The sequence below is a fragment of the Lonchura striata genome, chromosome 2 (genome assembly GCF_046129695.1).
Source record: "Lonchura striata isolate bLonStr1 chromosome 2, bLonStr1.mat, whole genome shotgun sequence".
In the NCBI taxonomy this organism is placed as follows: domain Eukaryota; kingdom Metazoa; phylum Chordata; class Aves; order Passeriformes; family Estrildidae; genus Lonchura; species Lonchura striata.
In genome coordinates this window covers 34,875,012-34,993,491 of record NC_134604.1, presented here as the reverse complement: position 1 = coordinate 34,993,491, position 118,480 = coordinate 34,875,012, and the positions used below count along the sequence as shown (strand labels likewise).

Genomic DNA, 118,480 nt, shown 5'->3' with positions numbered 1-118,480 from the left:
AGTAAAGATGCGGGCCGCGATAACAGAGGATTCGGTCATCTGTTTGTTCAGGAAGTCGTTCTAAGTGCTCTTCTGTTTAATTAGTAGCACAAAATACACATGCCGCAATTTCACGGGGTGTTTCAGCAGGACCTTTCCCTCAGCAGCCAGGCACCACGGCGATTTCTGAAGCCGGAGTGCCTCTGCGGGCAGGGTGAAAGCACCGACCCCGGCTTGGGGAGAGCTGGTTGCTGGCATTTTCGCCTTACTCACGTTCTTCTCACAGTGCTTGATCTAACTGGTTTAATTCTAGCTTGGGGCAGCTGAAGGATTTCAGTGTCTGGAGTGCCCGGGAGTGGGGCCGCTGTGCCCTGCCGTCACCTGTCCGCGTCTGCCGCCCGGAGCGCTGGCTCGGCTCTCGCTCGCAGCAGCTCCGGCTTAAATTGCACCCCCACTGTGTTTCCAGCCCGAGCCCACTCACCCCCCAAATCCGACACCATCAGCCCTGGCTTCCTGCTAACAATAAAACCTTATGTCTCACTTCCTTCTCAAACTTGGATATGGGGAAACAATTTTCAGAGAAAATTTAGTGTTCGTAGCATTGGTATAAAGTCTTGGTCGATTACATGTCTTTTCAATTTAATGCATTTGGTATGCGGCTCTTCCTTTTTGATGACGAAATAAGGGACTAGAGCATACTTTTCATGCACTACGCAGTAAAATTCCCGTTTAATAAGCTTTTAATAAGGCTTACATTCAGCTTACAGGGATCAGAGTGAATTGGAGACCTTGTGAAAGACTAAAAGTCACCTGCTCCCCTCAATAATTTTCATTCAATCACCTCTCATCTACATATCCTGTTTATTCATCCCAGTGCAGCACACTAAGGCTGTATCTGTTCAAATCTACACTAAAGTGCTGTTCAGTGCAGATCCCTTAATTGGAAGTGATGCGAAGCCCTTTTGACACTCTTCGTAGATGGAGCATACTCTTCTTTCGTGTGTAAAATACCTCTTTCCCCCTCTCGCAGCAGTCCCGAAGAAAAAGGAAGGTATGAGTAAACCAGTGGTTCAGGACCAGGCACGCTGTATCAGCTGGCAGCTGCGAGGGCGCTTGACCTCTGCTGGATGGACTTGGAACTGATGGGTCCTGTGTACCCATTGCCCAAAACAATTCCCCCTCTGAGCAAGGACTTGGACCCAAGCTTAAGAAAAACCAGCTCCTTGGTGCTAAATGGAAGAGGTCTCCTGCACCGTGAGGAGTGACTGCTGGGAAACTGTGTATGTGGTGTGTGCTGTGTCTGTTAAAATACGTAGATGAGCTCTCCTGCTCAAATTTAATTTAGTGATATGTTCTTAATCTTAAAATGAAACCTGGGGGGTTATGTGTGTAAGGACTGTCTCAGCTCAGACCACTTGCCAGTTGATATCTTCATTAAGAAACTGAAAATATCTGAATGACCTTCAGAACATGGAATACCTGAAGGACCCTCAGACTCATTCCTCAGTAACTGCAGATAGAAAAAGTCTGCACCCAGTATCCAGGCTGTTCCCACAGCTACTCTGCAGTGGTTCAGCAGATTTAAAAGATCTACTCATTTTATGTAAGCACAGAACAGCTGTTTTTCAAGTGAATTTTGCCTGAACACTCTCAAGGTGGCAGCAAGAGAACAAAAATTAGTCACAGAAGGGTATACTCTACCCACCTTCCTCTTTGTGTTCCCCAGACACAGTCACAGAGTTGTTAAATCCTCAGCACAATCAAAAGATTTAAGCATAGTTTTGATTGCAGTGCAACAGAGAGTATTATGGCATCTTCAGGAAAAAGACCCAAACCAATCAAGTCTGCAGGTATCTTTGGATAGTAATATTGCTATCAGATTCAGAAAGTGGATCACCTTTTTTCCTTCATCCTGCATTCAGCATGTCTATCCCTCTAGTGATTTCCCAAAGTAAAAAGGAAGTCACACCATCTTCTTCCAATAATGAAAAAATTAGTGAATGCCTTGGTGTGGTTACAAAATGACGGGTATTAGTTGAAGAGACAGTAGCTTCCACTGAAGAAAATCAAGCTGATAATGCTTTCCTTCCTCCAGTTTCCTCGTGTCACTCAACTGCCTTTTACACTGAGCTGCTCCTGATGAACTAACACAAATCACAGCTAACTCTGATGTTCATTTAATGGTGGTAGTGACATTTCCCAGGTGGCTTTGACCACATCATCTCTTGCTTTTCATCCTTCAGTTGGGTCCTGGGCATCAAGGTAACTTTATTTTTTTCTTTTAAAATCTTCCACACTCAGGTTATGCCATTAAAAGCTCTCCACATGCACAAAGGAAGGCAGAGCAATAATGTAGCTTGAGAAATACCCTGCCTGACTGCTCCCAAGTCCACCACAGGAGCTCTCAGCCCATCACCGGTCCCCCTCTTCACACATGAAGGAGTGCAGAGTCTCTAAAAAGTAAGCCTTCAAAAATATTTTAGAATTATTTAGAATTTATTTTAAAACATTATAAGAAAATGTATACTGGAAGTGAAAACTGTAAAAGGAAAATGTGTGGATAATTTATATAATTTTATGCAGTGATCTCTGCGGTAAGAAAAAGAGTGGCTTGAAAATAATGAGCATGAAAGGAATGGCTTCAAAGATCAAATGTGCATGACCTGGGTCTGATAATTTTCCTTCTCTTTTGCTCCCAAACAAAACAAATTTAATCCTGCTGCCAATGACCAGGGCATCTTTAAATTTACTCTCTTATGCATCATGGCTAGAGATCTCTGCCTGTAGTACTAAAAGCATTTTGTCCTTACTGTAATGAACATGTCTTAATTACAGAGTCAGCTCTAATATGTCAGAGGACTTGTCAAGGGAAAACAAAAATTCACACAAGGATGGCCAAAACTTATGAACAAAGTAAGTAAATGCGAATGTTCACCATGGAGAAAAGGGAGAGACCTCAGGGACCATGGGGAGATCTTATTGTACCCTTCCAGTCCTTAGAGGGGGGCTTATAAAAAAGGGGAGAGTGACTTTTTTTACAGAGGCAGATAGTTATGGGACAAGGATGAATGGTTTTAAACTAAGAGAGGAGAGCCCAGAGGGGCTGTAGATTCCCCATCCCTAAAAGTTTTCAAGGCCAGGATGGATGCAGCTCTGAGCTGGTGATGACTAGTGCTGACATCTCTGCTCATGGCAGGGGGTGAGATGATCTTTAAGGTCCCTTCCAACAAGACTTTCTATGATTCTGCTTCCCAAGAATGCGGGCAGCAGTACTTTAGTGATTGGTAATTTACTTCTGTGATTGAGTACGGCTCCCAGGATTATGTGGCTCAGGCACTGATATTCTATGAAGGAAGGAAATGGCCAGAGCCTACCCAAAATCTATTGCAGTCCACTGGCCAGGAGGAGAGAAGCAGAAGTAGTTCATGATGAGACTCCGGCTTTCTTTCCACCTTCTTGAGCCCTGTGCCCACGCTGGCATGGCCTTTTGCTTGATGTGGAGCAAAGGAGCCACAGGCCGCAGAGTTCGGCCGTTGTTACTGCAGTACAGGAGCCAGCCGGGGCTCCACGGCAGTGCCTCGGACTGAGGGAGCTGCTCCTGAGCCCTGCGGTGATGGGCGGCCCAGCTCCCAGTCGGTGTGGCACCGTCCCAGTACGGAGCTGGGACACGCTCTCCTTCCTGAAGAGAGCTACAACTTGAGGATTTCAGCCTGGCACCGCATTTGGGCGAAGCCCAGCCCGTCCTTCTCGTTCCGCGGGCAGAGGGCGCCCGGCGGCTGCCGGCCGGTCGCGGTGCGGCCGGCGGGCGGGCGGGGCGCGCGGGGGCCGGGCCGCGCGCGGCGGGGCCGGGCCCCGGGCGGACGGCGCGCGCGGTGCGGGCCGGGCCGGGCCGGGCGGGCGCGGGGCCGTGAGGGGGCGCGGCCGGGCCGGGAGCTGCCTCAGGGGCTCCGGCCGCGGCGGGAAGGGGTGGCGGGGGCTGAGGCACGGGGTGGCAGGGACAGCGGGATTTGGAGCCTGCGGGCAGCGAGGCGCTGGCCTCGGTGAGGGGCGGCCCAGCTCTGTCCGCTGAGGTGTCTGGTGGTGAAGGGGGCTGGAGGGAATAGAGTGTAAGGGACATGGGGGAAGTGTTAGCCAGGGACGGATTGAAGGCAGAGGGAGTTGTTAGCCTGCTTTGGAGATTGGGAAGGGGTTAGTGTTAGGGGTTAGTGTAGTCATGACAGCACGATGTTGATGTTGTAGCGTAACTGAGGTAATAGATTTCCCGTATTTTGGACCTGGGACGGGGCAACCCCAGGTGTACGGACAGAACAGGGAGCGAGAGGATGGACAGCAGCCAGTGGAAAGGGACTGGGGGCAGTCGATGGCAAGCTGAGCATGTGTCAGCAGTGCCCTGGCAGGCAGGAGGGCCAAGTTCTGGGGTGCATCGGGCACAGCATCGCCAGCCGGGCAAGGGAGGGCATTGCCCCGCTCTGCTCTGGGGTGGCCTCACCTTGGATTTCTGTGCAGTTTTGTGCATCACAAGAAAGACATTAAGCTATTGGAGAGCCTCCAAAGGAGGGCCACAACAATGGTGAAGAGTCCTAAGGGGAAGCCGTGTGAGGAGTGGCTGAGGTCACTGGTCTGTTCAGCCTGGAGAAAAGGAGACTGAGGGCAGACCTATTCAAAGTCTGCGCCTTCCTTGTGAGAAGGGCTGGTACCAATCTCCTCTCTAGTAAACAGTGAGAGGACCCCAGGGGATGGATGGCCTAGAGCTGAGTTCAAGGTGTGTTTGGACAATGCTGTCAGGCATGTGGTGTGATTCTTGGAGGGTCCTGCATAGGGCCAGAAGTTGGACTCAGTGATTCTGACAGGTCCCTTCCAACTTAGTGTATTCTGTGAGTCTATAAATGTTGGGGACTGAGGAAGTGGAGGCTTCTGGTAATGCAGCTGCTTGATATATGGGGATAATTATGTGAGTGCAAGTGCTACTTTGGATGGTGTTAATGATAATGATTGGGTTCATGAGAGTGGTACAGGTGGTCTGTGTAAAGAGTGTCTGGAATGTCACTGTAGTAGGCTTGCAATGTCAGGAAACTGCCTGCTCCTTCTAAGGATGCAATGGTAGTGAAGTTATTGCTTGAGACAGTACTGGTGCTTGTAAAAGGGGTCAGTCAAGAACTTCACAATTTTATTTGTTTGGGAGAAGAAATAGATCTTTCCTTCTGTAAATGTTCTCCCGTGTGTTTCAAATGTGCAGTCAATCCTCAGTCCTTTTAAATATGTTCCTCTCTTTGTCATGTGTGAGTATTTTCAATGGTTTGCAAAATCCTCTCTTATAGTATGTGTTTTTTCACCTTTTACAGCTTGGAGGCTTTCTTGTTCCGCTCTATTTTAGAACAATTTCATAAATATATAACTGGAGCTCATCTGGGTCTGTAGTTAAAAAAAACCACCCTAGGCCTTTTCAAAATACTTCTACTCAAAATTTTCTGATTTGTATCCAGCTTTAAGCAGGGAATTTGATTAGTGAAAGGGACAGAAACAATTTAAAGAAAACCTTACAGAGCGATCTTCAGTTTCTGAGTAAAATCAGTAATATAAATGCTGATGTGGAAATGGAATCAATTGCAGTCCAGTTCACTGTGCACTGAAGAAGTGTGATGGAGGTTTTTTTATGCTTAACAAGTGTATCCTGCACTTGTTAATTTGTTTTGAAAATTTCAAAGGGGTCTAGAAGAAGCAAAGTACCTAACTTCCTACCTCAGTGAGGTTTTTTTTCTTAATTCAGTTGTTTGGGTTTCTTTCAAATCTCTCACGGCTGTTTTAGAACAGCCATGTCTTTAGGGTTTTTGGAAGTTTCATGAAAAAATATTGTACTGAATTGGAAACTGCAAAGGTTGTATATGAAATAGGGTAGAAAGTTATTTTGTATACAGAAAGCTGACATGGCCTTGCTTCAGGGTATGGTGAGTGTGATGAGAAGGCATAGGACAGTGTATGGATTACAGTGCATCTGTCAATAGTTGGTTTCATTTCATTCCCTTGATTTTACAGGCTTGCTTATGTGGCTTTTTATTGATTTTTTTTCCCCTGTTTACTTGTACTCATTTTAACAGGAAAAAGTATCAAAGCCTTCTGTATTTAGTCACAGAATAAGTTTTTATCAATTTCACCTATTACTGTAAAATTCAGAATTTAAATTCAGATAAGCAGTTTAATGCAGAAAACAGGTTATGTACAGTGTTTCTACTCATTCAGTAATAAAACATTCTGTATTATATAGGTCATTTTGGTTTGGAAAATTTGATTATGCGACTGCGAAAAGCAAGGAATCTTGATAAGTGCCCTTTCTGATGACAATTTTTATTTTGTATAATATATGCTACCAGTTCCATTGCAGAAGTGTTCATTGTCAGTCGAATTGTGAGATTGGTAGTTATGACAGCATGCCCAGAGAATACTGCTGACATGCATATCCCTTCAGAAAGTGCTTTTGTTCCAGCTCTGACAATGAAAACTGCTATCAGAGTTGTGGTGAAAGGGAGATATTCATACTGCTAGGAGAACAGAAGGAGAGGGAAAGAGAGGCATGTGAGCAAGTAGACTTGATAAAACAAGGCTGGTAAGAAACAAAGGACTGGAAAAGGAGCAACTGCTGGTTTGATTTGCAAGAATGTAAAAGAGAACCTGTAGCACAGGATGAAATAAGTAATTGGTGATAGAGAGCTGTGTATCTACTTAGGTATATATATATCACATATATATATGTATATATACACACACATATATACGTGTATATATGTATAGACGTGGGCCTGGGTGCTACACTGGACAGGATTGTTGCTGTCAAAAACCCAACTTGTATTTTTTATTTCAGACCTGTTACAAGCTTGTCACAAGTGACAAATGCCAGTGAACACACAATGCTTTGTAAATTATTCATCTCTATAATTTTTTTCCTTCACTTCTAGCACAAGTATAAAAAAACAAAAAAAACCCCAAAAAACAAAAACAACAACAAAAAAAAAAAAACCCAAAAAAAAAGAAAAACAAAAAAAATGGAAGAGAGCAAGAAAAAGAAGAAACCAGAAGAGCAAGTTCAAGAGCCTGAATCAGATTTACCAGAAGCCTTACTAGAATATCAGTAGGTTAAATATCTTTTAACTTTTCACTCATATAGAATATGCGAATACAGAAAGCAGATAACAAAGACAATGTACACAATTTAGAGCCTGAGCTGATTGTTTTGAGGTTTTGTGGCTATTTCAGAAAGGTATACTTTTTAAACTGTAGCTATAAGAAAGCAATTCAATGGGTCAGAAATTCTTTGCCATTAGGCTATAACTTGAGGAAAAAAATTAAAACAAAAAAGCCCTGACACTTTTTCTGTTAGTAGCAATCTTTTGATCAGCATTTTCTGAAGTTGCAAGGTCACATTTGACTGTATTTTTTAGGATTCCTTGGCATTCACGGAGGTTTGTTGTCACTAGCCAGAACCTCAAGACCTACAGTTTGCTGTCTTCCTTGGTGCAGCTGAGAGCAGAGCACAAAGTGTTTTATTTTGAAAGTAAGAGATTAATAAACTAAAGGTCTCTTAAAATCAAGCAGAGCAAAATAAAAGCCAAGGGGGAAATATCTGAAGCAGTTACAAAACAGTCCAACTTACTTGATTTCTAGTCTCTTGAGTAAATGATTAAAAGGAGAAAAAGTAAGCTTCATGACTTTCATCTAAGAGACAGAAATTGGAGATACCTCAGGAACACCCAATATCCAACAATTTCCAGCGTTTAGGGAGCAAGGAGTAGTCCCTTGGTGTGGAAATGACAAGTGAAGTAAGCAAACTGAAAAGTATGCTCCTATAGCTGTAGTGACCTCTGTATGAGTTCACAGGGTTTATGTGGGATTTTTCTGTTTCATTTTACAGAGCACAATTTTCCATAGTGAAATAGCCTAGATTTAGCTGAATCATATCACAGACAAATACCTTCTGAAAAGTCCAAAACCTACTCACCTATTTTGTGAAGGAATAAGGAAACTTACTGGGCTGAGAAAACAACTGCACCACTTTCTGATAAAGTTATTGCTATGCATATGCTAATAGCTGAGCAAATGACTCATTTGTCTGGAGAGTCTTCTACTGAAATAGGTGCTTCACTGAAATGGAATATATAGTTTGTACAGCAACAGTAGGGGGAAAGGGAAGAAAAGTATTCTTGCTGTTTTTATCTTTCTCCCCCTCTCTGTCCCTCTTGCTCTCTCTTTCTTTCTCTTCACCTCTGTCATCTGTAACTTCTGTGTACTACTTGACTGATCAAAGGTGGATAATCATACAAGCCAATAGCTGTCACATTCTACTTTAGCATTTATCAAGTGTGCAATATTTATTTAACTTTCATTCCTGTTTTTTATTTCCTTTCACTGAAGAATGGTCACTGTTCCTAGGGAGTTTGTTATTTTGCATTTTCATTAAAGTTCTCTGTTTCAGCATTTCTTAGGAATAACAATCTTATGATGTACTTTTGCTGTGGCCATGACCACTGTACCCTGATATCTCTGGTCTAGTCTCCTTCTAACTAATATCCTTCTACTAAATAGAAAACCTGAAGAATACCTTGAAGCACACTGGCAGGAGAGGATGCAAATTTAATAACCTGTAATTTGCATGATTCAGTGCTCCAAACTTAGCACATTAACTAGGAAATAAATTATCTTCTTTTGATACAGTTGAAAGCAATAGAGAAAGGAGAAAACTCCCAAAACCACAAAAAGGCACCCCAAACCCCCAAACTAAAAACTGAAGGAAGAAAAACTGTTAAAAGAATAAAATATTTTGTGATAATTGTAATATTTACCTCTATTGTGCCATATGATGAATGAAGGCTGGGAACAGATGTACAGAATACTAGAGAAATATTTTGTGGAGCACAAATTATCTTGTCCTGAAAGTGACCTGTGTAACAGGTCAGCTAAACCTCATGCAGAATGAACAAACCAACTGCAGCCTCTCAGGAGTCTACACAGGAACAGTATAACCAGGAGTCTGCTGCTCTGTAGGAGTATGAAATCCACACTAACATGCAAGCCTAGGTGTATGTGGAAATAATTTTTTTATGTGTAGTAAGCAAACAGTAACCCAAATGAGTCAATCAATATAATATTAAAATAAAAATTTTGGTAGTATTTACATCTAATCTAGCTTAAATAGCATTCCTTTTTCTAATGTTTTTGTAAGAATGTCTCTATGTTTACTCTCTTTTCATAGCATTGTGGCAAAAGAAGCAGCAATTGCACGGGTTTTGTTTCATCTGAAAGGATTGGAAGAAAAGATCAAAGAAAATATTAAAAATGTAAGTGACTATGCAACAAATTTCATTTGTGGTATTCTTACTCATAGATTCAGTTTTATTCTTTCCATTTGAATACTACATACTTTAAAATTAGTTATTGCAGTGAATTTGTTTAAGTCAATGAAACTAGAGTTAGTGAGTCACTTTATGTGCTGAAAGTTAAAGTCCTATCTGAATTAAATGTGACATATAGCAGAAATGTCCTGAATATAACATGTTAAAAAGAAGCTGCAGTAGAGCATTACAGAATAGGACAGAGCTGTAAGGTAAAGTGAGTTCAGTGCAGGTGCTTTCTAATACACAAGAGATCCTTACAACCACCTACGTATTTAATGGAATCACAGAATTGTTAAGGATGGAAGGACTTCTCAGATCATCAAGTCCAACTGTTTAACCCAGCACCACTGTGTTCATCACTAAACCAGGCCCACATTGCTACATCCACATGTGGCACTTCAACCCTTTCGGACACTTCCAGGGATAGTGATTCCGCCACTTTCCTGGGCAAAGAATGCTCTTTGTTCTAATGCCTCACCACCCTTTCAGTGAAGAAATTTTCCCTAATATCCAGTTTAAACTTGACACAATTTCCTTTTCCTCTTCCCCTGTTACTTGTTACCTGGGAGGAGAAACCCACCCTCACCTGGCCACAAAGTCATTCCAGGTGGTTCTATAGAGAAATAAGGTGCCACCTGAGCCTCCTTTTCTCCAGACTAAACATCCTCAGCTGCTTCACATCAGACTTGTGCTCTAGTCCTTTTATCAACTTTGTTGCCCTTCTTTGGCATCTTTCTCTGCAACAAGCACAGGACAGCAAGCCCTCTTTCAGTGGGTACCTTTCCTGCAGTATGTTCAGATAAGCTTTTTAACCAGTCCTACAAATATTCTTCAATATTTTAATGCATGAAGAATAAATGGTATAAATTTCATTTTTGTCAGTAGTATTACCAGACCTAACCAAGCACTTAGAATTGCTGAGTTTCTTTGAATCACTTCTGAAGTAATGGAATTACACAGATTTCTGTGAGAATCTAGTTATTGCTGCAAACTTAGTTACAATAAAAATTGAATAAAGGAGGAAGACCATCATACTATTTACTAGCTGTGATTTCTAGCACTGATTGATGAAGACACACTTTCTCATGGATTAAGAATTGTTTTGGATATTTTTTAGAACAAGGTTGTGTAACTACTGATCTCACCTGAGTGACACTTTAAAGAACCATGCATGTGAGCTGTATATAAACAGCCATAATATGGCATCTGATAACTGTGAGCAGTGAACTTTGAAAACAGATATTAGAGAGTCACCTATTGAAATTCATTGAAAATGCTCAAAAAATCCTTATTCTGGATCATGTTGCAGCCTGCATACAACTGCAGCATTTCATAGCAGTGAAACATTGAAACGTCTCTCTGTCTTTCCCATGCTGATGCTTGCCCTGTTTTTATAAGCATCCATCTGTTTAGCTTTCTGTGGTACTTCTTTCAGTCCTGAAGCCTGGATGGTGTTTCATTTGTGGCTTGACTATCACTGGAAGTGGCAATTGCTCTTCTATCCAAAGGCTTTTATGATTATTGTGGAGTCTTATGTCTCTTATGGTGATACTGCTGGATCTGAGGGCTGTTTGACTGCCTTCTTCAGAGCAACAACATAGACCTATGTGACAGCATAGGGGGAGACCCTCAGTGGGTCTCCCCAGTTTGTTTGAGTGTGTTACTGACAGCCAGTGCCTGTGAAAGGCTCACACTGACAGCTCATAATGTTCTTTATTAACATAAAGTTGTGACAGATTAAGTTTTGAGGATTTTCAGTCATAGTATCTTTCTGCAAAAACATATTCAAAGCCACACACAGACAAGCTCTAATCCAAAATACTCAGTGCCCATAGAGCATACCAAAAGGTATTCTTATGGAGGAGAAGACAGGTTCAGTCTCATAGCTGATCCCAGCAGTTATGATGGACTTCCCAAACTTCTCCCCTAACTTAATTTCATACTATTTATTTATGTTTAGGTGGAGCTTGAGTGACTCTAGCCATTCATCTTTTCCTCTCTCCCCTGGCTGACAGGTGCTGTATGGTTTGTCGGCTACAGAGTGCCATTGAGTTCCCCTCCCTGCAAAGATTTCTATGCAGCCTGGCCACGGTATTTCCGCTCTGTTCCATCCCCCTTAGCAGGGGCGGTGGTTGCAGATTGTAGGGCATCATCATGGAATAGGTTTTGAGCATGCCAACTGCATTCCATTCAGAGAGTAGCAGCTACATTTTACTCTATAATTTCCATACCACTACAACTTCTGTTAGGATATGAACACAACTTCCCAGTTTCCTCTATTTTACCCCCAGCTATCTTTCTATTAGTTATTCACCCAATTCACTGCTAGTTCATGGTCTTTCAAGGACTTCATATTTTAGATTGAGCGGGGTACTTTAAGGCATGGGTGAAGTGCTATTGTTTTAATTTAATCATGTTTTGACAGTGCTTTGAGCTCCATTCTTTATTTCCTGCTTAATGATTCTGAGCATTTAGAGTTAAACCTAGAAGTGAAGAATGCTTGAGACTCTTTCTACTGCCTACTAACTGTTGCTTACTTACTACTTGTTTACTCCTGTATGGAATCCTTTGGGAGCAAACATACACAGTCAGTAATTTCAAACAATCTGAGTGTCACTAGAGAGGGTTATGGCCAAGGGTTATGATAACAGTTGTGGAATCAGGAGGTAAAACTAATTTCAGCTCAAACAAGACTCTTTGCTGTGGTTATATACAAGTGATTGTCTCATGATTTTTCTATATGAAGATGGTACATTCTCATGAAGAATGTTGACATGAAGCAAATAGCTTCTACTTATAAACATCTCTATTAAATTATCTCCAAGCACCTTTCTTTCCAGGAATGGAGGATTATTGGTGGGCTGTACTAAGTACAGCTGTCATTTGTCTCTCAGTTCCTTCCAGTGGTCTTGAAGTCACTGAGGAAATATCTGAGCCTTGTAAATTCTGCTCTCTGCTCTAATCTTTCAGAATATGAAGAGCAGGTGTTTAGCTGGGTGTTCTTGCATTTCATATGGCACTAGGCCAGATTTTACTTTTTTTGCTTAAATTTGTCACTTTGAAAAGATTTTAATATCAGCTGTGTCTTCTTTCTTAGAATGTTGTTCTGCAGGAAGAACAGAAGGTGCTTATCAGGCGCTTAGTAAGGCAAATAGAAGAAAAGGAGAAAAAACGAGATGAGAAGGAGGCTGTAACCAGGGATGATGTGGAAGAGTCACTGAAAGCAGTTTTTCAGTTTGTGAAGGACAAAGAACAACTTCTTCAAGGTATGTTGTGCATTGGAGAAGTGTGGTTTGCAGTTTACACACTTGGAATTGAGTATGTGTTGTTGTTTTGCAATTTAGGTAGAGATTCAACTTCTTTGTTGTATAAAAAGTATAAAACTATTTCTCTCCCAAAACTGGGTCTCTCAATTTAGTGTGAGATTGTGGAGGGCTTATAAATCAATCTGTCCCTTCCAAGTGATGTATAGTATTGTGCAAGTACAGAGGCTTCCTCTTTTTTGAAACTCGTGAAAGTTCTAAGCAGCAGCTCTACTGAAGATTAAAAATAAAAATTACTGATGGCAGGAAAAAAGACAAGTTTTGAGTGTTGAAAATTCTGGCTGCCATCCCTGTGAGTTTCTGTGGGAGATGTGACCTTGGTTACAACATTTTGGTGAGAACAGTTATCCCTCTTTGGAAGAATAAGATCAAGCTGTTTTCAGCAATGATGGTGGCCCTTGAAACGATGTAAGGCCATTAGGTTTTAATGTTCTGTAGTGTGGAAGAATCCCCCTTCCTTTTCCATTCCCTGTAAAAGCTCCTTTCTTAAACATGTTGACATTTAAGAATTATCAGTTCAATAAATCAGTAATGAACTTTGACATTCTTATTTTAATAGATGTGTGCTCCCAAATTGAAGAAACTAAGAAAAAAATTGCAGAAAAGCAGCATGAGAGAGATTATTGGTTGGAGTACAAAAATGTCGGAAGTAAAATACATGCTGAGAGGATTAGCGTTCTGGAAAAAGACATTGCAGATGTCAAGTATGAACTTGAAAGAACTGAAGGTCAGTTTACAGCTGGTGTAATGTAAGTCTAACAGGGCCTTTGCATATTGCCTGTAGGAATTAAATGGTAAAATTAATTTTAGATCAAGTTCTAGTAACTTGTATCGACTCTTCTAGTAATTTGCATGAACTTTTCTAAGTGCACCTAAAATGGGCTGCATAATCCTGAAAAATATAAGGACTCCCTTTCTTTATTTCTCTCTCTGTAGAAGTTGCTTTATTAAGAAATTCATACAGAAATGATGACACTTAAGAAACTGGTGAGCTGGTCCTTTGATTGTTTTCTTGTAAAATACAGGCAACCAATTAAAAAAAATATATTACTGAGAAGGATAGCAGATTTTTGTAAAAATAAGTCTACACATATTTAGGTCACCTACACAGAGAGCTCCCTTAGCAGTCATACTTGAAAATGTTGACTCTGCTGCTGTTAGTTCTCATCATCTACAAGCACTTCACATATTGAAAGCTCCTTTGACAGGACAGTAGTATGAGCTCATTCTTGGAACAGTCTTTTCTGCGGCACGCACTGGTTTACATGCAGGACTAGGGGGAGCTCTTTAGCCAATGGTCTGGGCTTCCCTCCTGATTACACAGTGTGAGGTCCTGCAAAATCGCCAGTACAGACACAGACACATCCTGGGAACTGTTTCAGCACTGTCGCAGCAGTGGAATTAATTTGAGAGCTTATATATTGTGGTGCTGAGTGCTTTACAATGATTTCTTTATTACTGCATTATTTTAAAATAATTTAAATATTTTGCTGTTACAGAACCCATGCTTCCAACAGGAGAAGGATGTCCTGGTGTTCTTTCTTTATGTCCCTCTCAGTATGCATGACCATAGCCAAGCAGCTGCTAGTAACAGGCAGTGACACTGCTCTAAGGGTCTCTGTATATTCTGTGCCAGCCATTACCAGGCATCAGTTACTGTGAATAAGAGCCAGCTATCTTTTTGTCTCTCAAAACATATTTTACCACCATTAAGATCTGCTCTGTGATGTCTACGTTTCCAGATAGCTTTCAGATATCCACATCTGTAGTCAGGAGAGGTTGGGGTTTTTTCATTATGCATTTTCTATGTTCTTAATTAATTAAAAACTTTGCTATATAGCAGCTGAAATATGAAATGCAAAAGAAAATGGGCTGTTGTATAGAATGTCAGTAGGAACAGGCAGTCTGACCTACTGCATGTTACAGAGTACAGAATGTTGTGGTTTAACAAAAATTCTTGGTCCAACAGAAGTGTATTTATTGAAAGTCATGTTATAGTGGTACATATGTAAGTGGCCTACATAACATACTGGAAAATGATGCTGACAGTACTGGATGTTTACCATACTATTTTGCTTAATTCCCTAAAACTGAACCTAGAAAGTGTCTGGGAATACAGCCTTCCAGCAGAAATTTATGAAGCTTTCAGAGAGAGGCAGCAACAAATTTGGCTTGCTCACACCTTGAATATGTAACAGGCCCCCAGCCTGACTAGTATTGACTCCATGCTTATTGTCCCCAGCCTGCAATAATTAGCATTGACTCCATGATTCTCAGAAGGCTGATCAATCACTTCATTGTTCTATACTTATTAAGAAACCCATCGCCCTTACAGTCATGATACAGGTGGACCCAATTGGTCCCTCCATCTAAACACCATCACCATTGGCCAATTAAGAAATCACCCTCTGATAAACAAATCTCCATAACACATTCCACATGTTCACAACAACACTTGCAGCAGGTGAAGATAAGAATTGTTTATCATCCGTTTCTCTCATCTTCTCATAGGACAATGCCTTGGAAAGTTATGTGTTGCTCTCTGTGGCCAGAGAGCTGCTGCCACATTAAATTAATGATTAATGCATTACTAATACACCTTTCATATTTGACTGCCTGTGACTCTACAGGGCATCCATAAGCAGATATTCCTTTACAGCTAGATCAGAAATAGGCTGTCTGCAACAGAAATGCAGTGAAAGACTGAATTACAACACTTTGGAACAAGTGTGCTGTGCCTTCCTGCACAGAAAATTACTACAGTCTCATTCATTCCTTCAGAAGGAGGAAATATCAAGCAGAATTGAGCTATTTGGAAGAGCAAAAACAAAAGAACTAAAGGGAAGGATTAAATAATTAAATAGCAAATAACTAGAACATGAAGCCAAACCTATTCAGTTCAATGTAAGACACATTTTCTAAATAATTACCACAAGTAATGATAGAAGCAAATCATTGTGGCAATTGCCACATTCTCCATTTTGTCCTGCTGTACATTTAGAACCTTAGAGCCTTAGGTAAGTCAGAAAATTTATTAGGCATGTTATAATAACTATCTGAAAAAATGTCACGTGGATGAGGAGATCCAATATGCTTATATGTCAAAAAAATTAATTTTCTAAGCAAATCTCTCATATGGCTTCAGGAGCTCTGCTACTGATATAGACAAAATTTAATGTTAAAATGCCAATATTTTAGCACAGAATTGCTTAGATCACTACTCAGTTAGCAGTAAATTGCTGAGGTGCTGCAGTTGTGAACAGAACTATGTAAACCACTTCCAATTTCTAGTTTTGTAATTAACACTACTGTTCTTTGGGTTTAGAAGGACAGTTTCTTTGGAAAAGGATATTTGAATCCTTTTCTGTGGATCATCTATGCAGGTGACACTCGCTGATAAATTGCAGTTTAGTAATGACATGTCAGTTATCTATCTGTTATCAGGAAAAATTGATGGCAAATAATGATTTCTGATTTCCATGGTTTTTTGTTTTGAAGAATATTATAGGGAAGCTTTGAAAGTTGTGAGAGAAGAAAATCAGAAACTGTTTGACAGGCACATGAAATTACTCAGTGAAGAAGCTCTTAAGGTATTCTTTTTGCTTTTTTTAAAAACTGCTAATGCATTACAGTTGGGATACATGTACTCTGTATTATTAATTATTTTAACTATTTAATTAAGGCTTCAAACCTTTCTAATAAATTGAGAGTAAAATAACCTGTAAATCCTGGTACATATGGATTTGGTTATTGCTATACATACATGTACTGTTTTTTTTTTCTTTCCATCAGAATAACAGTGGGTAAATGTGAGGGTATTTTACAATCAGGCACAGGAATCTGGGGCACCATGCACTGACAAGGTTTGTTTGAGAACGTTGCTTTTGCCATAGCCTTGATTTTGACATTTATACAGACTTCAAAAAGCAGTAACATACAAAGAGATTGCATGAAAATATACATCAATTTGAAAAAAAAAAAAAAAAAGGTTTCACTGCACTTGTAAAGTACAACATTTTCAAAATCCCACAGTAGTGCAGTCCCAGGAAAATGTATGTCTATTGATTCACTATGTTTTTTGTCATCTCTGCCAGCTCTGATTTTAAAACATGGTTTACAAGTAGCTCTAGTGACAACTTCTTACTTTCACAAAATGCAAAACATACTTCAGTACAAACCACTAGGCCCATTAGGTGTTTAAATTCCCTGACTTCAGTGCTGGAATTTCCAGTCATGTGAGAACATAATCCAGAGGACTGTGTTTATGGTGAGCTACAGGGGCATCTTCCCCCCCACTTCTTCCTTTCCTGACACCAATAATTAAATTGTAGCCTTGGGTCATTAGCACAGATCTCTACATGCGTAGGTCACTTGTTGTAGAGCAGTACTGGCTCATTTGGGATTTTATTTGGGGTTCTTAATAGATGAAGGTTTGATTTTCTAAAAGCAGTAAGACGTGAACAGTACTGGGAACATAGAAGAATTTTGTTAGGCAAAAAGGAAAATATCCTATTTTAATATGGGAAATAAAAAAATATTGGTAAATTGTTTGACATATAATCTGCTCTAGGCAGGATGATAGAGGAGAAACATCTGGCCTTGTGAACTAAATCCTCTTGTAATCCCTCAGGGGATGCTGCAGTCTGTTGTGTGGACGTGTCTTAATTATTTCCTGCTAAAGAGCAGAAGGTTCTTCTTTATAGTGTGCAGGACTGTCAAAGTGTTGCTCTCTGATGAGATTATCTTGTGTTTTCTCAGAATGCTGTGGGATACTTAGACAAAAACTGTCGCAGAGAGATTGAAGAGAATGAGTGGCTAAAAGAAGAGGTAAGAGGATCATTTGCCTGCAGTTTATCATGGCAGTTTATGTTTGAAATACTGTGGCCTATGGTCAGAACTGTTTTCAGTCATGGGCCTCAGGAGCCTTCTGTTGGCATAGGAGAGCAATTTTCCAGTAATCAATTTGTAATCCCGAGCAGCAAACAGTGCAATGTGGTGAATAAAGGTAAGGGGTGAACATCTGCTTTCACAAATGGAGAACCCTCTTTCCTGCCCAAGCTGTTACATGAAGGACTACAATGTTCCATACAATTAAGGATTTTTATCTGTGGAGATTGGGATGTTATAAAGGATCAACCAGGTAAGTAGTTGAAGAGGGGAGGTTTGAATTCCATTAAAGTTCTAGTGCTGCTGTATAGAAAGAAAATGGATATGGATGTTGGAAACATGTTCTGAGAAATGGCTTGAGACAACATTAAATGGTAGGTCATAAAGAAACCATGGGGACTCTACACTGAAGAGTCATATATGGTTGTAATTAATTGCTTGATAGCTTTTACACGGTACTTTAATGACAACTTAGAGCTATATATTAGATAGCTGTAATTTTCTTGACAAGCAAAAATTTTTGTGCCAGATTTAGGAAATGAATTTTTTCCATAGTGAAAGTTTGATTTTATTTATTCCAGTCAATATAGGTTCTTTGTTTCAATCAAATCTAAACATGAGATTGGTGGGTGAAATGCCTTTTCTCACTTTTAGAGCCTCACAGTTGAGAACTGAGCAGAACATTTTTGAAATTTAATAAATGTACTTCTTACTTTTCCATGCCACATCAATGAACCTGACAGAAGTTTCTTCATTTTAGTTACTAATTTAAGGTACTTGCCAGAATTCAGGGACACAGCTTTCCTTCTTCCCCATAATGAGCTCTGAGCATGCATCTTTAACTTTCCAGGGAGGGTGTCCAAACCACAGCTTCTGAAGCAATGAGGGTAGGGAAAAGAAATGGGAAAGAATTAATGTTTTATTCTGTATAAACAAACAGAAGCTCACATCTACACATCCCATCACTGAATGAGTATGAATTCTCTTCCCTTCTCCCTGTCTTACTGAATACTTACAGTTTTTACACACATTAGCAGTGCCAACAAGAGAGCACTTTGGAGTACCCTTATGTCCTGACAGGCCCTCACCTCAGAGCTGAGGGATTTGGATTTCTTTCCTCTCAACTAGAAGTTTCCTATGTTATGAGTTACTTTCCTATGTTGCTACTTGCCTGTGTTATGAATTACTGCTTTGAATTTTGGGGGAAAACAAAACGATTATCACTAACTTCTCCAATTCTCTCTGAATTCACCCATTCATTTTCTCTGCTTTTCTTACATGGATGAAATATTTTCTCTCAAACTAATGTTTATATGTAGCTGACAGACTGTTTCAGTATTTCCTTTGGGGGTGATAAACTAAAAATTTTTGTTTCTCAGTTCTTTTTATTTTTTAAAAAAGTTTGGCTACTGAACTGAAAAATTACTTACCAAATAGCTCTAGATTAGTTACCTCCAAAATTAAAACAGATTTGGAAACTTCAGTCACATTTTTCCATGGTTACTCTGTCACACCAAAATGGTGCAAAGCTGCATCACCTCACTGTGCCAAGCCACATCCTGTTACTGGTTAATTTCCAGATATTTTCACCTTTTTAATCCTTGGGAGAAGTTGGAAGTAGTTTTAACTGCAAATGTGGATGATTATAGCTGGGTTAATTTGGTTTTGATGAGAATGGATGCTTTCAGATCACTTGGTCCTTCTCTTGAACATGTGCATATGGCTAAGGTTTCTGGGAAGGTACCGTTTCCATAGTACATTCCTCTCCAGTGAAGGGGGTAAGAACTTGCTGGTACTTATGCAAAAGTGGGAGGAATTGTGGGAACTGAATAACCAGCATCCTTTGGTCATTGTATCTCCACAGTGGTAAGGGGCAATTACCAGTCTGAAAGCAAGTAGTACCTGGCCAGTGTCACAGAACCATAGAATATCCTGAGCTGGAAGGGGCCCACAAGGATCATTGAGTCCAACTCCTGGTCCTGCAAAGCCCCACTGAGAGTGTTGTCCAAATGCTCCTTGAGCTCTGTCAGCCTTGGGGCTGTGACCATTTCCCTGGGGAGCTGTTCCAGAGACCCACCACCCTCTGAGGGAAGAAATGTTGTGATAACTTGGACTGAAAAATTCACTAATTCTGAGTAAGAAGGTTTTGTGTATAAGAAGGAATTAGAAGAACAACACTTGCTAAATAAGACCCTGACTTTACCTCTGCAAAGAAGCTTTTCCTCTCTCAAAGCTCTGATGTGAAAGCAAAAGGGGAAAATCCAGAGTTCCTGTCTAGCAGACCTGTTTGCCTATACAAGAAGGTTTTGCTGTCAGGGTTGCATAGCCCAAATGTGTGGCTATGATTGACACACGTGGGCTATGACAGTAAAAGGGTTCTAATAAAGGTGTGAAAGAACCAGAGAGTTCTTCCTGTTGTCTGAAGATGGTGTCACTCTGTTTCCTCACCAAATGTGCGATCTTGCTGATACAGCTCCATTTTTCTTAGGTGTGTGCTGATAAGGTAGTTGCTATCAAAGCTTTCCAAAATTCTAAGACTTTCTTTTATTCTTTTTTTAATTGTCAAAAGGTTAAGATCTACCGAAAGGAAGAAAGGGATTTGAAAGCTTCTGTCCAGCTCCTGGAAGAAGAAAATACCAGTTTAGTGGAAAAACTGATTGATATCAAACTTCAGCATCTAAGAGTATCAGGGTAAAATAATGTTTTTATGGCCTCAAAAGTAATTAATTTTTTTTAAAAGATAATGCTCCTGTCTGCCTCTAGAGCTATTTGGGCTTTCCCAGATCAAAGCCAAAGTAATTTCCAAGTTGAGGAAGGACAGGATTTGACTGAGTATACCTGGGAGTGTATCTCTGAAGGATGACAGTAACATTGTGATTTCCCAAGTACTGAATTTCAGGGCAGAAACTGAGTCCTTAATTAATATACTGAAACCTAACACTACTCACTTTGTATCACTGAGGCTTGGAAATAATTTCTTTGTGTTGCAATTAGATGGTCTCAGCCCCAGCTTTTCAGACAAAGTGCTGAATAATAGATTTTTCCTTTACTGTTTGCAAAATGCGTAAGGATGTGAAGATTCATTTGCAAATATCTAGGGGGTTTGCAGTCTTGAGTGAAACAAATGACCTGATACTGAGAGAGGAAGAGACCTTGGGAAATGTCTGTCTGCAGGGATGTCTGTAGTATTAGCTTCTTTTGTGTTGAAACGATTTAACTTTTCCCCTGGAGAAAGATTGATTTAGCTACAAAATGTCACCAACTAATGGTATCAAAAGCACAATGCAACAATGTGAGAGATCCATCTTCAGTTTGCAGTCCCAGCTCAGTGATTTTAGCCATACTGAACAAAATTTCAAGTCTTAAGAAGTGACCATTTTTCTCTCCTTTCCAGACTTTGGATTTCTTTGAAGTGAGAGCTGCCAGCTGTGGTCTGCATCTTGGACTGACTGGAGACTATAACATTTGTTTTCTTTTAGTCTCATGGACATAGTTGAACTAAGGCACTAAGAATAAAAAAGAGCAGCTTATTAGCCACTAAGCTACCTGGCTGCCTCCATTGCATTTTTGAACCATTGCACTATTCTGCCTTTGTGGCTAAGCAGCAGTGGCTCTCAGAAAGGGTGGCCTCCCCCTCACCCCAAATCATTGCACAGGACAGTTTAGAAAGAAAATATTATGGGTTTCACTTTATATTTTTTTCTCCATAGGCATTTGTTTCATACAAAGGGAGCTGGCTTGCAAGAACTTCCAAAGGATGAAATGAAAAGGGAAAACAGAGAATATGCAGGTAATGCAAATGTCAGCAACTTATAACAATTGCTAAGTTACTGAACATTTACAGACTTTTTATTTCCAAAACTTTTAATTCAAACTACCTGTTTGGCATGGAGAACACCTTGTTTCCCTCTTGATTGCAGCCACCAGAGCCATGATAGATTGTAATTTGCATAAGTAGACAAAATCACAATCTACCTGTAGTACAGATTTTAAATTTAAATTTGTTTTAGATTGTGGAATATGATTACTCATCTAGAGCTACCCTGGAATGCAGTTTTCAGGACTGGCCATCTTTTATGAAGATATGAATCATATCTTAATCAATTCTTTACTGATCCATATCATAACTTCATTATAGCTTGTCCCTGAGAGGACATTCTTAAACTGTAAGTTGGCTTTCACTTTAAGTGTACATGCACTTTGCAGTCATTCAGCCAATACACCAGAGTTAAATTACAACTAAATCCCTAGCAAAAGCAGATGAAGCTACATGGAGCTCAACCTGAACTGAAAATTTTGCTAAGCAGTACTGAATTTTGGGCTGAGTCTCCTCTTCTGGTAGGTGTGGCCAGGGAAAGGATATACCAGTAGGCAAGAAGGAGCATGAGCCTGTGCTTCTCTGTTTAGGACAGTCTCTGTGGATTCCCAAGTATCACAAATTTTATTTTACATCTTTGTGTGAGTAGAAGAAAGAGGATGGAAAAAAGTAGAAAATTATTCTAACATATCTCTTTAATACAAAATTAAAGAGATATGTTAGGAAAAATACAATTATGGATACATGAAGAAGTTTGTTGAAGTTCTGATCAGTCTCAGTCATAGGTAGGCCTTTTGAAATCATCAGGCACCAGCAAACATGTTGACAAAACTTCTGTATTAAATACATGTTTCTTTTGAACACCTTTGCTAGACTTACCTGGAAGAGAAGGCTTTGTTCCAATAAGCTGGGTCACAGTCACAGGCAAACCTGTAACTTGGCAGTCCATGTCCAGAATCCTCTATCATCCTGAGAATTAGTCAACTACAGATGTGATCTCTTTAGGGGAGTTATAAGTAGACTAACTGTGTTTCAGGAACTTGTAGTTATGTACCTATAGATACACAAACATGGGTATAGAAGAAGTTTATACTTGGTTTTGCTGCCTTTCTTATTTTTTTTAACTATTCAGTGCTCTACAGGATTTAAGTTGAACTAATAAAAACTCATATTTCCCTGCCCCCTCCTACAGATCCATTAGCTCTAACTTCCAATCAATTTCAGTCCCTGGGTCTTGAGCAAAAATTGTGAACAAAAAACACATAAAAAACTCCAATGTAAATGAACATTTGGCTTGAATTGCCAATTAAAAATGCTACCAAGCTGTTCTTTGCATTGCAGGGGCTAAGCCATATTAAAGATTGCAGGCAATGCTCATATCAAGTACTGATTCTGACTTCCATAAGGCTTACCTATTACACTTCCTTTTTCTTTTCTTTAAATAGCAAAGGCAGATGGAAAGAGCCTCAGAAGTGCCTTTCCAAAGATTCAGACTAAAACAGATTATAAGAAGCCTCCAGCCAGTGATGAAAAATCATGGAAAAAATTCTTCACTCCAGCCCTGGACAGTTTGTTGTATGAAGATGAAGAGTTCCAGGTATGAGTCAGAGTTATCAGGTCTTCCACTGACACAAACATCTTTCAATGTGGAGCATGAGCTACTGTTAGTACCATTCTATTTCCAGTGGTGTTATGGCATCCCATGTCCTTTACTGGGTGAGGATTTCAGATGTTTGATGTAGTCCTCTGGTGCTGTTTGGGACAGTTAGGTCACTCCATGTCCTTCGGATGCTGGGCCAAATGAGCACAGGTTCTGTGCCCTACAGACCAGCCTCATGTGGATGTTTTGGATGCCTTCAGGCACCTCTGATGCCATGAGGAAATGTTTTGGCAATTGAATGGTGTCCTGGGAATCATCCCATGGAGTGTCAGGATGAAATTCCCCTATAAAGAATTCTGAATGTCACCTAATGAGAGATTACTTGGCTTGGATAGCAATGGTCTGGTCCTTTGGAATTGTATTGCATAGTAGCATTAAAGGATCAATATTTCTTCAACAGAAAACCAGGATGAAGGTGTTCCTGGGTGCAAAAAAACTACGGGGCTGAGGAAAAAGTGCACATTGGCCTTTCCTGTAGCTGATTTACTCTAACCCAGCAGAAAAGCTTTCCTTTCCTTTCTCCTCCAAATTAGTTTCTGTTAGGTTGATCAACTGAGTAGACTCAGAGGTTTGGAGAAGACCAGAGCCAGTGCAGATGTGATGGAAGCACATGACTGGGCTTGGAGCTCTCTCTTTTTGGCAGGAGCAAGCTGTTGCATTAGTTTAATTCTTCTCATAGAACTGAATTTGAGATTAGAATTTGGTTTATAGAGGTGATATTGGTGAAAACACAAAGAAGAGGGCAGCAGCACTGTAGCCTCCTAAAATGAGTTGGCTTGCAAAACAAACCCATTATTACTGACTTTATCAAACACAGCCCGAGGGCAGCATCTCTACAGTTACTTTAAAAATAAAAGTTGCTGGTTTCGGGTTTTTTTCTTTTTCTTTTTTTTTTTTTTCTTTTTTGAAGAATGGTTGCTTTTCTATGAAATTGCAAAGGAAACATATTCTTTCTTCTTAAGGCATACTCAAAACTGGGACCTCTGAAGAGAAAACTGTATGTGGTTGGAAAAGCTGTGCCTGCTTGTAAGGAACCAGAAGAAATGCCAAGAAGGAGCCACAGAAAAGAGGACACTGTTGGTAAATCTGATGGGCATATCACAGCTAAGATGATCAAGGCCTTATTTAAGCAAAATGTTGATGAAAACTAGACAAGCTATGCTGTTTACACAGGAAAGTAATATTCACAGTTCATTAAATATTTGCTCTCTTCTGTGTGACATGAGGCTTTGAGGAAACTATTTTAGAGTGCCTGAATCATGATTATAAGTTCCATGAGAGGTATGTCTGTGTGCAGAGGCTAATTGAAAGGTTCCTTTCCTTACCGCTGAGGGAGGTCTTGTGCACATCTTTGGGGTATTCAGTCCATGTAGCAGCACATATATCTACTGAAAGGTCAGAGCTAATATTTCATTTGTGTGGTCTCCACTTGTTGGAACTCAAAATGTCCCTCAGACAATTTTGGAGGTTCCAGGCCTTGGTCAGAAGCATTCTAGACCCCGGCAGACAGCTGGAAAACAGCTGTGATTTTGAGTTTGAGCCATGGAATGAGTTACCAACTTTGAAGGTGGAACAAGCAGTCACAAAGGGTTAGATAGTATAGTAAAAGTAGTTACAAAACAGAGGGGAAAATTTTTAGTATTGTACAGGGGGGTTTTTACTTTATACATGGGGGTCAGAAGTTCTAACATGGAGGAAAGTGGGCTGATCCTGTTCTTCCTTCTTCTTCCTTGCCTCCATGTTCTTGGTGATGCTGGCACTTATGGATTGGTTTAGAGCAGAAAAGCACCTTGTAACATAGGTAGTAAGTATTGGGGGAAAACTATAAACATGTAATACGCAATATATCATATAAGAGATAGCAGCAGCCCTGGGCGGGGAGAGAGGAGAAGAAGAGGACAGCAGACAGAGAGGGTGTCAGGGTGTGTGTGTGTGCCTCTGCCTGGGCCGCTGATCAAACAGCCGCAGCCCGAGAAGACAATCTGTTAGATAACTCACAATAAACTGCCTTGAGACTGAACAACAAGAGACTGCGGAGTTTTTCTTTGGAAGCACGGGTTGGAGGAGAGACTTTACCACCACACAAGGCTCCCGAACCAAGCCCGGGGTTCTCACATCCACTTCCAGATGTGGAATTCCCTCTTGATCAGACAGTGAATGGGTAAATGCAGGCTGCCATAAAACACGGAACTGTTAAAAAATACATAGTGCTCTGCTAAAGCAGAATTAATTTCTGCAAGCATAATTCAACTATTGCTATAAATTGAGTGTCTGAATGCTTTTTTACCTGTCTCCACAAGATCCCTACTTAAATGCACTGAACTAAACAAAAATTAATTCAAAACAAGCATAAAAATCTCTAAGGTCTTAAATATTTTGTTTGTTTAGAATTGGCCAAATATAATGTGTAAGCCCTGATCCTTGGTTTGTGGCTGGTCTCTTTGAACATTTATCTTAGTACATTGATGCAGGGGAGGGGGGGCTCCCTCTGGATATGCTCTCAGAAGCACACAACAGGTCCTGCACACATGTAGGCTCTGACCCATGCATTTCCTCATTAGAAACTTGTGACAGCATTGAAGAATCTGATTTAAACCCTTGACAGGATAATCAGCTGTTTGGAATAAAGGTTTTTAAAAAAACTTACGTTTTAAACAACCTGTATCTCTGTGTATCTGTACTTCAGTGCAAACATTTTGGTTTTTCAAGCATGTTCAGCTGTCCCTGCCCAGCAGGTGTCTCCTTGGGCTGCAGGTGAGTTCCACTGGTCTCTGGGCTCCATTGACCAAGCTCCTCCAAAGCTGGGATAACAAGCAGACAGGTAAAGGTGACAGACCCCAGGTAAAGGCAGACTCCACCTAACACGGACTCTCACTTCTCTGCCACATGAAGTAAAGAGATTTTAGATGTGCTCCTCTGTAACCCAGTGGAGTGACTGTGAAGGCTGAGGTGATTCCTATGCCTTGAGTATCCATGGAATGGGGATCTGCTGTATCTGCAGCCCAATAGACGCCTCCCCTAGTCTCCCCTGCCTTGCTTTGAGTGCAGCACAAGCCCCATGAAATGGCTGACTTGAAAGAGAGATTAGTTCTGCTCACTGATTAATTTAGCTTCTTCTTCAGATGCAGAATTAGAATGTGGCTTATGCTGAATGGCTTTTCTGTTAAAGAAAGGCCTCTCCTTCTTCCCACCACTCCCCAGAGGGCACTTAAGTTTTCTTGTGGTGTAAATGTAGGGCCCATCTCTAGGCTTCTCTTGGCTTATGCCCACAATGCATAACACCATGTGCAGGACATATGGCAGGATAACATCAACCTGCACCTTGGAAAAAAGAACTCTTGCCTCCTCCAGTCAGTTTAGTCTTTTCCCATAACAGCCTGTGTGGGTGAGAGGGAGTTAAAAAGAAATCCCAAACATGCTAATTAGGGTACAAGCCACAGGCAGTCTGCACAAGCCAGAAGCAACAGCCTGCAGCAAAACATATTCAGTGAAGTGTCCCAAATCCCCTTGACTTCTACAGGATTAGAATTAAGGCCACTTTGAGGCTTTCATATGGAGAAAGCTGGATCTTCAACCCAAGGCATCTGGACTTGATAAATTTGTTACTTGGAAAATCTCTGAGAAACGAGCAGCATGTTGTAAAATGGGGCTGATCACTTTTTGGCAGCACAGCCAGTGCTTCCAAGCCCCACTTGGAGTTCACTACTCCAGTTAGAACCAAGCTTAGAGGAGTCACCCTTGTATTCCCAGCATTATGAAATACCTTTACTGTGTTACTGTTGCACAAGACAACTCTAGGATGCAAGCAAGTGTCCTGGTGTCTCCACAACTGTAATCCAAGCTAAGCTTCAATTGAGCTGGAGTTAAGTGTTTAAGTACAACAGAGCTCAAAGAAATTTGCAGTTTCAACATGAAGAAAATGCCCAACAAGTATTAATTGAAATTCAAAATCAAGGAAATACGGGCATCACAGTTGCATGGAAATAAAACTATTTTAATAGAACTGAGGTCCATGAGCTGGAAGTGAGAAACATCAATCCATGGAATGTCTAAAAAGCACACTGGGGAGAGGTGTGCTGAGAGCCTGCGTCCACTCCAGTGATGAAAGGAGCTGCTTACCTCAGCACTGCTGGCTTGAACCCTCTCTGAGCAACTGGCTGTACTGCCTTATAGTCTGGCTGTGCTGGTATGATCTCCCCCAGCCTGAGCTGCAGGGAATGTGGGTAATTTCACTTTTGGTCTGGTTCTTGTGAGGCTTGCAGCCTTTGCTGCAGTGAGGTTATGTAACAAGGCAATCTTTTCACAGGTTCAGACCTGCATGTTTTGGGAAATGAGGGTTAAGACTTGTTCTGCAGCATTTGTTCTGGTTTGGCTGCTTTCTGAGAGAGAAGTTATTAAACACTGCTTCTGTGGGCTAGAAGGATTTTGCCAGAATAAGGTCAAGGCAGAAGGTAATGGACTGAAAAGTTATACTATAGTGACAAGCACAGAACAGAGAATCTATTGGTATTAGCATCTTTAGCCACTGATGTTTTGCAGCTGGATGTTCCTCCAAAAAAAGGCTTTTCCTCGGATTTTGAGTCAACTGTGAAAGTAAGGATATTTTTTGCAACACTACATTTCAGAGTTCATGTTCTGCAGTCTCCCACAAACACCATATTGTTTTAGGACATGACATGGCAACAAGATGCCAACAACTGTTCCCATATGTTGACAACTGAACATTGAGCCATGCTGAAAACTAGGATTTAACACAATGCTGGATCTTAGCTCGCTTAGTGATTAAAGTAAAATAAGAAGCTAAAATTGTATCAAATACTGCTTTTCCAAAATAACTTCAGTACTTGGGCAATTGCTGCAGCTGGCACAGGGAAGTTCAGCAGTTAATGCCAAGAACAAAGCAGAGATGCATGCTATGAAAATAAACTCAAGACCCCAGTGCTCCTTGTGTACTGCAGCTGCTGGATATCCAAAGCACTATACTTGCATCCAACACATTCCCTGTACCCATTATCACCTCAAATAGAAATTTAAGCTAGTTAGCTCTTTGTTCCAAAGCTTTTTGATCTTTGCTTCAGGAAATTTCATCATCAGAGAAGCAAGAAAATAATTAAATGTGTTTTACTCACTCCTAGATTGATATATTATCTCAGGGAGGCCATCTCTCATCGTATTACTCAACCTTCCGGTACAAAAAGGTGCTGAGTAGGTGGTAGCAATGTTATACCTTCAGGGAATCTGCTCAGGGTTTTCTCCTCTTCACTCATTTTCCTGCTCCAGCCAGGATGCGGCTGAATAATCAGCCTAAGTCCCTTTGCTCTCCAGTTTGAACTTGGAAAACAGCAGCATCTCACAGATTTTTCTTGTTGGGTAAACTCAGTGGAAGATGTCAAGCCTGTTTCTGCTCTCTCCACTGTCATGTGAGAGCTTCCAAAGGTCAAGTCAAGAGACTGACAACAGGCCAAGGAGCAAGCTCTTGTTCAGTTTACATACGCTGTCATTAGCACTGCTCTTTTGTCTGTATTCAACGCATTTTTTCACTGCCCCTCGCATTTTTTCACTGCCCCTCACATTATCTTGTCGATCTTCTGCTCCCATCAGCATTTATTATCGTTCCCAGTGTTTTTAGCACTTAATTCTCATTTCTCTGACACAATCTTTATCTCAGTTATGTTATGGCCTTTAAGTTGCAATTTATTTATGTCGCTACAAAATTTGTGTCAGGCTCTGGAAATGGGCACTTTTTGTCTAATGAAAAATGCAGGGTTTCACCCTGTCCCTTTTTCTTGCTGAAGGGCTGTTTGGCAGCTGGAACGTCTGTGACTTATTCTGGCAGTTGGTTGAATGGAACCTCTGATGTCAGAAAGTCATGCAAAGACAGACTTTGAACATGTCCTGAGGTACCAGCTCAGCTTAGTTTGTGACTTTGAAACAAAGAAGAGAAGCAGCAAAGGAATTCAGCACTGTCCTCAGATAAAGACTCTACATTTGTGCTGTTAGAAAACTCAGGAGCTGTTCATGTTCTGGCAAAAGTAATTGTCTCAAGAGGTAAATCCAGTTTTCCTGCTCTAAAAAAAAATTCCCTGATCTAAAAAAAATTAAAATATTGTGGTTATTCTGACACACCAGTTTTCTACACAAAGCTTCAAGATGAACCACATCCCTTTAACAAAGCACTTCATTGTTCTCTGCTTCTGAAGGGCAGGCAGCTTCTCTACACAGTTTGCGTCTGTAGATTAAAAGCCTTTCAACTCAATTCTGAAGAGAACCAGGTTTTCACAACCGCCTATTATTGAAAAGTACCAGTAATTAAAAAACAAATCTATGTGCTGTGCTTTTAAAATTAAGCTAAACTGAGTGTTATTTCAGTGATACTGAAAGCAAACACTGGGAACAAAGCAAATGAGAAAATACTACTCGGGAAAATTCTCAAGCTAGTTTGTCTCCAAAGAGCAGGGGTTTTTAGCAAGGCCTTGAGCAAGAAAACCTAATCTGCACAGCAGCTGTTTCAAGGAACACAGAGCAACAATGAGCAAGCAGTAAAGGATAACAGTTCAGCATCCCTGCAGAAGACATGGGTTTGGGTGTTCACAATTCCTTGGTGATTTCATGATTTGCAACCTCAAGTCCACAGCCACACAAAGAGTCCAAGGGAACAAAGAGATCTAGGAACACACCTATCCCCAGCCAAAAGCCTCAAGCTGGACTGGTGCGGAGAGTACCAGAGACCTAAGAAGGTTAGCATCTGCTTTATCATAACCCAGCTCATCAGGCTCTGGATGAGGAAGAAGGTCAGCCTTCTTCCTTCACACAAAGTCTGAACAATCTGTACCCTGTTACTAAATGAGGTAGCTAGCAGGTCACAGATGTGCCCCTTTTTACCAGCTGGCCCCCAATTCAAACCATTAACCTTTTTTATATTCTGACCTCAAGCAAACCTGAGTTGCTCTCTTAGGGCACTGTCCCACACAAAGCCCCAGTGACAGGAAAATTTCAGTAAATGTGTATGAAACTCCCCAGATCTGGGTGTGTATATTACATACTTTGTAATAGGTTCAGGGTTTTTTTAATTCATGCTTTGAGAAAGAAATTTTAAAACTACTGACCTGTACTGCTCAGTTTATGATACCCTGGCCTCCAGGATGAGCCTCAGGACATTGTGAGGAGGAAATTTCCATTTATATCAACTCTTCCTGTGTCTAATTACACAAGGTGGTCTCAGCAAACTGTTCAAAGCTTTTACAGGACTACCTTCTGCTGGAAGATTAGGGAAGCTAATAACAATTTTTGGGGACATATTTATCCTTCTTGCTCAGTTATAAACATTACGAGTTTATTGCCATGAATAGTTTGAAAAACTAGAAGATGGTAAAATATCACATTAGGTCAGGAAGGAGGAGACACCTTGTCACTGGAACACTGAGGCTGTCCATGACACCAGCCCAGGGAAGAGGCTGCACAGATCACATCAGCCAGAGGTTCAGAGTGCTGCACTTCCTGTAATACAATATGCACATATGAAATACATTTGGTATTTTATTAAGTAAACAAAGCAATTATCAGTGCACATTTTAAGCAGCAAAAAGAAAAGAAGCACCTCAGACTTTCATACCGTAACAAAAGTTCTGTGGAAGCTGCATTTTATTTGAAAATCCACCCATTTTTGCTAACATACATTTTAATATTTTAAACAAAAATAGAATCTGCAGAGACAATGCAGCAAGTATGCTTAATTCATGTACAGAATTGCTTTCGTATCATTGACTATCCTTCTGAAGGCCCCACTCCACCCAAAAGTCATGGTGTATTTACACAAAGCACCGATCAACAGCGCTACTTTAATTCCTCGTGAACTAAATACCCACTAGACATATGTAAGGAAGCTACTTCCCCTTTTTTACTTTTAAAAGGTACATGATCATGAACGAGCCAAATGAAAAGGCTTTCCCCCCCCAACACACAACACCTCAATTTATTTTTTTTTACAGAAAAGAAGGAAAGTCTTAAAAATGAAAGCAATTCCTCACATTCATCTTGGAAAGGCCTTATAATGTCAAATGTAAAAATAAATGACAAGCCAAGCACAAAGCAATAAAGTTCCTTCCCAATGCACTAATGCTGAATTAAAAATGTAGTGCTTCTTCTAGTCAGTTAACTGTTCCCTTGCAAAATCCTAGGCACAGAATTGACTATAAGGATTAATGCGTTTTACAGCTCTTCCCTAATTCCCATATATACTGAGAATTCATTAGATTCAGACCTTTAAAATATTTAGTGCTCTTTATGTCAGCTGAAAAGCATTCTGAATCAGATTCATTCTTTGTGGATAAAAATCAGACATACTGTATACATCCATACTCATTTTCATAAGGAGGTTTTTTTTGATACAATATTAATGTTAAATTGATAATCATAAATAAATACAAACAATAATACATAAGGAATGTCTACTGCAAACTGAATATATAATTTTTAAAAAAAGTTAATTTCCATTACTGCTGTGCCTACATTTGTGAGGACTGAAGATAAGGTAACTGCAGAATTAAGAGTTAGGATTCAACCCTCCCTTGCCCAGAGTCTTGTTTTGAGTTACGGTAAAGGACAGATCTCCAATCCAGGCAGCATTTCCAAACACCAATATCATTTTCCAGAATAAAGGCTTGTCTTCGTACGTTACCAATTAAGGATATTATTAGAAGCTGAGAGTATTGACGTGTTAGTCACCAGGACAAAACAGATCGTGGTCTTAATTCATGGCAATTCTTGGCTTTGTGTTGTGTACTGTCTTCTTGTGGAGGTGTCCCAGCTTCCTTCACTGGTCTTCATCATTTCACTGCATCACTTAATGGAAGAGGAGAGTTTGAGGGACTGAAGTTCATTTTTTTTCCTCGAAGTGGGAGTTTACTGCTGAGCACATCTTTTTGGAAACATTCCTTTCTCTTCCATCTAACAGTTACATAAACTGAATCTGGAAAGATGAAAAATCCTGGGGTTAACATGCAACAGAAGTAGGACTTCACTCTAAACCCTTTTTCTTCAAAATTTTCCATTCTTCTGATGCCCAAGCTACCCCACGATTTGAAGTTTTGAACAGAAATAAAATATCTTTTAAAAAATCAGGGCCAGGAAACAACCAAAAGACATCAGGATGTTCTTCCAACGACACCAGCCTTTGGAATAGCTCTGCATTAAAAATAAAACCCACCTAGTTAGCCATGCAATATCGTCACCAGCGACAGCATAACACAGACCAACACCATTATGAAGAGAACTCAGGGTAATTTTTCATGTTGAACCAGAGGAAGTGCACAAAGAAAAGCAGCTGCTGTGTGCAATAAGCCTAGTCTCTCTTTATACTATGAATTCTTGAATTTCTTTTTCATGTTTTCACTCATTTTACTATTTAATTCCCACCTGCCCCTGACTAGTCAGAAACAACACAACTCCTCCACTGCACCTCTGTACCAAAATGGATCCCTGGCACATGTGAAACAAACACCTCCTCCTGCATGAAGGGAACTCTCTGGTCACGCCACGGGGAAACGCACAAGCACCCTGCCAGCAGCACTCCGGGCTCTGCTGCTAAAGGGGAACTCTGAACATTTTCCAGATGAGATGGTAAATACAGGTAGCATGAGTTCCTTCTCTAACTGCAGCAAGTACCACATGGGCTGGTTCTAGTTCCAACGGACTGAGGCAAAACATCTCAATCAGCCTGTAAACTGCTGAAGTTAAATACAAAGCATTTCTAAGCCACTTCCACAGTGCTTCCAACTCAACAAGATTCAGTTTTATTTCCTTCAGAAACAGTTCTAGCCATGTTAATAAAACTTGAATTAGAACTTTTTTGTTTCATATCACAAACACCAGCATCTCCCCAGAGTAATGGACAATACCTAAGTTGTTCTACAAGAAATCCTGGAGAGAGAGCTCTGCAAAGGGATCCTTTCCTGAGGCTCTGTGAGGACTCTGACTGGAAGGGCTGGATGCTGCAGACAGCTAGTAAGAAAGACGACAGAGAAAGGGAAAGAAAAAGAAAACAAGGTCTCAGAATGACAGAATATGAAAGCTAAACGTGTAATGAAAGGACAAGGGGAGGTTAAGAGGCAAACTTGGCAGAAGTCAACTATTAAAACAAGGTGTTTGGTCATATGGGAAACAAAGCCTCTTCAATGGTTGGTGTAATGTAGAAACAAGCTGGACATAACCCTCCAGAAAGGAAATGCCAGTGGCATTTGCCAATCAAACAAATACACACTTTCACAGCAGTCTTCTTCAAAAGAAGATATAAAACATTCAGCCTGACTTCTGTGAAACAGGTTAGTCCTCTCCCTGCTTTACTGGGAAAACTACAGCCTGGCAGGGAGAGGTGATGCTGGGGTCTAGCCAGAGCATGGCAGCTTTCCAGATGGTTTTTCCAGAAGGAATAGCTCTCAGCATCTTTTCTTGTCAAAATAGGATGCATATAAAAAGAGGCTGGATAGCAGAGAATAGATAATTCTCAATTTGGGATCTAGAAGGAGAATACAAGATATATTCTGTGAGAAAGAGAAAAAAGAAAAAAAAAAAAAAGAAAAAAAAAGAAAAAAAAAAAAAAGATGAGAGTTTCAATTGCTACTGTGGCCATTTTAGGTGAGAACTGAAGACTGTGACTGATAGTCCATAAAATCATAAAAATTGCATCCTACAGTCATGTACCTAAAGCAGGACACCACAAACTCAGTCACATAAAGCACATAACTTAGAGGTGGGTAATACTGGCATTCCAACTGCTGCTGCTGGGAAGGACCAATTATCTGCAGGCTGTACATGCAGGAGTATCTGCTATTTGTTGATTTATTTTTCCTTCTCTGTTAGTACTTTTCCTGTTATAAGTGGTGTTATATTAAATCCTATTTGCCCTCCCCCTGGGTAAAACATGCATGTTTCTGCAGTTATAAATCAAAGTCAGCCTCCTCCAATTTGGGCTCCTCACTGGAACAGTTTGTTATGAACCAAGTCACTTGCGCTCCCGTGCCCATGGCAAAAAACATTGCATGAAGACCTTTTCCTTTGGAAATGCCAGGCACCTGCTAACCTATGCATGACAGGAAGTCTGCTTATGGGAATTGCTTGCAGAAGTGCTCAGAGTGTAAATATTGCCATTGCACATTTAAATTTTTTTCATGAATGTCTATCTCGGAAAACACATGAGCAGAAGGACTTCCTTCAGAATCAGTACATGGCTGATCTGCATTGGAATCTTCATCTCCTCCTGAAACCCCACTCCCCATCTGAGGCACTCAGATCCAGTCACCATAAATTATGCAAAAGTCATGAGACAGAATGGGAAATGCTTGAGAAACAGCTTCAGGATGTCAGAATTTCCCCTCTTAAACTTGGTTCTTTCCTTTGGAAAGCCATAGGCAGACTAGTGACATGGTCCAACAGAGTCCTAACTTCAGTGAGGAATGCTTGCTGCCACTTGATTTCAGGAAACATTTTTCCTCTTCATGCTCAAATGCCTTGAAGTCACATACATTCCTGTCAAATTGAGCTGGCAAATCTCCAACCCATATCACAACCAAAGTAACATCCCAGTTTGAAAGCAGTGTGGAAGACTGGTAGGTTTGAGCCAGTTGTGCAACATCAGCACATAACCAAACATAGGGGAAATTTTGGGAAGCCTGCTCAGGTTAAAATCTGATGGAAAAAGTTGACAATGCTATTACCTCGATGCCATAATTAAATTCAGACAAGACTTGCAGTAAACATGCATTTTAACAAGATTCCGCTAATTATTAAAAAGGAGACCTAAAAAAAAATAATGGGAAGTATAGTTAGATAGTTTCCTACATTGCACCTCTCTAGATTACTGTTTATAAATAGATCTGAAAACCAGGATTGCTCCTAGCAGTTTCTAAGGAGAAGCATTTAAAACAATAGTGGTGGCCATCAGTTTCTCTAGAGCTGATCTAGCTGGAGCTGTGGATTTAGTGCCCCTACTGCCCAGAGCTGGTGTGATGTGAAATGCACCCACTGCGCTGCTGAGAGCTTAGTCTCACCTTCAGCAATCAGACGTCACTTCTCACTGCCTCCAACACAGACAAAGCTCCCTGGAGTCACAGTAAAACTTAAAAACCCATCCATAAGCGAGCACTGGGCTGATTGCCATCATAAGCTACCTTCTAGTTTTCCATGAAACAAGCCTGTCAAGCTGTTTTACCATATATTTTAGGGGTAATGTGCCAAACAAGCATCTCTAAGGGCTACTTTCTGGCATAAGTCTGTCCTGAACTTCCTACCCTGTTCTTAGTTTCAAACACCCCTCAAAACCACCCTCCCCCCCCTCTACACCCAGCCAAAAATCAACCACAAAACACATCCACCAAACCAACTTACTCATTTGCACATTTAGCTATTCTCCATCACCCAGGTGATCACTTCTGCTACTTCCCATGTACAGTTACCTGTGTTAACAGCTAATTGTTTTACAATTTACAGATGTTTGCAGTAGGTGGAGTGATTTCTTTATTCTATTTTATATCTTAAATTTTGCACCAACCATCTCCTTCCCCCTCCTAAGGCTATGTCCTCATGGGGACAATCACAGCAGAACATGCAACGTGTGAAAGTACACGGATTTGTCCTAATTGTATCATTTTATATTGGCCAACACAACACCGTTGTTGGTTTAACAGCCAAGCCCTGCTACTGCACATTGGGACACTCAGGCCTTGTGATGGGCAGACACATTCCAGCCCCTGTGCATCAGTCAGATCTGGCTTGTCTGGGACATTCAGCATTTGCTGTAGTGTATCACATCTGCCATCCCTCTGCTTGAACCACTGATTCAGCCCACCCCCTCCTCGGACACACACACACACACACTCCCCCCTCACCAGCTACAACGTCATCATACAACTCCAAACATTCTCACTGCTCTGGGTCGCACAAGGTAATAAGTTGCAGTGGGTAATGCCCACTATTTTATCATGATTAAAACTTATTTTCTTTCTCAGGCAGGAAATACTGCAAGATAAATATTTTCAAAATTACACACCTTTCAAAACTATTAATCCCTTCTGCACTCAGATTTCCAAAGAAGTGACTGTTCTAGTTTCATTCTCAATTACTTCAAATTATTTTGCTCTTTGCTTTTGACTGCTACAATTAGGGAAAAATTGCAAGCATCTAAAGAGAACACTTGGAAGAGAAGCAAAATAGGTATGCCTAGAGATGGAAAAAACTTACTAAGAAAAATCCTTGAGAGTATCGAGTTATGAACAACAGTTAAATTTATATGAAAACTTTATATGCACGACATTAAGATGCCTATTTTCCCAGTGCATTCTCAACTCACTACAACTTGGCAATAAATTTTTTGGCAACAACTTCATATCTGTCATCATGCTTTTAAGTACCTTTAGCTTTCTTTACTGTAGACAACACCCAAGATCTACTAGGAGACTGGAGGTGATATAATCTGGTGCTTTACAAGTAAATATGGAAAACAATTTTGTTTTTGTCATGATGACACCATGAACAAAACCACTGTTAGAATAATGGTCTTTACAGAGATCCATGTGGACAGTTTGAGCTGCGTGCCTTTCAGATAACCATGATTTATTCTTTAAGATTTGTTTACTGACCCCAAGAACAGACGTTTCTGTTTCTTTTACTTTTTCTATTTCTGGCACAACAAGAGCATTAACTAAACTTAAATGGCGAAATACAGTCTCAGAAGAGCCTCAAGACTCAGCACACAGTAAACTCAATGTAATTCCCCTCCATGGCTATACATTAATAAATTCTGCTGTGTATGGGGAAGCTCTCACATGCAGCCCTTGTTTCATTTAAGATGCTTTATTGGTATCAGGCTTCTGAAAACTTGACACCTTCCAGCAACAAAGACTGTGTGTCTCAGGGAAAACCCTTCTTGGTCACAGCAAATGCTGACTCATAGGGTGTGTTTTAATTAATTCTCACAGGAGCCAAACATTGTCAGGTAAGAGAATAAATATAGCTCCACACACCTCACTTGTGACTAATTCCTCTTTCTCCTGTTCTGACAGCCAACTGGGTTTCAGCCTAGGCCACGCCCTGCAATGTCAAATTAAGCAGAAAGGCTCACTGAGCTATTCAGACCCATCTACCCATTCATAACTGAATCAGGCAGGTAGGCAGGTCTTTTTTTTTTAAAGGATCATTTAATATTTTTTTTTTTTTTTTATGTAGAGAAAACTCCTATCCTTGAGGAACCTTTTATTTGGTCAATATTTAAAAAGTGTCATAAACACTATTTGTCCTCTTGAAATGGTACAACATCCATGTGAAAAATACCAAAACACTTAAGTGACAGTGAAGGTGCAAAGCAGCTCTCAAAAGTCTACGACAAACAGAGTTGAGAACTGCATTTCTAGCTGAAGAAATCTAACAGCATCCCTTTCAGATAAAGCATTTAAAAGAAGATATTTAGAAAAAAACCCTATTCACAAGGCTGTATTTTAAGAAGACAATGGGAATACAGCCCACTGGGAGCAAACAGCAGAATCCTTCTTATAAAAGGATCAGACTGAGGCACTGGAAAATGCTTGAGGCTCTTTTTAGTTCCAGCTTTCTGCTGAATTCTCTTCCTTCCACAGTCTAGTCCCAAACACTGCAGTTACATCAACCTATGCCTAGGTGAAGTTATACATGAATGCTTTTAAACATTCACCTATAAAAACAGAGCTCTTTATAGTAAGATCAAAATACAGGCACAATATATTTCATTTTTCTAATGATGATCACATTTCTGATGTAGAGAGTGAATTTTGAAAAAGAGACATCTGATAGGTGAGTAATACCACACTTAATCCTGGAGCTTCAGTCTGCCAGTTAAACTTGGCTCTGCCTCTAACTGCAGTTCACAAATACAAAGTATTAATGATAGCAAAATTTTCTAAAAATAGTATGAATGTAGTCAGGGTTATCCATCCCCTCTTCCTCCTACTTTTTAAAATGTTTTTCTTACCATAAAAAAACCTCTCTCTTAAGATGCCTATTGGGTTACAAAAGTGAGTTCAGATAGAAATTTCCCAGTGACAGACATTTGTAAAACAAACAGTAAAACAAATCAGTAGCAGGTATGTATTTAACTCCAGTATTGATGCAGTTAGCTCAGAGTGGCCCTTTGGCACACTCATTCCAGTAGGTTAGGTAATCAATCTGGACACAACACATCCCAAGAAACATGTAACTGGAGATTTAAGGAACACTCCACCTAAGGTAGCACTAAACAGGGAAAGGCCTGGTAGATTGGTTTTGCTATTGCACATCTTCACTATGTTGCAAATGCAGTCTCCTGCAAAACCATGGAGGAACACAAAACCCACTGGAGTCTACCATGTTTAAAACTAGATGGATGTGCCACGTGCCTCCCACTGAGATGCTCAGGACCAACAATTGGGTGGTGGGTTGAGGTTTCACCAAGTTTAATTCCACAATTTTTTCAAATCCATCTAATGCAGTCATGGGCATAAAAGGCTACACACACCCTGTCTGGCCCCTGCAAAATGTTGTAATACAAGCACACACCTAGCACTTCAGGCATTTTATAATACTTTTAAGTGTATCAGTGGATAGAACAGCGACATGTATACTTAGGAAAAAGCTGTAATAGCCAATCTCACAAAACCACACTCTGAGGGTAAAGCAGCATGGAACATGACTTTGGGGAAAAAGCTCATCTTCAGCAAAGAGCATAGACATCAGCTTTTGCTATTCTTTGTCATTGTCACATTCCCAGAAAAACAATGTCTGAAAAAGACCTACCCTCTTTGTTTTGGTAACACAAACTTGCTGCTGTCAACAAGTAGATAGGAAACAAGCCTTCCATAAACCACTGAGCTTTTGCAATAATTTGCCCAACACAAATAAGAGATATTAATTATATTTATGTATAAAATTAACATATTAAATATACTTCTAAAGAAACTGCCTCGTGTAGTTCATTCCCAGGAAACGAACAATTTGAATATACACACCTGTGCTCCCGGTACAGGGCCAAAGGGGTTTGGTGGTCTCATGACTGGCTGACTGTATATCAAAGTTGGCTGGGTCATTACTGGTATGCCTCCCATCTGTGATGGCTGAAAAAACCCAGACAGCATCAAATCACACACAGCATTAATGCATTTCAAGTGTTTAAGCAGATAAAGAAAAATGGCAAATGAGTGAAAAGTTTCGGTCATATTTGAGATATGCAACCATGTGAGATCCTTCTACAATATTCTGCAAATAAGGGTTACCAGAAAGGTTACATTAGAGCCTTTCCAAGGAATTTTCTCAATAACAACTAAGCCCATTCAATTTCTTGCTGAAAGATCTGAAGCACTAAAACTCGTTAGACAAGCACTTGTGCTGGTCCTTCTGCTCCCAGACCCAAGGTCTGACAGCACTTCCCTGACTGACCCAAAGCACAAGCACAGTTTTGCAGACAGCAGTGCAGTGCTGACAGAGCTCAGGACAAAATTGAAACCTGAGAGCTGTACGTGCAATTAATGTTAAGTCATTATGCAACCAGAGTCAAAGTGTTACCAACACTCCAGCTGAGCCAAATTACAAGTTTAATGTGTATTAATGGTCTTACAAGTCAGGTTATAACTAACCCATCTCTAGCACTGCTTTTGGCATTCCACTCAGGCTTGGGTTGACAGCCAGCAGCAGTCCTACTGAAGCAATCCCCATTCCAAGCTGCTTTTCCCTGACTAATCCTGGAGGTGGTGGTACTCCTCCTATCATGCCAACCAGCTGTTTGGGCAATCACAGGGTGAACCCATTCAATAAACCGACCCTAATGAAAACATCTCATTAAAAAATGTAAGAACAAGTGAACAACTGCTGGCCCAAGACACAGGAAGCAGCAGCCAGGGAATGCCAGGCATAGTGCTATGGCACTAAACAAGCTGCCTGTCCAGCAAGCTCACAACATTTGGGAACATAAGGGAAAAGCCTGCATTTAGGATAGGACCATCCTCAGAACTCTGGTCCCCACTATTGTTTTTATGAAAAACTAAAAGATTTAACAGCAAGAGTTGTAAATTGAGTCAACATTGCAGAGATTCCTGATGGTAAATGTCCTGAGTAAAGTCTGAACGAGCCAGGGCAGATTTCAGAATGTGCAATGGAGCCCACTGGTCATTCTGTAATGGCCCACCTCACCCCCTCCTACTTAGATACTGCACATGTCTGAACTAGCAGCAGCAACTTGGGGTAACAGAGTTACAGCTCCATAATTCCAGTTTCCATTTCACTGTGGCAATTAAACCCCACAATCAAACAAAACACAACAAGCAACATTACATTGTCATACATTACAAATGTTACCTTCCCCTGCTGCTGACTCAAACGAACTATGAAAATGCTGCTGATACCATAAGAGCAAAGTTGTGTAGATCAAGTTTGAATCCATATTAATGTTAGTTTAAGCATAACAGCTTTGACCAAGAATATGGGAGTACATGGATGGGTAATGGGGAATGATGATATATGATACTGTCCCAAGAGGCCCTCAAAAACACAGTTGGCCACTTCTGCAGTTCACTTACTGAGTGTATATAAGCTGTAAATCATTAAAGTAATTTGGTTATATGATGAAACATTTACATTTTTTTTTCCTTTAATCTGTGGGGCATTTAATAGAATAACTGCTAGAAGAAAGTTTTCTTGCCTTTTATTCACCCAGGAAAGCTATGCTGCATCAAAATCATACCAAAAACAGCTAAGGCATGTAATTTCAGAAATATTTTAAAATTTAAGGTAAGAATAAAAATTTTCAAAGCAAAAAGCAGGAAGGCACTGGTGTGTCACTAACAGATCCAACTCTCAACCAAAACCACACCATACTGCAGTGTCACAAACTTGCATTTCTGTAGCATTAATCATCACAGATGCTTGCTCCCAAACCTCAGCAGAAGGTATTTAGGAAAGCTTCACTTCACCAAGTAAACATTTCTATTCTGAAAGCAGATATTTATATTGACACGATAAACTTACGTCTATGATAAATTTATTTCCATGCCAATAAAGACCACCAAGAGCAGACTGTGTTTATTTTCATAGAATTACAGAATGGTTTGGGTTGGAAGGGACCTTAAACAGGATCTAGTTCTATTTTAAGAAGTTTATGAATCAAACAAGTGAAATAAGGAAGGGCAGACTTAATTTCAGACAAACAGCATGTAAGTGGTTCAGGAAACCAGAAGTTAATTTGTTGAGGAATAAATGAATGGGAGTTGAAATTCAGTCTTCAGTAGAATAGTTCAGTAAAACAAGAGCTACCAAACTATAAGCAATCAAACAATATACAGCATCTGCCTGGCTGGAGTTGTAGGAATTCCACTCACCATCACATAGCCCATCATTCCTGTTGGCGTTGTGGCAGGATAGGCCATTACAGGGGGTGCCTGGTGTGAGAAACAGTGGTGAACTGAGAGGAGAAGACATCAGCTACATACTCTAAGACATTGCTTTCTAAGGATCAACTGCAGCACTCAGCTTATTATGAACATAGCAAAGAATAAATAGGGTTTGCAATCTGGTGTTAAGAGTGTATCCTAAGTACTTCAGATGGAGTACAATACCTAAGCTAAAGTTTATGGGCCATCTTGAAAAATCTCAAATAATGTATTTGCTTTTATCACATTAGGATTCTGGCTGTTTGAACTAAACTGCAAGTACCACTCTCTCAACATCCTGTTTAGAGAACACAGTACATGACTCAGAGAAGTTTGAGAGAAAATATCCATGAAGCAGAAGCACTTTTTTAATCCCATGAATTATATACTTATATTTCAGTATCAAAAGTAATGGTACACAAGGAGTCCTAAAAGAGCATTTGAAAGACCAAATTACAATTGCTTCTGCTGACACTTACAGGAATTCTCTTTAGCCAGGATGGACACACTATGGGAATTCTTCTAGCAGGATTTGATATAAATTAGACTCTCACAGGAATAGCCAGTTTGCATTCCTTCTCCCTCACTCACTCCATTCACTGCATCTGAACATGCCAGAAGTCCTCTCATGCTAAAAAAGCTTGGCAGATACATTTATATTACCCTGATGTACTTACTGTACCTTTTATGAAGGTACAGTACAACTGCTGTCAAAACTTGGGTGAACTTCTGTTTTGTAAACTATCTGGCAATATAAATGTAGAAAAACAACTGATAATTCTTAGAAATTTAAGTAAAAACAATTCATCTCTTAGCCATATTCTTTATTCTACAGTTTACTATCCACTTTCTAAATTAGCATTAACTATTTTAACAACAAAAAAGTTGTGGTTTATTTTTCAGATTAAACTGGTCTTACAGATATTTAGATAGATGGCTGTCTATCCACTCTACCTCCTATCAGTCTTCCCTTTCAGAAAAAACCCAGTAATTTTCATGCTCTTGCTGTGGGGATTTCTATTCAAGACAAACACTATAAGCATTTCTTGGTACACAGACATTACTGCTACAGAAAAGAGCCAAATCATAAATCATTAATCATACTGGATTAATTAAAGCAGATAAATTGTTTCATCAGGAATAGGACATGAGGAAAGCTGTTTCTGAATTCAGTTCTAAGGTATCAGCTGCTTTTTCTTACATAGTACAGACAGTGCAGCTGGCATTTCAATTGCCATGAGAACAGAAAATCATCTGGACAGCATATTCACCATATATTTCACACAACGGGAAAAGCTATCCTGAAAATTACAACTTTTTTTTGGTGTTTTGCTTGTGTACACACACCTACACAAACATGCTGAATAAACTTATTGTTGAGAGCCCAAATATGGACCTACCACCCTTTAGTTACAAATTTACCCTGGAATAAAAACAGTACAGGGAAAGACCAATATTACTGCTGACATAAAAAAAGAGTCCTTTGAAATTAAAGCCTACATTCCTCAGACAGCAAGCACAACTTGCCCTCTGTAAACTATCTGCATTAATTTTCTATTTTCATATCAGCATTCATGACATATTGGTCTCTCCCCACTTAAAAAAAAATTAAAAATCAAGATCTATCATAAATGTGGATCAAGTGCCACGTATAACAGAAGCCTGTGAGGTTTCATGCAGTTATTCAAACACAATATTTTATCTTCATTCAGAAGTCACCAAATGCATTAAAGGCAGCACAGACACACACCCCAGCTCTCTGGCAGCAGATGGTACATTTTAAAGCAAGGAAAAATAATCTTGGTATTTCCCATGCCATCATTCGATTCAAGAGCCTGCACACCACCTATGAAGTTTGTGTATGCTAGGAAAAGCTCAATTTTTGGCACACCAAAGATTTTCAAATGAGAAATGTGTAAATAGCAAGGAGGTTATGAGATTCTGCAACAGCAGTGGTTAATATCAGCATGCCAGTCGATTGCAAAAAGGCTGTGGGTTGTTTCACTTACGTATTGTGGAAAATGCATGCCATTCTGTATTTCCCAGGGAGAACAATTACATAATGCAATAACATTGGATTAGAAGCAAATACTTACACAACAGAATATACACAGATAGCATTTTAGTTCACAAATACATTAAATGTTTACTCCAACACATTCTTGTAATTCAAGTCATTCACTGAGACAACACACCTGTGATACTGTCATTGGTATTAGGTTTGACAATGGTTTGCACAGTCCATTTATTTGGTATATGCCTTTTTCACCAAAGATTTTCAAAAGCATATTTATTTAGCAAGCAGCAGCAACTCCACAATAAATGGACCAGCAGAGGAAACCAAAGCTTTTTTTTTCCCCTCACATGATTTATTTTTCAAGTTTTTTATGTTTATAGAACAGTTTCACAGGAAGTGTCTCAACAGTATCTCTCAATAATAAAAGCTGTTAAATATAATGACTTATCATCACAAGATGTAGATATAAGACATGAGTTATTAAACAGATTCAAGCACACAGATAAACTCAAACCACCAGTCATTAATGCAGGCGAGTAGTTACAATTTCTTCAATATCTACATTCTTCAATATCTACACATCCTCCAGTAAGATCCACAAACATATTTCTCCCTAAATAAATGCAGTGAGTTGATAGGAGACACCTGGTAGGGAAGAGGTGGCAGACCCAGGGATACAAGTTCTATCTTTCCAAATCCACAATGCTGCATTACTGCACTGCAGATTCAACCTCCCCCAGTCAGAGCCAGATGCAATAAATCCTTGGGGGTAGTTTGTTACTCGCTCTGTTCCTGTACAGCTCTTCAGGTCATTGGTGAAAGGGTGAGTAGGACTCACATGCAAAAATGTTCTGTGAACATTTTGAAAACTACTTCTGTAAAGCCTTAACATATAATTAAAAGCCTTCCCCCCCTACACAACACCCCAAAATCCTTGCCAATACTACCTGTTAAAATAGACATGAACTTGCTCATTGAAAATGACATGGATTAAAAGCAACTGCACACACCAGGCAGGAAAGCAGTAGTTATGTACATTAAGAAAGCTGTGGCCACAGACACCTCTGCAAGTCTCATGGGGCCAGTTCCCACCCCCAGAGCAGGCCAAGTTACAATGTAATGATGTGTGGCACCTGTGGGATGCTTTCACACTTCTGCTTTTCTAGATGGCCAAATGCCTCCTCACTCCTTGGAATTCAGAGTTTTATGTCAAACTCATAGAATGGTTTGGGTTGGAAAGTACTTTGATGATGACCTAGCTTGAACCCCCCTGCAGTGGGCAGGGACAGCTTCCACTAGACCAGGCTGCTCAAAGCGCCATCCAGCCTGGCCTTGAACACTTCCAGGGTGAGGCATACAGAGCTTCTCTGAGAAACCTGTGCCAGTGCCTCAGCACCTTCACAGTGAAGTATTCTAGTATCTAATCTAAACCTGACCTCTATCAGTTCACAGCCATTGCCCCTTGGCCTGTCTCCATGTGCACTTGGAAAGTCCATTGAGTGAAACCCAGAGCCCTGCCTCCCAAGAGAGAGGCTGCTCAAACAATAGTGAAGTTTGTGCTAAACTTGCACATCACATCACAAACTATTTACTAGAATCACACAGCCAAGAAAAACAAATCCCAGTAGTACACACCTCCAACTGACCACTTCTTCAATTTTCTATTAACCTTTTACTACAACTATAGACCATTTTCAAATTTATCCATTATACATCACCCTGCAGATCTAAATTACAGGGAACTCACTATTTTAAAATGAGCATTTGCTTACCAACGTTGGAGCATTCCACGCAGTTGTAGGTGCAATCTTGGGTTGCCAGTTGGAACCACCTGTTAGTTTCTTTTCACCTGGCTGAGTCCAGTTTACATCACTTTAAACAAATTTTTTTAAAATTTGTTAGAAAACATTGGACTTTCTTATAAAACTTTCTCAGGTAAACACCATTTCCACTTGGGAATGAGACTTCTTTTATTAATGAAGCTCATTTAGCAAAGGGGTTGATAAAAAATTTCGTGATATGTTTTGGCTCAGAAAAGTAAAAAAAATCTTCAGCATGAGCCTCCTCAGCATCATAGTTAACTTGCCCAGAATAGGTAAATGAGTGTTATCTGACTCAGGTCAAGACATTTGAGTTAGATTTCAAGACAGCATGTTAGATTTCTGAATGATTTCAGAGTTGGCACAGATGGTCCCAATAAACTTGAAATTTGCCAATCCCATTTTTTGACTTTGCTGCTAGAGCAAATGTTCACTACCCTCAAATACACACACCCTGCTTCAGAATTCACTTGTCTAAATATCAGCCTCAAGGCCGAGGCTGCAGTTTCACAATCTTTAAAACTGCTCTGTTCACTAAGATCATACCAAGTACTTAAGGAGTGCTATGACTACCTGCAACAACTACAAAGAAACATTTTGATGAATTTTTTTAATATGACTAAAAGTCTGAAAGGAATCAGAGACAGGACACCTTGCCTGCTGCTATCACTGTCACGGCCACTCTGTCTACAGTCACCTTCCAACAGCTCTCAACAATTCATTACCCCTTGTACAATCCCACATGTGCTCTGAAAGCTAACATTATATGTTGGTATGCACAGGTTTCAACATGTACATTCATGAAAATTTACTATAATGAAAATCCAAATGCTCAACTTCTGATTAAGCATACTCACTTTTTAGTAGTTCCATTTCCAATGCCCAAATCTGTCATAAGGGAGAAAGAGAGACTACTGAAATTCTGTTTGTTTCAAAGAAATCAGTTAAGTATTTACACGTTGGTGGTTCCATACTTACTGCCTACAAGATTGGCTAAAGATGAATCCAGATCATCTGACACTAATTTATTAGGCGGTACTTTGGCAACTGGAAGACTCTGGTTTTGAGAGGCCACTGTTGGTTTTAGGAGACCACCTAGTTCATCAAAACCTTGGAATGAAAAGCATACATGATTTGAATCACAGGCCTCCAAAAAATGTCATGACATTTAATTAGACAGCAAGGTCAACACAATGGCTAAAATACAAAATTTAACCTGGTGATGCTACCCTATACAAGAAGGACAAAACTTATTATGCCTCATGATAAAAATATATTTACTATAGAAATAAGATTTCACTTCAGTGGTTTAACCGATGGGACAATTTTACATGGAATGTATTCATAGTGACTGTAAAGCAGTCAAAATGCAAAGCAAAGAAAAAAATATATAAAGTGTTTCAATCTTACAAAAACATCTATTTGCTTTTAGTAAATCATGGGCTTGCAAAAAAAAAAAAAAGTGATGTCGAGTCTAATGCAAGAGCATAAAATGTCTACTTTCCAGATGCTCAAAAGAATAGAAGGAGCACTATGACTTCAATCTAAATTAACTGTGTATTGACTGATCATTTTCTGAAGCAATCTTAATGTCAAAAGAGGAGGCAAAGGAGTGCCAAAAACCATGTTGCAGATATATAAAATGAAGATGAAATTTTACCTCTTCCAACCACACACTACAAATACAGACTTAATTTCAGCTGACAGCACATAAAAATGAAGGCTGTTCACTGTGTGAAGATTTAATGTACAAAATATATAAGTGAGGGAAATCAGTGTAAAGATTTCAGCAGAATGCAGAAACAGTCTGCAAAGAAAAATTATTTGATTAATGCTGTTATTGACCTTTTAAAATCAGCTTTCTTTTCTTCATCTGAAACTCTGTCCCAGTAGTGTAAGGAAATACATATTAAGAGATTTATACCTCAAGAATAAAATAAATTAAAGGAAAGGACATAAGCTATTTATTTTAGTAAGTGTCTTACCACCAGAATCTGGGACAACATTAGAAGATTTGTTTCCAAACACAGACTCAAAGTCAACATTAAGGCCAGCTGATGGCTGTGGTTGAGCAACAGGAGATGGAGTGAACCCTGTGGGGAAAAAAAAGAAAGAAACTGTATGTTTTTATACAGCATTTCTCATAAATCCACCTTTAAGCAAGACAAGCCAAATAAATATTTTAGCACTGCAGAAAGACCAGGAATACCTCAAAAGTCCAGATTACACTCTGACACTAAGCAGTTTATTTGGTCTTTATTTGAAGTTACTCCTCCAAAGAAAGATATTGTCTAAGGAACTGAACACAGGCCATAAAAGTCCCCCTGCAACTGCTTCATCTCTGAACACCTTCCTAATTATTTTAGCATATGTTTACAGTAAAATTACTGAGGAAAAAGTTACCATGCTTCTTCCAGGAAAAGAAGCTGGCTAGTGTGGAATCTGTTTCAAGATTATATGACTGAAGATCATTACATTGTGGTTTATATTAACCCAGCAAATCTCTTAAATACAACTGGAGTAAGATCCAAATCATCCAAGGTGTGCAAACTAGTAATGCCTTTGATTAGGCACATTTAATACAAATAATTTTCATAGCTCTTAGTTACTTGTGGACACACATTTTGCAGTTAACCATGTGTTTCAGTCAAATTTCTAGAAATTTCAGCAAGATATGGGGAGGTACAGTCACATTTCAGATCCTAGTGCTGCCTAAACTTACTTCATTTGTCTTCCATGTATCTGTAGTGTTCTACAAATACACAATTATTTTTCAACACTGAAAATTTACTGCAGCATGAAGCATTGCATATGATGTTCAGCAGCATTAAATTAATAATTCAGTAACAAAGAAGGTAATAGCCGTTTGTCATATTTTTTAAATGTTATATATGATCACACACAAGCACGTGCATGTGCAACACCTTTGTATTCAGGCAATAACAGAAGTAATCATTGCTTTATATGAAAAGCACCAAAAAAAAAAAAAAAAAAGCAATGCTACCTTGAAAATTAGCTCTTCTTGTTTCTAACAAAAAGTATGATGACATGGAGAAATGAAAGGATCACAAGTACTTCAGCAGTAAAACACTGAAGTCGGTAAAAATAACTGACAAAGAAAACTTCTTGGATTTCATTTTGCTTGCTGGGACAGCACCTCATTTCAATCTTATTGTTTTCCTGAAATAAGTCACATTTTGCCTAAAAAAATTACTAACTACGGCATGTTATTCTTGAACATAAGCTTCAGAGAAAAAAAAAATAAAATTTGGATTATCTGTTTATTTTTGTCTTAAAAGAACATAAAACTCCTAATTCCATCACTAAAATTTAGACAATGTAATTTCCATTAAAAATAAATCAAAGTAAACTGCATACAGTAAAACATGGGAAGCAATAATGTGGGAAAAGAGAGAGTAAATAATCAACAAACCAAAATGAGTATCTTTATGACATGTATACCACCAAGTTGTAACAAGCCATTTCAGAGACTCTGAACTTCAGATAGGAATTCCTTTGATGGGACGTCCTGCAACTCTTAAAACTGTGCCTGTACCAATAGAAAACTTCACTTACAATAGCTCATAATTTGCTTTAGCAATCAGCCTCAACTGAAACAAGCTGACTTTCCTGCTCTCACATTTTAGAAGCTTCAAGTTTTATGAAAGTAAGAAGATGAGACCATCTCCAAGACAAAACAATACACGGGACTCCTTTGAATCAGCCCCTGAGAAAGATCAACTCCTACTCTTGGTATCAACCACCAATTCAGGGCAGTATGTTTAACAAGGGTATTTTGAAAGGTGCAAATATCAGTATTTTTAATGGAGCTTCTTTGAGCATCAAGAAACTAATGATTCTGCTTTTTTAATAAGGAACAAAGGGAACACAGTAATTTGTAGCATTTAACTTTTGTTAAATGACACTCACTGATGTTTACACAAAGATACTAAACTAAAATGTGACTTTATGGGGCTTTTAAGAACCAAGCCTTCCACAAACCATTTACTGAAGGTATCCCTAAACCTTGCACTGTAGCAATGTTTACACAAACCTGCTCAACCTGGTTTGGACAGATTATAACCTGTCACAGCCCACAGTCTCTCTAGCAACTATCAGGACAGTGTTCCAGAATCAGCACCAGTATAAAGTTACTACACAGACATGACACAGCTGCACAAATGATTAGCCAGCACTTCAGTGCAGCAGAGACCACTTTCTCCTGTTCTGTTGCAAAGCTTAACACTAGTTTAGTGCACTATTTAAGAGTAACGTATCAACAAAATTGCTGTAAGTGGCATGAACATCCCAATCCCTTTATCTTAAAAACAATGAGGTAGAGCAAGATGAAAAGCTACTTATAAACATGCATGTCTTTTGTGTGGTATGTAGCAACAAGTAAACTACAGGAGATCCTGAAATGGGGAGATACTAATTTCATGCTTAGACTAAATAAGCCTTAGTTTGGCAGAAACTGAAAAAATACATACCATTCGTGACCACACACCTGGCACAAGCACATGAATTATAGTTGAAGCCACTACAACAAGGCACTTCTGTAGTCAGTAACATGCCTGCTACTTCTAGGCACACAACACATTCAAACTTCTGTGTGTGTGGTAAGGCTGTATCCCATTACCTACCTCCAAATAGACCAGCTACAGAAGAAGGCTCATTGCGGAAATGAGAAGCGTTAGGATAAGCTTGAGGACCACAAAAAGAATCTGATAAGGAGTATCACACAAGAAAGAAAGCCAGGAAAGGAGAAGAGGGAGAGTTACAGAAAGAGAACCAAGATACACTGCTATTCAAAACTTTAATTTCACATCAGTCTATAAATCCACATATAGTCTAATAACATAAAACCAATGGAATGAAATTAATACACTTCAGACAGACAGTAAGAAACAAGTTTACACAATCTCTAACACAAAAGGGGAAAGCACAGTTTCAAAGGAACAGCTATACTAGGATCTTTTTTTTTTTCCAAGAAATGCCATGTTTTACACCCTCGGAGGAAATGAGTGTAAAAGTATTAAGGCATTTTTCTTATACCTGATATATATTCATACTTGCTTGCCACAAAGGGATTTAGTTGAGTAAATGGATTGTAATGATCTAAAGAACCAGAAAGAGTTATTTTAAATTCACATTCACATTATTGTAGCACCTTGATCGTGCAACAGCTAAAATTGCATCTACATGTCCCACATCAATCTGTCAGGAGGCCACCCTCTGGTTCTAGATATATCCTTAGAGCACGAGACACTGGAAGGGAATGCAGTATCAATGCCATCCATTTCCAGTGACTTCAGAGCTGTCATGTAATAAATAATGCAAAGACCAGGGAACACCACAAAAGCCCACCAGGGTCCTTGTTCACAGCTCTGCATTGCTGCAACTTTTTGTGCGACTGCAGAACAAGTTAGACAGAGAGAAAACTAGCCTGACCAAATAACTATACTATTTAAAAAAACCCAGATGTATTTCAAATAATCATTCTATATTTACATGAACTGTAACAACTTCATTGAAGCATGGAAAAGACAATTTTATCACAAAGCAGTACCAACTAAAAGCATTTTATATATATTTAAAGATATATTTAGCTTTCCTGCTTTGTCTTTCCAATAAAGACAGGCTAGGAAATTAGTTCAGTTGACAAAGCAGAGGTAGTATGAAAATCTTTAAAGAGATAATCCCTCTGTTTTACCTCTGTTAACAAGTACCAGAGCTATTAAAAACCCCTCTTTGTTCTAATAGTCTGTATTCTTCTTTGATCAATTCTAATGAGGTTCAGCTAGCATAAATACAGCCTGTGGTGTACAACTGTCTTTAAACTTGCTTTGTTTGATAGAACTGACATATAATTAAGTGATTTTTCATCTATGAAAACAAACTAAATCTTCATATTGAAAAGTAATTAAATTACTTTAGAGCTGCACCATGACAAATGTTGGAAGAATTTCTGGTGAGACAGCCATGCTGAACCATCTCCAAAGCAAGTTATGAACAGCTTTTAACAGGCGAGTTATTAGTTTATTACCCCATAGGTAAACACTCTGATTATGCATCAATACGTGCATGACTTTATCAGCTTTGTTAATGACAACATGACAGGGGCAAAAACATCAACTATAAAAAAAAAATCAGATTACACTCCTGAGGAAGAAAGTAACAGCATTTTCTTTTTCTTCTCAGGCATATGCAGCATTTTACCTTAAAATTCGCATGTACGAGAGACTGTAAAACTGCATTCAAGCAACTACTCTAACTGTAACTGTTTCTTTACAGTTAGAATCCCATCTAGGCAGCTAAGAAAGGATTTTAACACCATTTTTATTGTAGAGCTCCTAAATCAAATGCTAACATAGCACAAAACCAGCCCCAAATGACCAGCTTTATTTTCTGAAAGGCTGCGAAAATATATTTTAGAAACTAAAATAATGTTAAAATTTTTAGGAAATAGGAAATTAGTTTAAAAGGGTACTTTACCAACAAATATTTCATGTGTGGGTGTCCTACTGGTGAAAGTAGATACATCAGCAGACACAGACAGATGAGCAGCATCGTTAGTTTTTGTAAGGAAAGGATTTAGGTTTGGAATGGCATCATCAACACTATCAACAGTAGCAGAAAAAGGATCTGTTCAATTCCAGAGAGCAAGAGAAAGAAGAAAAGGGAGATGGATTTAGTTTTCTCCTGACATATCTATGCTTGGGATGACCTAGGTATTTATCTCACTTTCAAGTTGTCCAGGACTGAAGATACTAGCTAGTAATATCCTTTTTTAAATATTTTTATATTAATAACACCATCTTATAAAGTGTACTTCTTCCTGAGTGTCTTTTGGATTGAAACTGTGTTATTCCTCTTTAAACACAATCACTTTTTGTTTCTCACAGTGATGGCCTGACATTTGCAACAAAGTCTGTGGAGCAGAGGATGCCTGTCAGCACTACAGAATCCGAGGTGGTATGAGAGGATTCAATACAATAACATCCCCAGGACAACTTTAAAAACCTGAACAAAACCAACTGAGCTGAACTTCTCTTTCTCCAAACTGTGTTTATGGATTTTTCTGTTACTGAACATCACAAAATTTTCAAGAGCTCTGATTATACCAAGGTAACATACAGGACATAAGCACTTTCCTTGGTACCTGGGGCATCGGGAACAGCAGCTTGCTGTGGGCATGTTGTTACCTGCAAGCAAGCAAAAGACTACTCTGGTTTTACAGACAATAGACACTAAGCCATAACAAAGAAAATGTTCCTTACTTAAAAAAACTGTCAGACTTTATTGGAATGAAGGAAACATGGATCTATACAAGTGACTTCCCAAGGCACAGAGTTTCAAGGTTTCCTGAGAATGGATGCAGTTGCCAAGCCCAAGTATTCCTGTAATTCAGAATCTAACAGATAAACAGGATAGAGAAGGCAGCTATAACACTTGTTGACTGAAGGAACTGTGGTTTACCTGTCTGGTTTCAGAGCCCATGAACCCTTGATGGAAAATTCAAGAACTCACTAGGTGAGATCAGCAAGGGTTGTATCTAGTCCTACTTATCTCTGTGCCTGGAACTGCATCCTGATCTTCTAGAGAAAGCCACTACAGAGAAATTTCTGAATAATAATTATAGGAAAGATGTGTTAAATAGCTTCAGTTCTTGGCCTTGATTTTAACCTAGACAGTTTATGCATTTATCCATAACTCTCGTAAATACTATTGTGCTGCGTGAAATCTAAATTATTTCCTCTCCCTGAACCTGACCTCCTGATTCTTAGATGTAAGTCCCACACAACTTCATAATGTGTTCAGCTGTACAAAAGTCCTAATGGAAACACTATAACTCCGCTATTCTTTGCAGTCTTAAGCATTTGCTGAAAGCTCAAGATAGGTTATTAGGTAAGATCTGACTTTTCCCCAGATTGCTTGGCTATATTTCAAGAATGAGTGAAATACCTTAAAAGACCTTTTCCTAAATCATTCAGTCAGCAAAATGACATCATCCAACACTGAATAAAAGATAAGCAGAATAAGCTGATATAGTATTTGTAATATATATCAGGAATACAAAATTACCCATTGTCTCATGTATGTTTTATATACTGGACATGGCAATCTTCAGCTGCCTGAAGCTGAGTCCTTGTTTCAGCTACTCCTTAAAATGGCTTTCTGCTTTGAATGTCATTACATTTTAAAAGATGTAGAACAAATATGACAATAAAAATGGGGCAGATTATCCGTTCATCAGTTCTTCCTTGCTATTTCTATAGCTGCTTCATGTTCTGCTGATCTTATTGTTTCTCTTTATAAGTGGAAAAAATTCAAACAGATGGGTAAAAATGTTCAATTCTATGCTGGTATATTTAGTTTGCTTCTGAAGCTTAGGTACAAATTGATAGCTGGCAAATATACCAGACACAGCTGAAATGGTCTCCAAAGAACCCAAATAAATACTACAGATAAAACAATGTAGAAGAAATTAAGAAACACAAGTTTTTAACTATATTTGTCTGAATCTACTATTCACTAAAATTATTTTACTCATGCATTCATCCAGAAAATAATCTTGTCCAAATCTCAGAACTTGCAAATACTAGTAGCAAAAGTAACCAAAAATTAATTTGGTTTGGGTAATGTATATCCTTGTATATTGAAGTTTTAAAAATTGCTGTCAATTCTGACAGCAACACCTCAATGTTTCTAAAGCCCAATTTCATCCTTGAATACAAATGGTGTCTGTTTGTGCCAGTGGAATCGCTCTGCAGCTGCATGCTATTATTAGGCATTAATGATTTAAGTGCATTTAAAATAGTTGTTTGAAATTTGCAGATTTCTACCTTTTAGTTGTGCAATTAGAAGTAATTTGTCTGAAAAAAAGTGACAAATGATCTTCAGTGGCATCTTTTACAGTTTGAAACAGGTAAACTGAAAACATACAATCACAGAACCCATTCCCCAGGAGTTTAACCTTGTCAGTTTTAACATTTTTGGAAGTACAAAACTAAGGCAGCAACTCAAATATAATGCTTCTGTAACAATTTATTGTTTTATTACACACCTAAGAGCTCCTGCATAAAATTTTTAACAGTAACTGATTTTAGCTGATCTGATACTCTTCTAAAAGGCACCATATACACCAAATACAAACATCATCATGTCAGAAAATTACCTAAGGGAGGGATGCTGTGCAGTGGGTTAGAGCACAGGACTGGAAATAGTTCAGGTTCCATTCTTGGCTCTGCCACTGACTTGCCGTATGACTTCAGACAAGTCAGTTAACTGCTCAGATTTCCCCATCTGTAAAATGTGGAAAGCACTTCTTATCTACCTCACCTGTGTGAAGTGAGTGTTTATGTCTGTAAAGCTGAAGAGCTGGAGTTTCTTGATGAAAGGTAACACAAAAAAATGGTGATCCCAGAATTTTAGCCTAAAATTTTAGCAGACAATCCAAAATCTTCACAGTTAATTCTTATAAGTACTTAGAAATGTGTCAATAGTAAGCAGAAATATCAACAACTATTACTGAAGACTCATACCATGAACAGCACAACATTGAACAAACACAGACTTTCAGGCTCAACTTTCAGGTTCATGAAGAAATGCTCAATTGTGATGTGATCTTTGAGAGGCAAATAGTTATCCTTTCACATCTCACACATGAAACAAATAGGACAAGTTGAAACAGAAGGTATTGTGCAGAAAGTAATCAAGATGAGCCAAACCATTTTTCTCCATTTCTAAACTCTAAGCCTATTATAGCACTGAAATTTGCATGCTTAACTCCATACACTCCTCACTACATTTTTCTCCAAAGATGCTTTGCTCAGCAAAACTAAAGAATAAATAAACTGCTAATTTATTATAGAAGCTGCCACATATATTAGTAGTGCCTTCCTCATTCAAAATTGTGATTTCCCTACAAACAAATGTGAGAAGGTATAGAAAACAGTACACAGCAAAAAGTGATAGGAAAACTGAATACATACACAGCTTATTATGAAGATACATTAAATAGCTGGAAAGATGTTAAGAAGAGCTATAGCTCATAAAAAGAAATAGGGAAGTAAAAATTTAGAACAGGGTTGTTCTGATGCCTATGAAACTTCCTGAAGCAGCAATTCCCAATTTTTCGCATCATAAAATAAAGCATTTTTGCAAGCATCTAGTTTAGAAAAAAATAATCTGGAAATAGCCACATAGTTCAGGAGATAACTATATTATTAAGCGCCATTTATGTAGAAAAATAAACCAACACAACCTCCCTCTTCCTCTGTCATAAAACTCTTTAATCCTCCACTAGTATAACCAACAGTTACACTGGCAATCTAATACTCTATCTGAATTATTCTGGAACACTGCAAAGCAGCCAAGAACTTTGAATAAACATCAAAATGCTCCAGCACTCAAACCAATCTTGAAGGAAAATTAATTGCTTTCTAGAACTCTCTTATTGACCCCATAGTTTGAGGACTTGACTGTACCAATAGGATCATCTCAACTTATTCAATCCATCCTAGAAATTGGATAGAATGAAAATTTGGGTGTTCTGAAGCAGATTTCAGAGGGAAGAATATAAACTTTGTCTCTTCACTTAAGAGGTTCAATCACAGCTTTTTGCTGATTTGCTGTTGTAGTTAAAAGAAATATAGCAGAGACTTTGTAAAGAGAAGCCTTATTATTATTTCAATAACTCTGGTCTTTCTTTCTATGCACAGTTGTCACAAGTACCTCCTTTCAAGCCTCATCCAAGTTCTGCATTATCATCACCAGCAAATTTGATTTAATATTAAAAAAAAATTTAGAATATATATAAAAGTTTTTGCATTCAGGTTCCTGTGTTTGCAGCACAGACTACCTCAGACATCTTCACTGAACTAACTTCTGAACAGCTATGTTTCTGCAGCTGGCTATGTGAATCTTGAAGAGAGCAGTTAGACTGGCAGAGTTCGTCAGCAATTAAAGTAACTTTGCTAATAAGGAAACGCATCAAAAAAAATTATAATCAACACACTGCTATATTATTTTTTTAATTATACATATATTTCACTTTTTCTCATCCCTTTATTCACTTGTAATGTCTTAAGATCTCTCTCTTTAAGGAAGAAATAACCCCCAGACTAGCGGCAACATGTACAGGAACATGACCGTAGCAATTGGAACCTTAATCCAACTCAGAATTCTTACCTCCCCAGGTACTTCCTACTTGTGGAGCAGCTGATATAGGATGTACAGATGGGTGAAAAGTTGGCTGCAAATCAAGTAGATCGTTTGGCAGCTTTGAAGTGCTATAAAGATAAATTAATACAATTCTTTGAACTACATCACAGTTTTCAACATAGGAAAATACTAGCCACTGTCAACAGTAATGAAAGCTTTGTTACAAAATGGTTATTATAAAATGGATAAAATTGAGTCAAAATCAGAAGGGCTGGTGAGCTCCATATTTTCAATTCTGTAAAGAAGTGTTAATTTAGCACGGTAAATTGTATGTTATGCCAAGGGACTTCTGTCAATGCTGTCCAAGACACAGACAGGTGTCCTCACAGTCCGACACCAGGCTAGGAGATGCTATATTCAGAACTCTTCATCAGCTTTTAAAGTCACCTCATGAAAACTCTATAATCCAACAAAAGCAGACAGATAAAATGAACTCTAATGGGCTGCCCACCAAAATATTACTCTAAATTCCACAATTATGATCTTCACACTATAATAACTGCTGAGAAACTACATCATAATGGTGAGCTATTAAAGAACTTTGGGGAAAGCAAAATGTAAGGGGCCTTGAAATACTTGATCACATATCAGGCATGTGAATGAAAACATATTTAAATGTACATTTTAGACCATTCAAAACCAAACTGGGATCTTATAACATCACATGGAAATTAAGAGTGAAGGCTTATACAACTGCTGCATTAATTTAAGGAGTTGGACAAGAACAGTAAAATTCATCCTCTTGCAGAGTTCATTTCACACTTTCAATAAGTCTTGGGGAAAAAGAAAAGAAAAAAAGAAAATAGAAAAAAAAAAAAAAAGAGTACTGGCCTTCTCCCAGAAACTTTTAGGACATGAACCCAAATCTGCACGTATGTCTTCTACTAGGCACAGAAGCTGAATCACTGTGACATCCAAACATCTCTCTAAATGAGACCACCACAAGAGTTTAATGGCTAGTAGTGACATCCTAGATCTCTGTATATGTTCTTGCTCAACTAATTGCTTGTATAATTTCACAGTTTTGGTGAGATGATTCATTTCAGCAGTGATTGAAATCACATTTTGCCACTACTGCTCCTATTAAAAAGTAGCATGGTCTGGCACTGCCTTGTAATGTGAGCAGCCGAACAAAGATAATTTTCAAGGTAAAGCCTGTTCTAGATAACGATGGGGATTAACCATAGACATTGCATCTAATAGCAAGCCACTGAACTTTTGACCCAGCATATCCCGTTCATGACAACTTCTGCTTTAAAATCTGTTCTTTGCCCATAGCAGCCATTCTGCCAGCAAGTAAATTTGAACAAGAAAAACTAGCATTTGGGGTTTTTTTACAAGAAAACACTCTTGTCCTCACTATGTAGCACTTCTGTCTATTTAAAGAAGATTTATAATGTGTCTATGTTTCAGACCTCTTAAGAAGCAAGATCAGATACTCAAGTTCAAAGCATACACCCATTTCATGCTTTCTGGCCTCTAAAAAGCAATTAAAAAAAATCTTTTTACCAGGAAGTCTTTCAGTTGCTAACACTGACAGATTCTCTAGCTTCTTATACGTGACTCAGCTATTTAACGCATATTTGGTGTCAAGTAATTACCTACAATAGCTTTCTAATGGGAAAGAAAGCTGTCAAAAGAGCAATAGATTCTTATGTGAGCTCTAACAGGACAACTAAGCAATCCCTTTAGGTTTAGGATCATACTCAAGCAAAAAATATGACTTCAGAGTGTGGATTCCTTCTATACTGATAAAAGCACTGTATCTTCTGCTGCTGCTTAGTTTTACAGGTATTTTACAGAATGAAGATCACACACTTGCTCATACCTGCAGCTCCTGTTAATCAAAGATCAGGATTAGCATGCAGTGAATACTCCTGCACTTTCTTTCCAGGTCCTTGCAGAAATGTTCCAGATACAACACAAGACTACAAAACTTGCCCCTCATTTCAAACCCCATTTCAGGCTTTTCTTTTTCTGAAAAACTAGCCAGAATAGCCACTCTAAAGGTCTAGAAATGCATTTTCTTTATGACATCTAAACAGAATTTTTATTTGACTTTTCTCAAATTCACTTGTAATGTTTCTTAGGGACAAAGAATGTGTGTTTTACAGTTCAAACAGTCTGGCTTACAGACTAATAACAGCTACAAGGGCTATCAGCAGTCAGTTTATACCAGAAACTTCTGCAAACAGAGAAGAACAGTTTTATGTTATCTATTGCAATAGGCTATTTTCCCATCAGCTTCATTATAATTTCTTACCACATTGCTAATGTACTCTACACCCAACCAATCTTGTGCAATATACATTCTGCGGCAGAAGTTTAGAGGAAACCCTTGCTGCAGCACATCTCTCAGTGGAGGATTCAGCATACCTGTTAGAGGAGCTAGGGGTAGAAAAAATATCAATGGCTGGTGTAGTCATTATGCTTCCTGCTGCAGTTGACACAGGAGAAGCTGCCGTGGTTAAAGAGGTATGAGGCTTCTTTGCAAGTTCTTTTAAACGTTGTTCCTGTTGGGAAAGTGAGCTGGTATAAGAAATCTGAACATTTTATGTGTATGATGCTAGAGGTAAATAAAGCAGAACTAAAGAATTATTTATTCCACACACTAGTGTTAGCCACTTGTAATTACAAGAGTCAGTGGTGCCACAAATGCTTCAGGAAACTTTTTTAACAAACCCTCCACAAGCTGTACTAAGTACACACAATTCTACTTCCAGCACTTTGCCAACAGTACATGTTCAGTATGAATAACTCCGTTTTCCCCTTTGCTTCTTCAAGAATACTAATAAGCTATCAGCAAGAACACAGAAAAAGCATTTCCAATTAAAAATTCTGTATGCTTACCTTTAAAGCTTTTAAGAGAGCCTGTTCTTCCTCTAACGCAGCTTGTTTTTCCCTTTCATCCACTTTTGTGAGGGACAGGCCAGTGCTTGCAAGGGAAGAGACTGCATTGGAAAGGGTGGTAGCCCTGAAGTAATTGGACAGGAGAAAAGCTGGCTGTTAACAGACAACACGTGATAGCAGCGTCTGAAGAACACGCCGCTCGTATCCACCCAGTCTCCTTCTGAGAGAAGGTGGATTTGTAACATTTGGCTAGATCGTACATTGTACAAGGGAAAAGTTTAAATAAGATACATCATGTGAAATGCAAAATTAAAAATGCCCTGAAATCCTGCTGTCTACTCTACTGGCTTTTGGATTTTCCACCTTAAATGCTTCCCCTCCACACTGCATCACAAAATTCACATTTAAAGCCTTTGCTCTTTTCCTGTTTGCCTAAAATGATATTATTTGCAGGCACACAGCAATCTCCAATCATCTGGGCATCATTTCAAATTGTTCTTAATTTAACAGGCTTAGTGAGCTACTAATGTTTCTAATATATTGCAAAGGAAATTTGTAATTTATCATCATGTTTAACAGTATACAAAAAGATTTAAAACAAATACTTAACTTTTAACAGAGTAATCTTACACAAGAAAGCAAATATTCTAAAAAGTCATGCCTTACCAAAATACTGCCCTAATAGTCACTGCCATACTGAACTCATAAAATATTACTGCCTCAGTTTTTGAATATGCAATAAAGAAATGCTATTGAAATTTACAAGTCTTACCCCCAAGATTATGCTTTGTTAAATTTAAACAATGAAATTTGTCATATAGAGGGGACTTCTCTATATTGCCTGTTGTATTTTGGAATGCACTCACAATAATTTAATGCCTTATACCATATGCATTATGGCTTTCACTTCCAATTACTTTCAAAATTCATTCCTAAAATAAGGACTTCCTGGAAGCATTTCCTTGCTTTTGACAAAACAGGGGTTAAAGCTGAAATGTAAAAGTCTAAGGACATGTATTTATTCATGTTGCATACCTTGCAGAAGTCCAATTATTAATATAAAATGAACATTTGCAGGTAGTACATGAAAGAAACTTAGTTTCTCTTCAGAAGTTCAAGATCAAATGCTAAAAGGCTAAATAGAGATGCTAGAGGAGGCCTTTACAGGTCCTTAGATTCAAGTTCTGTTGACCTGGAAGAAGCTGTTTTAAGATGTGATAACTTGCTAATTCATCATGGCTCAAACAACAACACCTTTAAAGAAGCCTCCTCAAATCTTAGTTTACAATAAAATTGAAATAAAACTGATATAATACTCAATTTGACAATTGTCCAAAAGGACAAGGATATAAGCACCTGCTTGCAGCTGTGGAATCTTTGATTTTCTTCCCCTCTAGAGAAGCTAAATGTTGTTCCAAAGCATCAAGAAGGCTACTCGGTGCCTACAAAGAGAGACATTGGGGAATACATTTGAAGAAACCAATAGTTAAAATATTTTCAGAGAATGCAACTGTAGGACAACTGGTACAACAGCTCTGAATTCTTATACCCCCTCTTGGCATTCTGTATGTATTTAATGACTTCACGTATAAGGTGATGTATTCTACTAACTACATTATTCCATCACAATGATTTATCCACAAAGACTGATATAAGGGTAGAAATGTTAAAATTAACAGCTAGAAAACAGCAAGCAGATAATCAGAAGCAGTCAGTATTTTAAGAGACACTAAGAAGGAAACTGTACCTAAAGTAATTCCTTTGTGCATGTTCTGCAAGCCTTCACATTAACTTCAACAGGCATATAGCCAAAGGCAAGGCTGCTAAAAACCCCAGCTTCATAATATCATGTAAGACTTTCATCATGTGACCTCACAGATACAAACTGTGTCTTCAAGCATGATGGAAATCAGGTTATCTTAAAATTCAATTAGAGAATAACAGAAATGTTATAAATAATTTTACACCAGGATCACTGACTATAAAAGCCAGGCTCTGACAGAGCTTATGGTTGATCACTAACTTCAAGATAACTTAGTTACAATGTATACAACAATGCCTAAGTCGGTACCATAAAGGCAGGTTTTTCTCTTATCATGTAACCCTAAAAATACACATACATGCACTGGCAAACACATAATAGGTTTACCTACCTGTGAGAGATCTGGTATGTCTCCTCTGTCAATTCCAACTTGCTGTAATAAAACAAATGAGCTTTAGAACCTGTTTGCTTTTGTTGAAGGCAGAGATGTTCAGAAAGTAAATAACATTAACATGAAGTAAAGCAAAAAGCACAAACGTGTTCAATATAAATTCTAAATACCCCAAGTCTGTACTCCCTAATGGTTGGTTGTAATAAATTCTTGTTAAATGTATACACATTGAAGTAGATGTGTTACACAGATATTTTAACAGAGAGAACCTTACAAACAAGAGAGTAAGAACCCAGTGTTTCAGAACCTGAAGAAGTTTGCCTGTCTCACAATTTATGTGGCAAACTCCCAGACCTACTGACACACTGGATGTATTTGATGAAACAAAGCATCAGTGAAGTTTTGTAAAGCAACATTTTTCTAAAATGCAGATGAAATTTAGGAAGTTTGCAGCAGGACATATACTATTACAACAGAAAGATCAATACTCTCAAATTTAATTAATGGTCTTATCAGCTGAAGACAGTATCTCTGACAGAGACACTGTCAGGACAGACAGCAAGCCAAGCTTGAAGGCTTATTTTTTTTTTGTTAAGAGAGATATAAATACCAAGGAAATAAAAACAAGAAGAGGAGCACACCTCAACTGAGGAATTCCATAAATTAGGACATTAATTTAGTAGTGCTCTAGGAACAAGAAGACAACAGACTAAGTATATTTTTTTTTAAACCCACAAACTAAACATTTTGCAAGGTAATTACTTTTCCCTCTATGAGTAAACATACAGCAAGATATCTTGAAGAAATTCCATGTTCATCTCTTTGTCTTAGTTACTTATTTCTGAAGCTGTTACTTCATCTAAAACTTCAGGTAGAATTGTGGGTTTCAAACTTCAATACAGCTAGAATCATAGAAAGCAGATCACCATTAAGTTCCTCTGTTTGTTTAAAGCAAGTCTGTTCTTCAAAGAAAGCTCACAAGTATTCCATAACCAAGAAAATTTTAAAATTCACATTAATACACTCTCCTTAAGTAGAAGATAAACCAAAAAGCACTCCATAGTCAGGGTTTCCAATACAGTCCTCAAATGAACTAATCACCTGGGTAGGATGAGCAAGACAACCCTTGAAAGAACAGCAAATAAGCAGGAAGGAAGAAGCACCTGTTTTATGATAAAATAAGCACTTTACAGCCTGTTTCAAATAAACAGCTAAGTTGACTGATTTAAGTTTACCTCTGCAACTTTAAGGAACTCTGAGATCCGTGTCATTCTAGTGAGAAACTTCTTATATATATCAAGGCCTTCTTTGCATTGGTTCTTTTTCATATCAAAGTATTTTTCTAGAAACAGTAAGAATATTTGCTTTAAATAAGAAATCAAGATTTGTAAAGGATATGCAAAGTAAAAGCATATAAACCAAGACAAACAGAAAATTTCCTGCAGATCAGTTATTATGATAAGTGCAGAAGTCACTATGCCTAACTTGCACCAAATGACAAAAGCTCTGTCAAATGTGAGCTATTGGTTCCATGTATGCAATTACACCTTACCTTGCAGGTATTAGATACCTCAAAAGCATAACCACCTTGAAGAGGACAATCAAGTTTAAGAATAGGTCACTCAAAGAAATGTAAACTCATCTTCTTGGGAAGAAGAACAAACAAAGGGCAGTTTTACATCTGGCAGTCAAATATCTACTCTATTCCAGTGGCCAGATATCAGGCAAGATTTTGATCTTCTCTGACAAACTGATGCCTCTTACTACGGTCTTGTGCAGTGAAGTAAAACTGATTAGAAAACACCAGTGCTGAAAGCAAGAGGTCCCACTCCTCTTCTGAAAAGCCCTTTCAAGGCCTGTTTCTCTTTTTTATTAAGTTTCACTCAAAGCATAAGTTGAGAGCAAGAGCATATTACTTCTTACCAAGGGAAAGGAAGCTGACAGGCATCACGCTGAATGACTGACTGACTTCAAATTGTCCCTTACTGACTTACTTTGGATTTTACTTTTCATTTTGCAAGCACTGGGTAATGACAGCAATCAGGTAGCTTCATCCAATCACAGCATACAAGAAAATTAAGTAAGTCAACAAATTACTTTCAACTTAATTGTTTCCTAAATTTATGCTTCCCTTTATCTTCAGTATGTGCAAGTGAAACAACCTTAACCCTGAATTTTTAATTCTCCTTAATATATAAGATATGCTTTAGGAATATAAAACAACCAATCATAGAAACAAAGCAACATTGAAATTTCGATAGCCAGGCAATCACTGATGTTGTGACTGCAGACTTGTAACTGACTATAACTGATTCCTTTACTATGAAACACAAACTGTTTCTTAAGAAAATCCCCAACCAACATCAATATTATAATTCAGGTTTGCCATGCAATTCAATAAGACAAAACAAAAGGAAAAAAAAACCAAACCCAAAACCAATGTACACAAAATCCCCAACAAAGCAGTGCAAGAAAAAAAATTAGATTAATAAAATCTTGGATGGACTTTGCTTTTAGATTTTACTTATCTCTGGGTACAAAGCAATGTCAAATGCAACTGCATAGACGAACACTGGAAATAACAGTAAAATTTTGATGTTTTTACAGTAAAACTGTTTCAGTTGCTCAAGAGAGCAGCTCTTGTGAATCATTCACTGAGCTCCCCCCCAGAGCCGAGTATTGCAGAAAGCAGCAGTATTTACCCAAGAGGTTAATAATCCCTTCGTTATATGCCGCGAACAGTCTAATGGCATCTTTGAAGAGGAGCATGAAGGCAGCATTAATTACACCATTTGTAAGTTCATTGCTATTAACCTAGGAAGATCAGAGAAAAAGTTAATTGAACTGGATTGATCTCTTACTGGAAAACTTTTAGTTAAACTTCAGCACACTATTTCAAGCCAGACCTTCCAGTCATCCCACTGGCTGTTAGCAGAAAGTAGCACCATAACTAACCAACAGTTCCTCTCATCAGAATTAAATGAAGTAATTTTGGCAGACATTTTTTTTAAACAATGCTAATGTTAACTGACATAACTAAAAGATAGAGGGCATAAATAATCAGCTTTCAACAAACAAGCAATTCCTACATAAGGTACACAATAAAAACACAGTAATTTAGCACAAAGCATTCTCTCCAGTGAGCATTGTATCTATTTTTTCTGATTTCTTGGGGGTATTCCAATGAACAAAATGATTTGTGCTCTTTAAGCTGTGCAGATAACATGGAACCAAGTGCAAGACATTTAATGGACCTATTTTACGTGTTTGTACAACAAGTTGACTGTATGTTAGAAATGTACGTGCTGCTAAACTTACATTAAAGTCAAGAAGTGCATCCATTTGATTTTGTATAATTGGTACAGTTTTTAAGAGTTTTTCTGTGCTCATTGTTCTCATCACTCCATCAGCCCTGTTGTGAGAAAAAAAAAAAAGAAAATTCTTTACATGAATTTTGAAAGCAATTGTTAGTAAGAAACAATGAAATCAATCAGGTCATCAGAGAAACCATTTAAGTCTTTGCTATACAAAGCCATCCTTGTGGTATTTAGGAATGGTGTCTAGCCAATATAACCAAAATAACTGCAGCGCAGAAAGACAACAACTTAATTGGTCAAAATATTACTCCAAGATAAATTTTTACTCAGAGAAAATTAAACTGATAGTGTTTAGAAATATAGGAGCTACAATGCATCAGGTAACAAAAAAAAGATCCAAAGATTATTTTTGAAGAAATTTTTAATGTATTCTTTTTCCAATTATTATTTTGTGTCAGTTTGGATTCTTTTCAATTTAAAGAGGTCAGAAAGAATAAAAAAAATACAGCAATATGTTTTTCAAGCTTTTTCAGAAAGATTCTAGAGACTACATGAAATTTCCTTTTCATGGCTGACCACCAGTATTTGGTTATTAATTGCTCAGATTGAATAGCCTAAGATTGGCTGCACACTTGAAAACCCCTTCAAATGAATACCAAAATACCCAAGAAAAGCAACAGCTGAGGAAGAGACTAAATCCCCTCAGTGACACGAAACAACTGCTTTCTGTAAGACAAATCAGACAGCCTTGCTGTTCATCAGCATGCACAGAGCAAACCAAATGCTTCCTGAAAGTGCAAATCTCATAGTGCATCTTCACAGAACAGTTTGTGGCTGTTCTCCAGGTTGGAAAGCAGTGGGGAGCATGCTGCTTCCAGCTCTCTACTTGCGCTGTATATTTACTCCTAACAGCAAATGCAAGAAACTGAATGGGGCAGAACATGGGTTTGAGGGCCCTGAGAAAAAAATGGAGTACAAAAGGCACAATTGCTGCCATCAGAACAGTTATTCCTATTGGCTCACAGAAAGACCTCCAGGCACATGGTACAGGCTAAATAATTCACCTCATTAGACCTAAAATACCTGATAAAACAATTGAGTATCTCTCTGGGGCAGTTGCAATCACCTTACCAGACACAAATCTTAGGTGTGGAAAATACTGTTTTTTGTTGTTGGCAATCCAAGTAACTCTAAAGGCAGAATGAGCAAAAGGAGGCCAGGCATGCTCCTTTTACTTTATTGTCACACTTCAAGCCAAAATGGACTCTACAGTCTTAGCAAGGAGGCAGAGGGGATTTGGACAATGTTCTGAGGCCCACTCCAAATGCCTTTACAACATTTAATGCAAAATACCATTAAATACCATTACTACAATTAATTCATTCAGCAGTATTACATTCAGATTTCTGTGGATTAAACATTAAGTTTTTAGTTTCACTATAAATTCAGCTATATGGATGATATAAGACACCTGAATGTAAAACTAGTATTATGCTTTTAAACCTTAAAAAGCACCATATAAAAAGATAATGGACAAAGACGGAAAGACTCAACTATGATTGGTACCTTCTCTCCAGCCTTCCCAAAGAAGAGCTCTGGATTAATTCCATTTTTCACCATAACATGAATTTACCAAACTACTGGTGCTCTGCACTGTGTTATTTTACATGTGAACAGGTACCTAGTCTCAAAATAATTCACTTCTCTTAAATGAACACACTTCCCAGGGAAAATTTGAATTCCTGTTGACCAACTCAGGACAGCATCTGCTACAATGTACTATTATAAGTAGAAATGCACACCATCTTCACAGAGGTAGTTAACATCAAACAGATATTTTGTGACAAGAACAGAGAAACACCAGGAAGGACTGCAAGGTGTTTCACCTGTCATTTAAACCTTCCAGAGCTACAAGGACAAATAAACTGCATGGTCCTCTATATTATCTAAAAGACAAAGTATATAATCTATTGCAAAAGATTTGTTCAAACTTCTACTTTTTTATACAGACTTCCATGCATACTATCTTTCATTCCTTTATATTTAACTGTTAATGTTTAAAAATAAAAAAATTATGACAACTGAGGTAAAAAAATTTTTGCAATATACATTATCAGGCAGTTGGGCCTTTGTGTGTCATGGGAGATATTCAAAAGAGAAAAGGGGTCATTATTGTCTGCATTAAGCCTGAGCTAACATCAGCATTTTTCAAAAGAATTACAGGACATACGACAAAACCTTAAGATCAGTAGAACAAAATGTGGTCCTTACCCTCTTTTTACTTTTGTGAAGTCAAAAGCCACTTGTCTATAGGAAACTGCCTTTTCATTCAAATACCTGCTATACCGCCTGATAAACGTTGACATGTCATAACCTAAAAAATAAGTTTCAGGGGTTTATTACTTACCTAATCAAACAACAGGAATGTTATTCAAAATAAAGTGCAAAATATTAGCACAAGACAGCTCCAAGAATTACACAAAATTGTGCAAAAATATAATCTGAAAGTAACTGTGTACGTCATTGTATTCACCATGTAAATCAAACAGACAATACCCCAAATATCTAGAAAACCTATACTATGTAAAAGTTTATGCTTCACTTCCTAAGGAAATCACTTCCACAAGCAAATGAAGTAATTTTTATGCAATATTTTTAATCCTACAATACAAATTACTATCAAAACATTAAATGATGCATTCACAAAAGCATTCACATCAGCTCTGCAACAAGTTGTCTCATTTGCAACTGAATAGAAAAAAAAGGCTTTGATGGAAACACCACAATACGACAGAAATTTTTCTCTGTTAAGATAGCAGCGATAGGAAATATTTTGACAACTGTCAATCTAGGGGTACAGACCAAGAAGATCTGTCCATAGTCTATGCTGAGACCACAGAAGTTAAAACTCAAAAAAATGACAATTTGGTAGAGCCTTGGTTATATGTCAGAAGGTGTCTTTCCTCAGGTAACCACTTTGGCTGCCTGTTCTAGTACACTTGTGGCAAAGATCAGAAGTATATATGAAGCAGTAGACAAAGTTAGAACCACCTGAGGAGAAAAACCAATGCCAGCTACAGGTATGGTCAGAACAGTACTGAACTGCATAATAGTTTGGAAGACTATTTCAGTTGAAAAATCTGAACCAGAGAAACATTTATGTGCTCACTGAATTAGTTTCAAAGATAAATGGAATAGTCTTTGATGAATTTCCCAATAAAGTAATTTTAATTTTGTTTTAGATACAGTTCTTGTCTCACTGATATCATGTATGTACATATGATGCATTTTTAAAAAATTAATAACCAAAATGGACTCATTTGGAGAGGTCTATCTCTATAGAAATAAGAGGAATACTGAGATCTGTATATCTAAGGAAGTCAGAGGCCTTTAAGTATGTGTGATAGAAAAGATGCAATATGGTCCTCCAGCAGACAGTTCCTGCCACACCATTACAGCTTTTTATTTAAGAAATGCAGTCTGGGATAAAATGGACAGGAAAGTTACTTCCTAAATGACAAGGTTTGTTAGAGTAATCAAGTTGTCTTTGCTGTTCCTCAGCACATTACTAACTTTGAATGAATAAAAGACACCTTACCTTGCAATCCACTTTTGTCTAGGAAATTGCTCAAGTTAAACAATGTGTTTCTGGACGCCAGGTACTGGATAAAACGCTAGACAAAACAGAAAAAATTGAGTACTTTTACTGTGTTACCAAGGAGAAGGATTTGCAGTAATAATACTAGAAACTTTTTATCCAGGTTACAAAATTCAGCTTTTATGCCTTAAGATTGACTTCAAATCTGGAAACTATTACAAAACTAGCTACACTATCAAAATAAGCTAGTTATTTTTTATGCATAAATCTGCAAAAAAATCCAAGTAGCATTTAGCATGAAGGCCTCATTCAGTTGGAGTTTATTCTAAGCCAGAATATGGAACTCTAAAAAAATCCTTTCAAATACATTCTCATACGTTCATAATTTTCACTGACTTCAATTTTATAAAAACTGATTTAATATTTCTAATTAGCCAAATCATCTTTGTTCAGCATACAATTGTAATGGTACTTAGATTAAATATGAAAATAGGTAATGTAAATATTAGTTTGCTTATAAATCAAATATCAAACAATTCATATAAAGCATTAACACTTTATCACAATACTTCTAATTATACTTAATTACAAATTAGGTTTCACAAGGTGAACGATGCTGCTTTCATCTTCTAAAGATACATTTCAGATTGTTGACACAATTTAATAGGAAAAAATATTTGTACAGAGCTGCTACAAAAATAAGCCAATCATTCAGTTGCAAGAAACATTTTGACAAAGGACAATAACCTTGTTGATCAGTGTAACATGTACTGCTTCATTACTTTCATTAGCAAACATAGGTTACATAGAAAAAAAAAAAAGACTGGAGAAGAGGAAAGGCACTCAATACCTAGTTATAATTAAGCCAAAGGTGGAGGCACCATCCCTGGAGGTATTTAAAAGACACACAGATGTGGCATTTGGAGATATGGGTTATTGGTGGGCTTGGCAGTTCTGGGTTAGCAGCTGGACTTGATCTTAAAGGTCCTTTGCAATCTAAATGGTGCTATAATCAGTTTGCACTCTCATTTTCAAGAACTATTTCCAAATGTAAAAAATTTCATCTTGAGCAGCAATCTTACTCTCAATACTTCTGTAATATATTTGGCAAGAAAAATTTGTTTGTAAGTTCTATTCTTAATGGAAAGTATTTCAGACAGTGGTCCCATGAAATATATTTAATTGCTATGAACTATTTCAGTTTAAAATTCATATGACTCAAAGTGCAAGGTGTTTTGAAAAGTGTCAATTATCCCCATGAAAAAGTTTAAGCTTCAAGCCAACAACAGAAGTTTGCCCTCTTGTGGCTTAGTTAGCTTCACAGAATAGATTTTCATCCAGACAAGCAATAACCTGCGAGTGAAACTATATGCTTAAAAACTTAACCTCCCCCTCCAACCCACACAAGTCAGTCAGAGGAAGCAGCTCCTCTGAATGCAACCTGAAATGAACAACTTTGGTAATTTGCTAAAGCTATCGCAATTCCAAAGTTCATATAACTTACCTTATTCTGCAGTAAAAAGGAATGTTTACAAATCTTTTCTAAGAAAGCCTTAGAAATATTTTTTTGTTTTGTTTTTTGTTTTTTTAAAGGCAAAACGTTCAAGATACTGCTATGCTTGGCTTGGTATTTCAAACAATAAGGCCCCACAGGAATTAAAATTGTAAGACAAAACAAGTTTATTCCTTTTCGTGTAACTTGGGGTTATGTTTGTTAAACTGTTCAACTGTTCAGAGTTTGGTGTTACTTCACCCTATCCTAGGGTGACCCTCAAAGCCAACTCATAGGCATACATTTGTTTTCATTATAAGAGTTTAGGGTGTGATGGTAGAAATTAATTTAGAATCAGGTTATCTAGGAGAAAAGACCAGAGGGTTATCTACCACATGAAGGCAAAAATGCTTCAATTTTCAGCCTGTAGAATCCCATGCCAGTTAATTTTTCTTGTGGTTTTTTTTTTCTTCCATCATTAGAATATGAACATAGGAAAAAAGGACCCTCAGCATTTGGGACATTTACATTTTACTCTAGAATGGCACACTTTGAAGTAGAAATAACAGAGACAGAAAGTGAAACCTGTGTTCATTCAGAGTAGGATCCAAAAGGGCAAACCCAAAGATTGTCTTACAAAACGAATTAGTGGAAGCATTTAAGTGACATTTACAGGAATGACAGACTGCAACTGTTCTCAAAATAATACATCATTTTTGTATTACCTCATTTCCATACACCATTAGATGATGGGTTGTGATAAGAGATTTGAAGACCACTACCCAGCTACTATTGGTAGTTCTTTCAAATAAACTATCTGCCAGTTGTGGGATGTTCACATTCATCTCATTCGTGCACTGGATTAAATCTGCAATAGAAAAATTTCTGTTGTTATTATCAGTTCTGTGAAGGAAGATCAATAATGTTCCCAAAAAAAATCAGTACGTTCATTTTATGAAGTAGTATTTTTGATGAAAACTGAGAGGTTTTCCAGCAAAATAAATATTAAAAAGCAGCATGGCACTGGTCTATCAGAACTTAATAATACAAAGCTAGCTCTGCTCACTGCCATGATTCAGTTTTTGCAGCTGCCTTAGAAGGTCCTGGAACAGATGCACCAGAATGACTTACACTACCTCTGACTAACAACTCTGAGCTTTCAAACACCTGAAGCATTAAATAACAAAATAATTATTACATGGCACCATTTAATTAAGTTTTACTGGAAGATTATGACTAGAATTAACTGTAATCTCAGATTTCTGGCCTCTTAATGGATCAGTAAATACTTTCCAACACTGGTTCAAAGTGAATAATATAAGATTCAAATACTACTTAGTCTTGATACAGTGAAATCAACACCTTCAAAAGGGCAGAGGAAATGTTGAATGGAAAAAGGAGCCTCTAGCAACAATGCCAGAAGCTGACAGATTAACTTAGTTCAAACGAAGTTGGATCATTAATCAAAAAGATGGTTAGGAGCACAAGACCTGAGGTTGGCTAACTAAAAAAAAGCTTTCCAATCTCTGTTCAGCCTGGACTTCTGTCCCACCTGTGTAAACATGGGGAGCTATACTTTCAGTGCAAACAACAAAACAATGTATCATTATCTAATAACTTATTTCCAAAGGCTGATGAAGGAAGGAATGATGATATCTTGACACTATGTTGACAAATACAACAGAAACAACTAAATGATAATACAGCCAGCTATTATTTAATATGAAGCTTAACTTAATGCAACATAGTAGTAATGAAATTTTTCTACTAATATCACTCAAAAAATAAACCAGCAATTTTCACTCAAACTGACAGCCCTGCCAAGGGCTGTAGCTCAAAAATCAAGACTTCAGAATATCCTATGCCTTCCTGTCTAAAGACTACAAAGGCATAATGGAAACACCCATTTAATCTGAATGTAAACATTTCACTTTTGAAGATAGTTTTATATCTTCCTATGAACAATCATCCACCTGGAAGGACTCCTGAAAGACAGGACCTTCCTTCAGCCAGAGCAGCAGGTAAGCATGGCTACCACATACCCTGAACTAATATGGTCAGAACGGAAAAAGCTGCTATTTACACGTTTAAGTATTAAAGGAAGAGAGCAGGAAATGATTTCCACATTCATAAATGTAATGAGATGGAGAGATAAACATTATTTTATCTACAAGTAAAATTGTGATGACTACAGGCATTCATGACCTCATTTTTAAGTCATGGTTATCTATTACGGGATGATGATTTGGGGCTGTTAAGACAATGCCAGGATATTACTCAGCAAGAGACATGCTCTGAACTGGATCACCAAAACCAAGCCCTGCAGCTTCTTCACCTTCAGCTCTTCTCTCCTAAATAATAAGACAAGCAGTTTTGTGCAAGGCGATGTGGCAGGAATATACATTAAATACAAAGGTAAACATGTTACTGGATGTCAAGTCCTATGTTTTGGCATAAGAGGTGCAAGCGCATATTAGAAAGTGAGAATTTCTATTCTTAAATCCAACATTTGCCAACAGATCAAAGTAATAAAAATTGCAAAAGAAGAGGTGGCACTTGAAAGTTCACTAAAAATATTTAAAAAATCCCACACCAAAGAAATATCCAGTGTAGATAATATTTTGTGCTGGGATAAATGTTTTCTGAAATGCTACTGAACTTTGAAATCGATATCTGTAGCAGTGTATAAAAGAACACAGAAACCTCAGAAAATCACCCCTCACAGGACTGACGAGTGTTTCTGTGAAAAGCATATGAATGAACCTGGTGGGGGGCAGAGGGAGAGAGTGCAAGCACATTATGAGGAACCAGTGACCAACAGAGAGAGAACACAGGCAAGAAGAGAAGTACAGAAGCAACTCAAGCCTTCAGTGGAATTTGCAAATGCAAACAAGGGAGTCACTACAATACTACAGTTACTATAAACTACATTTAGTAAAACATGAAATTTTTCTCTCTCCAAAATGCTGATTGAACAGATGCACAACAATCTGGTATATATTAATACCTCAAAGTAGCTACACCATATACATCTCAGAAAAGTTACATCTTTCTGAAATTTCTTTTGAAAGTATTTTCATGAGCAATGCTAAATAGGTAAAGAAATATTTGCAGTTACACCAAAATTAAAACAGTAATTTTTGTGCTAACTATACTATAAGCAGCATAGTACAGACAGCAGAAGATGGTATCCCTCATCCCACACTCCTGCACTACATCCCACACTGCATATACAGTGTTATTTATCCTATTCCCACAAACACCCTTCATTAAAGGAGAGGAACAAATATATAGTTATTTTCACATCCTACGCTTAACACAACTTGTCTCACACCCACCTATGAAAATACTATCTATGTGTTTGGAAACCTAAATGCCCCAAAGCAACATATCTCTAGACTGCTAGTTACTGGAAATTCTATGAGCAATATCACAGGCAGGTGTATAACCAAAAGGCACTACTAAGGGGAACAGCTTTCATCTCAGAGCAAAAATAGAAACAAACAAAATAATCAAGAAAACAAAGGATAACCCTTGGTGAAAGAGTTTCATAGATCATCTTGTCATGGGAGTCAAGGAGAAAGATTGAATAGTTACTCCCATCAATACTACAGAAAAGAAAATCACTTTATGTGTCGACCTTCTGCATTAAGGCCCAGAATACCTCACAGCAGAAAAATAAACTTTCATTGGAAATAAACCACCTAAAATCACAGAATTCTGCAATTCTAAAATCTGTTAAAACTTTGACAGCATGAGACACACAGCATACAGGTGTTCGATAACAAATATCATTCCTTGTTTCAAAGGCAGCAATTTGCAACAAGAAGCTTAAGCTTGTAGCTGGCTGGGAGACTTATATGAGGGAAGCAGAGAAAGCAATAAATGCACAGTCATATCCATGGATGTGGGTGGGGACACCCAAGGGAAAGGCTACCAGGGTGCCCAAGGTGTACAAGAACATGATGCACAAGAAGTGGTTGAAGGAGATGGGTTTATTCCACCAGGAAAACAGAAGGCTGGAGGCAGAGAGGGGAAATATAAAGACTACCTTCAATCAGGTATCTTTTGGAGGTTCAAGAAAAAGGATGAGAAGCAAAAGGAAATGGTCAGGCAGCAGACCCTGTAAACAGTCAGATCTGTAAATGCTCAGCATGGTTTAAAAGCTAGGGTTCATTACAAAACCTGAGACCCTTTCCAATCTAAAATAATTTACAAATCTATGCAACACCTACAGAAAGAGAGAATGGAGGCAGGCAAAAACAGAGAAGTGACTTACAAAGTCAGTTGAAGCCAGAAGGAGTAATCCAACAGGTATTCTTAAGGATCAAAAACCTTAGGCTTTTTAAAGTGATTGACAAAACATGTTTTCAGAACACATACCTGCATTAAATCGTGTATCGACTTTCATCAGAGGTTTCAGAGGCAAAACTAGATTTTCCAAGAAAACACTTGTAGCTTGTTTTTAGTCAGTGTTTAGATTTTATTTTTGTTGTAACAGTTAAAGTTTTTACCACCACGCGACTTTCACATAATTCAGCTTCACATAGTTCAGTTCTGTTTGGGTCTTTTTCCACCAAAGCAAGGGTTTTGCAAGGAATCATAACAAAGGTCTGGCCAACAGACATTTCAGCAACATTTCAAGATTTTCAACTGCACCTGTACCAAAGCAAGCATATTGCCTAACCCTGTTTGAATTAACTGCTGCAAAGCATACAGTACAATACTGTACAATACTCAGGCTTAGAAAAATAAATATACTTGCAACTCCCAACCAAGAGTTCTACAGCCTTTCAACCGTTCAGCCTTCATTACAGGAAAGAACAAGTGATTCATTGCCTTATGCGATCCATAGTTACCAGGTGAAAGAAGTATAAAGATTGCCAAGTAGAGTACAAGCAGAGCAGGATTGAAGATTCATACACAAGAAAGAAGCAGTTACTACAAGGCTATGATGATAAAGTATGCTGTCTACTCCACACTAGGCATGTAGATGCGGATTAGCCAGCCCATGGTAAGAGATCATGAGTCTTGACCCACGGCAAACATGAGGACGTCAGGCTGGATAATAAAGCATCAAAGGCATCTGCCCCAAAGTACCCCAGAGAATGCATGTACTTTCAGCATGTGCCTATGACCTAACTCCTTGTGCAGCACCTTGTTCTGCACCACGCAGCCTGCTAAGACAAAACTATAAAAAACAGGTTTTCTTCCCCACAAAAAAGAACCACAAGGTATATTGAATGAGTCTTTATGATTTCTTTTCCCAGAATCTAACTCATATGAATTCACAGTAAGATTATAAAGAACCGGGTTGAGAATAGCTTTTGTTAACAGTTTTAGTTTCAGATACAGTTTCAGTTTACCGTGTTATTTGTGGTAACTTGACAAGCAGACTGAACATAAGCCAAATTTACATTCTTCATGTACATGCAGTACCCAATTACTTCCAATGGTTTACTTGTATCTGTCATTTTGAACAATATTTTTATTTGTAAGTATCAATCAGAAAATATTTACAAGAGAAAGATCTTCCAGGCTAGAAAGCATACCCCACACCCCAGTTACTTCAAAATAGGTCAAGCAACTGTGACAGATATCTATCTTGTTAACTATTGCTTCTTCATCTTTTACACCACAGACACTACCTAGAATAAGCAAGTAATTGGTAATATCCTGCAAGTTATTGATAATTGTGCCATTTAAAAAAATACACATGTAATGGGAGAGACAGTATCCCTTTAGTAAGCAATCGAACTATTGATCATCCAGCATGAGTAGGCAGATAGTCCCAAGAGCTAAACACATTACATTTTTCAAAAAATACAATAATAATAAAATAATATTTAAATACATATTAGTAGATCCAAAGCACAAGCCAATATACATCAGATCCCATTTACTCAGCTGGTAAATTTAAACTTTAAGTCAACACAGCAAACTTGTTTCTTTTTTTAAATACAAAAGGAAATATAAAGCATTTATTGCATTAATTAATATTCACACAACTTATGCCCACATAGAGGAGTTCAACACAACCCAATTAATTTAGTACCGTTCAAACTGAAGAGGTAACATGCTAGTGACTGACACCCTACTCACGAGGGAACACTTGTGGCTACTCATGATGCTGGAACACAGGACAGTGTCTATCCTTAAGATAAGTATATTTAAGAGTGTGCATTTGCTTATGATCAATTCCTCTTTCATCCAAGGCCATAAAAAACAATTTTTAGATTTGAGCTAAAGATTTAATAATTATTGATATAAGGCTATTTTGCTTTCCTCTAAGAGACTATTTTCTCAACAAGACAAAACCTTCAAAGTTGACACACTTTCATTCTATCATACTTTTGGAAATGTGTGGGAAAAATGTTGGTGTCTCAACCCAAAAGCCAAAACAAAAATAAAATAATAATGAAAAAGACATGGTTCTCTACACTGTCAATACTCAAATTAAATTCCTTTTCTGGCTGCCTAAATTTCAAATCACATAATTATTTTCAAATTATACTAGTTTCCTCTATGTTAAGGTCTCATTTTCTACTTGTTTTACACAAATATTTGATCACTGGAACAGAGCTGCTCCCACATTTGGTCAGCAATCTTAATCAAAATGCAAATGGCTGAATCTAAAAATCTATTAAACAGCTAAAACATTTCCAAAGGATAGGTGAAAAAGCAGCAATGTGACCATTTTCCATGCAATGACACACTGTGTAGAGGCAGTTAACACTGACAACTTCAGGAAATTTTTTTGGTAAAAAATTTCAAATATCACAAGAAGTCAGCCACTAGACAAAAAATTCTTTCCTTTTGATTTCTTCTTGAGAATACAGTTACAGCAAGCCTTTACTATTTCTAAACAAATTTTATCGATTTAAGATCAACATTCCCCTGCCTACCCCCAAAGAGCTCATGATCTATATGGCCACATAGATTTTAAACAGTCCTGTTACAAGTTCTAGGAAAACTCACACACCTGCAACATCTTTCCTTCCCAGAAGGACATTGAGGAAGATATGAGTTATTGAGAAGGAGAGGAGGGGGGAAAAATTAAAGATATAAGCATGTTCCAACTACAGTAATGTAACATCTGTCAGCAGATCTTAAATGAATGAGAAACTGAATTTAGCAGCAACAAAGTTTTTCACAGCCTGTTTTTATTTTGTTATTTACTGAACTAGAAGTGCCTTTTAAACCAGTGGTTTGCATGAAATGTAACAAAATATTAGAAATATCTAACCTCTGCATATTAGATATTTTTCCCAGTTGTATTTTTTTTCTTTTAAATTTTATAACAGATCATCTTCCTTCCTTGAATAATTGGCAAGTCAAGGTTGTCCCTTATTTTCAAAACTTCAATAAAAAGTATCAAGTAGTTTTTCAACTGGCTACAGATGACAACAGATATTTTGGATTATGTAGGTCATTTTTTCTATTCACCTTGACACAATGACTGTGAAGAGTGTGCTCTAATTTTATCCAGTTATGAAATGAACAAAATTGAAATGACTTCACAAACACATACCAGTTTTATTCTAGCAAAGTGCTTTGAAAGCATTACTAGAACATATATAGACAATGTTCTCTAATATTTAAATACTTGGAGGACTTAACTGTGCCATGATTGGACACTTATAAAAACTTCAAGAAATCAGAAATACAAAAATAAGAACAAAAGAAAAAGGTTTTCTGTAAAATCTATAATTAAAATCTACTTGCACAGATTAATAGTTCTGATAACTGCAAACCCTGACACATTCAGACCTGATTCTACACATTACAACTGACATTTTAAAAGCAGATAACTTAATGCAAGCATATGGTAACCTTCTAAATAATTTCCCACTTCTTCCACAGGTGTTGTCCTTATTTAAATATGGGAAAATTGATTAGAATGATCCTGGATGTAAGTACTTTTTACTACAGAACCAAGCAATTTGTCTAAAAATAATACTCAGAATAATTCTGAACATTAATGCAAACAGGTAAAATTGTAATTTTTAAAGAATTTATTTTTTCCTCAAAACAATACATTTGGTAACAAAAATTAAGCTTGTGCAAAAATAAGAATACCCCAAATGACTGGAGTGTTCAAACAAAACATAGTGATGTTAAATTTCATTCTAAGCCACTCACTAAAGAACATATAATCTGCTGCATTTAATCTGAAGAATATTATATAACAAGTATGTATTTGAAAATTGAGTGAATACTTCAGTATTTTCCTAATTAAAAGAAAATACCTACATTTGCATTTTAAAACAAAATATGCCGTAAACACTATTTGTTCTAAATTTAAGTTTGTTTCTCTTCTGAATAAAGCAATTTGTGCCAAACCACTTCATCAGAATTAGTTTACTACATCAGACTGCCCCTTGGCTTCAATAAAGTCCCCTTGAGAAAGTGGACAAGGAAATCTGGACCACACATTTTTGAAATAATAATAAAAATTCCCACATAGAATTCTTTCTCTGCATATAAACAGCATCTTAGCAGCTACATGCACTGACTCAGGAAACAATTTATGAAAGAGTTAAAGAAACTGAGAAGTCTCATCCTATTCTCAGCTTTCCATGTTTAAAAGGAACTAAGATTTAATCTAATTTAGATTAGATAAGCAGGATAAAAAATGCAGAAAGAAGATTTATTGTAATGTTGACTAACTTGCTCTATAGCCAAAGGTTTATATTTTCATTTCATCAAGCCACATCTTGCCTTTTTCTTCCAATTCAAATGAGACTATCATGTTCTCTCTCCTACTTAAAACTGCTGTTTCTAATTGGAATTCTCAGAAATTACTTTAAATCTTTATCAGTAACCCTGTGAACTCTGCATTACTGCCTCAGGTATCTTTTAACTCTACATTTTTTCTCATATGGTAACACTTTTGAGTAACTTATTACTTTTGTTTGAGAACTGCAAAAACTAATTAATATACTTTCTGCAAAAAATAGAGTAAAATTAGTTTTGTTGAACTAGTGGTTTCAATGAAGAATTCTCTGAAGAACATTAGTAGTGTCTACCAAAACTCCTCAACAAACAAAGCACTGGTAAATGAAACAGCAAAAGAAGTTAAAAATAAGGGAAGAACAACTCAAACCATTATGTACATAATTTTCCTTTTTCTTTTCTTCATTCTTACATACTGGAAGGTGCCATATTAACACTTCATTTAATACTCATTATGATTATTCAAACTTCTCCAGTTACAAATATTGTGGAAATGACCAGTGTGGCTATGTTACTTTTGAAGAATTGATTTCTCAAGATAGACTTGAGCATCAGTTTCATCTCAACTTGCCAAGTACCTCCATCACATTTTAAAGACTAACATGAAAATACTGCTAAATATTGCCTCAACAGCTCCAGCCACAGACTGTAAATGTAGCATTCTCATTTTGAATACATTCAAGCTGAACACAAACTATAGCTTAACACACCTACATCTTCATCCAAGTTTAGCACATGGCAGAAGTTCATTATTTTAGACCAACATGAACGCATAAGATATATAACTTATAGGATATGTTCTCACGACAACTCATGGCAAAACAGGGTGGTCCCATTCCTGTCGCTACCTGCAAACATTGACACACTTCCACTGCTTATGTTAGGTCACCCCTAGTGCACTTCTCTGAACCATACTAACTTCTCAAAATAAAAAAACAGCCACACAAAACCCCCTGACCTCAGTGGTGGTGGGTGGGATAATGGGGATGACACATGATGACACATGTCACATGATGACACATGTGACACAACACAATATAGTTTTTTCATTATCCTACCAGATAAAAAACGACTCACAAAAGACCAAAATAAGTGAAAGCCACAACAAGAAAAGGAGATGATGATATGCAAAGGTAAGAAGAGTAAGAGGATAAAGGGAAGTGGACAAGTTCTCCCACTTCTGGCACCAATGAGTGACTGCTACTCAACCACCCCACTACAGTCATCCTCTGTTCTTCCAAGATGTCTGCCTTGGCCTTCAGTGGTTACTGTACATCTCTACAGATCCAAGTTTTCTTACATTAATGTTCCAAAGTCTGATGTTCTGGTGCAGATTAAAAAAGAAATTCCCTTTGTGCTTCTCAGTGGAGACTGAATATCCATACTCCCCATAAAAAACTTCAACACAAGGGAAAAACTATTTTCTTGCTTAATAAAATAAATAATTTTCTTTCAACGTTTCCTAAATTTTCAGTATTGTTAATTCATTTGACCTCCTCTCGATTCTCTACAGTTTCACTGATTTATACATATAAATACACAAATACATATATGAATGTATATATTTATTTACATATATAGTTAAATATAGTGTCCCAGCTGGATAATGGAAATTACTTCCTTGTACAGACATATGGAAGGATGCCCATCTTTCCTACATTCTCAGGTTGCTGGTTTATGAAAATCAAAGTGAGCCAAACCTTCTTGCACGGTTCCTGCACATTCAGATAATACTTCTAGACTGAGGTTTTACATCTTCCTTACACATTTAGACCTCTGCAAGCATTCATAGAGCACTATACCAATTTATCAGTGTAACTTCATCTTCTAATCTTGGTCTGAAGAGCAGCTGCACACATTCCCAAGACAATGCAATTCTCTGTTGATACACAGTGTGTACCAACATACAATTACTAACAAAAAACACCATTAGAACTACATTTGGACAGATCTTCCACTTTAAGTATTCTCCAGTTCTGGGTAAAGTGATGTAAACAGTCTGTATTAAAGCAGCACTCTCTGGGTCCACTGAATTTGAAAATCAAAGAAAAAAACACACTAAAACCCATGGCTGTTACCTGTACCTATCAGTTGTTGTAACAGGAGAGAATGATCTTTGTTAAAATCTTAAAATACTAATCAATACAAAAGTATCTAAAATATGTTAGTTACCTTTCTAAGGATTAATTTCCCAGCTGCTACCCACTGTAAAGACTAAATTCTTCCCCAGAATAGAACAAATGAATAATCACTTCAGCTCCCTAATACTAAGAAATATGCAAGACATGCCAAACCTACTGAATACTTTTGCTCTATATTCAGTTCCTACACTACCCCTTAAAAGCATTTTATCATTAAATCTAGTTCAAAATAATTATAAGCTCCTACACACACACTAGTATATTATTCCCACTGAAAAGTATCTGTAAACTTAGAGCCTTTATCCTATCTTTACAAACATACTTAATAATGAGCCTGTGAATCATATTCTAAAGATGATTCTTGATTAAAAGATGAAAAATGTCTGTATCTATCAGCCAACATGACAATTCTTGCATAAGCTGTCCATTCAATCTGAATATTTAACCCACCGGCCTAATTAAACCAGGGAAAAATCAATATTCGTTTTCACTGATCACATGCTAATTTCAATGCATTCATGAATAAAATTATGGCTAGTTCTTTGTTCAAGACTTTTCAGTATTTCCAGAGTACATGGCTGCAAACACTTGAGGATGTGCCCCATTTCAGCTTCTGACAAGCAAGAAAGCAGCTATGTACCCTAAGGGTTCCATATGAGCACTGCTGTTTAAGAATGCACTAGGACAGGTGGCTGGGCAGGCTTTGATTTTGAATGACAGCCATTGGTTTGATATTGAAATCAATATTTAATATATTAGTGTCTAATATGAAATTACTATACTAAATATGAGAATAATTAAAAATAATACTTAAGCATACAATATAATATTTATAGTGTATATGGTCACACATAGTGCATGAATAGAAGCACAATGAACTGCATTAGGTGGAACTTTTTCATTATGATGAAGACTAATTACTTTGAAAATTGCATAGCTTTAACACTGCTTTTATATCCCACTGAAAACATGAAGATATTTCAAGCAGCCTGCATGCATGTGAGTTTATCCCATGATTTCACCTTATGATGCATAGAAAAGGCACATAACATGGTTTATAGACAGCTGAGAGATCAGTACGTGATGCCAGAGACACTAAACCTCAGGTCTCTTCATCACCACATACACACTGAATGTTACAGGAATAGTGCTCCAGCCATCTGCCTTTGCAAACAGTAAATTTTTGGTTATAGTATGTACTTATAGCCCTCTTTTTCTGCTCCAAAGAACCTGAAAAAATGTTCTATAGCTACTGCACCTCCATACAATAAAAAACAAGTTGTGCTAACAGACAGGTTTTTAAAACAAGACTCATGAAACACAAGTACAAACTGCTGTTGTACTGCCTATAATAGCACATAACCAATCCCTGCAGATTGCTCTGGATACCTCCTGGATGCAGGCATAGTACCAACAAATGCCTTACCTGGCAGCTTGCTAGCAGTGGTACAGTGACATTACTGTAGCTCAGCCCACTGGAACAGGGAGACCATTTTGTTAATAGCAGACACCACTGAACAAAATATCCTCAATGAGCAAAAGTTCTGCAGCAAGACAACTTCTATCTTCTCAAGAAAGTAAGCCTTTATGTAACTAAGGTTCCCCTTCAGTATCTAACCCTCTCAATCTTGCAAGGAACTCCTAGTCTCAACTTTAGCCTAGTTGTATGGCTTTCAGATGATATCTGTTAAAAATACACCCAAAGACTGTCAAAGTACCTACCACAGAACCATAGAATGGTTTACATTGGAAAGGACATCAAAGATCATCTAGTTCCAACACATCCACCACAGCAGAGATGTCACTTAGGCTGATGGAAGGTTCCATTGAATCTGGCCTTGAACACTTGAAGGGATGGGGCATCTAGAACTTCCCTGGACAATGTGTTCCAGTGCTTCACCATCCTCTGAGCAAAGAATTTCTTCCTAGTATTCAATTTAAACCCACCCTCTGTCAGTTTAAAGCCATTTTCCCTTGTCCTGTCATTATCTACCCATATGCAAAGTCCTTCTCCCTCCTTTTTACAAGCCCCCTCCAGCTACTGGAAGGCTGCAGTGAGATCTCCCCACAGCCTTCTTGTATCCATACTGAACAACTTGAGCTCTCTCAGCCTATGCCAACTTCCAGCATCTGTGACTTCCTTAATCCTGCATTACCAAGGAGCAAACAGAAAAAGCCAGAATCTCTGCACAGCATGTTTTGGCAGTAAACACTTCTAGCACACTTTCTGAAACTAAATATATGTATCTTCTAAATATACAGAGTATCCACACAAGTGCAATTTAGGTGCTTCTTAGATGTTTACCTTCCACATCTCTTAATTCTAAAAGACACCACAGAGCAATTTTGTAGTGATGTACCATCACAGTAGAGCACAGTGAAACTGAAACCAAGTGAGTGTTAACACCAACCTGACCTCCTGCCACCACATTCCACTGAACAGATCTTCAAGCCAAAGAATTCCAAAGACCCTTGTTACTTTGGAATTAATCACACACATGTAATTCACATTCTTTTCTCTTTGAACAGCAGTGCAGCATCATTAATTAGACAGTTTAATAGACAAACCAAAGATAAGAAAACCAAAGCCACCTCACCTGAGGTTTTCCTATGTTCTCATTTCAGTAGCTCAAAGGTCTTACTCCAGCAAAGTTGTTTGGAATATGTGTCATTCTCTCCCATTTTAAACCAAGATTTTGGAAATTAGATTTCCTTCTGGACAAAACCTAACTCTGAGCATGAATAGCACATTTTTCCTGAATGCCTTTGGGAGCTGTCAGGAAGCATGTATTGATGTTAAAGGAGTATTTGCCTTCCTCCATCAGCACTGAAACTGCCAATGAAGATGTGTATATCTCATGCATGGTAGGACACATTTCTTGGTAGATACCACCCTCTACAGCTTCTGGTTAACTAGTGGAAAAAAACTGGGCTGCCCGCTTAACTTCTGGAAAAAAAAACAACCAAAACCTAAACTTATAATTGTGTGAAAAAAGATTCCTTTTGTCAAGAGTCCAATATAACATGTTTTACAGAAGAGCTTTACTGTCAAAGGAGTCTAAAGGTGTGTCAGCATCTACTACACATTCTTTTGCTTCTGTAGTATACTGGTTAGAAACCAACATTCCACATTTTATTGCTTCTTGTGTATTTACACAGATTTTCAAAATTAAAATGATAAAGGAAAAAAAACACTGGGAAATTTTTGCATCCAAGACCAAAAAGGTTTAAGCCATATTCTCAAATGGTTTGATTATTACATTATGTTCTTCCAACATCATAGAGATGCAAAAATTACTCATTTGGATTTGTTTTAATAAAATAGGCATCAAAAGCCCAATATATAAAATTACTGCAAATTGTGCTTTTCTAGCATAAAATAAATAGAAAAAGTCCAAATTCCTTAGATTTTTAAAATTAGGACTATTTACTACAAAAGAGTGCAAATGCTTTTCCTTATAAATAGCACAATGCCCAGCTACTGGAGAAAACCTCTCAGATGACAGCTTTAAAACAGATTTTTACTATGAATAACCTTCACACACATCATACTACAATCCAGCTATGCAGTATTTCATATTTTGTATGGATAATCTATGTATCTTACTTTTCTGTGGGTCTCTCAGGAAATACATACAGCAGTGTCCTGTCAGATGACCACTTACTCTTTTAGCTGACTAAACAGAGCTTAACAGGTCTCAAAGTAGCTCTGATTTAAAGGCTTATAAACAATGACCTAAGCATCCCAATAGAAGTGGAAAAACCTGAAAAGGGGGGAAATAAGGAAAGACAATTGAATAATGGGGCTAATAAGTGACAATCAAAAGACAGATTTTATGAAGGCTGTTTGCTGAGGAATACTTTTTTCTTGAAGTTTCTATAGAAGAAGCTGGTCAAGCTCAAAGTAGCAACTCTTAAGATTGAAAACGCATGCCCACAGTGTACTCTTTTTGCACTTGCTGCAAAAATATCCTTACTAAATCTCAGTTAACAGACCAAGGAGGAAATCAGTTTAGACTATTTGCCTATTATATCATATAATGAATTTTTTTAAAGAGAAAAAAAAAAAAAAAACTCCTGACAAAGTATCTCAATTATTTGAATGATCAAAGCAGCAAATTCTCCAACTTCAAATATTTATCATTCAGTGAAAATCAAACATCATCCTTCTACTACAAAGTGACTGGCAGAAAATCACACAGGCCAGCACAGCTTTACACAGTTGGGTACTTGAGCTGCTATCTCAGAGATCAAATAGGCTAAATGTTGTACTCTCTAGTGTTATATGAAAACAGTTCTGCACAATGTGACCAAGTTTTGTCTTTCTCTATACTGAAAAAAAAAGAAAAAAATCTGCACACCAGATATTTTTATATGATTTCTGTCTAATTCCTGAGACTAATCTTAATTTTTCCCATCAGGAATAGGAGAAAGAAGCATAACAAAAAACCAAAACTATTAATTCCATGTCAACGTATTTGGTGACATGGAAAATTCTGGTAATATTGGCTAAAAATCAACTACGATTTTTTAAGTAACAAGGAAAGTTCATGCTACATGGATTTAAAGCACTTCTGCAGTCGTTTTAACACAAGTTCCATCAATTCCATACAATCTATTTCACTTTTTGCACTTAAAAGTAGGTGAACTCATTAAAGGAGATCTGCTACAGACAACCACTTTCATAACTTTTCTTTTGACCAAAACCAGATCAGATTTTGACATGAACTGCTAGAAAACTGGATAAAGCAGAGCACAAGAGCTAAAAAAAACCCCAAAAACAACCTCTCTACCTATAAAAGCAGAGATATTGCCACAAAATTGTTTCAGCTGACACTCATGTACTATGAGTGTGAAGCTCTTCCATGAAGGGAGGCAGTCAAGCAAAAGTACAGCTAAATTCTTCCATTCTATTAATAGAAATGTTGGAAATGCCTGCCTAATTTAGCTTTTACTTCCTTTTTCAATTTAGACTAACATCTCCCATGAGATATTTGGAGCTCTCTGACCAAACAAGACTCACTCTGGCTCATCCCAAGCACATCTTCAATGCACACTTGAATAGAACTCTTTTACAAGGGCACAACAAAACCATCCCATACAGAGCATGTCCATACTGCTCAGAGTAAAAATTTTAAAACATACTGTGATAAGAGGTTAGGATGGTGCAGGAACAGCCATCATTAACATGCAGAGTAAAAAGGAAGCTGAATTTTTCCAGGACCATACACTAAGCTTTACCAATTCTCAGTAGATAAAGCAGAGGATCTTACCAAGGGGAACACATCCTCTTTACAGCAACACTGTTATGTCTGAGTTTCATAAATCCAAATCAGTTGTTTCCCTCATGTCTCACTTTTAGAGACTGCTCCTGAGCCCTTCATTAGTGACCATGGGGTCATCAAGTTTCACAAAGCTTCAGAGCCAACAGAGTTTCAAACTTTTGTAGTCTGAAACTGGATGGGTAAGGGAAATTGTATACAGAAAGAGCTCCTCAGTAGCCACAGCTTTCAGCTGGGAATTTCTCTGTTTACCATGAACAAAGACATGTCCCTATCACAAACAGCCTTGAAGATAAACTAAAGCCAAGAGAAATAGTAAATAACATCTGTCTTCTAGTTTTCAGTAAAAGGAAAGAAACCTTCAGCCAGATTCTATCCTTTAAAATAAACTGTTTCATAAGAAAAGGTCAAAAATGAAAATAATTAGTTATTCCATTTACTTCAAAGTACGGTTGTTCATTGGTTAAAATCTCAGAGAGCTAAAATAAATATGGAACTCTGGTAAAACTGTGTTAAGACATCTTGTGTCAGTCCTAGTATATACCAAAAGACTGACCACATTCCTGTCTACAAAGACTCCTCATTAACAGCTTAAGGACAAAAGCATCTCCTCCAACTCACTATTTTACTTACAGATCATTAAATATGAAGAAAATCTCTTCATAAACTGTGTGTAAACAAAAAGCAAAAAACCCCAGCAAAACAAGAGAGAAAATCAGATCCTAGAAATGCATGACTTTCAAACACTTAATGAAATTCCAAGCATATTCAATTCAAATTCATAACAATGAAATTCCAAATTTCAGAAGTTATACTAACTGTGCTGCTCCCTAGTATTTGAGAACTACCACAAAAACTTCTTTGGATTTCCATCTGCTTACACACCAAATTCAGCACTGAAACTTCAAATATTCCAGACTTTTAATGCAAAGTAACCTGCTTGGAAATTGACTTAATTTATGTACATTTGATAGGCTTAAATGATGCTACATAGTGGCAAGGCATTTCAAATGAACAGGCCGGGGAAAAGCTTGGGCTAGCTTCTTATTAACTATCAAGAGCCTAAAAATAAAAGTCTGTATCCAGACAACCATTTTTCCTCAAAGCCCAGCTAATAGTGTACAAGTCCTTGTGTATCAAACAGCTTACAGCTAAGAGTTGTGCATCCTAAGCTTTTCCATTCAACTGATAATCAAATGTGACAACCTACTAAACATGAAATATTAGAAAAAACTACAGTCCACAAATGCAGAAGTGTTCATATTTGGGTTCATTTTTTTCTTTTTTTCCTATAATTAACATCCACTTCACATGTATTTTTGATACTCTAAATCTTATTCTGCAGCACTGCACTGTAATACTCCTGACAGAAATGCAAACACTCTAGGGAGAAATAATCCCTGATGAATTTAAGGCAGATTATTAATATATAACAGAAAAACTGATTTAAAGGATAATAAATCCAAATTCAGTAATTTGAATAGAAACCAGTTGATCCAAACATGGCTATCTCAATGAAAGCTAAGGGACATGGACATCCAGAGAATTAATTCAAAACTGAAATCTACCTAAGGATTCTAGTATATTATGAAACTGTAAAGAAACTTCACTTCTCAAGAGAATAAAAGAACACAAGGATATTGTTCATAAATACATTTTTCTTTTTTATCTGCAGCTAGGATTTGAACTAGTTATGGTTCTTCATGAACAAAAAGTAATTGCATGTAAAACACCTGAAGTTCAGCCCTAAAACTTACAGACTGACACAACTGCTTACACAAATATTAAATTCAAGTGCTCCTTGTGAGACAGAAGAATGAAGACATTTTATGAGTAAGGGAGACTTAATGAAATCAGCTTTACATCAACCCAGAAATGAAGAATTGCTTTGGGAACCAAAACTGCATGAGGCTGCAATACATAATCAAGTAAATACTCCTAACAGATTGATTTATTATGAACACGAATGTCTTCACGCAAATAGAAAAGGGGACAGAATTAAACATGATCAAATAACACCACTATTCTCTGTATGTAGACTTAAACATCACAACAGTTCAAACAAGGTTTTACACTTCACATAAAAAATAAGGTCAGATCTAGAATAGTGTCACTGAGTAGGAAAAATTCATAACATTTGAAATAGGCTGCAATGATGGCTGAAACTACTATTATAATACTGGGCAGAGTTAGAAGGAAAGGAGATAAAGCAAATTCAAGTGTCACCCCATTTCCAATTAAATATTGGCCCACTGGTCAGCAAGAGTGGAGGTACCAGCCAAATAAACCAAGTGCAACTGTAGGCAAATGGTGATGCAACTTCTGAACAAATGGGAGGAAGTGGGGAAGAGAGGGACATGCTACATAACAATACTAAACCCAAGACTATAAGTGCACACTTGAACAGCAAAAGAGAGGTACAGAAACACTTCAGGTCACTTTAGAGGTCAGCATCCACCCCAGAAAAGCCCAAACACTACCAACAGCAGCTACAAGCAGCTCTTAAGAACACCAAGGAACATGAAGACACCAATATCTACCTTTTGATAGCCAAGACATTCAACCTTCTCATCTAGCAGACAGAGTAACAAGTCACAGACAACCAGAGCTGCTCTGAGTAGATTTACTACCAGGTGAAGGCAAAGACTTTTTTTTTTAATAAAAAAAATGTATTTAAAGCATGCTGACCTCTGTCTATATCTTTGTAGACTGAGTTTAATTTAAAAAATTGCATGCTACACACTTTGAGTCAGAAATCTAGCTGACTATGGCAACTTCAGAAACTTACACTGTGCAGATGAATACCAGTGGGTTGGTTTAGTTTTGTTGGGTTTATTTTTCTTTTTTTTTGGAACAAAAGTAATTAAGGAATGATATGAACCTCATTATCACCTTTTTGTAAATGGATAAAAGAATGTCCTTTTCTACAAGTTGTTAACACGGAAAATTTTTTCTACACTAATTATTTAACTAGGAAACAGTGTTATTAAGGATTCACATTTTGTGCTTTAAATTTTAATAAATTAACTATTCAAAAAAATCAATCTGTTAGGAGTATTTACTTGATTATGTATTGCAGCCTCATGCAGTTGTGGTTCCCAAAGCAATTCTTCATTTCTGGGTTGATGTAAACACCAATGTCTTTATGCAAATCGAAAAGGGGACAGAATTAAACATGATCAAATAACACCACTATTCTCTGTATGTAGACTTAACCATCACAACAGTTCAAACAAGGTTTTACACTTCACATAAAAAATAAGGTCAGATCTAGAATAGTGTCACTGAGTAGGAAAAAAAAAATCAAGAAAGGTTACAAACAATACAGGCACTTTGTTGATGTCATAACACACAGCCAGCAAATGGAATAGCTGAGCTACTGCAAGCACCATATTTAGAGTAAATATGTGAAATACCAGAGCAGTTTCAACCCATGCAAACTTCTCACTTCCCACATCAGTGAAAGGATTGCTCCTGCTAGAATGGCACCGCTGCTGGAGCATACGAATGTTGTGACTGAAGGTCTGCTTGCTTGGGAAGAAGCAATAAAGGACAGCAAGTAAAGATTTCAAAAGTGTCTCTTCAGGAGAAAAGGAAAAAAGGAGTTGATGAGGAGAACTGAATAAATTAACATCGGTATGAATGAAAGTACATAGGAGAGCTCAGAATGAGTATAATCCCTACTTTGGGAGGTTTTAAAATTTATTTTAATTTAGACTACTTATGTCATGACCTGCACAAAAATCTCAAGATTTTTCTTTATGCTACCACTGTTCACTCCAGTAAATTCTCTTATGCTTCACTCTGTGAATTAACTTGCCCAAGTCAAATTTTGATGTAGATCTTGTTCATTTACACCATCTCTTCTGAGGTAATACTTATAAAAGCCTGATTTACCCTTGTATAATATTGCAAATTATCCAGATAAGCATTACTTTAATAAAGCTCCTTTAGCAAAATAGCACAGGAGATTTTTTAGTCACAATCAGAGAATCCAGTGTATTTGCTAAATCTGTATGAAATGCTTAGCTTCATTAAGTTATTTTCACAGTTAAATACAGCTTAGTTCCTAATTTCTAAAATCCCAAAACCCAATTTGTGACATATTACTCATAACTTGGATTTACCATTAAGAGATTTGTGACTACCAGACTGTAGCACTGAATTTACTAAAATTATTTTTAAGTTTAGAAACTACCAGCCAATTGATAAAGCTCTGATATAAACTAGGGGTGAAATACAAAGTAGAACAATATTTCTTCAAGTTTTGAAGGATACAGTCACTTTGAAGTTACTAAGCGTTCATAATCTGCCCACTCATGATCATACTTCATAATGGAGAAAATGGCCAGAAGAGCAAGGAAAACACCAAGCCAGATAATTTTATAGCAACACAAGCTTCTTTCCACTTGATTGCATTCTTTTTTGTTACTTACTTGTTGGTTACTTTTAATCAGCTGCAGATACAATCAGTAATAAAATCTCTCATACCCAAGTCTTTGCAAGATAACATTAAGCTCCAAATTGAAAGTACTCCCAGAGTTAATACTTTCACCCACAGAAAATCTAAATGGTTAAATTCATATACTCATGAACACAAGGCAATGTTTGCAGCAGAAGAGTTTGCTAAACTACTCAAAAGAACACATACTTAAGACCATTGCTTTAAACTTGTATTGCAAACTACGTGAAAATATTAAACGATTGCCCCAGTAGAGGGCTTCAACACTTTATACACAAGTCGTTTACAATTCTTACCTGATTTCTAGTCTCATGCTTGAGAAACAGCTACTTCAGTTTACAAAGAAGTGGACATATCCCACCAGCAGTAAAGCTACTATGTGTTATTTTTAAAGCATTAATTGATGTGCGAGATGTTTTGACTGGAATTGTTTTAAAAGTAGTTAGAAATTTCAATTTAAGAAAGCTGTTTAATAAATCAAGCTTTCAAATACAAAAGGAGTCTCAGCTTCAGAAATAATGTTGCATTTTCCAGAAGGAGTGAGACATCAGTAACGTTTTCTAAGTGAACTTTCCCAGAATTCTACCATCATCAACAAATCATGTACTTTACATAAGGCAACAAATGCAAAAGTCAGGAAGCTTTAAATTCCATATTGGATAAGTCATCTCTTGTATTATTATGCAAATTACCATTACTTTGTGAGACAAGTCATTAGGGACAAATTAAAACTTTCACATCTACAAATCAAAAACTGTTTTTAAGATTAGGAACTGAAGACTGAAATAGATCATTAGGTCACAGGGTGAACTGCAAAAGACTTGCTCCATGTCTGTGCTTCTCCTAAGCGTCCCTTTTCGTAAATGCAAGAGACGACAGCACCATTAAAAAAAAAATATCGTTAAAAAAAAATCTCAACTAGGGCTATAGCCCAAAGTTACATGAGACCTGAATAATCACTGCTACTGGGAAACAATAGTGGTATGAAGATTCACAGGAAGCTGATTGCAGGTGTCCTACAGCTTCTCCTCCTTAGCTCCTGCCTCTTACTTCATCTGAAGCAGAATATTGCTTCAGGCTAAGTAAAATAAAACAACAGCTGCACAACTACATAGCTAGTCTTTCTGCAAATGAGCAGCTGTAGTAGAAAATTGTCCCTCTGGCAGACAGGAGGAGTATGATAGTTCTCATACTCTACTAAAAGCCATGAGCAAATATTCCAAAGGAATTCCAGTAAAAAATAAGAAAGTTGGCTAAAGAAAGAAACTATGAAGGAATCAGAGAAAAGACTCAGAGAGAAAACTGAATACTTCAAAAGAAAGTTGCAATAATGCAATTATCTGTATTTGAAATAATTACAGTTACAAAGAATATTTCTAAGCAAAAATAATAATGGATTGCCTCCAGAAATTTAAGTCAATTACAGAAAGGGAAGCAAAGCTGCAAGAAACTTCAGGTGATTCTGCCAAAACCAGAGACAAAACATGAGTTTGTTGAAGCACAAAAATACCATAAAAGGAATGTGTTTCTGTTTCTACTGGAGAACACAAAAGTATCCACAGAACTAGGAGTTAATTCACCTCATCACCCAGTTACACTTCAGCATGTAAAGGCAAGTGAACCATTACAATGGTGGTTTTCCCAGCTTTTCTACAAATCTCGGGTGATCCAGGGAAAAGCAATGATCCTTGTCCCTCAGTTCTACAAGTTACCCTCTTTATACCATCTCAGCTTGAAACAGAACCTGTCCTCAGCACAGACATGGAGCAAGTCTTTAGCTGGGCCTTTCTCTATCCTAGTAGTAGCCTCTAGACAAAACCAAAGCAGCTAACATTAGTGTATTAGGAATCAAGTTCCCAACAAGCTCCTTCAAGTTTACTTTCACTTACACAGCTTCTCACAGACACCTACCCAACACAGGGCAGGGTTCTGGCTTACTGTCTTCCTTAAAAATACACATTTTCTTTCACAATAAGAAATCAAGGAAATTACACTCTGGCTTAATTATAGAGATATTTCCTGTTCAGAATGGGTAATTACAGCATCACAACTTCCTTCCAAGTCATCCGTCCACATTCTCATTTAAAGAGGGCTACTCCATTAGCTACAAGCAGATAGGGCTACTATGCCACACTCATTGAAGAGGCCAACCCTAAATGTCTATCACAACAAAGCTGTTTTAAGTCCACTCCACAACACACACATGTACACAAACATTTTTAAGCTACTGAGCAATCGCTGCTACAACAGCTTCACAAAACCAACCCAGTGAAATTTACTAGGCATTAACTTCAGGTATTCCTAATATTAATTATCCACCACACAAACACAAGCACACCATCCTCTCAGAATCATGAAAAGAAGGAGTGAAATCTAGCAACAAGTCTCCCAGAACCATTTATACTCGAACAACCTAAAGCACTTGTTCTTAGCATCACTATCCAACACTCAATGTGAGGACAAAAAAACTAACGAGAAAGAAAGGGTTGTACCAATCTCCACATACAAGTTAAAACCACAAAGCAGTTTAGAGCTCCCACTGCTAAGATAGGTGTAAAAACTGGGACAAAGTCCTAGTGAAACTAGGTTTTCCATAAAAGAAATTAATGAACTATTCTTCGAGGGTTCCAAGACTACTAAACTTGATTTCTGTAAAACAAGTAATCCATCACAACAAAAGCAGCATTCAGACTACCAAACAGAATTCTTATCCCAGCTCTAAGTTCTAAGGCTGGACCTTCAAAACTGAAGAAAAAAACAGTATCATGGATTCAAGTATATAGCCTTGATGATGTTACTACCTATCACAAGCCATATCCACTTGTAAATTAGAAGTCTTTCTCCCTCAAACCAAACAACTAAGCTTTGTAATGGGAGAGAAAACATTCTTTGAAGTATATTACATTTTAACCACCATGAGCTAAGGAAAAAAATTCCTTTTTAACTTCCTTGATAAAGATAACCATCGCTGAGCAAAAGAGAGGTAATCTAGGATGGAGAGCACTTCAAACTCCACACACTATCAGGAGCAAGATAAATAAGAACAGATACTCATGAACTTATATTCCTATGTCAGACTTCCCTCCATTTTTATGAGTTAACTTGAGGCTGAGCTAGTTAAATCTGTTTGTGATAGCTCAAGCCTAATGAAGAAAGAATGTCAGTAAGAGGACTCGGAAATCTTGAGATCTGTACAAGAAATCAACTAACAAGAATGTATGTCATGGTCACAGAACATGCTACAAAACTAATGCAGTATGGGAAAACTCAACTTATCCACTCACCAGGACACAACCTATAGCAAGTTTACCTGTATTATCACAATAAGCAATAATCAGAAAAATATTAAGGCAGCATGTTGCCTATGAAGACAGGTATATTAATTGTAATTTACAATGAGCCGTCACTTCATAGGCCTTACCAAGTTAAACTGTTTGTTGTGAAAGGAAGATATGTACAAACAGTTGAGAAGTGGGGCTTGAGTCACAGCTTGTGTAAAAAATATTTATTTTAAAGCATACAACCATAAAGGGTATGAACAAAGAAAAAGTTCAAAATACAAGACTGTGTGTCATTTCCTGATGCCAGAACAGAGACTTTTAACAAACATATTAGGGTACAAAACATCTAGCCATGATCTATTTTAGCCACTAAAAAGAGGGACTACTTAAAAAATCAAGTTTGCTTGGCTTTGATAAATATTCTCAGAGAGAGGCAGAAACTAACAGACTCCTGACAGTCTGGAGTAGAAAAAGGAAACACAGAATTGCTCTTCTTATCCAGCAACTACCAGATAGCTTTCTAAGGAAGTCCAGGCACTCTTCTGCAGCAGCACCCTGGAGGTCTCCATTAGGTTGTCTCCCAGCAGCCCTGTTCAGAATATCACCCTTTTACACACACACACATCCCCACCGGAAGAGCAGTTTTCTGACCATCTTCATATTCTTTTCAACAAAGCTTATACCACAAAATAATTCAGCTCCTAAAAGCCTTAGTATTGAAACTGTACTTTTAGCACAACTACAGGCTAAACCTGGCAAAGTTTGTTTTCTAGAAAGCCTCACTTGTGTGTGAAATCCAGTAACATCACGATTTCATACATACGCCATATGACAAGGTGTTTTCTCTACCTGCCAAGAAGTTACTCAAAGCCCAAAGATTTCCTCAGTGTTCTGACTCCCTTAGTTAACCAAATCTAACAAGACCACTCAGTTACTATCATCTTCCACCAAAAGATGTAATGAATGAGGGAATACCAAAAAAGAGAGAGGCAGCTAAAAAATGAATTCTGAGGCTACCGTAAAAAATTAATTACTTTGCTCCCAGGTACTTGCAGAACAAGAATTTCTTAAACCTTTAACATGCACACATTTTGGTGGAAAGAAGAAAGAACCACAGTACAATTAATCCTACTACTATCATCTGGTGTTTTCATTTGGATACAGAACAATTCAGGAGGCACAAACTCAAGACACATGAAGACTCAACCTTCTCCTGCAGACGTGGGTGTGAGGAAGGGAGCAAGCACACATATAGAAGGCATAGACACACAGATCTCACCAATATCTTTAATATGTATTTGGGAAAGTGAAAGGGAGGGGGCAGAGGGGGCCATCCTTAAAAGGCCTAGAATAAACAGATGCAAGACAATCAGATTTTCAGACCAATAACTTCCTCAGTCCTGCAACTTCACAGCTTAGTGGAAGAAACGCTAGTGTGAACTTTGATGCTCATCATTCTCTTCATAATCACAGGTGATAGAAAACCTTTTGAGCCTTTCCACCTTTGATCTGTTCTTAATAGAAGCTGAAAAATGGCTAGACCCTGTATGGTATGCTAAGACTATTGGATCCAGCTTTACTGAAGTTCTAAAGAAGTCCCCTTAGATTCATCTTCCCAAGTGAATGAGACAGACTAAAAAGAAGACTAAGAACATCCTCACAGAGAGATTTTCCCCTCAGTCGTTTCACATATTTTTCTCCATGGAAGATTTACATGATTGTTAAAGAAGGTTGTTTTTTTTTTTTTTTTTTTTCCCTCCTGGTAGATTACCTGGAAAATAATTAAGATAACTGATGAGCTATTCCTTCCTGAAACTCCTGCACCTCCTCTAGAGAATGGGGGAGTGCTGCCCTAGCACGACGCAAATGAGACCAATTAGTGAGGAAATTGCAGCCCATTCCTCTGCCTGGCCTCCGTGGTTCTCTCTCTCCCCCTAAGAAAGGGGTATGGGGCAGGTCCTGTCCTTCAGGAGCTCACGTTGTCCGGGACTCTATGCATAAAGAAGACTGGCAAGGCCCCTTTTGGAGAGCAGATATACTGAACAGCCTCTCCCAAGCTCTCCATCGCCACGTCCCCGACCCTACGCCCCCGCCCTCAGGCTATGCCCTATGCTGAAACCCCGAGCTCCTCCGCCTGAGGAGGCTTCCCGTCCCCACGAGGCCGGTGGGATGGGCAGCAGCCCCACAGCGGACCCCGGGGCAGGCCGGGCAATCCCGCTCCTCGGCGGGACGCTCGGGGAGATCCCTCAGGCCGCCGCTGCCGCCGGTACTCACAGTCCAGGTGCTTCTTCTTGGGGCCCATCACCTCGTGGGTCGTGGCCTTGCACACGGTTTTCGAGACGGCCGAGCCGGTCACGCTGTGCTGCGCCGCCGTGATGCGGTCGGTGAGGCTTTGGCCGGACATGGCGGGTTCGCTGGCGGCGCTGGAACCGAGCGCGGCTCCGCTCCCTCCTCAGGGGCCGGGACGGGAGGAGTCGCCGGGGGGATGGAGCTGCGCGGGCTCCTCACCCCGCCGTGCCGCAGGCGGCCCCCGCTCCGCCCTCAGGGACGGACCTGTCACCCGAGCAGGGACCCCTCCTCCTCCTCCTCCTCCTCCTCCTCCTCCCGCCCCCCTCCCCCGGCCGCCGTCCCCTCCCCCTGCGCGCCCGCCCGGCCGGGGCCAGGGACACGCACTGGGCGCCGCAGGAAAATGGCGGCGGCCGAGCTCCTCCTCGGGCCTTGCCGGGCCTCTCCCGCGTCACGTGACCGCCCGCCGCCCCGCCCGCGCGGCACGCGCCGCCCCCCTCAGCGCCGCGGGAGCGCGCAGGGGGCGGGAGCCGCTCCTCAGGCAGGGAGCGCTTCCCGCGGCGCCCCCGGGCAGCCCCCTCAGCCCCGGGCAGCCCCCTCACCCCCGGGCAGCCCCCTCAGCCCCTTGGCAGCCCCCTCAGCCCCTGGGCAGCCTCCTCACCCCCGGGCAGCCCCCTCACCCCCGGGCAGCCTCCTCAGCCCCGGGCAGCCTCCTCAGCCCCTGGGCAGCCTCCTCACCCCCGGGCAGCCCCCTCAGCCCCGGGCAGCCCCCTCACCCCCGGGCAGCCCCCTCACCCCCGGGCAGCCCCCTCAGCCCCGGGCAGCCTCCTCAGCCCCGGGCAGCCTCCTCAGCCCCTGGGCAGCCTCCTCACCCCTGGCCGCCCACTCAGCCCCTGGCCGCCCTTCCCTCTGCGGAGACTCCCGTGCCTCTGGGATCTCCGCTCGGGAGATTCGGTGCGCCCCTGTTCGGGTTCAGAGCCGGGTAAAGTCCCCGTGGAGCGAGTGGGGGAGTGGGGGGTGTCTCCGCCCCTGAAGGAAGTAATTTTGTATTTCTCAGCCTGCAAAGGTTTTGTGGAAGCTCCTTTGGTGTCACCTAAGGCTAGGGAAAGCTCAAAGGGAAAAAAATAATCTGTTCTTAGGCAGCCAAGGTTTCGGGGCCGGCTGGTTGCTGCGATCGGGCTTCTCTTCGGAGTTGTTTTTATTTGTAAGCTCCCCAAAAACTTCTCGAATGCACATCATGGCTAGGATAAAAATACTGGAGGTTTTCAGATCTTTCGCGATTTGCCTCCCACTGTTCTGCTAGCCAGCTTCTTGAACTTACTCGGTGGCTCTGCCCTTGGCAGCCTGGGATTTGTGCGAAGTTACTTGGGTTTTGTTCATAAAAATCAGAAACTTCCTTAAGGTGCCTTCTCGCAGCCTGGTACCTACAGCTGCAAACCCGGCTACGCGTATCCCAGCGACAGACGGTGAGGAGCGGCTGCTGGGCATCCTTAGCTCCCGCTGCCCAAGCGCCGCCCCAGCCTCCAGCTATCTGCGCCCTCCATTGCCCCTTGCAGCAGGACTCTTCTCCTCCTCCCCAAACACACAGCAGTGAATAGCACAGGATTCCACAAAGTTCTTCCTCTCCCAGAAGAGACTCCTGAGAAGCTGTCTTGTAAGTGTCCCCCATCCATGCAGCCACTGAAATATTTATTGGGCAGTTTAAAGAGAAGGAGTATACAAATGACACTCAGCTCTGTCTGCCTGACAGGATGTGTAAGTAGGATTATCTGTTTATAATGTATAAGGAAAATTGGTGTCAGAAGAAGAACATCTGGTGAAAGCTGAACCCAAATAGTGCCACTTGTGTGTGTGTAAGGAAGGCTAGCAAGATGTAGAATTTGCTTTCTTTATAATGCCAAGGTCTTTGAGGATATTGTATTTGCACTTCTTGGCTCCTCCTGACCTGCTTTAGGACTCCCATGCTGAGGACATGGGGACATCCATGCTGGAGAAATAAATCACTGATGTATACAGCAGCAGACTCTGGCTTAAGACAGCTTTAGCATAAAGCTTCACACTGTGGAAGCACAGGGGCTGCTATAGGCTACTGATAGAGCAACACACATTGGTATTTTTAATACTAACTTCAGCTAGGGCCTGGATTTCAACATTCCATTTCAAGCTGCTATCTGGAGAAATTCCATTGAATTGGCCTGAGTAAGTTAGGCTCCATCAAGTTGTTCTTAGATGATGCCTGTCACTTTCTCCAAGAGCAGTGAAACTATCCAAACAGAGGAAGCTTGTGACTCTAGGAGTTACTGAGACCAGATTTGGACAAAATATCTGATTCCTAAGGGAACAAAAAGTGACCTCGATCTTAAAGGTCCAAAACTAAAAATAAATTTTGCCTTTTTTACAGCTGTTCTTGTTCACAGAAAACTCACAGTTTTACTCCACAGTTAAAAATTCTGCTTGTGCATAAGCAGAAATGGATGAAAGAACTGATAGCAAAATGTATTTTGATAATTATTTGTTGGTTTTTAATTGCTTGGGAGACAATGCCATTGCAGCAAGAAGCTTGAAGCACTATGATAGATAATATCTGAGCACCTCCCAAAGATTTGGAAATTGAAATCAAAATATTATCTCTTTTCCTTTCCAACCTGGAGAAAACAAGTTTGATTAGCTTATAACTCATTTGTTTTTGTTTGTGTGCCTGGGTGTGCTTGAGAATGAAAAGAGGAAGGAGAAGGAGTACATATCTAAAGAGAAACTACTCCAGACACAGGAGTCCTATGTTTAGTGAAGCAGTAAACCTAAACAACATTCTTTTCTCTTGTGAAAAGTTCTTCCAGAATCTGGATCTAACTCTTGTGAAAATGCTGTATCATGCATTCACAAGCTCTCCGATATTGATGGTATTTAGCTGATATTCAGCTATCCTGGAAGGACAAACAAGCTATCAGATATTTTTCTTCCCATGTGTATTGTATAGTACTGAAAACCTAGCCTCAGCATGACCTCTGTAATTTATTATGTATATCATTTTCTTGCAACAATGTCATTTCCACTCGGTGAGGTGCCTGTCACACTGTAATGCCTGCATTCCACCAGGGTGATTTGGTGTTCCCAGTGCTGCTGGCAGCCATGCTCTTCCTCCTTGCTTCATGGAAGCACTACTAGGAGATCCATGGTTTGGGGGCACTGCTAATTAGCTTCAGATCTAAGCCAGGTGTTTTGGCTGAATTTCAGGTCTATTAGAAATCAGCCCATCTGAGCCAGAAAACTAGTGAGGAACAAAGCTGAACATATGCTGATAAACTGTTGCAGACTCATTACCAAGGATTTGAGGCCATATCTGCTAACAACAACAAAAAAACCCTATCAACCATAATTTGGGAAGCTAAGGGGTCTAGTGAAGAAAAGTTGAAAAGAAAGAATAAGTTTGAAATAGAGATGGAACAACTGAAGGGAAATGTGATGGAGCAAGGAGGCAATGGGGTGGAAAAGCAAAGGTAGCAAAGCCACCTATGTAAGGTTGGGAAATGCCCTATCACTGTTGTATAAATTATTTGGAAATAAGTTACAATCCAGATGTTCCACATGACCTATTTAAAGGATCACTGCGGTTTCATTTGCTCTTAAGGGTTATAGTATTTTCCCCAGGTTTCAGGGAAGGTGGTTTTGATGTCCGCTCCAGGAACTCAGCATCTGTTTGAGTAGACATAAGATGTAGAATAGACTGCAGGAAATAGAAAACACCAGCTCCCCCAGTGTAGCTCTCTATGACATTTGTCCATGTCTGTGGCCACTATACGGTCCATTGCTTGTGCACCTCTGGCAACAGAGAACTCCAGAGCAGCTGCACAGCTAGAACCAGGCCACTCCCTGAATATATGCAGAAATCTACAGTTAGTGATGCACTTTTTGAGTAGCCTGATTTTGCCCAGCCTAGTAGAACTGTGCCAGTTTAACTCCAATGTATTAATTTCAAAACCATGTTCAAAGAGTTCGGCAAAGATTTACCCAATGTTGGTTTTCTGTGACTATAGTAAGAATTCAATATCAATTGTATCACCATAGCAACTTAATAAAATAATTTTATAGACAATAATGAACTTTTTCCAGTAATGCCTCTAAGAAGATAGAGAAAAGTAGAATAGAAAAAAGAAAAATTATGGTTAAAATAACACTTGTTAGTGGCACAATGAAATTAAGTATTCCAGGAGTATGGTTCCTGTTACTTATTCATGCTGCCAACAAGACCAGAAGCCAACAGAGATAGGCAAGGTGTCCACATTGCTTGGCTAGAAGGAAATGAGGCAACCAGATCACTGATCACTGCAATCTGGAATATTTCAAAATAGTAATGAATCACAGTGTAATTAGGATACTTATTAAAGTGATATACCTCTTCACTACTCCAAATGTGCTTCTTCACAGGTTTTCCTTTTGCTTCGCTTGTATCCAGCTCCTTCCTTTCCTAATGATCATTATTTCATGTTAATTCCTGTTTCAAATACATCACTCTTGTTCATCCAATTACCCACCCTAAGTCTATCCAGAATTTCCCCACTGAAACAGGAACATTCATTTCCTGCTCTGCATTCCTCTTGTATCACCTGTGTTTCTTCAAGCTCCACACTATCCTCACATCTATTCCAACTCACTCCTTGCAAAGACAACTTCCTCAAGTCCATAGTGAATGAGAGACCTCTTTCCCAATTTTCTTCCCTCTTTCTGGAAATAGTGACAGCTTTCATGTTTCTTTTGTTCCTTTTACATTCCTATTTTGTGCCTCTCTCTGTAAGGCAAATATCCAATTTCCTTCCTCATACACAGTATTCTAAGCTCTGCAGCTTGTGTTACCTTCTCATGCAGCTCCAGTTATCTAGTAGTCAATGTCCCTTGCAGTGCTGTTCCCTGAAAAGAAGCTGACTTTGTCAATAAAGAAAGCAGCTGTCCAAAAGCTAATGTAATTTTGACATGAGAAAAACACATAGGAAGGGACAAAAATAAGTCAGTGCCATTGCACAGGAGGGGAGCAATAGAACTAATTTTATTCACTTAGGAGCAGGATATCTGTGTAGGAGCTCCCAGGCTTCATGAGAGTATCTAAGTAGACGTGGACAACAAATATGATGCTTCCGAATCCTCTTGTGTGTTCTAACACTTTTCTCTCCTTGTCCTGAGATGAAACTTGCACACTGCAAGATTGATTGTGTCATTTAGGGTATAAGCAGGATTCCTACTTGGCTGACAAATGCACATAGTAAATGTCTTTGAGTGTGAGAGAGAAAGGAAACAAGCTTACTTACATTTTGTTCACACTTCCCAGTGGGTGTGTCAAACACTGACACCTCTGAAGAACAAGAGGCCTACTGTCTTCTCCACCTGCCATGCACTGCCCATCAGCAAACATTCTTAATGCACTCCTGCTGCTGCTCTTTCCTACTGTGGTTTTTTACACATCCTTTCTTGGCAATGGGAACTCTCACAGTAGCTCAATCAGATACTGAATAAGGAAAAGCAAACCTTACAACACAGCTTCACCAGCATGGTAAGTGCACCTATACACTTCCCCAAAATTTCTGTGGGCCATCTGTCATACAGGAAAAAAAAGTGGCCCCATCCCTGCTAGTGACACTTCATCCCTTCTTCCTAGTTTGATGTCGAAAGCCTAGGGCCTTGTTGCCAAATGCTCCTCCCCATCATTGCAGGCTGGCAGTGTTTGTGAGACTTGGCAGGAGACAGCATTTGATAAGAATCCTTCTCTGGGCACCTTTGAGAGGGCACTGTCATTCATTTCACTCCCCTGCCAGTTCACAAACACCAAGACAGCAGGGCAAGTACAGGAGGAACTGCATTCCTTTTGGGCTCCTGTAACTTGGAAGCAGCCCCTATCATTTCCTTCAGTCACCTTTGAGCCAAAAGCAAGCAGAGCACACTCCAGCCCAAAGGAATATTTTTAAGGAAAGATATAAGCAAACTGACTGGCAGTGTATCAGTGGAACAGCCATTGCTGCCAAGCTAAAATTGGTGCTTAGACTCACAGTCTTTAGCACATATATGTGCAGCAGAGCTTAATCAATACCCTCATTAATGTTGAGGATCATGTGCTCATGCTCTGTGTCTGGGAAAGCTTTACACCCACATGAATTTTGATGTGGAGCTGAAACAAAAATGTTGATGCTGGCAATGCCAACTATAGAGAGTAAATAGCTGGGGCTTGCCAATGCTGACTTGAATGGGACTTCTCACCCAGAAGAAAGCCTACATATGAAAAGTATTCTCATTATCAGGTCTGTGCAGTAAAAGTAAATCCTGGTTTTCTTCCTGAAGCAAATAAATCCATTTATGCCAATGAGTTGATTTCAAGCTCTGTATGGATAGTTCTACTCTCTGGTCTTTATGTGAAATCTGAATCTTGCCCACTGGAGTGAGTCAGGCTATCGGTGTTTGGCTCTGTGCTTCAGGGGTCAGTGACTGCATTTACATGTGGGCAAGACTTCATGCTGATTAAATCAAACTACTGCACTGAAAAGAACACTAAATAAATTCCTCCTAACATTCTGATGGTGTATAAGCTATTCTAAATCTAAAAATCCATAAAGGATTTGTCCTAATTCATTCCAGTACACACAAGTACAAAAATGAAAGTGCTTTCTATTTAGTAAAATTAAGGAAATGCATAAAAAATAAGTTAATGGCAATTTAAAATTGCTTTCTTTTTCAGGATCTGAGAAGCAAAGAACTGTGAGTAATATCAGAATGAATGGTCTCGCCTTCTTGTCATCCTGTGTTTCCTAGTTGTATTACTTAGAACTCAAAAGGCAATACTTTCTTAGTAGCAGTGGCACAGTGTCTTGATGACATGCTTCCACCACAAACCTTGTCTAGAAGTGATTGGATTTTGCTTGTCTTCTCCACTGAAACCAGGGACAGATGCAGGTCAGATGTTAATATCAGGGACATAGCACTCCCTTCACAACTCTATGTCAGGCACCCACCTTTCTGACAACTCAATGGCCTTGAGGAGATCCCACAGTGGAGGGCCAAATGCAGAAGAATGCATACTCACAGTCCTGACTCACGCTGTGCTTTCTCTACAACTCCCCACTGCTTGTGGCTAGTGTTGAGGGGCCAGAAAGGGGATGAGATGTTATCCCCTCCGGGAACAAGGGAATTGCTAGCACTACACCAGTGGAGTGGGAGAGGGGTTACAAGAAGGGTAAAATTTCCTTGGTAACCTCCCAATAAATCTGTATTGGTTTAAAGCTACAAGTGAATCTGGCAACAAACTTCTGTGACTTCAGATCATAAGTCACCCACTGTGTTGAAAGCTGTTTGATGTGGATCTCTTCACTGGCAACTGGCTGCAGGCCAACAAACTCGCTTTCTATGGATCACAAAATCACCACAGTTTTTAATGGTCACTTTTTTTCTGAAGGCAGGAATAAAGGGTAGTAGAAGATTTGTGTTTCTGATGCATTCACCTTCCCGCTTCTTCTCTTTGTACCACTTCCATGGGCTTTCAGTAATCAATTAAGCCTACCTTTGCCTTTCATACAGCATCCCTTTTCAATGGAAATCCAGACATGTTGGCAGTTCTTGCTACCAGAGGAGTAAAGAAGGAGTAATGATCCAAAAGAAAGTATTACAGTCTCTCAAATTGCACTGGGATTTTCTCAATTCAAACGGTAGCCCTGCATGTGTTGGTATTCACTTCTAATATTCTTCAAGAGAGCCTGTGCATTCCTAAAGACTTTGAGCATCGCAATAGCAGCTGAAACCCAGGAAGAACTAAAAAAGCAAGATGATAATGATTCTGGTTACCTGTGTTTTTTAACCCTCACAACCAAAAAACAGTGAATGATAAAGAGCAAAAATGGATATCAGATGCATTGAACTTATTCAGATTAATAACACAATTGGAGAAAAGAGAAGATACATAGTCTGTGCAACATCTTGTTGACCTGAAAGATCAGATGCTAAAAGAATATTTTACTAAAAACAGTTTCAAAGAAAACAGTAATGTTTTCTTGGCAGGTAAAACCACAAATCAAATACTTTGCAGGTTCATATTTCATCACATGGCAGTATACTTTCAGATGCCAAATTCTGTTCCTATTGAATCTATGGCAAAATGCCCACTGACTTCAAACAGAGTAAGTTTTGTCCCCCTAATCTATGAGTATGGCCAGCAATACTAATGCAGAATAGAAATAAATTGTATAGGTGAAGAGTAGAGAGTTGGTGCTGGAAATTTAGTGCCTGCCTGATCTCAATACTTTTATTTTCAAATTAACAAAACCATTTTACTCTTAGAACATTATAGCAATCACTGCAATATTTTACAGTCCATTGGCTGAAACGATTATTGCTAATAAACTTTATTTAGTAAATAGTTCATTAAATAGCTAACCCAAGTTTTCAAAAACATTAGAAACATTCTTTTCAAACCAGAACTTTTTGATATTGCAGTCAGTTTTGCTCAAGAAAGACCTTTGAACCTTCTCATTTGTATTCTTTTTTTTACCTCCTCCTCTGTTGCATGATGTTCTGTTTAGTGACGTTTATCCAAATCTGTATTCCTAAACCTTATCCTGAAAGTGGATTTGATAAATCTTTGTAATTGATTGACACCTCTTAGCATTATAGCAGGTATCTGTGCATAGATGTGAAAATTAATAGCATAAAGTGAACTACTGAACTTTTTTTGTATTAAAGTAATTTTGCATCAAAACAAGCAAAATTGCCAGCAGTGTATCTGTAGTATTTTAAAATCAGATTAAAATAGGATTGCTGAATTCTTTAATTAACATAGCTGAAAGTTAGCCAAATCAGCTTCAGACACAGCAGGAGATGTACAGTTTGTCCTGATTTTGTGGGGAATGAAAAAATGTAATACTTGGCACATGAACTAACTGTGCTTACTTAAAATGTTACCAAAACATATTCAACTAAATCAAATATGGTGGTTTACCAGAGATTAGCACACATATTTTAGTAGAACACAAGAGCATAATTTTAAAGTTGTGGGTTACTGAAAGAAACAAAATCTAGAGAAAGTGATTCTCAGTGACATGAAAACTATGAAGAAAACTACTTACTTGAAGAAATCAGTGAGGTCCTTTGGCCAAATTCTGGTGCTCTTACTGATAGAGATTAACATCATCCCCTATGGACTGTTCTGTTCATTTGGGAATCCAGTCTTTCATGGCAAATGAAATCTCAAGGTATTTCAACTGGAGTGAACATTTTCCATAGTCAAGATATTGAAACCCACCACTTTTTAATTTCTATGTGCCCATTTGCATTAAAAGGGTTTTGATTAGGTTAGATGTATAATATTATGATGGGGATAAGTGTTTTATTAAACAGAAACAAACTTCAATGGAGTAAACATGTGCTTAAAAAATGTAGACTAGATGTAGTATCTGCTTGTGTATGATGGAACTTTAGTGTCTTACTAAGCAGATACTTTCTTGCAGAAATTTTAGAGGAGAATTCTGTCATTCTCAGATGTGCATCCTTAAGCAAAGAAACTCTCATGGAAAACTTAAAAAAAAACCCAATTAGAAAACTAATGATGAAATCAGATGCGGTTTTTGAAACAGTCCTGTTACAGCAAGGTAACAAGATTTTTAAGTTTCACTGAGGCAGTGAGGATTGAATCCAGAGAAATTTCTTGAGGAAGGACATTGCTACCCTCCCTGCAAAGCTTTATTGTTTTAAAGTGCAGTTCAAATTCCTGGTAGTAGGGTGAGGAGGATATTCATTAAATTAGTTCTTGTGGCAGCTGCTCTCCCCATTCACTTTTCTGTAGACAGCCCAGGTTAACCTGGGAGTAACAGTGGCCCCTGTATGAGAGGGCTCTATGCAGACAGATATCAAATTTCCTTTTAGTGGCATTTTTTTGTCTTTAGAATTTTTTTTTTTCTTCAGGAATTTTATGATGAAGACTGCCTCATTCCCAGATATAACATTTCATGGTTTTGGAAGAAACAGCTACCTGCAGAACTTTTCTAAATTGCCACATCCCTTGGGGTTTCTCTAGGCCAGATAATTTTGTTTCCTATTAAGTACAGCTGATCCTTTCAGAGGACTGAGTTTCCCTTGCATGGATGGTTTGCCCGTCTAAAAACTTGCCTTCAGAAACCACAATATAACATGAGAACCCTTAGGCAACAGTTCCCAAAACAGGGGTTCTCACCAAAATTAAGGTAGATAGTCCAGGGCTCTGAGCCAGTCTGAAGGGGAGCTTGCAAGGAGGAATTACTCCAAAACCAATTGGATTGGACCTTACTCTTTTACCAGCTTCCATCTTCAGATGTCTGTGAGATGTATTCTATAGTCTCAGTGGGAGATGATTATAATGGCTCACCCATTTTACAGACAATAAACGCAAAGACAAGAAAGGCCCTACAGATAAGAGGGTGAGGCAGAAATCTTGCTTTTCCACAAGTCAGGGCTACTGATTCACTTTGCAGCACATTCCAAAGAGCTGTGACCTCTTTAGGTGAGACACGATTTTTGTGCATAGTTCCTCAAAGATCCCCAGATCTCTTTCTACACCAAACCCATACTCCTTTGGTGGGGGAGGTAGGATGACTCAGTCACTCCACAGGCTCTCTGTCACTTCTCCCTGATACATACTTTCAAGAAAAGCAGAATACATCCATGTTCTTTGGTAAACAAAGGGACGTGTGGGAGCATTTGTCCCCTTAGAGACTTAGAGATATTGCATGGGTAGATGAAGCAGAGCTGAAAACAAAGACCTAATTCCAGTACTTTTGCAAAAACATCTGGCCAGCACTGTGTCTTAAAAAAACAGACTGGAGGAATGTAAACATATGTTTGGCTTGTGAAGGATTTGTTATATAAATGTTAATTATGAAGAAGATTTCCCATGAGTACAAGGACTTTTGACAGAATTTTGATTCCATGCAGGGCACAAGTATCAGGAGTCACATGCTCTGCCTCAGAGCTGTGCTGACACTTCTCTGAGTACTAAGAAGCAGCAAGGGCATTTGCTGTAGCACAGGAACAGAACAAGCTTTGATGATTGTATGTCAAGTTTGCACAGCGTCATGTTGAAGCAACTCTATTTAATTAAACAGTTCCACTGATCATGTGGAGTATGTGAATATCTAGCTATGATCCCAAAATGGTAAAGCAGCTTCCCTTGGGTTGCTTCGAGAAGATACTTGAGCATTATCATATCATTTGGCATAGGAAGGGATATGGAGCCATTACATTTTTTGCTGTTATGAGACTCAAATTCTTCTCTTTGTTTTCAACTTCTTCAACTGTTACAAATGTGACTTTCATGCCTTTTTCCTCCACAGTCAGGAGATAGTTAAGTTAAACTGACCTTTCCAAAGGGATGCTGAGGTTCTCACATGGCTAACATGACTCCAGGCTCCCACAAAGATCACGAGAACAGGGGGACAACCTTAGGCTTTCTTTGCTGTGAATAGTGCCATTTAGCAAAGGGAGTGACTCACCATATCCAAAGTGAAGCCTGCCTTCAAACCATTGGGTGAAGGCACCAGAGGACCAGTTTAATAATCACCCTGTTTGCATTGATTAAACAGACACTGTGAACCTCCTCTTCTTCTCCCACTATGGCGACCCCTTCCTCCTGCACCACCCTTGTTCTTGGGCACTTGTGCTGCTGGGTGATTAATCTGACCAGGGAATTATCTGACTGATGGCTGATGTTTATCTGGCCTTTTTTGCAGTGTTATTTTTTCAGTTGGATCAGAGTTCCCTGTTCCAATTTGTGATGTGGCTCCAAAGTCTGTCAGCAGAGTACAGGCAATGAGAGGTGGGAATGTTCAGGCAAGAGTGGGAGTTCAGGGATATGAAAATAGTGGGTCTTTGGTGTCCAGTGACTGTATATTGAACCATGATTTGGGACTGATACCTTCTGTCTGCCTTGCCTGTTAAACTCTTACTGCATGTGGTGCTCTATAAATAATGTCTTTTGAAACTATAGCAAGCCTATTTTAAAGAGAAACACATTACTGAATTTTCACTACAATTTATCTGCTAGCCCTTCTTTCTCCCCAGTGGCTGAACATCTCACTTATGTATTTCACAAATGCAAAACTGAATACTCCACTGCTTTTTCCTCCATTCTTATATGAAATTGTGAGAATTCTTCCTTTCAAAATGACTAAGAAAGGCAGCAGGGCTTCTGCTCAGGAAGAAAGAGAATAATCTAGATTTAAGGCTTTAAGAAAATTCAAACAGTGAGAAAGACTTCAGGATTCCTAAGCAAGCTTTTAATTTATTTTTTTATGTATCAGAATTTCTGACCATATCCAAGGGGTTGCATAGGAGTTCTGTACTGGCATTAGAGAGCGCTTGTAGTCAAAACATAAATGAACACTTTGACTTAGTTAAGTGACTTTGACTTAGTTATTAATGCTGAGAATAGCATTTTTTTCCCCAAGATGTAAAATATGAGTTACAATTCTGAAGATGACTAGTCAAAGCATATTTATTTGCAGTAAAAAACTGCATCTGAAAGAGGAAATAATGGTTTGTTCATAACATTGGCTCTGAAATATACTCAGCAGTGTCAGAGGGCCAGCTTTTCCAAGAAGATGATTCTGTGAGTGCCATTGGTACCCAAGGAGCAGGTGATATATTATGTATCCTTGATCTATGGCTTCTAGCTACATTACCTATTCTCCTAGTGATGTAATAGCAAGGAGTCAAACTCTCAGCTGTATTTAATATTGACTCACAAGCTGTTGTCACGGGCGAGCATGATTTCCTAGTGTCTTTGACACCCAGGAAAGAAGGATGAGTGAGACACTTATAAATCTCAAAGTCCTGTTTTAGACATAACAGAGCGAAGGAGAGAATATTATGACAACGTAGCATTTACATGGTCAAAGTACTGCAGTTGTAATAGCATCTCAAATACCCTCATAAAGCTAAGAAGTAAACACTATTATCTCCATAAAGAAGCTTGCTAAAGGTGATATACCTTGGAATTTATTTTAGGTAAGTTTAAGCTCTTCAGTTTCCCTCTAGAAACTAGTAAGCCATTGAGAAGCAAACTTGTAGCAGAAGTAAGAAGAGATACTGCCTCTTACTGGGATTCAAGCCCATACTACTCACAACTATTAGAATTTCCTGTCTGAGAGGTAGCTGGAAGCTGTATTAAAGCTGGAGTTTGTGTCTGCACAGTGGACCAGTTGTCTGGAATTTTGCTCCCGCACACTGTCCTTCATTTCGTGTTTCCCTGAAAAGAAATAATCCTTGTTTCTACTTCTGATGATAAACCGCAAGTTAAAACAAGCAGGTTTTTCCTTGAATGCCAACCAGCTATTATTATACAATTTGTTATCAGATCAAAGCAAATATGACCTTAGCCCTTGCACAGTACATCATAGTGCCATACCTGTCACATGGAGAGGAGGAGGAAGGGGGAGGAGAATACATATCCTGCTTTGCTCTCCAGATGTGACTACACATACTTAAAACCATAATTACAGAAGTGGCTAAGTTCTTTGCTTTTCATACTGATGGGGTGTCTCCCTCCTTAGTCTGTTTCTGGGTGCTGTAAATAGTGCTCTCTATGTAGCACGAAAGCAACTGATTCGCAGTCTTGTGGTCTAATGATTCAAAAATGTGAGGACAGATAGAAGCCATACCCATTTTTGAAGTCACTTGCTCAGCAAAACAGTACAGGTTGATGCAGCCTTTATACCTTAGCAGTAGTCCTTGCTGCACATGAGGGATCATCTTGTGGCAGGTGCCCTTCCCTCAGCCTGTCCCTTTCTGTGCCTTGTGAGACACAGACAGAGCAGAGTTCAAACTTGCCACCTGTAGGAAGCCTTTGCTGAGAACAGAGGATAGTTTGCCAAGGTGATAGCTCTGTTGTTAACCTTTATTATTCTTTGCATTTTACATTAAAGCCCAGGTTCTGGAAATTAGTAGTTATGTGAGAAATTAAACTTTTGTGTACTTCTTTGGAAGGTTTATAGTGTTCAAATTTGCAAAGAAAGGACTTCTGAATTCAGGGCTCAGAAGTTAGGAGGGAGGGGAACCCCTCTCTGTAATTGTTACCTATAGGAAATGGTGATATTTTTAAGCAAATTTCATGGTAATGAAATATGAGTCACGTTGTTTTAAGATCTGGGCTGCTGATAGTCCCTATTTTAATGTCTTTTGCATAGTCCCACATACTCTTTCACATCTGGTTGTAGACCAAGTGCACAGTTGGTGTTGTTTAATAGTAGTACAACAGGTTCCCTGATACCTGCTTACATCTCAAAAGTCATGTCAGGCAGGCACTTCTTGCACCTCCACAATTAGTTATTTTCCTTCCAAGTAAAGGAAGAACTTTAGGCCAATGTGGATTGCACATCTCACGTGTGGTGGCTTTTCCCCAGTTTTCTCAATACAGTGTTCTCATCAGCATTAAAAATGAGCTCAGTACATAGCCCTCTTATTCTTCAAATGATTCTTGCTGTAAGGCTTCAGCTCAGCATCACTTGGGTTCTGAAAGTGATCCCTTCTTCACATGCTGTTCACACTTTTTGTTATAGCATTTTGAGCAATTACAGATACGTTACAGACTAATTTATCCCTCACATCCCCCTCAGAGCCATGCAAATGTGTTTTATTACCCTTCCTTTACTGACAATAAAAGCAAGACGTGGAGATTAAAGGCAATATTCTCTCCCTTTGTTTTTGTTCTTGGAAAAGAGTCAAATTTATTAAATTCTACCTGAAAATGGGGGCAAAAAGTCATGATGTGGAGACTGGTCTGGGACAAACTCCTCCCATTCCTTTAAGTCTTTTAAAAGCAGTTTTGCCACAACCTTTGGAAATCAGGTCTCTGGGAGGTCCTGGAGATGACAAAAAAGAGGTAAGATGGAGCTTTGTGATGATATAAATTTTCCATCAGTCTGAGTTGAAGGTTGCAGTTTGTCACTACAGAGACAGAGAGTTTACAAGGAGCCTGTATTTACAAGAACAGTGAGAAGGCTGTGAAAAGTGACAGGGCATCAAGTTCACTGAACTGAAGTGGACCTGGAGAGGAGGGGCTGCTGTTAAGGAATTGGGAGCAAAGACCATGAAAAGCAGGATGGTGGAAGGTTTGCTGTGATACCAGTGAGTCCTCCCTGCTCTTGCTGCAGTTGAATTGTCCCCTGGCTTGCAGAGGGAAAGGCCGGTCCATTAGGAAAGAGAAAATTGCACTGATTAAATCAAGGAGATTTGGAATGCATTTGCAAAGACTCTAACTCCCAGTGTATAAAATATGCTATCCAAGAATGGTGGGGACCAAAACAGGGCTTATAACTTATATCCTAGTGGGAATGTCAGAGTGATAGAGAGGTATTTTCCCCACCCACTTAGGACAATGCGTTCCTTGTGGGATCTGGATAGGATTCCCCAAGAGAATTATGAATTCTGTTAGATTAAGAACTCCTGTAATTAAAACAATTGAAAAAGTGTCTGACTGGTACATAGCAGAAAGTCTGTGTTCTTCACTTTATGCCACAAACTAGTCTTCTTCCATCCAGTTAACTGTATCAGTAATGGCTCTAAATTCTGGAAAAGGAAATAGATGCCTCTATACATTATCTGTTTAAGACTCAGTTGACCTACCTACCACTGTCATTCCAGAAGAGCAGAGAGATATACATGGTTCCTCTGAACTCTGTAATTCTGTAAATTTGGTTGGGGTTTAGAAAACAGGGTGATAGATGTCTTCTAAATGTCAATGACAAGATAGATAGGTGTTCCTTCCTTAACCTACCATTTTCTTTCAAAGTGCTGCTGTCTGTTCACTGTCTCTTCTTGTTTCTGGTGTTCAGACTTGAGAAACAAAACCTGCTAGCATGTACACCACAGACAGCCCTGATCCCAGCCATGATCCCTGACTTCTCAGCACTCCCAAAACTGTAATGGTAACAGTGTCAAGATCTGTTGAAAACAGATGCAAAGAGAATCCAGTCATCATTCATGTAGCTCTGTGCCTTCACTCCAATTCTCCTGGATACATTAGCCCAAATGTTCAGTCCTGAGGATGATATTTCTTCCTCTCTTCCTGTTCTCTTCACTGTATTTAGCCTGCTATCCAACCTTTCAGTTTATATCCTGATCTAATGTCTCTGATCACTGTGGACGAAAAGGGGGAAAATCCCACTCAGGCAGTGCATTTTTTTACAGTAAGTGTGGTGAGGTACTGGAACAGGTTGTCCAGAGAGGTTGTGGATGTCCCACCTCTGTCAGTGTTCAAGGCCAGATTGGACGGGGCTTTTAGCAACCTGATCTAATGGGACCTGTCCCTGCCCATGGCAAGGGGTTTGGACTAGAAGGTCCCTTCCAACAGAAATGATTTTATTATTCTATGATTCTATTACATTCATAGAACAGCTCATAAGCAGAATTATGCCTATGCAAGATGAAGGCTATCACACATTTAGATAAGGCTTATCAGATTGTGTGCCCTCTTTTTGCTCCCACAGAATTTCAGCTTCACTTTTCCCCTCACCTTTTTATTTACCTTTGTCTCAACTGAGGCTCCACCACAGTGTGGAACCTCGTCACCTACCTCCTTCTGGCCTTGGCCAAAACAGTCAGTTGTGTTAACAGAATTGAGCTTCACTGATCCCCAGATTTGTGAGGTTTCTTTTCATTTGTCCTTCTGCCCCTGGACAGAACAGCATTGCTGTTCCAGCAGCTCACCAGAGTGCTGGAAGAGTTGGGAGTCCTTTGCTCTTTGTCCCTCTGCAGTTCCTTACTTTTAATTTTTTAATTGTTTGTTTCCATGTCTTTCTTCCTTTTCAGCCTTTTCTTTTCTGTTCCCTCCAGTCCTTTGGCTTCTCCTTTTGTCTGCCTTCTCTCTTTTTCCATCTCTTATTAGTTTCTGAGGGAGTGCTTTGATGGTGTTTCAGAATTGGACTAATCCCCATCCCTAAGACACAGGGACAGAAGGGACAGTGGCCAAACCATTAAATGAAGAGCCATCTCCTGTTGTTTGTTTCACACCTGGCCTCTCCTAACTTTAGGCCCATGGCCTTGCACTGTAAGGGACAGTGGCCTAAAGAGTTTGTCTATTTGGTGTCACACAGAAACTGTAGAGAGGCTTTGGGAAGCTGTCATGCCTTGTGGGATTTAGGCTGGATAGTCAGTGTAGAACAGTTCCCTTGCTGAGAGCACATAAATATGAAGCTTTGGTGGAATGCAGGAAGGGGATAAAGACAATGCTTGAATAAAAATCAGAGGTGTGGATGACACAAAGATATTTTCTTTGTCTCTGCACTCCATTCACAGCTTCATTCTTCTCCACTTCTCTCCCCACCAAGGCCGTACTCCCTGTCCAGTGCAGTGGGATGCTTCTGCTGACACAGATGGAGCAGCAACGATGTAGTGATGGTGGAATTTCCAACTCCTTACACAACTCTGCATGTAAATACGCAGAGATGCTTTCTCTGCATGTTTAAATGCACAGCTGTTAAACCAAGGTATAGACTCTCTTCACATCCCTTATACATGAATATATGTCCTCTTCTTCTGAGTCAGGCTTTCAGACAGAACATTCTTGCTGCCTTGTGCTTGCTGTTCATGTCTCATTGGTCATCCCAGCAGATTTGTGGCTACTGTGCATCGCTGGAATAGGGCAGCCAACATGCACTGTGGAAGGAACCTGAGCAGCTGAGAGGAAGAGAATTTACTTTTACAGAATCATAGAGTCACTAAGGTGGGCAAAAAATCAACGAATCAATGAATCCACCCATTAACCCAGAACTGCCAAGCCCAACACTAAATCACATCCACAAGTGCCACATCTACCATGTCTTTTTAGCCCTTTAGATTAAAAAAAAAAAAAAAAAAAAAAAAAAAAAAAAAAAAAAAATCCTAATATCCAATCTAAACACCCCCTGGGGCAACTTGAGGCCATTTCCTCCTCTCACTTGCTACCTGGGAGAAGGGACTGGTTCCCACCTCACTACAACCTCCTTTCAGTTGTAGAGAGTGATAAGGTTTCCTTTATGGTATTTTTTACATGCAGTACTCCATGTGAAATAGCTATGTAGCTGTAATGGGCCAGTCTTATGCCATTTACAGAGCTGTTTAAACAAAAGCCTGCCAACCTGAAACACTTAATTCTGGCTGCAATTAAATTTGATATCTACCTGCAGTCACTGTTGGAATCCTATGGCTCTTCCAGTGACTGCTAATGACTGATGAGATGCCCAAGATGAGCTATTCCCTGGGTCATATAACTCACACACTGCTATTGATCTTGTTAACAGATTTTGGTGTGTGCAGTTGAATATGCTGCCTTGAGATCTCCACAATGCTTTTTCCAGTGGATGCTAATCCTGAGCTACCAAAAAATCCATAGGTACAGTAAAGGCAGATTATGTTCTGCAAATCATACATTGGGATCTAGCCAAACACAAAAGAAATTAAACAAGAGCCACAGCCAGACCTTTGAAGGTAAAACAGTGTGAAACATTTGCTTCTGTTAAAAATACTCCAACTGCTTTTTTTATGTGTCAGTCTTCCTGCAAAAATCATTTGCCTCTATGGCTTTCCCCCCAGCTCCAACTCTGGATACAAAACATACACTCTGGATGGCTGCCAAAATGGTGAGACAGCTTCTCTTAGGTCACTTAAAAAGGACATCTGAGCATTATCGGTTGGATTTTGTCATGCAGTGAGGGGAATATAAGATTTTTCTGCTTCCCCAATGGTACAGCCTCTTGCAATACTTCAAGCAGACTCTGTTTTCATAGCTTGTTTTCAGAAGGGGCTGGATTATGAGCTAGCCAGAAAACTAAAGCCAAGCTGGTTATCTCATACAGCTTGCAACATTGCTGAGAAGCCAGTTCCCTTGTGGCTAAGATTTTCCAAAGATACAGATTACTTGAATGCACTAACATCTCTAGTATCTGAGTGGTCTCCACAAAATATCTCAGAAAGTGTGTTTCTGGAAAAACTCTGCTCCTCTTCTGTGAAATTGAACCTTCCTCAGTTGTCACAGGGTAAATGGGCAGTAACAAAAATCATAGACATTTAAAAAGCTTGGCTAATTTATTCTTTGACCTTACAGTTATTATGCATGTTTTAAAAGACCCTGCAATTTGTTTGAATTATTATAATCCAGCAGCATTAATCCTGATGCCTCATCAGACCTGTCTTATTTAGACGTGGATTTAAGCAAGTAAATAAGAATCTCTTTAATATGGAAATTGGGAGCACTTCAGCAGAATTATCAATGCTGACTTTAGCTTATTTCCTGAGGTAAACATGAATAGTATCTTCCCTCTTCCATTAACTTTCTAGCTCCACAATAAAACATTCTAGAGAATTAGATTCTTCTCTGTTGCCAGTTTGAACAGGAAACATTTAGTGCTGGTGAATAGTAAGTATTTTCCATATGCAAATTTGCTCATTTGCTGCCCCTTATTCTTGTTAAGGGAAAGGGTCATTTATTTTGCTTGAAGCTTTCCTTCAGAGCTATTCAAATTAACAAGATGCTAAGTGTTTTACTCAGGAGGGTCTATAATTTCCTCAGCCAGTACAGCTGGAAAATCTACATTTATTTATTCTCTGCTCAGAAATTACAGAGAATTGTAGTGTCCAGAGACATACAGAGACATACATTTGCTATGTAAAATACATTGTTAGTTTCTCAGCATGTATCATGATTCTGGGTCAGAGTTAAGAAGGTTAATGAAATATTTAAAGTGAATTTTTGCATAGCATTTCTTTCAGTACTGCAATAGATAAACCGCAAAGCTAAGAGCATGTTTATGTAAGGTATTCAATCAGTTGTTTTCATCCTATAGAATGTATAGAGGCTATTATCAAGATGTTCTTACACCACTTGAATGAGATTAAGCTCTTTATAAATGCTCTTTTAAAGGCAAATTTGAAATTTGCTTCTAAGGTTGTATTGACATAGTAAAGAGCAGCAGAGCTGATGTCTCTCTGAGTTTGCTTTGATTTATTCTATATTTGGGGCCAAACTGGCTGTAGTTGCTTTTCGGTTTGAGATTTTTAGAGGAGATGCACCTGTGTCACCCCTGTAAGTCCAAAATTCAGTGGATCTCAAGGGCTCTGAGTATGTTGTATATATCAAAGGCAGTATCTTTTACTAGGTCCCCTAGTCCAAGACATCCAGACCAAGGCATTGTGAAATGTTGACTTTTGTCTTCCTTGCAGAACTCCTCAAGCAATGGAATTTCTTGAATGTCATCAAAAGAAGTCAGACCCAGATGTGGACTGTTCCTGCTTGATATGCCAGGAGTGAAGCTAACTTTCTGTAGTTTTCCATGCTTCAGTGAGAAAAGGATTAAAAACTAACGTATTTTAACGCTGTGAAATTACACACAAATAAAGCAGTGGATATATTAAAAAGGGCTCTTTGCAAATAAACAAAAAAAAAAAGTCACCACTTTGACACAGCCAGGCTTGAAAAGAACATGCCAAGATCAAATAACATCTGTACCCACTGGAGCTGGAACCAAAACAATCTGGTCCACATAATTTTCTACTTCACAAACAAGGATTTTGGTTGATAAAAATGGTCTTAAGCCTTTTTAGCTGTGCAGAAGATACAAGATTGCTCCAAAGTGGCCTTACAGGAGCAGGCTGTATTGGCAGAGCATGGCAACAGTTTGACTTTTTCTATGCAGTGAGTTTGGCACCTGCTGGTCAGGTTAAGAAGCATAGAATCATAGAATGGGTGGGAAAGGACCTTTGAAGATCATCTCATTCCAACTTCCCTGCTATGAGCAGGGACATCTTCCTGCACTTCCATCCTTCCAGCTTCCCGCCCCATCCGGCCTGCCCTTGAAAGTTTCTAGGGATAGGGAATCTACCACTTCTCTGTGCCAGTGTCTCACCACTCTCACAGTAAATTATTTCTTCCTAATATCTAATCTAAACCTGCCCTATTTCAGAAACTTCATTTTTTCATGCCCTTGTCAAAAGTCTCTCTCAAGCTTTCTCATAAGCCTGAAGGCTGTAATAAGGTCTTTATTAAGCCTTGTCTTCTCCAGGCTGAAAAACCTCTTCTCTCAGCCTTTCTTCACAGGAGATGTACTCCAGCCCTCTGATCAGTTTTGTGGCCCTTCTCTTGACCCGCTCCAACAGGTCCATGCCTTTCCTCTACTTATGACTCCAGGGCTGAACACAGTACTCCCAGTGTGGTCTTACCAGAGTGGAGTACAAGAATCTTCACTACAAACCAAACACAGTCTGAAAAAAACCTTGGGAGTCTAGATATCTGTTTTATTTCTGTTCTTCATTTAGAGTCAGAAGCTGCCATCTTCAGTGAACTCATCATTAGCAGGATGAGAATGATATGAGACAAGTTTCTGACCCTGTTTCTGCTGTGGCAAAGCTGAAATAGTTCTGACTGTTGGGATGTTTTGCCATGGGTGAGCACTCTTGGGAATTTAACTGTTTATTTAACTCCTTCAGCAGAATCACTGGTGTCAACAGCAGCCAAGCATAGCCTCAGCTGCCTGGTTATTAGATAAAGAAGACAAGATTGCAGTTTTGGGGGAATTTGATACACACACAGCACCACTGATCTTCTCACAGTGGTGCTGTGTAGAAAGATAAACTCATGGCTATAACAGTACAGAAACCTGGCATCTGAGACAGAGATGGTTTAACTTGTGTATTTTTAGAGGCATCACAATCTATTTGTTTGGAATTTGTTTGATTATTTTTATCTTTTAAAAATCTGGACATCAGCTTTCTCCTTTTTGCAGCAGAGAATTTTTCAGCAGTTTCAGAAAATAAATATATGGCATGGGATCTTGAACAGATATGGTTTTCTTTAGGATATGTGTCAGAAATTGGAGTTAATGTGTAGCAACAACAGAAGTAAATGAAAATTCTACCTTAAATGATGGACAAAATGCTCTAAAAATGGGTCAAGACCCATTTTTTGTTTACTTTATGTAAGACTTACGCAAGTTCTCCAGTCTCTTTTCCAGGATAAATGTAAACCAGACAAACTCTTTTTAAATCTTTTGCAGTTATCATGAAGAAACAAAGAATGACATCAGGCTTAAAAATCTCTTCCTAGATTTTCACCTGAGAAACATCTTGCTAAAACCAAAATTTTGCCCACCAGATTTGAGAATTGTGGTCATTTGTAATTGCAAATAACCCAGCCATGCTAGTTTGGGCTCTCAGTATTTTTAGCATTATAACTGGATATGCACACCAAGTTAGTGTGTGTGTCTCAGCAAAACTACAACAGGAGGATGACAGGAATTCACCAGTTTAAAAGGAGGATTGCATTACACATAAAAGGGAAAAGTCTGTTCATTGTAAATGGTTTCATTTGTATCTCACAGCAAAT

General features: G+C 38.7%; 2 protein-coding genes across 6 annotated transcripts; one reads left to right on the top strand and one right to left on the bottom strand.

Moving 5' to 3' along the window:
* Positions 1-3,812: 3,812 nt before the first annotated feature.
* Positions 3,813-24,531, top strand: CCDC83 (coiled-coil domain containing 83). The gene is made up of 11 exons (XM_021536206.3): positions 3,813-3,851; positions 6,930-7,102; positions 9,221-9,305; positions 12,460-12,628; positions 13,245-13,412; positions 16,184-16,275; positions 17,444-17,512; positions 20,142-20,263; positions 21,283-21,362; positions 22,835-22,986; positions 24,012-24,531. The coding sequence occupies exons 2-11, from the start codon at positions 7,017-7,019 to the stop codon at positions 24,198-24,200; spliced, it is 1,212 nt and encodes a 403-aa protein (XP_021391881.2). The 5' UTR covers positions 3,813-3,851; positions 6,930-7,016; the 3' UTR covers positions 24,201-24,531.
* A 6,141-nt stretch (positions 24,532-30,672) lies between these two features.
* Positions 30,673-96,427, bottom strand: PICALM (phosphatidylinositol binding clathrin assembly protein). Of its 5 annotated transcripts, XM_021536215.3 has the most exons (23): positions 96,118-96,427; positions 70,667-70,809; positions 68,450-68,525; positions 67,123-67,225; positions 64,853-64,946; positions 64,237-64,348; positions 62,770-62,876; positions 61,535-61,576; positions 60,738-60,823; positions 59,382-59,505; positions 58,908-59,044; positions 56,499-56,599; positions 51,801-51,950; positions 49,949-50,029; positions 47,291-47,398; positions 46,284-46,415; positions 46,163-46,193; positions 45,258-45,357; positions 43,478-43,501; positions 41,418-41,477; positions 39,057-39,161; positions 32,946-33,048; positions 30,673-32,017 (listed from the first exon to the last, which is right to left on the bottom strand). In XM_021536215.3, the coding sequence occupies exons 1-22, from the start codon at positions 96,245-96,247 to the stop codon at positions 32,956-32,958; spliced, it is 2,139 nt and encodes a 712-aa protein (XP_021391890.1). In that variant the 5' UTR covers positions 96,248-96,427; the 3' UTR covers positions 30,673-32,017; positions 32,946-32,955. The 5 variants fall into 5 exon arrangements, with proteins under 5 accessions (XP_021391890.1, XP_021391892.1, XP_021391891.1 ...); XM_021536217.3 differs by lacking the exon at positions 32,946-33,048; XM_021536216.3 differs by lacking the exon at positions 43,478-43,501.
* Between the last annotated feature and the right edge of the window lie 22,053 nt (positions 96,428-118,480).

Coding starts and splice junctions, on each gene's coding strand:
- CCDC83 (XM_021536206.3), top strand. CDS start 7,017: ATGGAAGAGAGCAAGAAAAAGAAGAAACCAGAAGAGCAAGTTCAAGAG. Junction 17,513..20,141: donor ATGAGTGGCTAAAAGAAGAG/GTAAGAGGATCA, acceptor AATTGTCAAAAG/GTTAAGATCTACCGAAAGGA. Junction 21,363..22,834: donor GGAAAACAGAGAATATGCAG/GTAATGCAAATG, acceptor TTCTTTAAATAG/CAAAGGCAGATGGAAAGAGC.
- PICALM (XM_021536215.3), bottom strand. CDS start 96,247: ATGTCCGGCCAAAGCCTCACCGACCGCATCACGGCGGCGCAGCACAGC. Junction 56,600..58,907: donor ACCCCTAGCTCCTCTAACAG/GTATGCTGAATC, acceptor TTATCTTTATAG/CACTTCAAAGCTGCCAAACG. Junction 33,049..39,056: donor GCCCTGTACCGGGAGCACAG/GTGTGTATATTC, acceptor CTTTCTTACTAG/CTGTCTGCAGCATCCAGCCC.